The 144,179-nt window shown below is 41.5% G+C and overlaps 2 protein-coding genes across 3 annotated transcripts; one reads left to right on the forward strand and one right to left on the reverse strand.

The window, feature by feature from the left end:
* The first annotated feature begins 2,614 nt into the window (after positions 1 to 2,614).
* On the forward strand, positions 2,615 to 73,587 carry TET2 (tet methylcytosine dioxygenase 2). Of its 2 annotated transcripts, none has more exons than XM_058024292.1 (10): positions 2,615 to 2,705; positions 49,546 to 52,918; positions 55,104 to 55,194; positions 58,640 to 58,733; positions 59,833 to 60,041; positions 60,855 to 61,005; positions 63,176 to 63,265; positions 65,751 to 65,888; positions 67,228 to 67,588; positions 68,835 to 73,587. In XM_058024292.1, the coding sequence occupies exons 1-10, from the start codon at positions 2,676 to 2,678 to the stop codon at positions 70,250 to 70,252; spliced, it is 5,955 nt and encodes a 1,984-aa protein (XP_057880275.1). In that variant the 5' UTR covers positions 2,615 to 2,675; the 3' UTR covers positions 70,253 to 73,587. The 2 variants fall into 2 exon arrangements, with proteins under 2 accessions (XP_057880275.1, XP_057880276.1); XM_058024293.1 differs by having other exon boundaries at positions 68,853 to 73,587.
* Positions 73,588 to 105,070: 31,483 nt separating this feature from the next.
* On the reverse strand, positions 105,071 to 139,672 carry PPA2 (inorganic pyrophosphatase 2). The gene is made up of 12 exons (XM_058024004.1): positions 139,532 to 139,672; positions 137,770 to 137,834; positions 136,100 to 136,144; positions 127,744 to 127,797; positions 125,185 to 125,304; positions 122,803 to 122,889; positions 121,398 to 121,524; positions 113,726 to 113,853; positions 111,878 to 111,963; positions 110,762 to 110,831; positions 106,306 to 106,345; positions 105,071 to 105,252 (listed from the first exon to the last, which is right to left on the reverse strand). The coding sequence occupies exons 1-12, from the start codon at positions 139,659 to 139,661 to the stop codon at positions 105,224 to 105,226; spliced, it is 981 nt and encodes a 326-aa protein (XP_057879987.1). The 5' UTR covers positions 139,662 to 139,672; the 3' UTR covers positions 105,071 to 105,223.
* Between the last annotated feature and the right edge of the window lie 4,507 nt (positions 139,673 to 144,179).

The raw sequence follows: 144,179 nt of genomic DNA on the forward strand, positions 1-144,179 counted from the left end.
TTGTGCTCCGGGAGGCAAGACAGTACTGGCTGGTTCAGCAGGACTGCTCCAGAGTTTATTGAGCCTCGTGATTACAACAGGCTGTCATTAGGGCAGTAAAGCTGAAAGAGAGAGAGAGTGAGAGAGCAAAGAATAGGGAAGGGAACCACACCTATGTCAGGAAGCATTTAAAAAATGCACGCGTTTCTCACATTCATATGTGCAGGTAAAACATGCATGAGTGGTCCCTTATCTTCAGCACAGAAGCACAGTCAGAAAACAAAAGAATCCCAGCTCAGTTTCAAACTCCTGCTTGTGGCTTTTGGGTTTGGTGGTTCTTAGAGGGTTTTTCTTTCTTTCTTTTTTTTTTTTTTTTTTTTTTCATTTTACCCACTCAGTTACCCAGGTTTGCAGCTGCTTGCTCATGCAAAGGGAAAATAGGTCTTTGCTTCGGTGCAGCAGCGTCCTGCCAAAACCAGCCACCTGCCTCTTCCAGCCACAAAGGGCTCACGGGCACGGGAGGGATCTGAGCCATGCAAAGGAGGGTCACCTCTCCTAGCACAATGCAAATTGCTGGAGAAAAGCACAGGGAGAGGCCCGGCAAACCCTGTCAGCGCCGAGCCCTGGTTGGGCAGAACCAGGGCACAGAGGATGGAGGTGTCTGCAGTGCCCTTCGAGCAGCTTAGGGACGAGACAGCGCTCGGAACCCACTGAGAGGCTGAGCATGGTTGCTCCTTGTCGTGTCAGCTGGATGTGCCACACCAGGGGATAAAGCAACCCCAGGCTTTAATAAAACAGGCAAACCTAAAAGGGTTTTAAATGCTGATTAAAGCCTGTGGAAATCGAGCAAGTGCTGTGAAAGCACAAAACCCGGCACAATTGAGGCAGACCTTAACCATTTTTTGCATCATTTACTTTTCCAAGAAGAGGGAGACCTGCGTCTATTTGCATAGATTTAGTCTGCACGAAATGCTGCTGAAGTCAGCTCTGCAGAAGTACACACAAAGGTCTTTGTCAGAAACCCCAGGCACTTTCCTGCAGGATAGGGCTAGCCAGCCCAGCACCTTTCCAAAGGCTGGGGAGAACGAGCTGCCTCGCAAAGGTACCAGTGACACTCTGCCACCAGCTATTTTAGCAAGTTGTAAGGGCAAACTTTAACCTCTAGTGTACTTCTGAAATGTTTCACAGAAATTAAAGTAAAACCAAAACAGTGTACAACTTGTGATATGAAAAACAAATTACTCAGTGATGACCTGAACTTCCTAGAAATCACTCTGATCTGCATCAAATGAACCGGATTTGTCATCTTGCCGAAGCCCTTTTTCACCAGCCTGCCTTTGCCAGGCAGGGGACAGATGCGGATTCAGCATCTCTTGAGCACCACTGATGAACGCAGCGCTTGTAGACCTTCTCCTGGCACCCCCTGGGGTGAAAGACACACCGGAGAGGGGGAGAGGGCCTGTCTGGAAAGCTCATGCTCTCCTAAAATCCTCCCGGGCCCCGCACCTGCCCCGGACCAGCGGAAGGAAAGCAGCCTGTGGGCTGCTCTGCTTGGCGCAGTGGTAAGTGGAGGGACCCGCGGCAGGGGCGGCCCCGGGCTCCGTCCGGCGCTCGGCACTCCGGGCGGTGTTTCGGCGGTGTGAAAGCCCAGCGCCCGTTCCCAAAGAGGCGACTTTGCGTACTTTTACTTCTGCTCCCCGCAGCTGCCCCGCTCGAAGGGCTCCAGCTCCGCCGGTGACAGGCGGCGAGCGGCGCACGGAGGGGATGGCAGCGGGGAGCTGTCCCCGCCGGCGGGGGCGGGCAGGCTCGAGGGGCACCAACCTACGCTCCCGGGGCTGGGACCGGCAGCCGGACCTCCTTCTGCGGCTCCGGCTGTCGCGGGCACGACACCGTTTGTCCTGCGGCGAGCCCCGAGCCCGTAGTTTGGGAACGGTGCCGCTGGTCCCGCTCGTCCCGCACCGAGCCGCGGGCTGCGGGCGCTCCCGGGAACGAGTGTCCAGCGCACCCCGCGCTGAGCAATCCCCGCTGGCAGCCCGGTGTCTGCGGGCACAGGGCTTCATTTTGGGGAAGTCTGAGGAAGTTTTTTTCGATTCCCACACACCCCCCCTCCACTTTTCTTTCTTGGCTTTTCTTTTACTCTGTCAGCCGGCCACCGCGCACTACCGAGCTGCACCCCCAAGCCTCCCGCCGCAGTCGGGGAGAGCAGCCCGCGCACAGCAGACGGGCTCCCGGGGCCGTGGGAAAGTGCCGCGGGCCCCCGGGGACGGGAGGGATGCGGCACGGGGGGTGTCCCACGGGGGGTGGCGGGGGCTGGCGCACGGAGGGCGGTACCCTCCGCCCCGCCGCGTCCCGCGAACCCACCGGCGAAAGCAGAAAAGGCGGAGGGGTGCGAGAGGGCGGTGGTGGGAATCCCCAAAAGGCCGAAAGAGCGTCAGCAGCCGGGAAAAAAAGCCCCGCGCGGTCGGGAGCGGGGACGGCGCCGGTGACGGTGCTGGGGGCGCCCCCGCGCCGCGCGCTGGGGGGGACCGGGGGGAGCCGTGCCGCGCGCGCGGGGCGGTGCGCGGGGCGGGCGCCGACGTCAGGGCGCCGCGCGCATATTGATGCGGGGGCCCGGCCGCGCTCGCCAAGGAGCAGAAGGAAGCAAGATGGCGGCGCTGTAGGAGCAGGGAGCGCGGCGCCCGGGCTGTGCGTGCTGGATGTCGGCGAGGCTGAGGGACGCGGCAGAGGTCAGAGCGGGATCTCCGCGCCGGCCGCCTTCCCCGCCCGGCACCGCCGGGAGGTGTCGCGGGGCAGCGCCGCGCCGCGCCGCCGGGGGTCGGCGAGGAGGGGGCGCCTCCGCGGGTCCCCCAACACGGCTGATTGACAGGGGCGGCCGGGGCGCCGCCGCCCCCTCCCCGCGGGGCCGGACCCGGGCTTCGCCTCGCCGCCCCTCCCCGCGCCTTTGTCTGCGGACGGGGCACGGCGGCCGGAGGCGCCCCGGCTTTGTGCCGCTCCCCGGCCCCGGGCGGACACAAAGGCGGGCGCAGCCCGGGGAGAGGGGAGAGAGGCGGGGGGCTCGCGGGGCCGGGGAGGGCGAGGGGGCGGCGAGCGGAGCGCGGTGCCGGGGGCCCGGGAGGGAGAAGTGCGTGCGGGCGAGGCGGGGGCTCGGAGCGAGGCCTCCCGTTTTCCGTGCGATGGTCCACGCGCGTGTTTCGCCCGCGTTGCTAAACCCCGCCGTCGGGGCACAATGTGGCCACGGGATGAAAAGGAGAATCACTTTCCCGAGCGTGTTCCCCTAAAAGAACGCTCTCGGCGAGGTCAGGCTCGTTCCCCGCCAGATGACAGACAAGAGCAACAACCTCGCCGCGCCTGAGTCGGACGCGCGGCAGTGTGCGCTCGCTCGCTCGCATCGCGGCGTTTACCGGCGTTAAATCACCCCCTTAGACACCAGCACTGATTCTCTTTCCCAGAGTTAAAAGGGCGCTTTTCGGCTCGCGGTCTGAGTGTTGGAAATTCAGCAGACTCTTTTCTACTAAGTAATTTTCCTTTTCGGAGTGAGGTGAAGGGAAAAGTGATGCGGTCTAGCGTGCTTTCATCGAAACGCTGCAGCCTAAGATCTCATCACGAGATTTGCTTTCCATGATGAGCCGCGTGCCAATGTGCAGGCTTTGAGCAGTGATCGGCAGCTCCGAATATATGTTCAGCATCATTTTCTTTTCTTCTTCTTCCTTTCAATGTGAAGTTGAAGAGTTTCAGAGATGAGCAGATAACAGTGTCCCTAGTGAAAGCAGGTCAGTGGGTGTTGTTTATCGGGTAATGAGGCCGTTCCATTCGCGTGTTAATGGCAGGTTGATTTACTGCAGCAGGGGGTGAGTGCAGTCACACATTCACTTGTGTATCTGCGTGTGTATTCCACTGTAGCACTTTGGAGGCTGCAAAGTGCAAAACAGGACGTGGTTGCCGAAGATACTCAACAGGGAGAAGTCAATGATCAATAGTCATGTCTAAACTGGAGTTACAGCGGGATCTGGCTGCTGCTGTTAACTCTCTGAAACAATGTGCCCATCTTGGATTTTATCCCGCAGAAAATCACCATTTGGAACCAATGGAAAAAAATCTCTGTTAGGCAGTATTTTGTCTCTCTTGGAAAGCTTAGAATGACACCTGCCAGTGAAGTCAGAAAACATTTAAATCTAGAAGCCTGGGTGAGGGGAGGAGGGAAAAAAGGAAATGTAAAGCTGTGGAAAACAACAGTGTTTTGGTGGTGGTACTAAACTGCTATTAATGTGAAATTAAGAACTCAAAAGTCATATTTCAGTGGAAAGAGTTGTCACATTTTGGGAAGTGGCATAAAAAAACCCTTTGTAAATGCATCCAGGGAACCTCAGAAAGTGGTTTTGTATTGCCCATTCCGAACAAATCTTCAAAAGAAGACAAGGCTGAACAGGAGACACTAAGGCACCCGAATCTACAGAACTATCACTGTTGGTAGTAAGGTTTTTAATGAGAACTTTGGCATTGTGGTGATTCATTGTGGTGGCTTTTAGCCAGAAAAACTGATATTGTTTTTATATAGTGCACATGGTCTTAGACTTTGGCATGTCAGCATTGTTCAAAGAACAAGAAATGAGCGCTTGTTGCAGAGTTATTGAGTTATTATGATGGACAGATTTCCAAGGTCTCTTGTTGGTACCAGTGCTGCACTGGGTAGCAGAAATACGAGGTTGTAAATGTTTTGGCTTTTGCATGTGGAATTGGGAGAACCTGTAGCTGCTGCTGAAATTGACATTTCAGCTGCCAAAGTTGGATAGGATTGTTCCTTCTTGCCCAAGCACTTCAGATGCTGCTGGCCTGTGTCCTCCACACTGTTCTCTTAAATATTAACAAGAGCCAAATAGCCCTGAAGAAAAGGGGGGGAAAACCCTTAACCATAGTTTGGAGCAAATCTGCTTGAAAAAACATGAAGGTCATGTTGGATTAATGTTACTGACTCTGGTCAGGTTTACAGGGAGTGCTTCACTCCTAAGTTGCATGGACAGTAGTGTTTTTATCAGTGTGCCTTAGCAGTGACTTTAAATCCCTTGTTCCATTTAGTTCCAAGTGGAAGATGTATTTTGTGTTTCGACAGGAGCCAAGTAAGGCCTTTTTTGAAAAGCTGACAATTTTTCAAGGTGGAATTCCAGAAGAGCTATCAAATTTGGCTGGTCACAGGGAGTGACCCCTCTGCCTCTCTCACTGGGCTGCTGCACAGTAGCTCTAGGCATGGTAGCAGCATCTGTAAGCTAGCTTCACAATTGGAGCTTGAAAGTGGTAGAACAAAGTTGCCAAGTTTCAAGTAGAGTCGGTGGTTATCTTGGAAACTGTGCTAGAGAACACAACCACAAATTATTTTGGCAAATAATATACAGTGTTTATTTAGTCCAGCACTCTGATTGCTGTTAAGGCAGACAGCCAGCAGCATTAAGAGTTGTGACATCATTTTGAAAGGCAATGTGCTGGTTCTGAAATGGAGTGGGATGTACTATGATTCATTATTAAAAAAAAAGAAAGCTGTAGTCTGACAGAGATAAAGCATATGACTGCATCATGGCTGAAAGCCAAAAAGAGAATTGTATGAATCAATCACACTTGCAGCATTATTCCCATCCCTTACTTCATAAGGCAGTGAGTACCATCTTACTCATTTAGTGACATTCTGCAGCAGAAATAAGCCTTTGAACACTGAACAAGTAACTACTAACAAGTTGCCATAGTTCCAGTTGCTACTACATTATCTCTGCTTACATGTTCAATTTGCATACCTGGTTCCAATAATCCTAGATAATAAAGCCTTACAAATGGAAAGTACCATGAGTAATCATCCTCTGTCACCCATTGAAAAGAAATCACTTCTGCCTTACCTTAGGGTTGATAAGTTAGCTTAAAAAAATCTGTATATATATAAATATTATATATATATTTATATATATATGGGTGATTTTCCATATATATATATGGAAAATCACCCATTTAGCTAAGAAACTGCTCAGTGGGTAGATGCAAAGATGGTGGGGTTAAGGAATAAAATTCTGACCCTCCAGCATCAGCTGGACTAATCCCAAGGACAGCTGATGACTGACCCAAAAAGGTTGTTTGGATTAAAATACTGGGAATGTGCTTTGCATTACATAGCAGGGAGGAAGAAGGTAGAGAAAAACAAGGTCTGAGAAATAGAAATAACAGCTAACTAATTTTACTCATGTATCTCATACTGTTCTTGAAATAAAGAAAAAAATAAGTCGTAACTTTTAGGTGGATCAAAAAGAGTTTTCTACTAGTTTTTCACAATAAAGAATTTTAAATCTGAGATAACTTTAAAGACAATTGCCATGCTTTGAAAAACAGTTTAACAAATAAAAGGCATAAAGATTTAGATTCCTGTCTGTCTTTTCAAGCAGGCTTGTTCATCTCTGTAAAACACCTTCCAGAATGCTGAATCATCTTAGTAACCTGAACAAAATTGAGGCTTCTTTAAAAAGCAAAGTTTTCTGTGGAGGCGGGGATTCCAAGTTGGAGTGTTGTTGCCTTGTAGTATATATATGGCAAGAAATCCCAGAAGGATTATTCTTACAGACAAATAAAGGCTTGCAGTATTTGACCTAATTCCTTGTGTGTGTGTTTTTCCTCTTACTAAAACAAAAATAAAATGTTAATGCAGGAGGCATTTCTGTTGCAGTGTGGAAAGGAATAGGTTTGTTCAATGCTCAAGTTCAGCAAGAAAGGAAAATTCAGCATTTTAAGCCTAATCAAGTACAAAGTTTTGTTAAACCACAACAGACAGTTTCAAAGAAGTGAGCAGGTGAGTGTTTAGATAGCTAGGATAACCAGGAATAGCTCAGTAATCAAATACCCCTTGGAAGTGTCTTCCCCAGGTACAGGGCAGTACCAGTCGCACTCTGATTAAATACTATGATGCAATTTAGACAACATGAAATAATCTTTGCATGTTCTACAGCATTACCTCTAACCTCAAATATATTCCACATGTTTTCCCAGCATAGCAATATTGGTTTTACCAGGTGTCTGCACGGGGGAGGGGAAGTTTCCAGGTTTAAGTTGAATTTTTGCAGCTGTATAAAGAACATCTTCAGCACTCTACATGAGCTACCCTGTCCTTAAACTCACATTTCAATGACTAAAGTTTAAACAACTCTTCTGCCTAATCTCCTTTCCAATAATGCATCAGCAGTCCAAGTTTGTGTTCCAGTGTCCTGGCGTGAGTACTCTAAGTCACAACGTGTTGGGAAAGGCTTTGGCTCCTTTGCAGCAAAAGCCCAGCTTACCAAGTGGGGAGGTTTAGGTCAGGACGATGACTCTCCATGTGGTTGCGTGCACGTGGTTTGAGTGTTTACAAACAGTGTCCCAGCATCCTCAGCAGCTGCCTTGACGCGGCCAGTGAGGACAGAGTTCTAGGAATGTCCCTGCTCCTCGAGACAGCAGAGGAGAGGGACAGAAAAAAAATGCAGAGTTTTAAGAACTCATATCATAGTTTGGGTTTTGGCTGAGCTTTCTGCATCTGTGTTGCATTCTAGACCACTGCATCCTTTGTCAAATGCTGTTGTTTTTTTTACTCTGCACTTGAGCACAGTCTGGGCTGTGCTGATGGGTTTGTCTGGAACAGACTGACCTGAAGTATGAGATGGGGGTTAAGGGAATTATTGCAAAGGTTTCAAATTATTTTTGTGCCCCTCCTCCCCTTTTAAAAATGTATAATTAATTCAAGTCCCAAAAGCTTTTGTGGCAAACCAGCTCTTTACAATATAAGAATCCCACTGTAAATGGTTATATATTTTTTCCTTAATTAAGCATGATTCACTGCCTGTTAGGATACTAGAACAATTCCCTTTTTAAAGAACAAGAAAGAAATCGTGAATCCCACTAACTTTATGAGTAAAATCAAATAGCTGAAAGTCTTTATTACTTAATGAGACATGTTGACACAAAGAGGCGTTGCCATTACGAAAGCTTATACCACTGCAAGGCAAGTTCTGGATCTCCATTAGATGTAAGAAGCTTGGTGGAAATTTCTGCATTTACCCAACCAAATGAATAATGCCACCAAGCTGTTGCTTAAAAAAAAAAAAAAAGGAGGGGAAAAGTGGTGTTAATTGGTGTTAATTGTGTTAATTATTAGGGATTCCTTGCAGAGACAAAAATGTTGTGATTCTGTGAAAATGCACTGTAGCTGCTCAGAAGCACCCAACTGACAACATGGTTCCTGCTCTCACCTGTAGACCTAAACCAAACCTGTCAGGCCAGTTGTGGTCTTCAGAGACACTTGAAGCCTATGCCCTGCATGTGCTGTAGGACCTTATTATCAGAGGTTCTAATGCTCCTTTTCTGGTCCCATGCACATTTTTCAGACTTTCTTAGGCAGTTTTGCAGGAAGCACTCAGAACATTGTGCAAAGCACATTACTTGCTTTACAAAATGAATCCTAAGATCTGTTTTCTCCTCATAGCAAGGAAGCAGTTGGTACAAATGCCTCTTCCACGTTCTGAATTTGTCTGGATGAGTCATTGTATTCACTGTAATGCAACAGAGTAGGAAGGCTGATCACAGATCTTGTTATACACATGGCTTCTGCTAGCAGTTGTATGTTCACATTGGTTACTCCCATTTTCTGTTGATGTCTATTACAACACTGTAATTTTGTAATTACATTGCAGTAGTGTCTTCCCATTTGCAGGATAAAATTATTTGTGTCATATCCAGAATCTGCTTCTGTTTCAGTAAGCTCTTTAACCACTTTTCATTTTCTTTTCTGGCCTTTTTTTTTGACCCACAGTTCCCAGTACTCTTGCACTGTCTGGGCAGCAGAAGGTAGCAAGCAAGAGTAAAGCATGTGAAAGAATACGTGACAAAGGCATTCCTGAGTTTGTGCTGACTGTTTTTTCCTTCTCTTGCCAATTCTAGCACTGTTAGAGAGATCAAAGGGTAAACATTAACCCTGGGCCTGATTCTGGAGGGAGAGTTTTGCCCTCATCTTCTCTGTCCTTCAGCATCTTTCCAGATTTGTCCCTTCAAATGAAAGACAACTGTTCATGCAATACTCACCCCCATTTCATGCCCCCAATGCTTTTTTTCCATCTTTGTTTAATCTGTTTGTTCTTTCAGTGCTACTTCACTTGTGTTTGAAGTCACATTCTTTGAAGTTATAAAATTTTTATACTTGCCAAAGGACACAAAACTCTTTCAGCTCTTATGCAAGCAAAAAGGAGAAAAGAATGATTGCATATTTTCTCTTGTGTGCAAGTAGCATTGGACTCTCCTGTTCACAGTAAAATGAGGAAAAGGAATTGTTGCAGTAAAACAGGAGTTTCTACTGCTTTCCCAAAGTTAAAGACCACAGAAGTGAGGTATTTCCATGAAGCTCCAAGTGCATGTATAGCTTAATAAAACAAATGCAATTTATCCCTAGAGGAGAACTTATGAAAGCTGGCAAATACATGGGACTCACCTCTTCCTGGGATATGGAGCAGTAGTATGTGTGCACACATATTACAAATTTTAACATACTTTCTGGTTATCAAATTTCTGTTCCCTCTGCACTCCTTTGCTTGCTTTTCTATTTAATTTCAAGTTTGTCTCCCCAAAACAACTATGAAGTATTACTTAAATGGCAACACTAAAAATCAAAAACATGAAAGCTGAACAACTGGAAAGGGTCAGATTTAACAATTCTTTCATTCTGTGTATCTAGTAGACATTTTGTGGGAAGGAAAATGTATGGTAGCATGTCTTGCATTGCATGCACAGGTAATTGCAAATGTACACATCACATACCTAGGAACAAGTGAAAATACAGACCAAATAGGGAAAAACACTCTTGATATTCATAAAGATGAAAACCACACAAAGCAGAAAAATACAGCAGCCTTTCAGTTCTCTGTTGTTTCTGTGGTGCTTTCCGTACTTTACATGGAACATTTGTTTTTCCAAATAACTTCAGACCTGTACTTTTCTGCTTCCCTGTAATCCCTAATGCTTCTGTAGGTGTGGGAAAGCAGTAACAAAACCAAGAACTGTGCTGATCTGTTTTCTTTCTATTACTCTGTGTACTGCCTGAGAAGTGAGAAACCAGGCAGGAAAATACAGATTTCTATCTATTTTTCCACTGTGTCTATGTTGTACAGTTGACAATACATTAAATATAGGTGGCTTTTTTTTTCCCAATGTCAGCTGGCTTGTGATCCTGCAAACTGCCATTTTCACAAAGCTCTATTCATTCTTCTTGGGCTTGCAAAGCTATACCAGAGACACCTGAGGCCGTGAAGCACCTAGTCAGCCATATATTCTGTAGTACTGAAAAAAGAAAAAGAAAGGTAGGTCTTTTGGGGGGTTTTTTTCTTTTGTTTTTTGTGGGGACAGGGAGAAAAAATGGATGGAAAGACTACAGGTATAGAAGCTAAAAACCAAATTTTTACTTAGAAACCCCAACTTTTCAAAGCAGTTGCAAGTTAACATGTATTTTGCTATAAAATGTCTCTAGCTGACGAATAAGAAGTTTGCTTCTGGAAGAGTGGGTCTAGCTACTAACAGAATAGCTGCTTTTTCTTGAAACAGTGAGCTGGTTAGAGATACTTTGTTGGACAAGCTGGAGCATGAGTCTAATTCAGGATGGCAACTCTGATGCTTCTAAATATAAGGAGAGTGGATAGAGTGAAATTAATTATTGCACATTAGGAGGCACCTCATATCCCAGCCACGAAACAGAATCCCACTGTGCTTGGGGCTGTACAAACATAAGCCATTTTTGTTCTGTCTTACTATTTAATTCAGTAAAAGAGGCAGAGAAAAGGGGTCTGGCAGCACACAAGGGGCCAGAGTGTTAGTAACTCTTGTTTATAGCAGAGGCAGGCAGCTCCCTTTCAAAAAACTAAATATTTGCAGTAAATAAAGCAAAGCTGCTATTAGTGCCTGCTCTGCATGTGTGTGTGTGTGAGTGTGTGTGTGTGTCAGAGGAGTTCCTAAACAGAACTGCTGCAGCCTTTTCCCCAGGGTGCTGATGTTAATGAGCAGGCAAAACACGCAAAGAAGGAGAGAAAGGGTATAAAATTAATAAGCAACAACTGAGAGCCAAAGCACACAGAGATCATGCAATGTGGTACAAACCCTGCTGGAGTCATTCATTTCTGTGCCTTTTTTTTCTTAACCCTAGAAGACCTACAGGAAAGCTGTGGTATAGCTGGGAACTGAACCCATATCTCCTAAACCCCAGTGCTTTACCCTCCTTCCTGCTCATTCAGAAGTTTACTGATCGTTTTCTCTGCTTACTAAGATAACAGAAGTATCAATTTTAAGAAACAGAAACTAGACACTTTTCACTTTTTTTTTAGAATTTGGTTTTCAGTAGCATTTTCTGTTGATTGACAACATGTTCTGGTTTTGCTGCACAAACTTTCGGATCTCTAAATCAGCAGTGCTTGTCCAAAACAACTCAGGAAATTAAATAAATCTCCTCAGGGAAAAGGATGACTTTTTGCTTTGTGGCACTGTTTAAACCCTCCACTCCAACTGAGAAAGGATGCAGGGAAGATTTCTCCATTTTACTGGCACTGTAAAATGGTACATGTCTCCATGTACCTCCAAACAAATAATTAAAATAACAATAATTAAAAATAGTAGGTTGTGTCAGTTAATCACAGTGTGTGAAACAGTTATGACATTTCTCTAAGTAGGTACTCCAGTTAACTCCCTTTAATACCCTTGATCCTCCTATTCATTCAGGCAAGATTTCCCACAGTCTGCAAGCCATTCATGTACATCAGCTCCAATCTACCACACAATTCCCATTTGATCTGTTTTATTAATTAAAGGTATTAATGAAGGGTCCACGAACCTTCATGTTGCCATCACACTTGGTTGCAGAGCTCAAAGGAGTTAAAAATACCAAAATAAAACCAATTTTCATTTGTTGTCAGAAATCTCTCTGCTGGAGATGGGATGCACAAGCCTGCATTGACCTGACATTACCCATAGCAGCATTCATAGCTTTCTGTTCAAGAGTCCACCTTCTTCTCCTCGACCTGAATTGGAGATGGCAATCTTTAATGTCTCTGGCCTTTGAGAATTCCTTTGCTGTTGATCATAGTCCTAGCTCAGCCTGCCTGGTTACATAGTGCATTTAACCAAGCACCCTATTTAACTTCAGCACATTATGGACTTGTGATACAATCCATGATGAACTGCATTTGGAAATAAAATCCAATAGGTAATTTAGCTCATGCAGCATCTCTGGATGCTGGCAGATGCAGCTGACCGTGAAGGACAGATGGATTTTTCCCTACATGTTTAGAGATACAACACCACTGCAAATACATTGGAAAAAGATGGAGTGGAGCATTGGGAGCTCCGCAGCTGCTCCTCTCCCCAGAGCAGTTTGGAGGTTCAGCCAGCCCAGCCCCACGTGGCTCACGTGCACGTGGCCACGCTGTTTACAACACCCTCCTGGGTGTCCCCGCACCCACCGCTGGGTGCCACGCTGCAGCTTGGGAGAGCTCCTGTGCTTCACCCACGGTCCTGGCTGAAGGCAGGGCTCTGACGGGCTGTGGAGCTGCTAGCTTGTTCAGGTTTACTCATTTTACATTTAAGCAATATTCAGGCCAGGGGTTTAGAGCAAGGTTGTCCACAGTGAGTCAAAAATAGAAACTTCATTGCTCGATAGCGTAGTAGCACTGGAGAGCGCTAGCTGGATGTACACACAACAGGGAGGAAGGTACTTTTCTGCTTTCCAGAAACACTACTAAGGAATTGGGTAACAGTTACAGTAGGGCAGGATTTCAAAAAGCCTGTGGAAATGAATGGACACTTTTACTGTTTTCATTTCCCACTAACAAACCAGGGACCAAGTCTTGTCCAGGTTTAAGAGATGGGGCTCAACAAAACACAAAAAATTCAGAGCAGCTAGTATTTAAAACCAGAGTTGCATTGTCACTCAGAGAAGACTTACTTAGTTCTGCTTTGTTTTAGCAGGCCACTGGCATACAGTAAGAAAGAGGTTTGAACAGCTGTGTGTTGCAGCATTAAATGGCCTCCTATAGCTGAGGCACAAAAAGACAAAGCTCGTTTCTTTCCAGCTGCTCAGCTAAAATTGCATTCACTTACTTTTGCTACTCTCCTCACCGGTTCAGAGTTCAAGGACTCATATATCTACCGTCCCTTGAGTTCAGATAACAAGATATAACTGCATGGAGGGAAACAAACAGAAAAGTTCCCATTCTTCAAAGACGAGCACTTTTTCTGTACTTGTTCCCCTGTTTTGTTTCGGGGTGTGCACAGTTTATTTTTCTCCTTTTGTTTTACTCTCCCTCCCCGCACCCCTCCCGCTCACCCTCTGCTGCGAGCACACCCTCTTCCAGCCGCCTCTCTGGCTTGCCTGGCCAAGAAGTGCAGACTCAGCAGAGACTGGTAACACTTTACCTCTTTGTCCTATTCTCAGCTCCCCCAGGAAAGGTCAAAGCAAATGAGACTTACAGCTGGGCTTGAAACAGAGCCCCTACAATGGAGAGGGACATTGACCACAGACTGCTCCCCCTGTCACATGTTTTGGTTTTTTTCCTTGAAGCACATAAAGTGTGTGGCCAGCGTGAGATGAAACTTTGCATAGGTTTGGGTGGCTGAATCTGCTTATTTCTCGTTAAGAGGAAATTAAAGACTCGTGACTTTTGTTTGTACTGGCCGTATCACGCAACTTCTACTGATAAACAGAAATAATTTAGGAGCTACTTCCTCAAATGCCTGAAACATGGTCTTAATTTCAACAGTGCAAAGCCAGCAAAAAGCTATTACAGACACGAAGTTTCTGTTACGTGTCTTTGAAGTCATTTTGGAAACTTTGGCAATGTGCCCTTGTACAGCTCTTTTCCCTAAGAGTCACAGTTTTGCATTGTGTTCTGGGACCATGTGGGCTCCAATTTTAGTGACTTAGGGCAGAAAGGAGTCCCATTTTTCTTAAGAACAATTCAGCACTGCCATTTGCTTACACTGACAGACGAACCTGCGGGGCCACCATCAACACTAGCACACATCCACGTGTGCCACGTTCAGGCAAAGGTTCCCACTCACCCTTCAAACACCGCGCCGTGGTGGCTCCCAGGGCTGCACGGGGCGTGCGCCAGCCGGGGCGCTGGCACTGGTTGGCGTAGCGACATCACCCTGGCGCCAAGCTTTACCTCTTGGCTTCGGCACTCCAGGTCATGCTGGTGTCTCGCCACGTGCTTACGCGCACATGGCAGCAGTGTTTACAAACATGACCCCAGAACTCTTCCAGGCAGTTATGAAAGAGGCAGCGAGTGCCACATCCCGCGCGCCAGGCTGACCTAGATCGCCAGCGCTGGGAGTGAACAGCGAGGCGCTCGTACCCACACAGGCTCTGAGAGACGTTCAAAGCAGATGATTTTGCTCCCAAACTGTTCTGAAGTATCATTGCCACCATGAGAGCGTTTTCCACCATAAACTAAAAATAGCTACTATTAACTAGCAGGAGCGGCGGGTAAGTGATTCAGCAACTCAGGGATAGAAGTGACTGTATTCTTCGGCACTCTGACTCTGTTTCTGCGCTGAACTAACTCAGCACATAAAATTGTCACAACGGGAAGGAAATGCAAAGCTGGATTACTTTGGCTAAAAGAAAAGAACACTGCACGATCATGTAGTTCCTGATTGACAGTTCCTTTTTTATTCCTTTATTAACACTTGCACTCAAGCACTAATGAATGCTTTGTAGTCAGGCTGTGACCATCCATTTAGGAAAATGATTGCCTTAGTAATTTCAAATTAAACACTTCCATCTACAAAACATGAATACCACTATATGGCTGATTTGGTTTTTTGACATGGGCCTTAAGAAAAAAAAGCATAGCAGAAATGCTACTTCAGCAAAATAAGCACTGAGTGTTCAACTGTCAAATGTCCATGTTCTATCTTCACACATATATTTTTACAGTACACATCTACTGAAAAAAAAAGAAAGCATTCCTTCCTCATCGTTGAAGCTCTTAAAAGAAGTTTGTATTGTATGCCAAAGTACTCCAAACCAGTGTGCTTTCTAGAAATTAGCAGTTTATAGTAGAGTGGAGTACATGATCCAACAATTCGTTTTTGACAGATTTTTAGATTCTTGGAGTTGTCTCAGAAATATACGTATGTGGAGGAAGACAGGTGCTATAACTGTGAGTGATTGCTTAAGATAATCAGAATTTTCTTGAAAAAACTGTGAAATGAGCAAAAATAACCCATCTTTGTTAAAAATCACTTCCAGTTTTCATTTTTGGAATTGAAGAATTTAATCTCAGCTTTGAAAAAGCCTCCTAAATGACGAAAAATTATTTTCCTCCTCCCAAGTAGAAAGTTTGACTTTTCAGAAGCAGATGAGATGGTAAAAAGACTGTAGTTCTATTGTAATACATTGCAGTGTTTGTAAATATCATAATGATAAAGCCTGTAGGAAAGAACACACTATGAGCTTCTCCACGCTTCTTCTGCAATACAGTTCAATCCCACTACTGAATAAAATTTTTCTAGGTATAGATGTCATCTTTTCCAACCATACCCGTGGCAGCTCTACATTAGTTGTCAAAATTCCTGCAAAGATTCTTTGCTATGTAAGCAAATGAAATGAGAGAGGGTGACACATGTTCACTCTGGCTTGGTCACTAGCTCATTTCATGAGGTCTCTGATAGCTCTAACCTGAGCTGGGGAACGGCTCTGCAGGTCAGCCCCTGACCCATTGCCAGTTTTGTCCAGTCTCCTAACTATTTTTAATCTTGTATTTAGAACGTGAGCAAATGTACTTGGTCAGTTATTGTTGTCTTTTCACTGCTGAATGTTCATTACACTGTATATAATAGACCTAGAAATAAGAATGGAAGTACTGAAAACAGGTCACTGCTGTGTTCCTATTCAAGAGCTTTTTGTAGCATTTCTCCTGCCTGAGGAAAGCAACTCCACCTTACTGTGAAACTGTACAAGTATGGGCAGAGTGGGAGAATGGACAATTAGAACCTTAGTGTAAAGTCATCCCTTATGTATATAGCTTTCCTCTTGGGTACATCATTGTACATCCTCTGGAGTCTTTCTTCAGAAACCCTAAAGCACTTCTTAAATTATTCTGAATCAGAGAGTACTGAAGTTTACAAGGACTAGATTATTGGTATTTGTGATGTCTGTGGGTTTTACCAGTACATTTAATTTAACCTGTGTAATGACTATACAGATACACAAATTCTGTCTGGTGAATCTCTTACTCAGAGAACGTTCTTATTGTTTATAATATTTTCTTACACTATATGAAGAGCTTCTTTTAGTCATCCAATGAAGAGAATATAAGGGAAAAAGTGCTGCTTATGACGAAATTTATTTTATTCAATGCTTTTAGCTGGGGGCAGGAGGTAAGGGAACAGTGTAAGATTACCATTGTATGCTACAGGGTGAATACCGCCATTGTGTCAGTTTAGATGAGTATCTCAAAATAAATACAGACTCTCTAGGTAAAAAAGCAGTGGAAATCTTGTTTAACAAGTTCAGCAAAAGGCACACCTAAAGTTTAATTATGTCTTCAGATGCACAGGTACAAGTCTTACTAAAGAGTTTTACTCAACTCCCAAAGAACAGACTTAGGACTTTTGATTTTTCTAATATTTAGATGGATTGATCTACAGTCATGACAGTGCACAGTTTGGGGAAGAAAATCCCTTGGCATAATAAACAACTATTCCCAGCCACAGCTCTCTCTGCCACCTAGGTGTGTGGGAGAGAGCAAGAGATTATTTGCCAGTTCATATTTTTTCAGTCAATACTCTCTCTTTCTTCACCACTCTGAAAAGCCAATCTACCAAAAAAAGCAGGGGAAGATGGAGAAGAGATGAAAAAACACTTCTGGAGTTGGGAATCTTGGATAGGATCCGAATTGCATATCAATTGTGCTCCAAAAGTTGAAGCACTGAATGAGGCAGTAAGAGGACTTCCTGACCTAGGAGACAGACAGACGGGTCAAATTGTTCCTGTTTCTCTTATTTATTGTTTTCTTAACAGAAGATGGCTCCTTTACAGACCAACTGATTATTGGTTTTGTGCACAGAGAATAAAATGTACAGAATACCTGCTGGACAGTACATTAAGTTACACTAACAACTGCCTGCAGCACTCAAAGGCAAGGTGGGAACACGCAATGGGCCTCCTAAATATATGTTCAGCATAAACCACTGGCACAAAATATTTCCTATCACCCTACTTAAAAATATAAGTCCTGTAAATTCAAGAGTCATAAGAACTATAATATGTAAATAAGAGAACGAAAACAATGAAAGGAACAAAGAGCATTTCAGATTTTTTACAGTACTGGGGAAAATTGCCCAGAGATGTTCTTAGGAAAGCAAGAAAATCCCCCTTATAGAGTGAGTTTAAAAAAACAAAGGATGGCTGAACCCTACCAGCAATAGCTCTTCTTCATATACACAGGATTAAACCAGTGAGGTCCTGAGGTTTCTTCCCATGTCTTTCAGTCCTACAAGAAACACTACTGTGCTTTACCCACCAGCCTGGCTTTGGCCATGGCCAACCTCCAAAGCTTCAAAATATGACAAAAGCCCTATTTCTAGTAGTCAAGTTATATATCAATGCAAGAAAGCAGCTGCAAATATTTAACAGCCAAGCTGCAGAAACCCTGGTTCATTAATTCAACAGAGATACACCAGAAGCAGCAAAATCAGACCTTCTCTTCTACTCATGTTTCACTATCCTGGCAGCCTTTTTCTTTTTTTTTTTCCCTGATTTTTTTATCCTTGCTGCAGGTCCACAAACATAGGCTACAGTTGTCTCAAGAATGGCAATTTCCATGAAGCTACATGAAAAGAATGTCATGTTTCAGTGTAAAGTTTTGATGTGGACAATTTGGGTTAGTTTAATTTTGAGGGGAAGAGTGGCCAGTATCTTTCCTATGTGAACTCCTTTTTAGCCTATTCAAACTTGCTTGCACCCTTACCCAGGAAAATTCTCATCAGGATGTACTGAACAGCCTTTCCCTGTACCAGTGCACAGCAGTAAGAAAGATGGACAAGCTGTTCCTAACAGTTGTATGAAATAGTCATGGAAGGACCATTTTTTCCATCTTCTTCTCCCAAGCCAGCCAAATCATAAAACTGGTACTTTTGATAAATAGGTGTATAATCTGCTCTAGAAGACCTCTGCTAATAGAGATTCTGTACTCTTCCAGGTCTTCTCATTTTGATGAACATTTTTGCCTTTTGGACAGATAAAGCAATCCAGCTGAAGCCCTGCCAAGGCTAAAGAAGAAAAATAACTTAATGTCTGACAAAGCCACAAAAAAAAAAAAAAAAAAACAACTGTGCAAAAAATGTCTTTTTTCTCAAAAATGTTGACATAACTGCTCAGCTTGATGTTCACTCTAACTCCAGGAACTCCTGTTCCTCATTCAGTGTTTTTGTTCATGATTGTTCTAGCTTTGAGACATTGCCCTCAGGCTACCAATACAAGGAACACCCTAAGAACTTCAGAAGAAAAGCTAGTGTGTGAAACAGGGAAGGTAGTGTCATCAAGGAGGAGGAATTGCATAGTGGGGGGATCTTAAGTAATTACACATTTTTGTGAGGATCTGGTGATCCATCAGAATGTGCAATTCTTGGCCAAGTGTTATCTAGGCACACTGCTGCTTTTCTCTGCATGATGCAGAGTTCTCTGCCATAGAAGAAGATCTGGTCAATACAATGAACAGCTTAAGTGTAGGCAGTTGCTCAATGTGGCAGTAAAGAGAAGTGGGAAAAACAGATGAACACAGTACTTAATCTTAGCAGTACGTATGGCTTTGTTAAGCTGTAGTGAATGAAGACAGAGAATTCAAAACACTAGAAAATCTTTCTCTTGAGCTATAGTGCCAGAGGTGTATGGTTTGACCATGGGAAGATCTGACCTCTTCTCTTTCTTGTTCCAGTCGGATTTTCAGATAAAATTTGCAAATTATGAGTGTTCCCATCTATTCTGACTCCAAATACAATAACTTGTGCTGGGTCAGGGCCTCAGAACAGGCAGCACAGAATGAGGGAGCAGGAAGTAAAGCACAGTGAAAGTAACTAACTGGAGTGTGAGCTAAATAACATACACTCAAGACAGAGAAGGGCTCTGAGGAGCTACCTTTGGCTTTCTAGCACAGTCTGAAGAAAGACAGTATTTAAAGAAGGTAGCAGCCAATTTATTTCAAATTGCTGAAAGGAAACAAAGACAGTGGATGTGCTTAATCTAAAGACCTTGCCATCACAGCCTGTCACTTAAGCAGGTTCCTTTGTCAGCAGCAGACATTTCTGTGAATTAGGACCATGTCTAGGCTTCTGCTCCTTAAGGATACAGTCTATAGGGGGTTTAAGTCTCATGGTTTTGGCTATCAGCTGGAGGTCGGCTGAATGTATTACTGAGTGATTATACATTTCTCTGAGGCATTTGCCCTTCAGCAGACCATGATAAAAGCAGACAGTTGTTTGCTTCAGTGTGGCACTTCTCAGCTGCTGCTGGCTGTTTTCCTGTGTGCTCCTTCCTCTAAAGACTTCACCACAGTATGCCTGAGAGTACCACTGCAGCAAAAACAGGGTCCAGAAAATCTCTTGTCGGAAACATGTACAGACTGACCGCCTACCCCAAGAAGCTATTTCCTTCATTTTTTCATTTTTGCAACATCCCAGAAAGTTGTAGTTTATGTCACCAGCAGCAAGCGTGGCCACTTCCACAGTTCTTTGTAAAGCAGTGGCACGAACTGTTAAATTATCTAAAAAGAGCAAACAATTGTTGGGGTTTCTTCAAAGATTAGATTGAAGGAACAGGAAAAAGACCTCTCTCTTAGCTCTTTCCCTTTGTTTCTAGTTTTAATATTTAACGAACATGTGATATCGTTTTAAGCTAGTCCTGATGGTCTTGTGAAGTAAGTATTTAAAGCAGATGGCTGCAGTGCTTTAATAAGGTGGTTACTATAGAAACACAGCACTGTGAAAGCAAGAGTTACTGTAATGCATGGTTCTCTCACTAAACATTTTTAAGACTCCTGATCTACATGTAGCAGGCCCAAAGAATACCAACCAAGAAATGCAAAAGAGAGATAATATGCCTGGAGTATTTACTTCAGCTGGGGTCCACTTTAACTTAGCTGGATAGCTAACATTTTTGTGGCTTGCTAAAGAGCTGCTTGAAACAACATGAAACATGCGAGGAGAGATAAGCACAAATATTGATGGAGGAGATGACTGTGGGCAGGAGACAGATCGTTTCAGTTATCTTTTTTTAGAAGGCATGTTGGACTCAAACATTAACACAAACAAATTTAAAAATGCAAAGCACCCCCAAACAGTTAGCTAATACACCCAAATATTTACTTCACAATCCTTGGGCTTTTTGTTTACTTCATCCTTGCATATCTAATGTTGCCTATCAACACACTTGTTGCAGCCTAATGCATGGGGAAGGACACTTCATGTGCTTTCAAGGATTTGGCTTTTTATTACTGCCTCTGGTTTTCTTTCTTTTGCCAAAATTGTTTTAACCTGAAAATACCTAAATTCCTCTGCATGTGCCAAAGCATTTTACAGGCTATGACACAGAGTTTAGAAATCCTTTTAAAATGTTAATTATATATATGAATATGATTTGAACTATTCAAGGGGGTAAATGGCAGGCCTTTTGGAAGGGTTACGGGTTCTGTGTTCAGAACTGAGCAGGAAAGTGCTACCTCATCTGATTGTCTCCTTTCCTCCGGGGAATTTACAAGTAGTTTTCAGCAGTCTCAGAGGGTGAGTACATGGAGATATTGGTTGGAGAACTGTAGAGACTATGAAGCAAAGAAGGTCTCAAAGCAACACTGGATGTAAAGATAGCACTTGTGAGAAATAAACATCCTTTCATACAATCTGGGCATCCTGCAGAAACTCCTGTCTTGCACTATAGTCAGCAACAGTGCTGACCTGGACAAGGTTCAGAGGAACTGGAAACAACCAAGGCCTTTTCTTTGTTTTATCCTTTCTTTTGTTTCTTTCTGTTCTCCTAAACTCAGCAGGTATTTGTGCTTCCATGTTTTCTGCTTCACTCTGTACCTTAAAACACCTAAACTGGGCAGGTTCTGTTGCAGGATTTGCCTCTGTTAGGGAGCTGAACATCATTTTTAAAGCAAGAAGGGTAAAAAAACCCTGTGAGAAACACTCAACTAATAGGGTTTTCCTCTACCCTGAGACTTAAATTCTCTCATCAGTTCCTGTTTCTGTATGGTCATATCTGATTCCTTTATGGGCTTTTTCTATGACTTAAAACTTTCAGAGAAAGAAAACCACATGCAATCTAAAACGCCTCTCACTTTTCTGCCTTGTCACTGGGACCTTGCCACTGTCATCCTCTACACACCAGTCAAGGTCCATCTTACCTACTTTGCTCTGTCCTTCAGTTTCTTTCCTTCCAAACATCCCTGTTGTATACTCCATCCCACTTATGAGGCTTAACCTGCCTCATTGCTCTTTATTTCTCTGTATTTTGCTCTTTATTGCTCTGTATTTCTCTCATGCCTGGGAAGTATTACTATGAGCAGCAATGCCCACAGCTTTGCAAGTTTAGCAAGTCTAGAAGTCGGAGGTATTCCCTGCTCTACTTTACATACTGTCTGCTTTGGTTTTGATGTATTTACAGTGCAGCAGTAAAGCTATAGACAGATACTCAGAAACAGGTATCAAGCCCTTACCATGATGCTCACTGTTTAAATAATCCTTCAGTACAGCATTCAAGGATTTGGGCATCCTCATCTCTGAGGATGACGAAGCTCACCCTCAGACTATCTCCACGTGCACTTACAGGTACATTAAACACACAGGCACAGCACACAAAACCAGAGATCTCTGTCTCTGTTTTCATAACAGGAATATTTTTAGGCATGACAGATACTACGAAGGCACTCTGCCTGGCTGCACTCAGGATAGATGGGCACGCTATTTTAGGTTATTACATAGCAATTCTTAAAAAAGAAAGCTTTGTAACTTGCAGGCAAAAGCTGAGGGAAATCTGTCCCTCAGACATCAACAAAAGGAGCCCTAGGGGAATGGGTAGTCCTGTGGTCTGTATGTAGATTTAGCCCTGGACCCATTTGGTGACCTCAGAAGGACTTGTGTGATCCATGAGCACCTGTTTCCAGTTCTGGCCTTTGTCTGCTGCTCCATGTAGGATTGTGGTCCCTGTACTGAAAAGCTTTTCCCCCCCTTTCATTAAAAAGAATATGAGTGCTTTTCACAGTGGTGATTATTTAATCTCACAAATAATGTCACTGACTGCAGTGAGATCACATGTGAGAACTTACATGCATCCATGCTAGAACTCACTCTATAGCCCTTTGGGAAGAACACTATAACAGTGAGGGAAGCCAAAAGGACATTTTATATCCTTCCAGTATCTAAGAGGAGGTCCCCTAGCTCAGCAGATGCATCAATACATGCTTGTGGTATATAAATAGCACATAAATATTTTTTCTGTATAATTTGTTAATTGTTTTTAAGTGCAAATACTGGGTAGAGGTGCACAGCTTGGAAGTATATTGAGTGAGATGGTGTAAAGTTGGGAAAATCCTTCACCCTAGACCTTAAATTTCTGCTTTTATGGTAGAATATGAGTCAGAAGAGGCAGAAAGCTCTTTGTAGAAAGATAACAATAGGAAAAAAAAACCAACAAAAAACAAACCCATGCTTAGTATGGCTTGCAATAGAAACATTCTGTCACTTGTCTGTGGTGGCAGTGGCTTATCTTTCACACAAGCAGAAGCAGAAAAAAGTATGGTGATCACACCCTCTGGAAGATTATCTCATAGCACTATCGGGGTTAGTCCTAAAGGGCTGGAAACCTTTTACATTGATGCAGTCATAATTAAATGTGATCCAATTGCATTTGTGGAATTAACTAATCACCAGTATGAGTAAGGGGCTCACAAGTCAGCCAGAAGTTACTGTGGGAAAACCTCTGTGGCTTAAACTGAAAGCTCTTGAGAAATGTTGATATTTAAATGGCAAAAACAGTAGCTCAAGAACACGGGGAATAAGCAACTCTGCTTCTAACACTTCCTGGCATATGACAGTTTTGAAAAGGGGATTACTCTAAACAAAATTCTCAGTCTCACGTATGTTCATAGCTTTAATTAGACCAAGTGTAGATGGAAATTCACAGTCTGCTTAACCTATTTAAATCTCTCTGATATGTTTCCTTTGCACACCTGTTTGAAATAAAGTGTGAGTGGAAAGAATAACCTCACGGTGCTCTTTCAGGCTTTTATTGCACAAGATGGGTGGCTTTGTCTGCCTGAGCTGCCTTATTTCCTTAGTATTTAGAGTATTTTTTAGTAGACAACCAGGATCTGTGTGTGGAGAATGCCTGTTGGTGGGTGCAGCAGGAAACTGCAAGGAGCAGGCTACAAGAGGATACTGTAAGCTAAGTAGTGTGAAGACTCCACTAGTTAAGTCTCATAAATGGCCACGATCATGTGCAACTAATATATAATCCTGTCCCAGTTCTGCCTGTAAATGATATTTTCTTCAGTAAAACTACATTGTTCATTCTTTCAAAACCACAAATTTGAATGTTACAAGCTAAGGGAAGGGGTTACTGCTGGTCAGCAGGGGCTACTTTCATAGGTTAAAGTGTGAATATCAAGTCTCTATATGTGATTTTACATTAGCTTTTCAAATGTGTTTGCTAAAGGGGATGTTAGGCCTATTTAATTTTGAAAAAAACATATGCAAAGGTGCTGAAAATCCTTACTACAAAATATAAAATCACTATTGTGTGGTAAAATTAAAGTGGCAGCCAGCATCACAAGGATTACACAGCTGTACCCACCACACCTATCAGGTTGACCCAGGAGACCACAACCCGCAAACTATGTTCTGAATTACAGGGGTTGCATATGTGCTGACACTCGTTTTAAACCAAAATTCTAAAAAGACCTTCTCACAAGAAGATGTAACCACATGAGAAGACTCTTGATTTATTAAAAAAAAAGGAAAAAGTATGCTCTGTGAAAGTCCCTGCCACACCCCCATTAAAACGGTACTTTTTTGAACTCCATTCTAAACTCACTGAAGAGAGTGAAACAAATCTAATTTCAGTGATCTTGGGACCATATCTTTAAGTTTAATTGAACAAATGCTGACCAAGTGCCCAGGTATAAGGCTATGAAGAACTACATCAACTTTTCATTAGAAAGCTTGCATTAAATTCCCATCAAATTGAATTGTATTTCTAATGAACTCACCAACCTTTGGGATCAAAGTTCCTGATGATTTATATTTTAGCAGCAAGCTTGCCTGAACACTTGAGTATTCTGGGGTTTTGCCTGCTGACTTCTCCCCTTCCCCCTCCCCCTTATTTACTCTGTTCTTTTCCTATCAGTACGTGCCACTGTACTGTACACAGTGCAGTTACATTAGCATTTATCTGATGGAGCTGAAAGCCTAGATCTTTCTCTGTAACTTTTGTGAGCCAAACTTTAAAAGCTTCTCCTTCTCCTCCCCCTCCCAGATCCCTGCAGGGAAGAAGCAATATGAACAAGAACACGCACAGATCTCTCAAGAATACAAATTATGTTCTGAACAGAAAGTTGGCTCATGCATGTCAATTACTTGTTATAAAGAATAAAACATTCACCTATAGTTAACCTTTAGAGGGAATGGAAAACACAAAGTTATTGCTTGCTATATGCTTTTTACTGAAGTGGCAACTGGCAGAATGAACTGTGAAGGGGGAAAAAAAGTTGCTCTAGAGGATTCTGGGAGAGTAATTTTGAAGCAGCAGAGAGAAAGTCTTGCAGCAAAGGACAAAATTGATTTGTTGCCAGGGTGTGCAGCATGGGAAGAAGAGACATGCTCAGCAGCGGTGCTTAATTGTCCTTTTTATACTCACTGCACTGTGTGTAGTCAGGAGGAAGAAAAAAGAAAGTCCAATCCTGAGTAAAATAATGGAAATGCAGAGGAGTTTGGCTTGCCTGATCCAATGGACCTGCTTAAGCTTCTTGCTTATGTGTGTTACTAAAATACCTGTGGTCACTAGAAGATGTGCTATGAATTATTTACCATGCTTGTTTCTGGTGTATCTGTTAGTAGGTGCCTTTTCAAAATGCTTTTGCTTTTTCATTTTTGCCCTCTATTGCACATTCTCAAAGCAGTAGTGTATTCAGGAGACGACTGCATTGGCCTGTAGTGGCACAGTTGTAAGCCTGTCACTCTCATTAGACAGGATCAGCATACTCCATGACTTACTAATGTAAATATATGGAAAAGTATAATTAGTAGGGCAGAAAGAATAGAAATTGCTTGGCCAGAGTGAAAGCATCAGAGCTGATGGACAAGGTAGTGAGTAACAAACCTACTGAGAAACAACCTACTGAAATCAAATAAACTTTTTTTATGAAGATGCAAAACCATAATTAGAGTACCTAAGCTTGATTTTTTTTTTTATCCTCCAGTATTAATAAACTGGACCTCATTCACTTCTACCCTTGCCTCAAGTCCATGCTGCTCCACACTGCTAGGGAGAACAGACTCATACCCTTCACACTGAAGTGTTGTGCTATAGATTTCTTCATACATTGCAAGGACCAAAATATCCACTACAGTTTAGTGGATAAAACAAGCTTCTAAGGGCACTCTAGAAGCTACAGATGAATACTATGGGTTTTTTTTAAATAATAGAAATATGTCCTTGGGATCTTTCTGGTGCCTGTGTATGGGTATAAAGTCTGGTTTCATAACAGAAGCCAAAGGCTTCTCTGTTCACAGTTCAGACCCGAGTAGGAAGTTGACGTGTGAGGTAATTTAGTAGTCTAGATCCTGTCCTGATGATGTGTACCTCAAAAGCCATGAGGAGTAGTTCACCTCCACACTTGCTCCAGACACTCACATTCCTGACAGAGAGAGGCTGGTGCATAACTGTAATACTATCCTTGGTGACAGTCAGGTGATGGGGTGGTGTCTGGGATTGCTCAGGTCTTTATATGACTCTTATGGTCACCTTCTGGAGGTGAAAGCAGAGCACTTAAGCCAGGCATCCAACTAGACCATCAGGATGTAAAGGGGTACAGCAACTACATTAAGTCGTTCCTGGATTGTTTGGGGTGGAAGGTGTTAATCAAGAGCATTTCCTTCTTTGGGAAATGGGTACTTGTAATAGAAAGCTATTTTTAGTCACTCTGTGCTCCAGGAGTTGATACACAGAGCCTTGACCTGTCTGCTGATAACACATTACCTCATTTGCAGCTTCACTGCTGACGTGTGCTCCACCATGTCCTTGCCTGAACCTGGCAGGCACCGTGTGGTACAGTTGTCATGGCATTGTCTGAAGCATTCAGCTGCAGCGAGGAGGCTGCTACCTTTCAAACCGATGCAGAAACCCCAAATAAATTCTCAGTAGCAACATATCTTAACAGGAACACTTGAGGGGCAGGCTGACATGTGTGTTATACCAGGAAGGTCTGGAATGGTACCATTTTACAGGAGTGCAGTAACGGCCTCACTGTGTAATGCCATTGCTCAGACCTTGAGCCAAAACACAACCAGTACAACTCTGCTGAAATCAGGGCAGCTACCCTGACCCACAGCAGTGCAACACCTGCCCTCGTCTCTGCTATTTCTTACAAAATACCAGATATTTTTGGGCAAAGCTAACAGGGCATCCTCGGCAAGCATTCAGTCTCCGTAAAAAGCTTGTCACAAACAGTGAGTGGCTACCCAACAGACTGCCTTCCTCCTCTCTGCCAGGTTTCCACTGCTGCCAGCACAAGGCCACATCCATCTGGCCAGGCAGACAAGTCACCCTCCCTTGGAGGCAGCCCGGCTGCCTTCCCGCGAGCTGGCGCGGGGTTGGCATGGCGGCGTGCCGAGGGACCGGGAGCCTTCCGCCCGCCGGGAGCGCGCGCGTCACCTCTGGGGCACGCTCGACATCCCTTGGCCTGAGGCCCGTGGCCTGCAATCATGAGTCAATGCTCACACTGGGTTTGTCACCCAGCTGACAGTGTAGTGACCTTACTCCAGGACACAGATTTAGTTCCACGTGCCGCAGAAAAGATATCGTATAAACCATTTGATCATTCTGAATGGCGCATTCACAGCACATCTTGTGAACTAACTAGATGGGTAAATTCATCCTCCTGTATTTTTGCCATGCCAGAGAACTTTTTCTCATCATGTCCATTACTGTTACCACTTGGTCACACCACACTAGCTCTTAGAAGGAAAGAACAAAAACTGTCATTCACAGAAAGCTAAAGTTCACAATTTTGTTAGATTAGTTTTTAAAAAACCAGAAAATTTGACTTCCTATCTCATTTCTTACCTCTATAAACTCTTTTTCACCTCTTGCTTCTCTGTTCACTTTCTGCAAGTTGAAAAATGTAACTGCTTTATTTCAAAACATGCTTTTGTAAGCTTTTTCTTCCATTGTCCAGAACCTCATTTTTTATATCTAGCCTTCTCCATTTCACATTCTCACTCATCCCTTCTTGCCCTCCTTTAGGATACTTCCTTTGATCTCACTGCTGTTTTTCCCAAAGAAGGCCAGACATCTGAATAATCTAAGCAAGGTCTGCATCTGTATCTGGATATATACAGCACTCTCCTTGCTCAATTGTTGGCAGCTGCATGCTCCCGAGGCACCTACACATTTTCTGCCTGTGTGACTACCCTGCTTCCCTTCATATCCATCAAACTTCTCTCTTCAGTTCCTGCGACCAAACTTTGCAACTATCTTCAACGCTTTCCAAAACAGTTCCCTTCCCAAAGTAAAAATTAGGAAGGGACTTGTTCTAGCACATTCCCAACTTTCTGTCCCTTTTAGTTCTGAAGCCCTCCAGCCTTTCACGTGTGTCACTTTGCTGTGTGTGAAATGCTCTCTGGGAAACCTTGCTGACTGGCACAAATTTCCTACCCTGCAGTTGCATGACTTAGCATGCATTAAAACAGCACAGAATTTTTCTAAACTGTACCACCTGTCTGCCCTACCCCCTTCTCAAGCATTGCTGTGGGCTTTATTTCTGACTTACCTTCCCCAAAACATTACATATCAAGCTTCTCTCCATATAAGACAAGAAAGCTGGAAATCCAAAGTACTGTCCTCTAGCCAGTCAAATTACAGTAAGCCTGTTGCTTCAAAAAGACCTGGTCAGTTTTACTCTTATCTTCTCACCACTCTCTGTGATCCCAAACAGGGAATGTCTTCCCGTGAAAAGCTTCCTGTGAAGCAGGAGAGTTTCACTGCTGAAACTCTCAGTCACCCAAGAAAAGCAAACCCAGGGTAATCTTAATCTTCCTGAGGCTTGGTGCTCCTGAAACTACCTGCTTGGAAAGCACCATGGGTCCCAAATCAGGAATAGTTCCCACTCCAGCCAGAATAATTTAGCATTTGCATTTCAGCTCAGAAATACTAAATATTAGTACAGCATGTGTTCTTCATGCTCAGAACACAAGTACCAGTAACGGTACCACAATCCCTGGAAAAGACCTTACCTCCTACGTTTGCATTCGGTTCTAAAAAGCTCTGTAAGTAACTCAGGATAATGACAGGTGTGTACTGACTCTGGAGATGGATTCAGCTTGTTTGGGTTATTGATCTACTAATTCTCATGTTATAACACTTCTACTTCTTCAGCAATGAGATTTCTGTATAACCTGCTCACTGCAGAATGATCTACTTCGATGGGATAGAGGTACAGCTTTACAGGATCCTAATAGAAGTGTTTATTCAGGGGAAATTTCAAGACAAACCAGGAGGTTTTGAGGAAGTCTCAGACTACATAGTATTAATACTGAAATAACTACCATAAAAGGCAAGAAAAAATTCTTTTCCATAGTGCCAATGGGATTTAGAATAACCTATGCAAGGCTATAGAGAAGAAAGAAAACATATGGCTGAAAACACTCAGGAGTATTCTGGCTTGCACGCAGCGTCATGCTCACTTATACAGTTATTCATACTTCTATATATAGCTCTGTGTATCCCCCAGATTGTCAGGGTGTTCTGGATAGCTTACATAAATAAAAACCTGACCTGTAAAGATCACTCTTTTCAGTTCCTGCCCTTTCCTTACTCTGAACAAAAATGTAAAGTACTTTAGAGGAAGACCGATTTTTGTGCCTGCAAATCAGGCTACTTCATCTTTCTGTGTTGAGGGTTTGGAGCTCACATAAAGGGAAGGTGGATTTACATATGGAAATATGAATCCTACTTCCTATAGCATTTGGCTTTTCCTTGTAACTAAGTGTATATACCTGCTTAGCAAGGGAGGTCCAGTATCAAGGTGAAATTGCTACTGCACTTCTTTTTTTTTTTTCTTTTCTTTTCCAAAACACTAACCTCAGCTTCATAAGGCTGATTCTGGCAACTGTTCACATATTGTCAGGATGTTGTGGAGGTCAGCAGCAGACTAAGCAGGTTCCACAAACTACGTACGGGACTGCTAACTGAATGGCACAGGCTGATGTTATGGAGAGTGGGCTACCAAAACACCAGCTCAGGTATCCTGTAAGACAGCTGTATTCACAAGGATCTGACCTGTGTATTCTGTGGTCATCAAACCTGCATACCTGACTTCTGGTCAAACAGGCCCTAAGGACCATCTCTCCAACAGCATTCAGATGTTTGGAGAGTCAGACTGGTATTTCTGTAATTCCACAGAGTTTCTATTTATGTTTGTAAACCCCCAGGATGTGTCCATCTGCATGTCTATGTGCTCAAACACCACTGCACCTTTTGGCCCATCTTTTGCTCAGGTTGTGCTGAGTGCCACGCCGCCGTAGGCTCAGCAGGAATAACCAGGCTTCCCTCCTGTCCCCGAGCCCTGCGGGCACGCCCCCGGCAGCCTGGCTGTGCTGGAGAGATGCTTCCTCAGCAGCTGGCTCACAGCCAGCCGGGAGGCTGCCTCCAAAGCACGTGGATGCACATGCAGCTTTTTCCAGCACGGCAAAGCCGTTCCTCTCCAAGTCTTGAGATCAAGGTCCTCAGAAGGTGCCAGCTTGTTTCTCCCGTAGGAGTTTGTCCATTCTGCCTACAGGAAAACTCTTATGTGCTTGAAAGTTTCACAGCAATTATTCCCAAGTTTAGACAACAATGAACGCACATGCAGTAGAGCAGCAGTGAAAGCAGTTCTCAGTGCTTCGTGCACACACTGAGCTGATGTTAGTCACACACAGCAGCCAGATCAAAATCCAGCCTGTTGCTTCATGATCTCTGATCACTGTGGGAATCATTCTGTTGCCTGCTTTGCAGTAGTCACCTCACCACTGCATTCTCCTCCTGCATTTGCTGGTTTTCCCCATTACACAACCCACTTAGCTATTTTTCCTGAATTAAAGTTACTCCCATTCCTTGCATGTTTCTGTGATTACTCTATGATTATCTATGATGTAATTAAGAGCTCTGCCATTTGGCATGGTGTATGCTTTCTGGAGTAATGCAGCACTCTGCACGCCTACTTGGTGCCTTCTGGTTTCCAAGCAAGGCCATGGGAGGACAGATGTTCAGCTGAGCAGCAGAAGGGTTTCTCACTGAGACCTAACCTTCCTGGCTTCATGGAAAATCTGTTTATTCTCCCCGCAAACATCCAAAATGTTTTGGAATAACTGAATTCTTCAGCTTAAGCGTATTTCCTCCTTTTTCACTATAATTAGGAATTGCCTGGAGTGACTCACCTTTCCCCATACACCCCCTCTTGACGACTTCCTCCTGGACTGTACTCTCCCAGCAATGCTGGCAGCCATCGGGGTGTGAGAGAAGAAAGGGACAACCACCGTGGGTATTTTCTTCAGACAGAATTGTTCCTGAAGTGTTCTTTCTTTGGTGTGTTCATTATTGTTGTCCATAAAATAATGAAAGGAAAAACATGTCTATGTTAGCCTGTCAAGGGAAGGAAGCAGGGCAAGAGGCTTGTTTTTAATTAGTCGTTTTGTGAACATTTGTGCAAGGACAGAGTCTGCTGCCAAACAGCATCTCAATTAGCATGTCCCTGTGGGCAGACCTTGCTTGGATTGATCTGTGACTTACAAAGGTGACAGAGAGAAAATGCAGAAAGGATTAATTTGCTTTTTTATTACCCCCCTCTTTTTTGTTGCTAGGAGAGGAGACTGGTACAGTGGGTGGTGTCTAACTGGGAGCAGTGACCCAGTTCAATAAACCTGGCTTGGCTCCTGTGGGATTGGAGTGAGACAGTGCAGAAGAGCAGGCTGGGACCATACCAGGCACAGAGCAAGAAGCTGTTTCTAGTGCTTTATTAGGGAAGAGAGGTGAAACATGAAGCAGTAAGGCAAGGATGAGGAAGGATTTGAGAAAGTAAAAGTACACTGAGCAAAGACACACATACCCAGAGAGCAGGTTTTGTCACTGGTTGGTAATTATTTGCAAAGTATCAAGTTCTCCAAACTTGGAGAGGATTTTGGGGAGGGCTGGAATTGAAGGAAAAGAATACTTTTTTCCTAAGAAAAAGTCAATGAAGAGTATTTTTCCCTACTGAAAACAAGGTGTGCATCCAGGCTTTAAAAAGTCATGATATTTCACCAGAGAGATATTCTAGAGGTTTTGGTGTTTTTGTCACACAGCAGAACGGTGCTTTGCATCACTGAAACTCCCTGAGGAGTGCAGTAGCATTTCTCAGCATGTTAATTGTCACATAGTGCAGCGGGTAGCTTTTGCTCAGGAGAGGAGGGTGGCAGTGAAGAGATTAAAATGATGATTCAATCAGGAGACTCTCAGAAATCTGCCTAGTGACAATTTTTTTTCTTAAAAGACTCAGGCTCTGTGGCATAGTTACAAAGGAGGAGTCTTAATTAAAATTAGCAGGCAGTTGAAGCATTTGAATGGGCATCTTTCAATTCTTTTTCCCTTTCAGTTCACAGTAAACCCTCTTCTTTTTTGTCTTTTCTCACAACAGCTTAAGTTTGCTTGAACAGTTTTGCTTGCCCATTTTCTTTTCATCACAAAAAAAACCCCAAAAATCCTTTAAATTGTAGTGTCTCTAGAGTGCCACACAAATAACTTGCATTTCTATGATTCCTTTCAACCAGGAACAATTTAGAGGCAGTTCTGCTTATCAGCCTGTGAGTTAGTCTGTATATCACTCACTATCCTGTTGTAGTTTGTGTAACAGGCACAGAAATTAACTTAGGGTCTGCATCATAATTAGCTTTTGCTGGGTGTCCATAACAGGAGTTACACATGGCTTATTTGCAAGTGTATCAGATCAGAACAGAAATGTTGTTCAACTCTGGCACCAGCTGCTTCTGTTTCTGACACCTGTTGACAGTTAGGGATAAAATTTTATGCACTAGGACAGACAGGCAGAAACTCTAACTGTGGAGATCCTAAAGCTAACATGAGTCCTTGAGCTTTCATACACAGACACACACACACACTCACACACATATATATATACACACTGTGCAAGATTTCAGTACTACTAGCAAAAGTCACGTCACACTACATGAATTCAGATATAGGTGTTATAAATGATGGCAATCAACAATTTAATTTGCACCTCCCATTTCACTACCCTTTCATCATGCAGGAAAGACAGGAAAAGGTCCATTGCATGCTTTCACCAGAGCAATGAAAACCCAAACCCATTTCAAATCCTTAAACCAAATTTTTCTGACTAAGCAGATAGGAAAGAAAGCAGGTACTCTTGAGTAAGTATCAACATTGAAAGGACAGACGAATGAAATCTATTTTTGATTATCATCATCATATGGTTAAACAGAACACAAGGCCAGATAACTTGGCTTTTAAGTTTCTTATATTCCTAGATTCTGGAATAGCTTTCAGCTCAGCATCTTGCTGTGTATTTACTTTGCCAGGCAGAACAAGCCAGCTTGCTGTATTTCTTGCTAGGGTTTGGAATTAAAATGTAGATTCAAAGCAGATGGGGATGTTTCTGCAGCAGCTGAATAGAAATACACAGAAAATGAGAAAACTTGTCCCTCCCCTCCCCCTCCCAAACAAAGTCAGCTATCATCTCCTTCTGACAAAGGCCTATTCTTCTGCAGACCACATAAAATTATCTATCTGGTGAAGATCTGAATTTATGTACTATCAGGGCCCTTTGTGAAGTGCTGGCGAGCCCTTGGGCCAGCAGAGCCTCATTGCTGGCAAGGCAATGAGGAGCAGAGGAGACCTCTGCTCGAGAGGAGCAGAGGAGACCTCTGTTCAGGAACTCCTTCAACGCTTGTTTTACATACAAAGGGAAGGGAAAACAAAACAACCAGAACCAAAATCAGCGAAACAGAAAATGATTTCCTAGATGGCTGGTACCTCATCGACACTCAGTCTAACCTGTTCTGCATTGGAGCAGCACAACAGAGCCATCCTCCTGGATTAGAGGTTAGTAAGCACAGACAGCTGGTCTCCCCCTGCATCTCTCCCCTGCACTGACCTTGCACAGGGAATCCCTCCCTCCTTTACCCTTAGATAAACTCCTGTCGCCCCTGAAACCTGAATAACTGTGCCATCTCACAGACACATTGCATCTGTCAGGCATCATTGTGAACCACCTTTGTTTTCAGCAGGGAGTTTCAAGTCATTACCTGCCTAAAATAGGATTCAATCATTGTGTTAGTGACTCTGAGAGTTTTCTTTACCAAGGCACAGGGAGATTTCTTGTCTTGGGATTTTTCTTTTCTTGGCTATTAACTAAGCATTTTATCAGATGATGACTTTAAATAATCAAACAAGAACAAATCCAACAAACCCATCCCCCCCTCTTGCTTTCTATAGAAAGTCAGTAAATCAATTCAGTTTCAGATCTGAATGCTAATCTCTGCCATTCTACCCTTGGTGGGGGCATTTTACTTCTACAACCTTTGGATTCCCTTCTTCACTGTTGCAGTTTCTTTTTCTTAGTCTTTTCAATATAATTAGTCTCAGCTGTGATACTACATATTTTCTTCTTCCCCTGGGCAAAATATCCCCCCCAAACAGTATATGTCTGTTCTTTCCCTCCCTCTTTAAATAATAATTTACCTTTTAAGAAAACACAACTGCCTCTCTCTGTGATACTATCCTTATCTCCTTTATGCACAGCAAGAACAAGAATTTCTACTTCTTGAGAAAACACCCATAAGCTCAAGGAGAGAAAAGGTCAACTGTGACAAGGATTATGCATTTCTGAAACTCCTTCTCCTATCTACAAAGATTCCTATTTTATGTCCAAACTATTGAACTCAGGTTTACCCTTGCAAAACCAAAAATCTTGCTATACCACTTGTATCACCTGCTACAAGGTGATGATACTATTCTTCATTATTCAAACAAAAGCTTGTTTTTCTGAATTGCTAAAATGCCGTTTAAAGCTAGGAAATAATCCCTTTCCTTCACCCCTAAAGATAGCCAAGAAAAATTTTAGCTCTGTTTTACAATTGGAAGAAATAAAAGAAAAAGGATTATGGAACTTTTTCTGTGAGACAAGAAGTATAAGCATGAGATTTTCCTAGATTTTCTTTCTTCCTCAGCAGCCCTCAAATACAACTAAAGTTGAAATGAAGACAATAAAAGCAACCAGCTGTGAGGACTGGAGAACTGAGGAAAGAAAGATTTCTGCCCATCCAACACTGATTCAGTTTTCTTCTACAAAGCATTTTTAGTTCTGCTTTTAAGACAGACACTGGACATGGACCAAAGTCAGATGGGGCATTAATTTACATTCCTTCCTGGGTGTGGGGAATCCTTTCAGGAATATCCCCCTTATCTAAGACCTTGTGCTGTCATTTTAACTTTTCAGGGCTCTGCCTCAAATGCTCAGATGCTAAATATACATTCAGGATCAACATCATGTAGGGCAGGAAACTAATGCATCTACTTTGTGCATTTAAAATCACCAAAAATTTTAAGTGAAGAAGCACAGTTTCTCATTTTTCATCTGGGTGATTTGACTTTAACCTTTCTGTCATGAGTAGAGATAACAAGTGAGAGAACTGTGTAAATCTTCCCAGCAGATGATGTATTTGACAGCCTAACTTTGTCAAACACTGTCTAACTATAACATTGAAAGAGAAAGCTGATGATCTTTGCTCTTTTGAGGTGTCAGGTACTTAATATCATCTGTCTTCTTCATTCAGATACTATAAATCTATTTTTTCCCTTTTAAGAAAAGACAAGACTAGAGTGAGATGAGAAAATGAGAAATACAGAAACTAGAGTTAAAAAATAAAGGGGTTTTTTGTTTTGGGGTTTTTTTTTAAAGGCTTACAAAAGAACTTCCCTTCAAGCAAAAAATACAAAGAATGCAAATAAACATTGTCAAGCCATGAAACACTGTGTTACAACAGAAGAGCACTGTGGGAGTTATTGGGGCATGACCAATATACAAAATACCACCATTACTTTTCCTGTAATCGACAGTAGCGCCTTTAAGTTACTAGAACCTGTAATGTTTCTGCATAAAAATCTGATATCTGGCCTAGTCAACAGCAGTTTTTCCATCCATTGCAGTGGATGCAAAAGTTTATGGTCCTCTTTTCCATGTACAGTCCACAGAAATGGAAGTATTAATAAAGTAACAAACAATTTTGCAGGTATGTAAGTTGTTATACCTAAAACTAAATCAAAATTATGATAAGGCCACAAATGAGAAAAAAAGTCAATAACAGATTGTTACAGCTGCTCCTCTTTTTAGTCAGCTTATTGAAAACCCAGTAAGTCTCAACTCAAGAAAGTTCATTTAAAACTTAAAAGCTTAGCTGTTTGTGTTACAATGCCTATGAATAGCTCATCCCTGAGCTTCTGGTCGGAAAAAAACACCCTATATCCTGTCCTATGTGCTCAATGTTTTGCCATGCCACGCTGTACACAGTTCATGGCCTGTGGCCACTGTTTTTCAGTGTCTGGCCACCCTGAATCCTTCAGGGAGTGTCACTCAGTTATGGCTCAGCATAACATGCACTAGTTACTGTTCATGTCTTTGTATGTGAAGTGCAAATCTTCTCCTGAAAGATAGTGCTGGCAGTACTGGCCTTAATTAACCTGGTTCTGTGTATTAAAAACACGTCTTTAGCTTTAACAGAAAGAAGCAACAATGATGCTCAAAGTGCTTACAAAATGTTTTTCCTGTGTTTTGTGCATTGTTATGTATTGGTTACTGCAGTTCCCTGTGAGTCTGTATCTGTGGTTGTGACCTGCATGAGCAAAACAAGTGGCAAAGGCCGCTGCCCTGCTCCAGCTGGAGCGGGAAGGAAGTGGTGTCACGTGCAAGCCCCAGCATCATTCAGCAACTCTCTGTGGGGAGTGGGAGAGCTCTGCAGAGACAGCCTCAAAGAAGTGGCTTCACAAATCCCACAGGTGGGATCTCAGTGTGTGCTGGTGCCAGGCTAGACGGGAGGAGAGTACTCCAGGGCAAGTTGGCAGAATGGGGAAGGCCTATGGAGCTGCTCTGCACTGGCAGGGGTCAGAAGGTTGCATGGGCCAGCTCCTATAAAGACTGATTTGAAAAGTTATTGCAGTTACTTGGAAATGAGTGTCACAGTTGCAAACCACAAGCTGAAACCTTCAAATAAGTCAGTGCAATTCTGCAGCAGGCTCCTAGCAAGCCAGATTTGGGGGAAGCCTCTGTAATTAACACCCAAGGAAGGTCACTGCCTGCTGATTCCAGGGTTCACAGGCCAACCCCCACAGGTGCTGCAGGGGCATCCCAACAATCGCAACTTGAAGACTTTTGGTTGGCAGTCCTTGGTAATTTCATCTCTAAAGACTACTGCCAGTGTTTTTAGTCATCAAAACTTTTAGCCACAGTCTCCAGCTGCTGCAATGGCTTCCTCCAGCTTCAGCTTCCTGCAGTTCTGTGGAGCACATTCCCTCATCCCCATCCACTTCCTCTTGTTAACCTTGTAATGGAAAATCTCTCTCAAAATCTCTCTCTCTCTCTTCCTTGTTGCTATCTGAAGTACACCAATCTTTCCTCCAACACAAATACAATCTGACACAACAAACAGAAGGAGAGTTATTACTGCTGACCGCATATTTAATCTTTCATAGCAATTTCCTTTGGAATCCTGATTGAGTTTTTTGGTATTCGGTAGACACAGACTGTTCCCAAAGTGTCTCTTGAAAAGGGGACTGCAAATCCTTGAGCTTTATATTTCCCCCCTTTAATTTAAAGTAACAGCAGTGTCTACCAGCATCTAGTTATTTCCATGATAGCCTGTTTGACCAAGTCAGGATTTAAAACCGAACTTCAAAGAAGCATCTTGTATATCATGAAGAAGCATCTTCTATATCATGGAGGTTTGATTCATTTACAAGGCTGTGCACATTTTTACAAAGCAGTTCCTCAGCCATTAGCCCACAATACCAGACTGGTTTTAGATAATCTCAGGATCTTTTCTCTAATTCATTGGCAGCGGCACCACTAGAGTTAAAATGTTTTGGTGTTCTGTTTTAGCTCTAACATCTTTTTGCTGATTTCCGAGTATCTTGTTTTACAATAGCCTCCTTCAGGCAATAGAGTCCAGAGCAAAATTTAATCTTCAGAGAGCATAACAAAAGGAATCAGCCTTACTTACCAAGAGATCATTAAGTAGTACCAGCTGTTTTCAAGACAGTGAATTTTTTCAATGAAGACAGAAAAACTGAAGCACAGACTAAGACTTTTGTGCTGCCTGGTTATACTGCAGTGTATGAGAAAACATCTAACAACTCTGAAGGTATCTCTGCCTCCACAGCTCCAAGGGCTGGGGCAGGGAGCTCAGGCAGGGGCAGTTTGGGAGTTGCTGGGATCCCCAGCAATTTCCAGGATGGGACTGGGGCTCTGCTGGGTGATGCTGACACATGCCCTGTATACACTGCATGCTCAGCTGGCTTGAAGAGAGGAACATGGTTTTCTTGGGATCTATAAGTCATAGGACTTTAAAAATGCTAGAGGGAAAAGGTAGGAAATAGGATGGGCTTGGAGTTGTCAGCAGCCTGAACGTAGAGTCCAAACAGCTTCATAACATAATTTCTCTCTGTCATGCTGCACATTTGATGCACAGCAGGTATGGGGACACATTCTGTCCCTAGCATTCACTTGATTTGCTAGTCCTCCACAGGCTTTTTTAAAGGTTAACTGCAGGTACTCTAGGATATTTTTTCCCCCATTTTGTTTTCTAATTTTAGGTGCAACTAACTTTTCAGAACATTTGTTTAATCACCAATACCTATGAAAGACTTTTAAGACAATTTTGGATTGGGAAACTGAGGTACACATCTCGTTTATTAAGCACTGTTTCCGCAGAAAGCTGTTGTGAGCTAGATGAGGCTGTTAGGAAGGTTTGTTTGCTGGGGAGTGTAATAAGCAGATAAATTTTGCCATTCATTTTGTCTCCCACCCTTCCCACAGTAAAATTATTAGCTCATTTTCTCATAATCAACTTGGCTGACCCTCAAAGGTTAACAACCAAAGATAAAGTACCCTTATATGCATTTGACAGTGGCATTCATATTAGCTTAACTGACTGCATTAGACATTGAGTATCCTGATAGATGTCTCCTCTCTTCTCCCAACTCTCCATGCCTTTTTTTCCTAAGAAAAAGCAGCTGTTCATTGCCCCCAGAGGCTGTATAGAAGTAACACTATCAGTCACAGTCTGCGCTGTATTTTTTCTGAGTAAAACCAGTTGCATAAATTAGATCTTAATCCTTGCCTATCATCCTTGCTTTGCCCTCAAAACTGTTCTCTTCCTGCTGTGTTTTGGAGGCTCATGGGTGACAAGGGGACCATAGGTTTGTGTTGGCAAGAAAAGCAGGGACTGTGCTGTGCAATCCACTTGGCACATGAGAACACACATACTCTTACGGGAACTCAAGCACACAATGCAGGGCGTTCTCTCCTACACCTGCATTCCTGAGCTCAAGACCACCACAGCTCTGAGGCTGCTGGCTGAAGGACTAGCCTGGTAAACACTCTGCATAACCTTGCCAGGTAGGAGCAGTTCTGCAGGGCTTGTGGGATCAAGTCTTCATTGCTGGAGGTGTGGATTTAAAGAATGAAAAGTCACCTGACCCATTTGAGGAGAGTTCCCCTGCTTAGGTCCTCTTAGGGAGACTAAAGAGAGGCATTTTAAAAGCTTCCATTAACTTTCATTGTCTGTGGGAAATACGTTTACTTAAGCTGAAAAAAGTCTCAGCTATGATTTATGAGTTTCATTCAAAGTAGTCTCATATCTTAGATTTGTCTGTAGTTCCCAGCTTTCTAAATCCAGTTGAGTGTGTACTTTACAATGGTGAGCCTTTCATCCACACTGCTTCTTTGTGCACTAAGAGCATGGCTGTGTTGGGGACAGACAATAATCAATTAGTGAAATGGTATCTTGTGACTGAGAATATGAAGTGGGCTTTGCAGAGGCTGACAACAGCTCTTTTAACTCACCCGTTTCTCTATGTCTCTTAAATACCCCAAAATATCAAAGGTCTTTCATTAGAGCTTCAGACTCTCTCAAATCCATGCAGGCCGCTGATACCTCAGAAGACCATGAACTGATGTGAGCCGGCAGCAAGTGGCGAGTTGCCAGAACGAAGAACAGCCGACTGTTTTCAAAGCTTTGAAAATATTTGAAAAGGAAGGACAGAGAGAGAAGTGTTGCACTTCCCTTCAGGACTGCTCAAATGCTGCTCTTCCAAGCGTCAGCTGTGGGAGTCTAAAAGTCTTAGTGAGAGTTAAATCACAATCTGCCAGTTCCCCTGGCTCCTTTTAGCTTGGCAGCAGTGAATTTTCTGCCTCTTCATGTTGCATCCCGCCACAAAGGGGAAAATTTAAACAGGAGAAACAATGTTCCTTTGAATTACTGGAAATTAAAGAAAAGCAGGAATGCCAGCTCGTTCTCGGGTCCCAACTGTTTCTCAGCACAGCAATTCCAAGTCTTTTAATTTAGTTAAAGGGGAAAACTTTCATGCTAGAGCTGTGTTTTTAAGCAATCATCCCATTCACAAAATCTAGACTGGTTTCCAGTTTCCCTGGAATACCTAAGTGATATTCTACACAAAGGAAAAAGCTTGTGTCCTTGTAATAATCTTTTTTCTCTAGTAGTTTTCATAAATGTTTCTTTTCACAAAATACATATACTGACCATTTATGCTTAAATACTAAGCAGTTTTAAATGGCTATACATAAAACCCACATCCTTTGTAAGTGGGGATAGAACAAGATAAGAAGTAACTGCGAAATGGCCTCAGTTGCGTGGAAGCACAAACTGGAGCCTATCACTTTATCCTCAGAACAAGATTAACAGCGGCCTTCTAAAGAAAAACCTAAAACTCTCTTGGAAAGGGATATAAAACTAAAATTAGAAAGGGAAGAAAAATACTGTTGCTGAGATGGTAACTACAGAAAATATGTTTTTCAAGCCAGGCTTAAGAAGCTAGACTGCAACTCCTCAACACATGCTGCCATGATGTGTAGTTGGGGTCTTTTGACTGACAATTTGTTTGGGTCCTGAGCCTTTTCATCCAAGAAGATCAATAACCAAGTTCTTCCTAAGCTTATATATTGAGTATTCAAATTGAAAACAGAATACCACATCTTCATTTCAAACCTATCAGCAACAGTAACCATGCCAAGCTTTCTTGTGTGCTTAGAACTGTGGTACAGCAGCACCAGCTCATGTTTTGTTTCTCTCCCAGAGTTTTGCTTTTATCAAGATTAGACCTCAATGGTTCTTAGGTTGTCAGCTGGCTCTGGTCATCAAAACCATCTTGTCTTCCATCTCTGGTACATCTGGAGAGGTAACTAGAACTGTTTTCTCGGATCTGGATTTCAGCCCAAAAATCCGTGCCATTGTTCTGTGTAGATTGCAATAACCCACATGAAAACTGCTCCTGAAGACCACACACAAATGCAGAAAAGCTGAATGGCAACCATAGCTCCAGGGAGCATCTTCTCTAAAAATGCGTTAGATTCTTATCTTCTGTGATGCCTCAGCAACAGTGGAAGTCAGAAAAGATGTTTGTAAGAGTAGCTCAAAGACTTGAGCACACTGGAAGGTTTCAAGGAAACCTTTTCCATAAAGCCCTGCTAGGAGTAACAAGCCTATTCTGCTGATTTCAGTGTGATTTATACAGTGAGGGAATAAAACTGCTTAGTTACTGAGGTGAAAGTTAAGGTAATTCATACAGGTTTTTGGAAGATTATATAGATACCTGTTATAGCTGCTCATATATCAAGCATATAAATTTGGAGAAAATCTAGCAGAGTGTAACATGTGCATAATGTCTCCAGAGAACAGACTGTGGATTTGCTATGTGACCTCCATGCATTTGGTCAGGGAACAAATGGTATGGATATAGATCCACCCAGGGAGGAGATTGGATGTCATAATCTGGGTTGTTTATTCTGTCTAAGGGGGAGCATTAATGATAGTCTTCAGTTACATGGGGAGAAAGAAGCCATAGCACAGAAGGAAAAAAAACCTGCTCTGCATGTCTGTGGCAGATGGGATGAGCTGATCTAAGGTTATGTTTTAAGTGGTAGAAGCTTTCTAATAAGTTAGATTAATTACTGCATGTAACTGTGTGTTATTATGAAACCCTCATGATCAGAGACTTTTGAAAACAGGTTGGAGTGGACTGGTACAGGTCTGGCTGGTGTTGTCCTGAAGCCAAGGAACAGGGCACTGACAAACCTATTTTTCCCATGTGTTTATGAGCAATTGGTCTGGTTTGTAAGTCGCAAAAGGCACAAATTGGAAGGAATAAAACTAAATCACAGGTGGGAATGAAAACACATTTTGAAATTAAATCATGCCATAATTAAAACAGTGTAAGATGTTTCCAAAACAAGTACCCTTGTTTTGGCTCGCCTCCTCCAGCTCCAGTGTGTGGAAGTGAAGCCCCCGCAGGACATGCAGGGGCAGGCAGCATCTCTCACAGGGACACGGGCATCTCATGGCTCACTGGCCCTGGCAGGGATCCCCAGAACCTGCCCCTTGGCTATATCGGCACACACAGCACACTGTGTAGTGTGGGAGCTGCCTCTTTGGCTGCCTCTCATTTCTCAAAACACAGCAGCCAAAAGTTGAATTCACTACAATATCCCAGCCTAGGTGTGGCAGAGCCATGAGAAAAACAGAGGAAGAATGTGTAGAGGGGTGTAAAGGCTACAGTAGTGAGGCCAGTGAAAGGGCTGAAAGCTCTGCTTTACCATCTGGACATGCAGTCAGAGTACACCTAAGAGCGATCAACGTTCTCTTTGCATTCTTCCCACTCTCCTCTCAGTATGACCTTCAACTTTTAAAAAGAAATTTAAGAAAACTGTAATTTTGTAAAAAATTCTGTTTTCAACAGAACTGTGAGACCAACAGGGTTTCCTACTTGAAGTTCAAAGGATAATGGAAGCCAGAGCTGTGTAAATAGGTCTTCTGAGGACATTGCAGCCCACAAGGTTTTATTATCTTCTATCAGTTCTTCCGCTCATACGTCTATTTTCTGATGTTACTGACACAACACAATGAAACCTTGAAATTTTTAGCTTGCCAGTGTTTCTTTTTTCCATCCAGTGGTTTTTCACTCTGCCAAAAGCTGTGATGAAATCACTATGGATAACTGACCTTTGACTGGTGCTAGGAAGTCATCAACCCAAGAAATCCTAATTTGGCTATATCCAGGTCTGAAGCCAAATGGTCAAAGATCACAGAAAGTGGAAGATAATGATGACAGTGACCTCTTGGTAACCCTCCCTAAACAGCAGGTTGATAACATCAAGTGTGCCTTGAGGAACGGTTCAGCCACCAAAGCTTGCTTATCCTGGCATGCTCACAAGAGGCTGCACTGCAGAGCTTGGCCAGAACAGCAAGAGAAGTCAGCTGTTGCTCTCAGGGAGCTGATTTTAATCAGCAGCCTATATCACCACTGCCATTTGACACACGGAGTAGCTGAAGTACTGAGAGGAAAATCATCCCTCAGATAACCACCTTTCTCCAGACATCAAAAACGGGTCAAAGCACGGGTTGTGCACCTGATTAACACTGCTCAACACACCTAGCCTAGTATAATGGACTGAGATGAAGAAAAAGAGACTGTTCTGTTTTCCAACCCAAACATCTTTGCCAGCATTTAATTCACAGGCACTGTGGAATTACTGAATTATGTCCTGTGTGGGTCACAATTTGAAATAATTTTGCTGGCCCAGACTTCACAGAGCATTTCCTCATTATGCAAAAGCATCTCACTCTACACACACTTATTTCAGCACCCCTGAGATTTAAGGCTATAACTCTTCCAGATACAAAGATTCTCAAAAAAACAGCATAGATGAAAGGGTGCTTTAATTCAGCTTTCCTGAATTTGTTAAAGACATCTAATAGTCAGGGTCGTGCTCAAGAAATTGAGCAATAGTGGTCTTAGAGTATGTTGGCATCCCAGCATCCACCGTCGTACCAAACAAACTAACCTGGGGAGCACTGCAGCTCTGTGGAATGGCCTGTCCATACAAACCACCTGGATCCACCATATTCCAAACCTAAACTATGGAAAAGAGCTCATAACTGGCAAGAACTGACAGAGATGCCAACCTCACCTTGAATGACTTGGTTATTGCAATGGGAGGATCCTTTTGTTTCTTAAATTCAACCTGGTTCTGAAGTTTGACCTTTAGGGAAACATTTCTTATCTCATCATGCCATGGTGGCATTTAAAACAACTACTTTAGGAGCTGTGGTGTTTTGCTAGAAGTGCTACATAGTACAATTAGGTACAAAGTTTGTATGGAACACAAATCACAAAAAATGGGAACTGGAGAGCTGTGTGATGACACATTATAATTTCTGTTTACTCGTATTTTATAATCCTGAATTCATTTCCTTTGCATAATTGGTTTTTTCCACCCATATTGTAGAGGCATTTAATTTTTACTTCCCTTAATTTTATGTAATTGTTAGAATAGTACAATTTTTCACATCTGGGTAGAAATTACACAGTATCCAGTCTTGTTGATGGTTATATAATGTAGCAAGTGGAAATCACCATTTAGCTTTACTGTCATGCCCTCTGTATTAAGGTGAAAAATCAAACTGATACAAGTGCTTTTGAAATTAGATCATTGTATCACTGAAATGCAGGAATTGGTGTCAGTAAATTGAGGGGGGTTTAGCACTAGTTGATTTTAAAAATGCATGAATTTTGAAGTGTCTGGCTTGGAGAAGATTTAATGAATTATTAATCCTCATATGTCACAAATCCCATGCTCTTCATTCCTGTATGTCTGCTTATATGTATATTCACTAGTCATCATTTTCCCTGTAAATTAAGGATAAATTAGCTATAAATTAGGTAACCAGTTTTATCCATCCCACATTTTCTTTTGTTTGACACAGATTATCGTAGATCTAAATGCCAGAGAAGACAATTATATTCATGTAATATGACCTTCTGCAGAATACACTGACAGTGTCATTGAGGAGTTTCTAGATTAACCCCTTAATTGCTCTTTAAAGCTACAATAAGAAAGCAATATGCATATTTCAGGAAAAAATATAGCTTTAACTATAACTTTAAAAAGCTTCAAGGGAAGGCAAGGCATGGCATCCTTACTCAAGTTTTTTCCAAAGCATTGCTAATGCCTTAAATAAATAAACTATCCAGATGAAGAGATAGTTGAATGTAGTGCAAAAGCCATAGAGCTCAGCTAACAAGAGTGTCCTTATCCTTCTGGGGCCTCCTTTACATCTGCCTTTAAGCTCCAATGTGTTTTCCTCAGCCATCACATATGCAGTGGGGCAGCACAGCAGTGCTGCTGGTAAGGAGCAGAGCAAATCCTTAGGGGATGTTGAGGTGTTTTGAGCCTCAGTTCACCTTGGGTATGAATGCAATCTCTCTCAAATCTGTCTCTCATCTAAGTTTCCATGTGGAAGCTCATGTTGTTTCTCTGTGTATAAACTACAGTACCTTAAGTGCAAAACATACAAGAAATCCTTAAACTATACCACAAGTGTTCAACTTTTTATCCCAGCAATAATGGAAACGTCTCACTAATAAGGAGCTTTGATGTGTTACATCACCCCTTTGCCATCTGAGTTCACCGCACATCTTTTCTCCTCTAGGGACACTGGCAGTTGCTTACAGGTGTTAACCAAGGGCACAGATGCAGCAACTGGTCTTTAGCTAGGCCAGGGAACCACATCCCATAATCCCAAATCCTGGTGTTAACCATCATTGTAACTGCTTACACGTCTTGTTCCAATGTTAAAGAAGAGAAAGCTTGGTTATAGGGTTAATCAGAAACAATTTTGCACATATGCAAGTCCAGAAGATTTCAGGTTTTAGAACAGAAATTGAACTTTCTGACAATGTCACGCATGAGTGCCCTTACCTAAGTAATAACCACTTGTGCCTCTTCTCAAATTTTCATTTGTTAGTGAAATAGGAAAAAACCCAAACCTCTAACTTCAAGAGTTTTTTCACATGTTGGAAGTTCAATATTTAGAACTCTTTGCCAGATGCATGAATTTCAGAGGAGAGATGCAACTGCACAACAGCACATAAGGATATGTAGTCACAAGTGAAGCCAGCTACCGTACATACAACAGGAGCAGGAGAGTGTAAGCAGAAAGTACAACTTACCAAACTGGAGTTTGGCAAGGCATATGGGCTAATTCACCTCCCGTCGAGAAAGTGCTACAGGGGTTTCTTGTCTGGGAGCAATTTAGACCTCTGTGTCATCTGGCAGTGGCAGAAGGGTGCCAGCAGGATGGAGGCTGTGGCAACACCCCAGGAACAACCCTGTGAGCCATCAACAAGCTTCTGGGTGTCTCACTTCTGCTTTCCTGAGTCTCATACTGATAATCAGTTGGGCACAAGTCAGCTGAGGCTTTGATCTGAGGATGTATATTTCTGCTGGGGAAAAAAAAAACCTCTGGGGAGATAAATGTCTATCTCAGCTAACCCTAGAAGGGGAAAAAACCCCATCTGCTATCCTACCTTTTGGTCCTTTTGGGTCTGTGAGTGCTCTATCACAGCTATTCCCCCACCTACTTTTTCTCCTGGGAATCTTGCCCAATTTTGCAGAAGACTGTACTCCCCTGCAGTGGGTATATTTATTCATTCATTCATCTGAGCTGCTTTGCATTCACAAACTCCCCAGATACAGGTGCTATGGAAATAAGCTATGAACCTCAAGAACTGGCAAAAACTAAAGAAAGATTTTCTGTGAAAGAAAATGACACAACTTCTGTTGCTGCAGAAATGTCTGTTCTGCTCGTACCACAGTACACTGATAAGAGGTGGCAGGAATATACCAAATTTGTCCATAAAACAAACAACAAAAAAATCTCAGGCTCTCATTCAGTGCCTAGTTTCCAGTTCGTGCCCTGTGTGTGGCAAGAAATAAATGTACTTACATCGATTGCATCTGAAAAAGTCAAACAGTGCTGGTCTGAATTCTAACTTGAATGCATATTGGTGGGATGAGATGCTGATCCATTTGCACAGTAATGTGCTATATTTAAGTCATGCATCGTGGCATCTTCAAAGAGGCCAGTCATAATTATGATGGATTAGACTGCAGAGTCAGTCCTAGATGCAGTAATTGTTTCACAGATGCTGATGATGTGACTTGAATTTTTAATGAATTATAGCTGAAGAAAAATATGTGGTGCTTCTAAATGATCTGAATAAAATACAGCTATGGGAAAGACTAAAAAGACTGACTGCTGCACTTGGGGGAAGGTAGATTTACTTTGAGAAGTAGAGAGTTCATCCCACAATGACTGTAAGGACAACCACAAAGACTTTTTAAGATGTAAGCAAGTAGAAATACTATTCATAGTGCCCAGTTATAACCAGTAAAAACAAATTATGTTACTTCACATTTGCTGTGATTTGTAGTTGCTTGAGGAAGGTTTTTACTCAGGTGTGACTTGAGGATAGTGAATAACTTGAGTGTAGACAGCGAGGGAAAGAAGTATAATGCAAAGTTACCCCCATCCTAGATGCATTTCAAAGAATACAAATCTGGCATTTTTAATGCATGAATTAACTTTGTATTTTGAAGAGCCAAATGATTTCCATGTTTTTTGCAAACACCAGTCCCTTTTACACTGCAAGTGGTCAGAATTTGGGGGAATATACCATGAGATCTTTGAGAATGATGAACAATAATTCATCTCACAAGATAACCTTGTGGGTTTTGAGAACAGCATGAACCTAAGACTCTTTTCTGACCACAGATGTGGTCAGAGGGCTCCTTAGAGGGGTTTGCAAGCTAAGTTTAAAGAAATCAGAGAGCTCCCACTTCTAAAGAAAATGGTGGGTTTATCTGATAGATAGTAAAGAGTTGAGAAGAAAGATTGCCTGGGAATTCCCAGAAGGAATTTGGTTGCAACCCACAAGGCACATCAGAAAAAAAGCCCCAAGGCAGATTTTGAGGGCCAGCCAAAGTTCCTCGCAGCTTAGTCACACAGACTATAACGTTTTTTTAAAGAAATAAATCTTTTAGAAGCAGCTTGACAGCACAGTGTTAATCACTATGGTGCCCTTTATTTCATTTTGTACTTGCAAAATGCAGCAGCCTATTCACTCATGTCTGTGGTACACCTGCAGTTTTTAGGAATGAAAGGTGTGAAGGCAAAGTATGGCTTCCAAATTAGTCTGGCATTTTATTTTTGAGACACTCTGGGAGCACTGTTCTGCTGCCTGGCCTAGAATGACACATCAGAGGAATGCTTTTCACACAGCTTTCTGCTAAGCATGGAACATCATCTCCCTGGGAAAGCTGCAAAGGCTCGTGTCTTGTGGTACTATAAAGCTAGAGTGGGACATACCTCTAGAAGGGAATAAGCCTACACTACCATGTTAAAAAAACCCAGGGAAGACAGACAAACATATTTCTCCATCTTCCTGTTCTTAGCTTTCCATGAAAAAATTATTTTTCAAAGTATCATCACTCGCAGCAAGAACTTCTCTACTTCTGTTATAAAACACCCCATAAATTGAGTAAAGGAAGAAAAAAAAAAAAACTTCAGGAGGTCAAAAGTAAATCTAAAAAGTTTGGCAATCAGAGGAAATGAATACAAGTTATCATATAGGTGCTTGCTCGTGAAAGTGTGCATTTGAATTGTCCTGCTACTGAAATCAGAGCTGCAAGCAGAGAGAATTCTGCTGGATGCAATGTATTTAATGAATTAATATTACTTCTAAAAGCATTTTAGAATTACATTACTAAACTAAGGCAATACTGCACTGAAAACTATACAAATTACATTTAAATAACATTTAAAATTACATTTTAATTACATAAAAATATTAATGTAGGACAAATACATAACCAGAGCAACCATGATGGGAGAATTTTTTCAGTATAATAGTTCTTAATACATACTGGCAATACCAGACACATGTCATGCTTCTCCTGACTCTGCAGGCCAAGCAGAGCTGACCTGGTAATGGAGAATCCTTCAGATTCCCCTTTATGCAAACCAAAACTAAAAGCTTCAGAACAGACAGGCATATATACAAATTTTCTCTGTGCAACTTCAAATCTGTAAGACCCACTGTCAGTCTGCCTTCTGTCATTTGTGACTGGTTGAGAACCATAAACCAACAAAGAATAAATTACAAGCAGAGTCAAACAAGGGCTTTATCTATGGGTCTTTAACTGGGTCTGTGAATTCTGGGAAGATGCATGTGAACAGGATTAGCTTGTTGTTGTATGGAATTTGCTCACTGCACATTGTCAGTACTTTTATACATCTAAAAACTTCACTTTGTAAGTAAAGAGTATATGAGAAAATGGGATTTCCCATTACAACAAAGAAGAAAAAATCCTAACTCCATAGCTGCAGAGCTCAATTCAAAACCCAAAGCATGGTTTAAGCCATGCTTGATGTCTATATGTAAATTTGAAAGGACATTGATACCTGAAAAAAAGTATTTCCATCAAACCTTTCAAAAATCACTCTATTTCTGCCAACTTTACTGATCTGCTGATGAACTGTACGAGTTCTCATGGACAGCAGTCAAGCTTTGTCTTGTGTATTGTGCCACTTGCATGGTCTTCAGGAATGCCAGTTTTAAAAGACCCTGTCAGACAGCTGAGGACAGGAAAAAAAGTTTTCCCCTCTAATTGGAAACTTGGTGGCAATACTCCTTCAAGTCAGACAAAAGAGGTTTGGCACACTTGATCAAATTACAGGATTAGCACCAAGTCTGGGAACCACAGTTTCAACGTGACTTTCTGCCTTACCAAGGGCAAAATGTGATGACAGAGGAGTCTGTGCTAATCATTCAAAAGCAGAGAATAGTTTTTGCACCATTATAAGAGATTTCTTCTGGTAAAAGATCTTCTTGTGTGTTAAATGGGGGTAAGGAAGTCACTCCGTATTTTTATTCTCTTTTTATCTTCAAGAACAAACCTTTAAGAAAAAGGGAGACCTGCAAGAAGCACTAGGATAGGGAAACACCCCTCGGGTGTGCTTGCAGGCTCACGCTGTCAGGGCAAGGGGTGCTTGAGTGCTGCAGGAATTGCCAGTTACTGGCTGTCCTTCAATGGAAACTAAAACTGACTTGGATTCTCTCCTGTTTCTTTTCTCTTTCAGATACGTTCAGAGGGTAGCCTTGTGGATGGCCTCAGAGCAGGCCAGATGGAACAGGACAGAACCAACCATGTTGACAGCAATAGATTGAGTCCATTTCTAATACCACAGTCTTCTCACGTCTGCCAGGCAGAGCCTTCTGCAGTGAAGCTACAGAACGGGAGTCCAGCAACAGAGAGGTCTGAAGTAGAAGTAAATGGAGACCACAAGCCACTATTCAATAAAAGCAACTTTGGAGTGCCCCACCCGAAGGGAAGTCCAAACAATCGTGTTAGCCCAGACCTTTTACAAGAAAAGAAAGTATATTCCAAATATATGCAAAATGGTGGGATCAAACGCACTTTTAGTGAGCCCTCTCTGTATGGACTTCATGAGAGCAAGAAAGTGAAACAAGATAAAGAGATAAATGGAGAAAAAGCTGAGCCAGAGGACAATAGTGAAAAACCAAGTGTCTCCAATTGTTACAGTGAGAAGAAATCTGAGAGTTTTAAAAGACAAGAAAACGAAGCTTCAGATTTGATACCATCTACAAGATACAACAGCGTTGGTTCAGAAAACCCTCATGACCTTCTGATTCAGGATGAGCAGGAGCAGGAAAATATTCATTGCCATAACAAGGACATTGTCTTACTACTTAAGAACAAGGCAGTGCCAATGCCTAATGGTGCTACAGTTTCTGCCTCTTCCATGGAAAGCATGCATGGTGAACTCCTGGAGAAAACACTGTCTCAATATTATCCAGAACATGTTTCCATAGCAATGCAGAAGAACACATCTCATATCAATGCCATTACCAGTCAGGATACTAATGAGTTGTCCTATGAGACAACATATTCATCCCATACCTCAGGGCAGATCACTTCCCTACAGACCTCAAACTCTGAGCTGCCTCAAGTGCCAGCTGTGGTGGTTACTGAGGTCTACAACACAAAAGACTCCAGTAAACCACCAGGTAGCTGTTCACTTCAGAAACCAGATCTACAGCTACAGCAACAGATTCCAGGCTATGATACTCACCAGTTACCTGTAGGAAACAGTAATATTCATGGAAGCATAGGGCAGATTCTCAACCAAGACCTCTCTCTAAGTTCCAGCAGTAACCTGCAAGCTCAGAGCACTGCTCTGGAAAGGTACTCTGAGCAAGCAGAAAATAATGGTGCTTTCTTTACACAGAACTCAATGTTTCACAAAGATTCCTCCACTGCTCCTGCTCCAGAAATGAACAGTGCACTGTCTGCCGCGGTGCGAGAAGGACACCACTCCTATGACAATAGGTGTGATGAAACTCTTCCTGGGGAGATAAAAAATGAAGGGCAACAGGAGGGACCAATGTCAGAAAGTCCCAGCCTCAGCCAACAACAACTTCAACCTCAGCAGAGCCTTCTGCAACAGGCACAAATGTCACAAGATGTCAGTGAAAGCAACCCGCAAGCTGCTGTGGCCGCCTCGATTCCGCAGCGCCCCGAAGGAGAGACGCTGGCGTCAGAATCTCCCCTCCAAAACCTGCACGCACACAGAAGTGAGGGTGAGTTGCAACAACACTATCAGCATTTCCCAGGACAGAGAGAACCTGAGACTCCTCCTGACAAAGAAAAGGACCAAGTGAAAGAGCCTGTACAACAGGCTCAACATAACTCAAAACCAGCCTGGATAGAACTGGTTTCCACCCAGTTCCGCCAGGGAGAGCCTCCCCAGAAGCCCAGCGAAGCATTATTGCGGTCTATTCTTCAGTACCAGGCAAGCACAGCCCAAACAGTTTATACAAAACAGTATGCTGGAAGTCCTGATTCATTAAAGGGGCCTTCAGGACAGGCCCAGAGCCAGAAGATAATGCAACAGGAACAATTTCCTCCACTGTACAAAAGCGAGAGCTCCCAGCTGCAGCCGCATCCCCCAGCTGACCAGCAGCTGCCGTTCCAGAAACACTCACCGCAGCCACAGCTCACAAAGGTGGATTCCCTTCTCAAGTCCCAAGTGCAGCAACACCCTCCACAGCAGCTCCATTTCCAGCCAAGATCAGAACAAGCTGAACAGCCTTTAGGGGCCCCCTTGAAACAGCAGCACTTGAATCCCCAGCCAGGGGAAAACGGGCAATTCCTGCATTCACACATCTTGCAACAGATGCTGCAAAAACAGGCACATCCAGTGCAACTACCATGCAGTCCACAGCTAACCCCAAACCAGCAGCAGGCTCCACAAATGAAAACTAAAGACCTGCCCCAAGCTGTACCCCACCCCCAAAGCAATGCTGAGCAGCCTTTAGACAGGACGTCCTTCAATCAACTTAAAGCAGATGAATGTTTCCAAACTGGGAGTAAGTATGCTAAATCAGCTGCATTCCCACTGCCTAACCCTCAGCTAGGCCTGGAGCAGGTACAGACCATGAACAACAAAGCTCCCCTTTACACTCAGAAGGCAAATGCCAGTCTCCAGCACCCTTGCCCAAACAACAGACACCTGATTTCTGAGAAGAAAGGGAACGCCGCAAATATGGAACGCTTTGGAGCCAATAAAATGCAGGACTTGCAGCATGTGCAGTATTTTTCAAATAACTTGACCGCAAAGCAAGATGTGAATCACTGTTTTCAAGAACAAGAACAACAGACACAACAAGCCTCAGTTCTGCAGTTGCCACCCCTCCAGCCCTCACAGGGCTATGGTGCTAGTCTGAACCAAGACCTCCTGAGCAAACAAGCTCCACAGATCCCTCAGCAGTACTTACCACATGGCCAAACTGCCCCCCACGCCCAAGAGCAGAGAGGCTGTCATTTGCAGTCCCAGACCCCTAAGGATTTTCAAAAGCATGCTGCTCTGCGGTGGCATCTTTTGCAAAAACAGGAGCAACAAGCATACCAGCAACCCAAAACTGAGATTGGACCCAGTGCAGCACGCAAGACTATAAAAATTGAGGCTGGCACAAAGTCTAATGTCTGCATGCGCCCGTCAGCTGGGCAGCTGGAAAACAAAACGTGGAAAAAAACAATTAAACAAGAGAATCAGCACTTTGGCTGTGAGAACGCGCAACAAAAGAGCATAATTGAGACAATGGAGCAGCAGTTAAAACAGATACAGGTCAAATCACTGTTTGATCATAAGACTTTTACTCTCAAATCACCCAAACATGTGAAGGTTGAAACAGCAGGCCCTATTACCATCCTCTCACGAAATACCAGTGCTGCAGATTTTGACACTCAAACCCCAATATTAGATCAGCAAGCAAACTTGTCTGCTGAGAAAACCCCGACCAAAAGAACAGCTGGAACTGTTCTCAATAATTTTTTAGACTCACCTTCCAAGTTATTGGATACGCCTGTAAAAAATTTATTGGACACACCTGCCAAAACCCAGTATGATTTCCCATCTTGCAGCTGTGTTGGTAAGTGCTGAGATGTACTAAAAACGTAATAGTTCACAGGAAGGAAATGAGCCTTCAAGCTGGGATCACAGAGTTAGCTGGATGTTTTTGTTGGAAGATTTTTTTGGGGGTTTTTAAAGAACAGTAATTAGTGAAGACTTATAAAACTGGGATTTTACACACTTATGCCTACTCCACTTACCAACCCTACACAAGGCCCCTTTATCATTATTTCATAAAATCATATTTGATTTTTCAGTCAGAATGCTTGTGGCTTCAGATCCATTCTCCTTGAGCAGCAGACATGTAACAACAACATACTGATAAAAAATAGGTCATAACTTTATGACCTAATTTATTTGTCAAAGTTAGATACAACTTTTAAAAAAACTACCCTGGTCCAAAACTTCTTGAGCCTTGTGGACATTTTTTGCTCTAACAGTGAAATTGTTGAAGTTTCCCTTAGTAAAGCATAAGAAAAAACAGATGTCAGATTATTCCTCACTTGTTGCAAGAGTTTATCCTCCTTTTCAGGCATTTGTCTCCTGTAAGGCTAAAAAAATCCACAGTTTCATAGAGAAGCTACACAAGCAGCACCAAAAAAAGCAGTGGGGAGACCCTTGTTGTTGCTTGATGGCAAACCCTGTCTCTAAGAGCTGGAAAAATAGAGCAGAGGGAAGCAGAGTGACAGGCATGGTCCCTAGCCCAGGCTTTCATACAGTACTGACACTGCACACAGCCAAGTGTAACAGGCACTTTCAGGCTCTACTGCATAAACTATTCAGGCTGAGACAAAAGCTTCTGCACCAAAATGAGAAGAAGAAAATAAAAATCCTTGTTACTGTTTCAGTTACTGGGATTTCGTATTGACTATAAAAGAGGAAAGTTGAATCAATTCTCCAAAATGCAAAATGGACCTTTTTGCTTTTTTGAATGTTGGGGCTGTGTCTCAGAGATGATATGTGGGAACAAAACTAGGAAGTAGTGTATATCTAGAGCTCTCAGGAAGAACTCTGGAAGCCAGTTCCTTGCTCTTCCTTGTTTGATAAGAAACAACCTTCAAATAATAGGGTTTTTTGAAAACACAGTTGTCATTTTTTTGGGGTTTTAAAATATTGTTTCTTCCATATAGTTACCACAAGTTTTTCTGGCACTTATTTCCTTACCCTCACTTTTTTTTTTTCCTACTGAAACCACTAGGCAAACTTAAGAACTTATCCTTCATTGCCATTTTAATTCTTCAGCCCTAGCAGACAGTAGGAAATATAAGAGTATGGAACTCTCTCTGAAGAACCCAGTGCCACAGCATAATCTATAGGTTTATTGCTCTTTCTAATCAATATTGTCCTTAAGAAGATCAAATTAAGCCACTCCCCACTGACACATTCATATTTATACCATGCCTTCATCGTGCTTCCAGAGGCTGGCTGTCAAGAGCAGCACCACCCATCCAGCCTGTGGAGTTAGCATGGCAGAAAGCATCAAGTCAGCATTCAGACATCAGCCAGCACAGCTCCACCATCTCCTGACCCCAAGGAGGGCCTGCCCATTTCTTTCACACAGCTGGAGCCTGCTTCCTGGTATCAAACCAAACATACAGCATGTGTTGTGACTGCTGATATGGTCCTACCTACACACAGAAAACTGAGGCCACATTCTTGGCATACAAGGGTTTTTACCAGGCCTTGGGCATGATTTTTTTCAGCAAACTCGGGGAGGGGTCATTTTGCAGTCTTTTCGTGAGTGGCAGGAATTCTCTGTGTAACCTCAGTGGCCAGTTTTTCAAGCTCTAAGTTCCTGCCCTGAAAAAACAAGTACAATACAGCTCCCTAACATCAATATTTACCACTGTTATCCCATTTATCCTCCTTTCTATATACTGGGAGAGGAGGAAGTGGGAGAAGGAGAAATAATTGTTTGCTGATAACAGGAAAATGCCAATTTGAACGTCAGTGTAGAGCCTGAGGTGTGGAATAAGTGTTTGTGCTAGGGAAAAGCACATAATCCCATTCACAGCTGTTTGCAGGATTGGCCGTGGCTTTGCATGTTTAGTACAAACTGTGTGGGCAAATACCTGAGACATAAGTGTTTGAAAACTGACCCCAGCCCATGCAGCAGTCTTCTAACAAGCTAGAGGTAAGTTTTGTGACATTGTACATGAAAGAACTAAGCTTCAAAGTAATAACCTTTATTTTGTTTTAAACAGAGCAAATTATTGAAAAAGATGAAGGTCCCTTCTATACCCATCTAGGAGCCGGTCCTAATGTGGCAGCTATTAGAGAAATCATGGAAGAAAGGTAATTAGTGCAAAGGCACAGAGCAGATTAACTTTTATCCTTTTGTGGATGTCAGAATTTTTACAGCTTTTGCACATAAAGAAATAAACAACTGCAAATCAAGTAATTACTTGTAGGCTCAGCTACTCCAGCGTTGCCAACATTACGCACCCTGCTATTCAGCAGAGAGTCACAATATTTGACAGGGCTAACAGCCTGCTGGCTGGCACGGGCTGGGCCCTGGCACACAAATGCCAGCAAACCCAAGCCGGAACAAGTTCTCCCCAGCCTGCCAAGCAAGGCGGCTGGCAGGGGCTGCAAAGGCAGGCACGGAGCTGGTGCTCCCTCCGGCTAGGAGAATGCCAGCAGAGAAGGAGGATGAAGAGCAGAATACCAAATTTCAGCATGTTTCCCCTCACAAAATTACTAAATGTTTAGATCTCATTCATTCATGTCCAGAGGAGTGCCACCAAATTGCTGGATGGGATTTCAGCCCAAGAATCGATAAGTAGTGTTGTGAGAAAACATTCCCCTGCCTTGGAGTATTGCACAAACCCAGTCTTATCTTGATTATGGACAATCCCCTCTTATCATGTTGCATCATGTGGTGTATTTATTACATCAATGCTAACCAAACCAGGAATTTTTAAAGGCACAGAAAAGATATATGATATGTGCTGTTTAAAAAGATGAGTAAGCACAAACCCCACCAGCCTACCTAAGATACACAAATTAAAAGCTGTCACAAAAGTGACTTCTGCACTGTGAATTCTGCATTACTTGTAGCCAATAATGACCAGATTTTTAGAGGTATCTGGGAATTCAGTTCCCCCCTGAACAAAGAGGCAAAAGAAAAACTATTCAGTTAAGTCAGAGACAGATGGGAATTTGATTTGTTGGTACCTTAAAAATCTGGACTCCAGAATAGCAGTGAAGCTCCAGCTAGTTTCAGCTGGAGCTTCAAAAAAGCAAGTGGGCATTATTGCAGTGCTGGGTCTGAGCTAAGGAGCACCATTTCTTAGCAAGGTCTGTTAGTTTGTGTTCATCACTGCACAACCATGGGGCACTTGTAGCCTATTAAATCCTTCAGATTAAAACCTAAAGTGTTTTCTCTTTCTTAGCACCTCTTTCCCTGTGACTCTTATGGCTACTGGTTTGCCCCAGTAATTTTCAGCTTGGGAGCAGCTTGAGTGTATATAAACTACATAAATCAGCTTCCTTCTGGGAAGGAAGTGAATACTGATTCTCTGAAGAAATTCTTTACCATCTGTTATCTCCAGAGCTCTCACAACTGGTTCTTTAGTATTTACAAATAATAAATAAAAGAGGAAAGTCATTCATGTTGTAATGTCAATTAGAGAGATGACATTTTTTCTGTTTTTTTACATTGGAAAGTAATTTTTCAGTCTTAATATTGACCTTACCTTTTTTCTTTTTTAATTTAATTTCATTTCATGTTGGTAGAAGGAAATTAGGAGATACCATAGCCAAAGTGCAACTAATCAGCCAGGTTCAGCAGAGTGTAGCAGCAGCCAATTGAGCAATGGCCAGTGTTCAACTGTACGGTATGAACTACGAAATTCTCTGACTGAAGAACTCCAGAACTCATTAGTTAATTTTGTATCCCTAAGTAAAAAAACCCCAAACCCTTCACTATAAAGATACTCTCAAGCATATACGTTCAGTTGGTGACATTAATCACAACTCAAGCACTTTTAACCTGGCTTCCCATGCATATGGATTGACTGGTAAGGTATCAGCACTGCTAAAGAAGCCAGGATTTGGATTTAGACTTACAATTAATATTTTAGCTATGCCAAAACTGATTTCTTGCAGAATCCATAGCAGATACACACATTTTACCTCTTCCTTCTTCCAATTCCTACTTTTGCTCAGTGAGATTTGCTCTAGTTTTAAAGCCAATCAGCTTGGCAAGCATGACAAACATCAGGCACTAATTCCTTTCTGACAGTTGAAAAAACTTGGGAGGAAGTCCATTTAATTTCCAGTATGTAATGGCCAACATATTTCTACAGAGGTATCCACACAATTGTCCTGCAACCAGATTAGAAAACTGATAGAAAATATTAAGATTTAAAAATGTTTTTTTGAATGTTGTTAATTAAAGAAAAAAATAAATACTATTATCCAAGCCTAAGCAGGAAAAAGTGACCTAACAGTTGCCTGCAGAACATGTGTAGTACAACTTCATTTTGTTTGTATAATTTCCTGTGCCACTGAAACTTCACTATGAGATCACATCTAAAAATAAGCATTTTTCATTTCCTTTACAGGACAAAAGTTTAAATACAGATACTGGCCCTTAAATATATCACCAAGATTTTAGTGCCAAAACAAGAGGAAAAAGGGTCAAAAGTCCTTAAGGAATCACTAAATGGCTGCATTAACAGGAATATACCTTGATTACCCTGCTGGTAAAGGCAAGGAATAAGGAGACTGATTTAGACAGTCCCCACACTTGGCTATTACAAGTTAACAGCAGTGAGAGTAGCAGAATTCCAGAAATGGTGATGGAAGTGCAGTTTGCCCAGTGCCCAAGGAGCAGCCAAGTGGCCAAGGTGGCTCAGTCTGTAACACTGAGGCCACTGTGTGCTCCTGGGCTCAGCAGGTAGGCAATCCCAGAGAAATGCCTGGAACTGGCTCAACACATCCAGCACTTTTTTTATTGAGTCAAAATATCCTTCACGTGGCATTTGCCACATATCTCCACCTGGAAAGTGGATCCTCTTTGCTCTGGCAACAGCACTGCTTGAATATGGAGCTAGATCCTGCCTTGAGAGAGTAATCCCCTTGTTTGAACACTTCAGCAAGAGCTGAGCTTGCCCACCTTGGCTGCAAAGAGGCACACAAATAGTGTTATTTGAGGCACCTTGTGATCCTGTCTGGAGTACAGAAGTCGAGTAGAAGTAAATAAGTAACAATTTATGAGAGGATTATAAGGTTAAAAAAATAGATATGGTGCAAATTAATCCTGACTTAACTGAGTCACACTAAGCCAGAAACAAGCACAGAAAATTAATAAAGTGACTGTTACATGCCAGCTGTTCCCTGACAATTTAATTATGCACATTTCACAGAAATAACTTCAACCCAGAAATTAAAATAAAAATATAAAATTCTTCACCAAAATAAGGAGACTTCTTTTTTTAAAAAAATTCACTTTTTAAAATGTCATCTATAACAAATGCTCTAAAGAAATGTCTAAAATAATAATGTGATACTGATAATTTTTACCCATCTGGGATGTATTAAAGACATTTGCCTTTCTTAATGTATCATTCCACCACTGTAATAAAATCATTAAGACAAACCCATTGCACATCTTTCCCTGTAATTCATAGTGCTTATTTTTCTAAGATAAGACCGGCAAATGTGCTCCATCTTTTCAGTGTTCACACAGGACCACATGAATCTGCTTACTGTACATGTTTTTGTTTTGTTTAAGATTTGGACAGAAGGGTAAAGCTATAAGGATTGAAAGGGTTGTCTACACTGGGAAAGAAGGCAAAAGTTCACAAGGATGTCCAATTGCTAAATGGGTAAGTGATGTAAACAAATTCATGTAGTTCGGTATGATGGTTCATGTGGCTGACAGCAGTGACATGTCCTGTTAACTGACACTAGGGAACTTCAAATAGCTCAGCAGCAGCAGTAATATGGGGTGCCTGTAGCCTGCTGCCACCCTTCTCTCACTCCATTGACTTGTTGAATGGAGAATAGCAAGAATAACATTTAATTCAAAGGTATGAAAACCTAAGAAAAAGAGCATGTTTGCTTAAAGTTTTGCACCACCTGACATTTTCACTGCTGTTTAATTTTAGCCTACAAATAAGTCCAGTAAGTGCACCACTGTTATGTCTTTAAAACCACCTCCCAGCTTGAGAGAGGTGTTAGGACATCCTCTCAGCAAACACTGTTGTACTTTGGAACAAATTACTGAGTGTTTGGGATTGCTGGGGAAAGATAGCATGAGGAAAAACGAATGCATTATAGTTTTTATGCATGCCAGACTGCACCCTTTTTAGGAAAAGCTTTTCAGTGCTTATGCTACTGGAAGGACACTTTTATTTGAAAAACATCTACTGCTTTCCTCTCAACACTGTAATATTTGTATGTAATAAGAGGAGGTCACAAAACTGTGAGGCTGGTTATGAGTATAGCTGGTTAAGTTTGGAAGGGAAGGGGAGAGAGCTCCCTCGTCCAGTTATTTAGTCCCTTCCTTACCGCCTGCCTTTGCCTGCATGCTTCGTGCCCTAAGACAGGTGTCCACTACCCAGCTCTGTGCAGGGAGACACCTCACTGCTCACTTCCTCGTGCTCACCAATCAATCTGGGCCACACTCCTAACACAGATTCAGGAGAGGAATCCTGCTTTTACAAAGCTGGTTTCCACCACCACAGCTTTCCATGCCATCAGTCACCCTCTTAGAGACAGCTTCATTAAACACAAAGAGTGTTCAACAAAGAGTAGCCCTGCCATATCACAGTGAGAAAAACAGACTGGCAAAGAGGAGGATACAAGCAGAAGTAAGCTCCCCAGACACACAGGAATGCTGAGGCTTCCCTCTCTCTTGCTCTTCACATTAAGAATGGCATCGTTTGTGTTGGGGCCCTGGGGTGTGTGTTGCTGTACATGCAGGTAGTCCGCAGAAGCAGTCAGGAGGAGAAGCTGCTGTGCCTGGTGCGCGAGCGAGCGGGACACACGTGTGAGACGGCCGTCATCGTCATTCTCATCCTGGTCTGGGAGGGGATCCCGACCAGCCTGGCCGACAGGCTCTACTCGGAGCTCACCGACACCCTGCGCAAGTACGGCACGCTCACCAACCGGCGCTGCGCCCTCAACGAGGAGTAAGTGCAGCAGGGCTGTGCTCACCAAACCTGCAGCTCCATCTTCAGACCCAGCTCCTCTACTCATGCTGTTACCCTGAAAACATCTACCTTCCCAGCTGTTTCATGTGGTTTGCAAACCCACAAACTTTGTAGGAAACCCAAAGTAAACACTCTTATAAATAGGGAAAAACATTTTCTCAGAGTTGTGAAGCATCTCAATATATTTAAAAGAAGATATCTCAGCAGGAGCCAGGATAGCTGATACCTCAACATTGAAATAAAAGCTGGGTGCGCTAAAGCATACTTGTGTAAGCTGACACAGACCAGCCAGACAGAATTTAAAGAAATTGCACTGTATGTCTTCCCCATGCCTTTCTGAGAGACAAGAACATTTAGACCAAAATTACCACTGCTATCACTGTATGTTACTTTGGCTTCACGGGTAGAGTCATATTTCAGGCAATATTGCTTAGCCCCTGACAGAGGGCTCCCACATTCCTGCAGGGCTGTCAGCACAAGGCCATGAGGCACTATGAATATTGGTACCTAACAAGGCACCACACAAACATACCCTCACCCAAGCAAAGCCATGTTTCTTACACAAGTGTAGAACCCCCAAAGACCCTGCTTTGTACCCAGGAAATTATTCACTCTGATAAATTCTTCTGTTATGATGTGTATGTCTCCCTCTTGCAATTCTACATTATTTACTGGTGGGAGATTACCCACACTGCTGATTCCCTGGAGCACTGGCAGAACGCTGATGGCCACTGCCAGAGCACCACAGGGGGACCTGCCTGCTGCTAACAGCTGTGTTCTCTTATCTTTTAGACGGACTTGTGCATGCCAAGGGCTGGACCCTGAAACTTGTGGTGCTTCATTTTCCTTTGGTTGCTCCTGGAGCATGTACTACAATGGTTGTAAGTTTGCCAGAAGCAAGATTCCAAGAAAGTTTAAGCTGATGGGGGATGACCCAAAAGAGGTTGGTATCCATTTCTGAAATTAGCTTCATTTGCAAAGAAATGTTTTCTGTTGCTCTGTAAATAGAGATACGGTACAAGAGAGCAGGGCCCGAGGCCTCCCTGAGTGCTGTACATGTAGGGTAATTAAATAACTGCCAGTCAAAACCAATTGATTCCAGTCACTGAGCCAGCTGAATTGACTGTCCAAATTCTGACAGCTGGTAAAAGCCCTGAGACTTGAAACCATGTTTGCAGGCTTTCACAATTAGAGGAGAAGGCATGGCCTGAATAATTCTGGCTGTATTAGGCCTGCAACTGAGCATTCCCCAGTGGGACAATGGAAGGGTTACCAGCTAATGGCACATAACACTGCAACTGGGAACCAGAGCAGACTGGTTCAATGGAGACAAACATGATGAAACTCTGAGATGACAATAGGAAGAAGAGGATAGGAAGACTCATTCTACATACAGTCCTGCCCCACTGAATGCTTCCAGACCGGGCTCTGTGTTACAACAAACTGGTGAATGTTTAAAACGAGCCAGAGTAATAAACATTGACCTTAGTCTGGACACAAGATACCCTGAAGCTATGACTGCAGTGACTCCTGGACACCTCCAGCAAGTCATGTGAAGCTCCAGTGGCCCAGTCTGCTTTCTGGCAAGGATGTGCCAATTTAGTCCCTTGCTTGTGCACTGGCATGCTAGTTTCACTGTATTCTGATGTCTTACACAAACCCAAGCATTACTCTCTCCATAATCAGAGAGACAGATAATTCCACATCCTACAGCCTGTGCTGAAAAGAGTGCATTGTTCAGAATACCATCATAACTAACATACAGGTTTTCCTGCCCACTGCTCTTCTACAGCACCAAGAACTACAGAATAGCTCTCCTCCATACGTGCTGTGGCACAAAGGCTTCTTTATCACAGTCTGCAATCCTAAACTACCTACATTTCTAAGATGATACCTGGCCAGAGCACACCAGGGCACTCTTCCAACTTGCATTCTTGGATTTACTTCCTAGGAAAGCCAGATTTATGCAGGAAAGAGGCCTTTACCCTCCAGTCCTGGTCCCAAAGATAGGGACAGCCAAAGCATGCTTCCAGACCAGGGACTGGGTTCCATAGCACTGACACAGTTTACAGGCAGCACAAACAGAATCCTCACCAATAAAAACTAGAAAATTCACTAACAAATGCTAACCTACAGGCCATACAAAAGCTCCACATTCTGGCAGCAGGCACGAGGTCATAGCAAGATATTTTTTGACAATTTAATGTCAAACCAAACTAGGATATGCAGGGAATAGTACTAGGATAGTAGGGAATGCAAACTTTCAACACACCAAATTCATTCCTCTCTGAAACCTGTTTTTTCCCAGCTCTTCACATCTTCCTTCAACACAAAAACTCCTAAAAACAAATATGCCATTCCAGTATGCCACCATTCTGTATGCATTTAAAATTAAAGATATGATAAACCTCATACAAGTGAGGTTTTGAATTTGGGATTCTCATCCTTATACGATGGTAAACAACTCTGGAGTATGTTTTAGATTTTTTTTTTATTGCTTTATTTTGACAGTGTGCAATTCAGAGAAAAAAGGAAGTGTGGTCATTCCCACCTCCATATCACCAATTACTAGACACATCCATTCATTGCCTAAGGATTGGAAGATTTTTGAAGGCTGCAGTATTTAAATACTTTGAAATTTCTGCATATAAAAATATTTCAGTATGTCAAAGTGTTGTCATCGCAATGTGCAAACCCCTTAAATTAGCCATATTTACTTGGATCATTCTGATGTTATTTCTCTCAAGCTTTCTGAAGAGTATTATTTTTCCACAATGCCAAAAAGGAAAATAATGAGGATTATTACACTTAGATCTAAAACATATCCATGTTGAAGAATGTGATTTTTCTTAATATAAAACAAATTAGGAGTATAGTATATGGTGTTCTACTGCAAGTTTTCCACTACACTGCTATAACTGCTCTATTCCTTTAAAGGCCTTAGAACAAAGAAATTAAAAGGAGATTCACAACAGTCACTGTCTAAACACCAGTGATACTGGTTCATGCCTTTACACAACAGTCCTTACATACAATTGTGTAAAGACCCCAACTTGTTGGATCACAGATGTGCAGTAAGGAAGTGTCATTGAACCCTGTTTCATCTCTAACAGGAAGAAAAACTAGAATCCCATTTGCAGAATCTGTCAACCCTGATGGCACCTACCTACAAGAAGCTTGCACCTGATGCATATAACAACCAGGTATGATGGGGGAAAAAAGGAATATGAGCAGTCATGGAAATAACCTGGTTTTTAACATACTTCCCAATGCTTCAGCCTTGCACCAAACCATCACATACATTTTGTGCTAACATTTCTTTGATATCAGCATGAAGACAAATAGAAATGAACGATGTCACTTTAAATGCTCTCACAAGTAAAACTAGCAGGATTTGGTCCACTACATAGAATTAACCTTTTCAGCTACATCAACACGATAAAATTATTTCACTCTTCAGCTCCAAAATATAAATTTCTTGATTTAGCACGAATTACCATCCAAACCAACAAAGCTGCTGCATATATGGCATGAAATTGGCAACAGTTTGTACTCAAGTCCTGAAGCCACAGTTTCAGTTCTGCTCTCTCAAGCAGCAGATGAATTTAGTTTTCACCAAAACACCCTTTATAAACATGCTTTTAAAGTGAAGTTCTATATTTTAATACACTCAGTCCTGTGTATGGACTCAAGTGCCTGCACCAGCCTTCTTGCACGAAGGGATCTGTTCTCAGACATGTTCGGAAGAGTTTCTCACTGTGGCTGTGTCTCATCTACATTTCATTACAAAATATCTTTCAGATAGTTACACCAAAATTTGACAGCACACCACTTGCAAACATGTAACTGTTGACCTTATTTTCCTTGCTCAGGTTTACCACTGTTAGGAACATTCACAGAACTTGAGTCCCCAAACTTTCAGCATCTACCGCAAACTGTGACATCACCCTGCTTTCCTATTGACAGCATGGTACAACCAGCACAAGACAGATTCTCAGCTTTAACAGAAACAGTCAATTAACAAAAAACTGTCCATTATTATCTGCTGTAAAATTCACTCCTTTACTGTGTACTTAGTAGCAGCTAGACAGGGTAAACAGACTCAGTGCAGACTTACCCAGTTTCACTTACCTGATCTGATAATGTTTGGAGACTCATTATGGAGAAAACTGTGGCTATGTGCCCACTAGCTGTGATTATCTGTCCAAATATCTGGGAGACATTCTGCAAGAGAAAATAAGAAGAGAAAGAAAAGAAAAATGAGGTGGTGAACAATAAATTGTTTCTTTGCTTGGGCTGCTTTTCTTTTCCCACAAAAATTCACTTAAGAACTTTTCTCCAAGAAAGCTGTGGTGCTGCCCAACATTTGTTGAAAATACATGCTTTTACAAGTTTCAATTTTTACCTTATGTAATAAGGCATGTGTATAGCTTGGCTTATTTCAGGAGTTTCATGTAGACTTTGTATTTGTGGGGAAACTGTACTTGAGCTACTGCCAGTGGCTTTAAAGGGAGATGATTGAGTTCTAATTTGTATGATATTGTAAAAGGTTCTAAAACCAAAAAAAGCACTAAAACCACATTTCAAATGCCCAGATTTATTCTAATACAAATCTGGACCACTTCTGGATTACAACCAAGAACTGGAAAAGGATTGTTTCCCAACTGGACCAAACAGGACATTTCGGAGAGCAGCTAAACGCATATATTTTGATCAGACAATTATAGTCTGGCTAACATTTCAGACTGCTCACATTTAATTCCAAAAAAGTTTACACAGTTTTCAAGGTTTTTTTCTGGTCTTGTTTTCAGATTCCAGGGAAGTAAATAATCCAGATTTGAAAAATAAATGTCTGTGAGCAAACTAGACATATTTTTAGTGATTTTGAATGAAGACTTGGCAAAGCATCTAATTTGACCTTAACTTAAAAAGGGATCCATTAAGTTCCATTAAGTGTAGATGTTCCATGCATTCACTTGAAAGGCTCAGGAATTTCAGAAAAGCATTTTATAAATGTGGTTTCATTTTTAATTTTTGAAATAAAAAATGAAACCATCATTTTTCTAAGGCTTTATCTTCCATTACAAAATCCTTTCTTTTTGTGTAAGGTGTGTTAATGCATTTTTGAGTTCTTTGTAAAGCTCCTTAATAATGACTGCATGGGTACAAAGAACTGTCTTGACTGAATTCTCTCTCTTTTCAGTCAGGGTGGTTTAGATTTGTACTTAAGCTAATGAAATACATGTTTAGCATGCCAAAATATTACAAATCAAAAAGCAAATTATTATTTTTCATTAAATCATTCTGGAGTCAGTTTTGTAAAGCCATTTTCCCTTAATAGCTTGGTATACTTCCAGTCTGCATAAACATATCACTCTCAGAGTGCCAGTCACGGAAACCATGCAATGCATTTGTCATGTAAAAACACCAACCCCTGGCAGAGTAATACACAAGGAAAAGTATTAGTGACTAATTTCACCATCGTGCCAGAGACTGAAGGTACTAGGGAACAAAGCAGCAAGGAATGAAGCATGGATACAAACCAGCCATCTAATTGCTGTAGTTTATTTGCTTTCAAGATGTGTTTGTTGTCACCTCCAAGGCATGAGGGAGACTTGCCCTTTGTCACAGCAGAGCATTCCCTGTGCCCTCGAGGAGCACGCAGTGAACCCTGTCCTGTCTCTGCAGATCGAGTACGAACACAGAGCCCCCGAGTGCCGCCTGGGGCTGAAGGAAGGTCGCCCATTCTCTGGGGTCACTGCCTGCCTCGACTTCTGTGCTCATGCTCACAGAGACTTGCACAATATGCAAAACGGGAGTACTCTGGTAAGTCTGGGATGTGTAGCAGCCTCCTCTCTCCAGCACTCAGCTCCTGGCTTTCATTCATTATCTCCTCTCTGTTTAAATTTATACTGCATAATGCAGATCAGTAAAAAAAAACAAAACATTAGGCAGTAACTGAGCTAAGTTACTACCCCCTACACATTTTTCTTTCAAATGAATGAGACTTATAGTGTATTAAAGAAAAGTTTAACACAGACCTGGTAGAAGAGAAACTGTGGAGACAATGGAAAGAAGGTCCCAGCAGCACTGAAATGCTTTTTTCAGTGTTCCTGGCACAAAACAGTTCCTATTTATCCTCCTGAAATCCTTCTTTTTCTAACAACTTTGGATTATATCTTCTAATAAAATAAAAGTAGAAACAAATAACTTCTTTCTGAGAGAGAGTTTTGGAAAATTTGGATTTTATTCCTGCTTTGGATGAGCAGAAAGTCTGCTAGTCCATGTACCCTTGACTCTCCTCAGTTCTGATTTCTGGTAGGTACAGCAGAAGTTCTGCAGAAGATACTAGAAAAGCAAGCTGGTTTTGAATGTGCATTGGATTATTTCTGTAATAAAACAGTGGGGCCAAACATAGGAAAGAATAATCTTAAGGCTGTAATTAGAAGCAGCTCCCTAGATTCACAGTGCAGCTCTTATTATGACCAATGAGAGTATCTGCCTTTTAACTCAAACTGAATTTTTCCTGTTTCCAGGGTCTGACTTAACTCACAAGTTAATCACCCCTAATGTACATTTCCAGCTGAGCTTTCTCTGCAAAGCTGGGACAATTATTTTGCTGCAGAATACATCCCTATCAGCACCTTTTTCCACAAAGATCCTCCCAATACCTGTTCTAGCTACAACTAATACAACAGGCTCGTTGCAGTAACTCCCCTAAATCTTGTTATTAACATTACAGTTGCACTGTGAAGGGGCTGTGAAGTACAACACCAGTGTGCTATATTGCACATTCTCTCTAATAGGTAGCTACCTCGTGTATTGTAGTGAAAGAATCTTCAGGTGAGTACCAAGTCCCAGATTCCACTGCTTTAGCTCTCTAGCCATGGTACAATGGATCACAGAGTTTATTTCACATGAGGTTTCTCCTTAACTCTACTGTTAATTTGAGCACAAGTAAAAAAAATAGATATCTATACACCTTCTGTTTCTTTTAACACTGTCCAACAAAGTAATGGAAGAAATTACATTTGCAGGCTTGTTGTGATATGCAAAAATTGCACAGAAATTTACAGTTTACAGAGATTGCCAGATGCCAGCGCTGACAGTGTCAGGGCACAATGCAGAGGTAGAGTTTCAGATCTCTAATACACTTTCCTAACAGGTTTGCACACTGACTAGAGAAGACAATCGTGAAATTGGCCAAACACCAGAAGATGAACAGCTCCACGTGCTCCCATTATACAAAGTCTCTGATGTGGATGAGTTTGGAAGCACTGAGGGCCAGGAGGAGAAGAAGAGGAACGGCAGCATCCAGGTCCTTACGTCCTTTCGACGAAAAGTACGGATGTTAGCAGAGCCCGTGAAGACCTGTCGGCAAAGGAAGCTGGAAGCAAAGAAAGCAGCTGCAGAAAAGCTTGCCTCCTTGGAGAATGGGTCTAGCAAAGCTGAGAGAGAGAAGTCTGCTGCAGCACGCAACAAGCAAGGCACCTCTGAAGCAGCGGGTCATGCAAAGCAGCTGGCAGGTAAACACAGGAATCTGAGTGGGGTCAGCAGTGGTAAGCATCCTACAAATCAGGGCCAGTTATAATCAGCCTCAAGAAAACCATTATTTTCAGTCCAAGAATGTAATGAAGTAAAAAGGCAAGAGATTTCTTGAAAGTGAATATCAACATTATATAAATACTAGAGTGCCAAATGTGGTACAACTCCAGAGAAGAAAAAATATTAAAAAAAGTTGCAATGAGAAATCCTTTACTGTTGGATAATTAACACTTGTAGAAATCTAGAAACAAACTCTGCTTGCCATCCAGCATATTGTAAAGTTATGTTTAAAGGATTAGTAGAGCTAGAAGCCATGAAGAGAAGTTGTGGTGTTGCTGCCAAAGAATGACTTACACATCACTCAATGTCTGCCACTGTTACAGAGCTCCTCCTGATTTCAGGAGATACAAGCATAACCTCTTTACCACTATTTATACTCTCTGCCTCAAGACCAAAAGCAAAGCAGGCTTTCCACAGTGGAGTAAGAGTTTATGGCAGTTCTCAGCAGCAGATTTGAGAGTCCTGAGCAAAGGAGTTACCAGACCTATTTTATTGTTGCAGCAGTTTTCGCAGAGAGGAAAAAAGTGATATATCTAGGGCCACCCAGAAGGTCACTGAAATACCTATGAATAGAAGTCAGCTGTCCCATGACCCAGGCAAGGGTTGTGACCATTAAATGATGCCATTGCACTTTAATGAATGTTATTTTTGCTCTCATGTCTTCAGTTAATCTCACTTATTACTGCGCTGCTCTGTCTACCAGTGAATGTTGGTTTTAACATACTGCTAGGGACATTTCCTGGAGTCAGTTCTATTCATGTAGATGAGAAGAATTATTTATTCTTGGGGAAAAGAAAGTCACTTTGTGCACGGCTGTTTGGGAGCACTTTGATGATCCATTTCATGGGCTACTTAAAAGACAATTCAACTCTTTGGATTTTGTGCATGTGACTCTGAACAGACTGCACTGTCCTCTTTTCCCCACTGCCACTAGCATCTGATCTTGTTGGACACATGCCAAAAAGGAAGAGTAGCCTTAGTATTTATTCAGCTTCTTAAAGGATGGTGTTTGAGATATGAGAAAGGGAGCATCTGTTAATGAATCTACTTTTCTTAGAAATTTCATATGAAGTATGTAATTTGTTGGGTGGTTGGTTGGTTTGGGGCCTTTTTTTAAAAAGCCTGTTTGTTGTGTGGTTGTTTTTTTTTTCCTTTTTACATCTACAGATCTTTTACGTCTTTCAGGACCAGCCACACAACAACAGCAGCAGCAGCAGCAGCAACATCCACAGCGCTCTCTCCCTAACAACCCTCAATCAAATCCCATTAACTCTTACTCGGGTTCAGGTTCTGCAAATCTCTATGGAAGGTTGCCTAATCCAGCCAATGCTTATCCAAACTCTTCGTACACTTCAGATTCATATGGAGGGTCCAATCCCGTGAACCTCTATCCAACCTCATCACAGTCTGCGGGGTCTTATTTGAATTCTTCCAGTCCCATGAACCCTTATTCAGGATCTTTAAGTCAAAATAACCAATATCCCCCCTACCAATGCAATGGAAACATAGCTATGGACAACTGCCCCTCTTACTTGGGCTCCTACTCCTCCCAGCATCAGCACATGGACTTGTATAGTTGCCAGAGCCAAGACCATATGTCTAAACTAAGTCTACCACCCATTCAAACATTATACCAGCATAGGTTTGGGAATAACCAGAGTTTTGGTCCCAAGTACTTGAATTATGGAAACCAAAATATGCAGATAGACTCCTTCAGTAATTGCACCATAAGACCAAATTTACACCACGTAGGGTCATTTTCCCCTTACTCAACCCATGAGGCCAATGGCCATTTTATGGAGGTTGCCTCAAGGTTAAAATCTAATCTGAGTAATCCAAGCATGGATTATGCCTCCATGAGTAAAACAGGTGAACATCATCACATGCAACCCCCTCCACATTTATCACATGACTACCATTCTGCTCCAACTATGTTTAGTAGTCCCCCTAATTCACTGCATCTCCAAAATAAGGATAATGAAATTATTTCACACGCAGTTAATGGTTTGTCTAACATGCTTCCAGGTCAAAACCATGACAGGACTACTCCCCAGGGTGGTTTAGATAAAACTGACGTGCTGAATCCAGAAAAAGCAGAGGATCCCGATGAAGTCTGGTCAGATAGTGAGCAGAACTTTCTGGATCCAGAAATTGGAGGAGTGGCAGTTGCTCCATCTCATGGGTCAATTCTCATAGAGTGTGCAAAACGCGAGCTCCACGCAACGACTCCCTTAAAAAATCCCAACCGGAACCATCCCACCAGAATATCCCTTGTATTTTACCAGCACAAGAGCATGAATGAGCCAAAACATGGTCTGGCTCTGTGGGAGGCGAAGATGGCTGAGAAAGCAAGAGAGAAAGAAGAGGAATGCGAGAAGTACGGCCCAGACTACGTGCCTCAGAAATCCTACGGCAAAAAAGCCAAGCGGGAGCCCGTGGAGCCCCACGAGCCCTCTGAGCCAACGTACCTGCGCTTCATCAAGTCCCTGGCACAAAGGACACTGTCGGTCACCACGGACTCCACCGTCACCACATCTCCATATGCCTTTACACGGGTTACAGGGCCTTACAACCGATACATCTGACACCTTGGCTGGTTACCTCATTTGAAAATACACCTTGTCGCTAGTAGTGGTGCTTTAGGTTTTGTGGAAGGCAAGGGTGGAGAAGAAAACAGTGTTTTTACAGAGCTCATCGGTGGAAAAAGCCTCAGCACACCAGCAAAAAGAGGTAAATCTCACTAGAGCACTTGTTTTCCACCGATTTTTAAGTGGTCACAGATGGCACGTAGGAAACAGACCAAAGCATCCTATGCAAAAAAAAAATAAATTACAAACAGAAGAAGAAAATAAAAGGAAAGAAAAACAGAGAGAACACAACAAAAAAGTGTTTCACAATTTACATTGGAAAACACTGGCTCTATTACTGAAAGAGATAATCTGCAAATGGATTTTTTTTTCTTACAGTTTTTCACATCTGTGGCCACTTTTAATGTCATCAAGTTTGCATAGTCATGGAACAGGAGCAAAAACAACCCTAAAAAATAATACTGTAGTATTACAACTGCAGGATCTTAAAATAACATCTGGTGCTGAATCTATGATGTACTGAAATACTGGAATTATGGCTTTTTAACATGCAGTTTTTACTGTAATCTTATTAGTATTTTGATTTTATTTAACAAAGTAGATAAGACAAATAGACAGCAAAACACTGAATTTGTTTGAATATTCTAAAACCATGGTGCTATCCAAGAGAATGGTGTCTTTATTTTATCAGTGAAACAGTTAATGCCTTTATAACAAAATGTCAATGATGTAGTCAAATGTTCTTCAGCAACAGGGAGGACCTTTTCATTCATGTATGTATTGAAGTTACCTGGTGTTAAAATAAGCTTACTTTTTAACATATGGGAATTACAAAGACCTCTGGATTTTGCTCATCCAGTCAAGTCCTAGAAAAGGACAATAAAATAGAGAGATATTTTTTTTTAAATAGTGTTTCAAAAGCACTTTGTCTACCTAAGCTTGGCAACTTGAACAATGCTAAGGTACTAAGACATTAAAAAAAAAAAAAAAGAAGAGTTTACTTTGATTTTAAAAATGCAAAGATAATTTTTTTAAACTAAAAAAGCTTTTAAATACTTTTGGTTTAGCCATGCATCAGCTAGTGGGCTACATATCCATTTTTAATACAGTCAGTTATGGTAAAAATGGGGCTTACTGGATATAAGGGAATACTTTAGTACACAAAACACATTTTTTTTCTGGTGCTCATCTCACACAGCTATACTGTAAACTGTTTTCTACAATTATTATGACAAGTTCATTGCTCAAATATGTACAGTTTTAAGGAAAGAATTTTATATTAACCACAGGTAATAATTAGCAGCATGCAACAGACTACACCTAGATAGCTTGGGCTTCTGCTGTTTCTAGAGATCTGTGCGCTCCCACTATGGAATGGCAGAACTGCTTTTGTGTTGATAATTATGTACATTGTGGTGCAAGTCATTTCTTGGTGCAAGTGGCCTCTTTTCCAGAAAGACTGAGCAGACCGATGCCTACACAAGATGAATGAAACAGGGTTAGTTCTGTGCGATTCCGTTGATTCATAGAAAAAAAAATAGGCAGCTGGCTTGCTGTGGTGGTTTTAAATCATTAATTTCTATTAAAAAATTTAAAAAGCAGGAGAGTTGTATAGTAAATTAAATTGTAAACAAAACTTTTTTTAACGCAATGCTTTAGTATTTTAGTACTGTAAAAATATTAAATCTATATATATTTGGGTTTTGAGCTGAATTCACATCATGGTGCTACTCAGCCTGCTACAAATATATCATAATGTGAGCTAAAAATACATTAAAAGGTTTGAGTGATGTTCCTACTTGTCATATACCTCAACACTAGTTTGGCAATAGGATATTGAACTGAGTGTGAAAGTTTATATATTGTATACCATCTTTTTCCCCCAACAGCCTTTGAAAAAAACAAACAAAAAAAATTAAACAAAAAACTCTCAATACTTGATATTTTAGCAAGTATAACTTGAACTTCAACGTTTTTTTTTTTTTTTTTTTTCTAAAAATTCAGGGATATTTCAGCTCATGTTCTCCTATGCCAACGTGTCACCTGTGTGTATGTAAAGCTGTTGTAGGTTAAATATATTATTCTTGGGTTTTTTGTTTTGTTTCTTTTTTCAGGGATTTAATGTTTTTCTTTTGAATCCCTTTTCTTATTTTTCTTGCATATGTATTGTGTAACTAAAACTAATTTTGTAAATTTGTTAGCTCTTTTTATTGTAACAGAAGTGTTTAAGAGATTTAGAATGTTTTGACTGTTTCAAATTATTAAACAAAAAGAAAGTAGAATGCACTGAGCTGATTAAAGGGAAAAATGTAAGGCAGGGGTTTGGCAAGTGACTGTTTGCTAGAGTTGTTCAAGTCACTCTCTAAACAAGGCTTCTTGGATACTGTAATTAATAAAATAAAATATAAAAAGGTACAGTCAGTACAAGGGCTTCCCTAAACATGCAAACCTCCATGTCCCAGCTATATCTTGTGCAATATACTGTAAGATTATGTTTGGTCAAAAAAAATTCTATACAACAGAATCACAACCTAACTCAAGTAAATCAAAGGAGGCCTTTGGGTTTAATGGTCAAATATTTATTACAGCAATTTTGGGTTTTCTCAGTCTGTGACTTTATCCACTCATTGAAACAAAAGTTTTGCCTTTTTGGGAAAAAAAAAATGATGGTTCTATGTCTGATTAAGTAAATCATTATATATCTTCATCTTTTGGTGATTTTTTTTTTTAATCCTATCTAATTCATGTAATCCATAGTAGATGTTTGGTTAATATGCCATGCACCGTCATTTGCCAAACTGCTGGCAGCAGGAGCAGGAAGCTTAGTTGGAGAATCAGTTTTGTATTGTAAATACCTGAGCTGTAATTTTTGGTGTACAGGACCCTGCCTCAGTTGGAACGAATGACAAAGCAGACAGAGTTGCTTGTATAGGATTATCAGGTCGATTATAGCCATACTTGAAGATGCTTCTGAGAGTTGTCAACTTTACTTGAATGAATTTTTCATCTTGATTGACGCACAGCAGTATGAAGTTCACTTCTAAAGCTAGTGGTTAACTTGTGTAGGAAACTTGAGCAGTTTGACACTAAGGTAATGAACTTCTGTGTGCATTTTCTATGTTTATGTTCTACTTTTTTTTTTTACTTTAGTTTCATTCATTTTCATGCAATGTTTGGTATGTCTATAAAAAGAATCCAAGGATGGTTATAAATACTGTAAGTATTGTAATGTAATGCAGGTTATTTGAAAGCTGTTTATTATTATATCATTCCTGATAACGCTGAGATGTGGGTGTTTTTAATAAAATTTATATTTATTTAATGCACTCTAAGTCTGTCTTGCAGAAACTTGTCTTTCCTTGTCATTTTTGCCAGCTAACAACAAAGCAGGCATAACGCTCAAACAAAGTGTATCACTAGGGACCTCAAAACAGGAAACCTAGACATCACATTTATTCCTAGTTCTGCTTTGACTCTTACTTCCAACAGGCTGGGACACAGGCTGCTGAGGCCAGGCTACTGCTCCATAAAAATCTGTGTTTACAGGGAAGGAGGGAGGCATTTTTATGGGCAGGAAGAGACAGTAGAGCGTCACTGCAGTTTTTCCATTGGTGTTTGTGTACACAAATGAATATGGCATATTCACTGTGCCAGTGCCTTCACTGCTCAAGTAACAGCCACAAATGCACACCTAGCAGAGGCAGGACAAGGGGGAGACTCCAAGCATTCGTTTGTTTGGGGTATTCAGCTGTACCTGGTTAAGCATTTTTCTACTTTATTTCAAAACACTCCCAAATGGTGGGAGGCTCCAACAAATAGTATTGTGCCAGGGGAGGACTAGATTGGATGTCAGGAAAAATTTTGTCACCAAGAGAGTTGTAAGATTGGAAAAGGCTGTCCAGGAAGTGGTTGAGTCACCATCCCTGGAGCTACTCAAAAGACTGCACATGTGGCACCTGGGGACAGGGTTTCATGGTGGACTTGGCAGCACAGGTTTACAGTTGGACTTAAAGACCTTAAGCAACTTTTCCAACCTAAATTATTCTGTGACCATGAAAACCTCAAAATCATTAAAGCCAAACCCCTCAGGTATAATCTAAATCACTCACAATCTAGAGAAAAGCAAAAGCAGTAAGAAAGTGTGTCTGAATCAATACCAGGACATACATTCTTGGAGGCATCAGACAAAACCTTGTTCTCCTGGACCCTTTGTTTAACTTCAGGGGATATCAAGACTGAATTCTGAAACAGCCTATTCTGTGGGAGAAGACAGAAATTGCTCTCACCACAGTTGCAAAATGTTTCTGTGACAATAAGAATTCTCAAGCTTCCTTTTTTGAGAGCCTGAGTTTGTTATCAGCACTGGTCCCCCCATCTGTTGGGTTTTTGTGGTTGAGACGACCCTCGAGGTATTAGAAAGTCTTTTTTTCCCAGCCTCACAACTGAAGAAGTTGAGATTTGTCAGTTCTGCTTTTCAAGGTTGTTTATTTTTTTCTTATCTATTACATTCTCTCTCTGACCTGCTGAAATCTGTCCAGTGGATCGGATTGTGGCACAGTGACTGCCTTTGTGGTGGTGTTAACTGTTTTACTACAAACTATGTGTACTTTATTTACAATAATTTTCTAATACCTATCACTTATGTTAGACAGTCTGTCTCTACTTTAAACCAATCAAAAAGTGTCACCATCCCAGCAGAAGATGGAGGACAAGAAGAAGGAGAAGGACAGGACACACCAGGATTTCTCCATCTTGCTTCTAGAACCCTCATTTTAAAACCCCAAAAGTCTATTTTTTCACCCTGTGACAAATTAACTATCATTTTACTCAAACTCTTGTGGTTTGTAAATCTTCACACAAAGTTGGTAATTGTTTCCATGGACTAAAATCGAAGGCACAGGTGTTTTTGATTCCATGCCAAGGTCCCTGAGCCCCTTGCCAGGGTCTCAAATCACCCAGAGCAGCCAGAGGAATGTCCTGGGTCCCAACACCCATCCATCAACTCTACAGACCCTGGAAAGCCCCCCTGCTATGCACATTCAGATCAGTCAGTGTCTTGGGAACAGTGATTTAACACTCCACAGTCTGTAATGTTCCCCCCAGCTCTCAGAGTACTCCCAGATGGGAATGTCTTGAGGCAGGCTAGCACACTGCAGCAGCCAAGTGCTGCCCTTTCCTGTGCACAGGTGCATGTTCCTGCATCAGCCAGCTGGACAAATGGATGCACTGGCTTTAACAGAGCTCTCTTAGCCCTTTAGCCTTCCTTGGCAAAGAATCCTGCCATTAATGAACATCCCCACTTGTGTCTTTCAGCATAATTTCTTCAGTGTACTTTTAGAGATCTCATTCCAGAGGTGCTAACATCGCACAATGTGCTCACAGCCAAGACCCAGAGAAGTCAAACCAGACCTAACCAGGACACTTCTGCCAGGAACACAGGCTCTTCCTGAGACTTGGGCAGTTTGCTGCTGTGCCTCAGGGGGCCATGACCACTCGCTGTCACCACCCAAACCACTGGCTGTAGCCACCATACAGTGGTTACAACTGGGAATGCCCAACTGAGCATCCAAATAACTTCTGCCTCACCTTTTCTCTTCACTTCCCTATCTGTTCTGTCATTTCTCACCTTTTGACTCTCACAGAGAGGACAATACAGCTTTTTTACGGGAATGACAGGAAAGCCTGTGGTGAGAAGCCAAACCAGGGTGAACAAACCCCAAGCAAAAACTAAGAGCAGCAGGTAATGATGCTCTTATGGAAAAGAGCATCCAAAATATAGGGAGAAGTATCCAACACAAAAAGGATGTGAGGAAAAGCACAACAGATTTCGCTTGGAGAAGCAAAACAACTTAAAGAAGACAGGGATTAAGCTGTGGGCAATGGTAGTTTTACTATATGCACATTTTCAACACACTTTCAAATAGGAAATGTTTTAGAAAAGCTCAAATCTTTTCACTCAAGTAAAGCTCCAAGCAGAGGAACAAGACCTTGGATTTAAACATGAACCCTGTGGTTTACACTGTGTGCAAAACAGAGCCTATAAAAATGCACATTCTCTTGCCTTTAGGCTGTTCCCAAGAGCAAGGCCCTGGCAGCAGAGCTCTCTGTTACTTCTACATTTGTGCGACAAATGCCACCCCAAACCTGCAAAGGTTTGTTGGTAATCCAGCAGCACTGATACTAAAACTGGCACATATCTCAGCAGCAAATTAATACTCTGCTATTTGACACAGTAAAATTTCTTTTTCCTGAAAAAGATGCATCTGTCAAGTTCTGTTACAGTTGACTCTGTTTACCTAATGCAGACAAAACTAATCGTTTTGAGGCACATTTTGTCTCAGAGGACTGACATTTCCACCCCCACCAACCCATGAGCCACAATGACTGCTCTCCATGCATCACTCTGTGAGACACTCTGCTTTCCAACTATGTTTATACATTAAGCAAGTCTATTTACTTTGACCTGTAAATTATTCCCTAAGTTAGTTTAATTAGGGAAAATATTGTGCTAGGAGAGATTCTTGCAGAACTGGGGAGATAAGTCAGCTCTGTTTTTATTTGCCTCACCTCTAACCAGCAAAGGGAATATCAGTCATTAGCACAGAAAGTACTGCTGATTTAAAGAAACAAAAAATGCTCATTTTCAGAGGGAAGAAAAATCTTACACTGGGGGCAGGAACATGAGAAAGAAGGAAGAGATGTGTTGAAGATCTACTGCTGTCCTTTCTGATGGGAGAACACTGAAGCTGCTTATTTGACTTGGATGTTGCAACATGCACTTAAGTCCCAGACAAACACCACTGCCACTGCAGCAGAGTGGGGGCCAGGGGCCCCTGAAGGAGGGATCCCCAGATGCTAGGCCATGGAGAAGGGAATTACATACTTCCCACAAAATGCTGTAAAAACATCTCCAAGGCTTTTCTGGTTAGAAATCTCTTTACTGTTGACTTCAAAAGGTCTCCTTCCTTGCAAGTTTGTGAGAAGAACCGCAATTCTTTCTCCCTCAAAACCATTTTGCCATTAGTTCAGGTGCTTGGAATACTCACAGTCTTAGCACTCAGGTCCTCCATGTCTGGACAGATTCAGATTATCATCATTCTAAAAGGCTTGAAGTACTCTGGGGTACACACAAGTCCATCCCACATCACAAAGAAATACTTCCCACTGTTCTATGAAGGACTGAGGGAAGCCTGCTGTCCTACTTCATTTTAAAATGGGGTTTAATCCTCAGTGTAAAAACCAGTGCCACCCTCTTGTTTCATGCTCCCAGCAGAAGCAGAACATCACTGCTGGAGGCAGCTACAGGAAGGTTTGAAGGGATTTTTTCTTTTACAACCCAGCCAAGCCAATCTATGTTAACCCACTCAAGATTTGCTTCAACTGCCACACTAAATACTTTGTCTTCAGAGTATTTTACACAAGGAAAGCCATCCCAGGGTAGGGACATTTCCTCCTAACGTCATGGCAACACAGCTGTACACTCCTAAATCACAGCAGAAAAGCCAGCCTGGCAGGAACATCTTGCAATTGTGGCTCAGCTTCCTTTTAGTTTCCACTGCATTAGCAATTGGAGCCTCATTGCATTTTCAGGTGTAATCATCTTCCTCTTATTTTTCTGCTCCCATTGTGATTATTTGTAAAAATGACAGCACCATTATCTTCTTGTATGTAAGGCTTCATACAGACCACTTTGGTAAAGAGATTTAACTGGAGGGAATGGCCGAAAGTGCAGTCTGCTCTGAAAAGGGCCAGGTAAAGTGGCATCCTGGGGCTCCCAGTCTGCATTTCAATTATTGTTGTAGGCCAATGAGCCTGATTTGGAAAGGGGGGGTGCCATTTCCCCCTTTCCCCTCCATCTATCCCTCCCCAGACAGATGTACCAGATCTCCTCTGACTGGCCCTTCCCACCTGTGTAGTCCTGGCTCTGTTGACATTTGTACAGGCACAAAGCTGGTCAGATGGCAGCAATCCAGTTATAATTAATGGGAGCAAATGGTTTGCTATAAACAGAGGAAGGGTTGGCATGGGGGAAGGTGACAGATGTCAAGCAAAGGGAAAACATCTATTAGCTATTCCATCCTCCACTGCCACCCCAGTGCATTTGTTTTGCATGACAGCCCTTCAGTTCAGGCCCTGGTTTAAAACATCCAGACTCCAAATATTGGGTCTGTATTTGAACATTTGCAGTATTTACACAGCCCTCCTAAGCTAGGACACTGGAAGGGACTGTATAAGGCAGAATTTTAAAACTTCAGGCTTGCCTGCTCTTCAGGAATTTATACAGTCTTATAATCAGTAACCCTTGCAAATCTCCCCTCTCTTTGTCTCTTCTGTGAACACTCTCCATACCAGAAGCAAGCAAAGGCTTTTTGTCAGAAGGCTGCAGTTTGCAGGCATTTATTCCCCCAGCTCTTAAGATGAAAATGATTGCTCATTTGCACAAAAGAATTCCAGTACCTCTGGTGCAGGATGCAACCAAGAGCAGCCTGTTTCCACCTTGATCCAGCTCCTGCAGGAGCCTTGGGTGAGCTGCAGAAACTCTTCAGCTGAGCTGCTCCAGGGAACACAGGGAGCAAGTCCATGGCACAGTGCACATGTGTCACAGAGGACACTCTGGGCTCCTTTTGTCCACAGTGCCAGGCAAGAAACACTAGCACAGAGGAAAGTCACCTGTACTAAGACAATGCTGCTGTGAGGGGATGCCAGGTGATACCAGCCAAACCAAAGCAGTACAGGGAGAAGGGGGGAGGAGTCTGACAGTTCCTGAAGCACTCAAATTGCCAGGCAGAAATCCCAGCCACATCAGACAAGACAAAGGTGAACCTCTCTCATAGGACTACCAAGACAACATTTAGATCTGTTCTCTTGGTAATTTTCCCAGCAGTAACACACTGGCATTTTACAGAAGGATTTGCATCTCAGGACTCCTAGCCCCAGCACAGACAGAACATAGATTCCAAGTTAAATCAAATTGAAAACCAGATGTGCTTTTGACAAGGAAACCAGGTCAAGTGTAGCCGTGAGGTTTCAGATCTCCTGCAGCTGTGCCTGTTACACGAAGAAAGCAGTGCTGCCTCCTCCTCCACCACAGTCTCTGCTGCTGCACAGCAGCAGCTGCTTCCTTGGGAAAAGCAGGCAAACAGCTTAGTTACACATTCTCAGACTCACCCCAGAAAAACACATTTTAAGTGCCAGGGAAAATAAGAAAACTTCACAAAGTCTGAAGAGAACAAGTTCCCGTGAATCCAGCAAGTGGTCTCTTCATGCATTTGCAGTTAGGCACTAAGGAACTACCCAGATACACAGCTCAGTATACATGCCACAAAGTCACAGAGGATGGGTCAGGCTGGGAGGGACCACAGTGACTCATCTGGTCCAACCTCCCTGCTCAAGCAGGGTCAGCCTAGAGCACATGGCACAGGATTGCATTCAGATGGTTCTTGAGTATCTCCAGTGAGGGGGACTCCACAAATTCTCTGAGCAATCTGTTCCAGTGCTCAGTCACCTGCACAGTACAAAAATTCTTCCTCATGCTCAGGTGGAACTTCCTGTGCATCAGTTTCTGCCTGTTGTCTCTTGTCCTATTGCTGGGCATCACTGAGCAGAGCCTGGCTGCACCCCCTTCACACCCTCCCTTCAGATACTCACAGACATTGATGGGTTGCCTTCTCTGTCTCTTCTCGAGGCTGAACAGACCCAGCTCCCTCAGCCTTTCCTTCTGAGAGATGCTCCAGCCCCCTCATTGCCCTTGTGGCCTCTGCTGGACCCACTTCAGGAGCTCCATGTCCCTCCTGTGCTGAGGAGCCCAGAACTGGGCACAGCACTCCAGATGTGCCTCACCAGGGCTGGGCAGAGGGGCAGGATCACATCCCTCAACCAGCTGGCAATGCTCTTCCCAATGCACCCCAGGATGCCATTGGCCTTCTTGGCCACAAGGACACCACCAGGCTCATGGAAGGCTTGTTGTCCACCAGGACACTCAGGTCCTTTTCCACAGAGCTGCTCCAGCAGGTCAGCCCCCAGCCTGTGCTGGTGCCTGAGGTTATTTTTCCCTATGCATACGGTCATTTACAGCTGACATAGATGGGAATATAAGAAGTCACTTTCTTCCTCTTCCTAAGAAAGCAGCTTGCTGACAGTTGATAGTCACAAGTTACATGTGGCTGTTAAGTTACACTGTGAAGATCCTTCTACACAGAAAGCCATGGATCGTCACTCTAGGAAAGCCAGTGCCCTCTTTTAGGAGTGTTATACTTGTGCTGATAAACAAACCAAAGGTTTGCTGCATTTGTGGGGCCTGCCTGCTTGCCTCTAAAGCACAGACCAAGCAGGGAGCAGACACTGTTTGATCTGTGGAAGGTCCTGCTGGCTAGCAAGTATTCCCAAACAACTCCTGCAAAAGAGCAAGGTGCTTGCTCAGTTAACACCAATCAATCAACTACAGTTAAGAAGAGAGATTATACATTATACAACCCTTGCCTACCACACACACAAACATCTTCCAAAACGCAGCCGAGTTCCCGTTAGGAGGCATGGTTACTGTTTTTAAATGACTTTCAGAAGAGATTCAAGCCCTCAGTGCAGGTGAAAGAGCATTAGTCCAAGACATGCACCTCCTCGAGGAAGGGGACTCCTCCTGCCACTCAACCCAAATTATAATAATGCATGTGCTGGGCCAGAGGGAGGGAATTATGCCTAAGGGGAAGCATGACTCTGTAGTATGGGAATGAAGAGCTTTGCTGCCAGCTCTCATTTCTGCTTATGGATGTGATGTTAATGTTAAACAGCACATTAAAAGACAGTGCTCAGAAATAGCACTTGACCCCTGCCTTCCTCTTCACAGGCAAGCACCTTCCCCTGTAGGCTCTCTCCTTTCCCAGCTACAATTTAAAAGCAGCCAAAACAGAGGTGTGATGCTTGTCAGGAGCTTGGTTCCCCCGAGCACTGAGTCTACTTTGATCACAACTTAGGCAAAGAAACTCTTCATGTTGGGGTCAGGTCACATTTCCCTGTGAGCTGTGCTGTGGGACTCCCATTCTAAGCAGTCCTGAGTGGGTATGAATGGAGAATCCAGCTGATCAGAGATGTCAGGGAGGTTCTTCACCTCCAAGGGTAAGTAGGGACTAAAGAGGGAATAGACAGACAGCAGTCTGGATTTCAGCATCTAAACTCTGCTTAGAACCTACTTTAGATATCCAAGCCCCTCAACTCAGTTTCTAGGTCACAGCTGACTTCCAAAAGGTTCTGCTCCAAACCACAAGGGAATGTTACAGTAATAAACATATTATCAATTTAAGTGTTCAGATACTGTGGTAACAGCACCTGATTTTTATATGCTTGAAGTGGGCGAGCTCAACTGCTTTTTTTCTGTTAATGTTAACTTTCTTTTTTCCTGCTTTAAACTTCCACTCTTATGAGGTAAGCCCTATTAAAACACGGGTTTTCCTCATCTTTGCTTTAAAAGTACCTCCTTTAAAGAACTGTTCTATTGTCAAGCAGTTTATTAAAAAAAAAAAAAAAATGAAAACGAGAGGGTGAGGGAGAATGAATGAAAGAGACAGCTTTCTGTAAAATCTTCCAGCTCATCTAGTCCACCTCAAAGCAGGTACAGACAAGAATAGCTGCTCAGTGTGCGTGTAAAATGGTTTTACTAAATGTGGAAGGCAAAGCATTGATTCAGTCTCCCAGACACGAGAAGTCAGGATTGCACAGAGCTGCCATTAGTGCTCTCACTGCTGTGAAATCTGAAAGGAGTGGAATGGCCACTCGCTCAGAGGCCAACATAAAGGCAATGAAGGAAGCCAAAATTACTCTTCTGAATTTCCTCTCACTGCTGCTATAATTGGGCACCCCAAGGTATTTTCTTCTTGTTCACAATGCTGAGCAGTCAAACCCATCACTGCATACATAGTAGGCAGCACAAAACTGTCAGTTTTTCCATTGATTTTTTATAATATGATCAATAAATATTTCACTATGACCCATAAAATCCTATGTGCATCATCAGAAGATGAGAAAGATGCTGAACAGAAAAAAAAAAAACAAACGCAAAATACTAAAAAAAAACCAAACCAGAAACAGAAGCGCAGATCTACTTACTACTTTTTCTCCAGTAAAAGCCCATACAAGATGGTTTCCTTTCCAATTCTAATCACATCACTGGTGAGGTGAAAAAATCAAACCCCATTGGCCAGAGTCATCTTCAACTGGAAAAGTGCCACACAATTCAACAACCATGCTTGTAGTTGCCTCAACAGCCAGAGCAGTGTAATAGGACTGGCTCTCAGCACTACAGGCACACTGTATTCCCTTGTTTGGAGATAACAGCATGAGACACTAAACAAAGCAGCCCTCCATGCAAACTTTACCAGATTGCAGTGAACTGCCCCAAATGGCAAGCTGCAAAGTGCAGCTTGCCACTGGCTGACAGCTCTACAGGCAGAAAGGCCCCATCCCAACTCATCAGCAGTGACCTTGAAGAGCTGATGGGGACTGCAAATGGCCCTGGGGCAAAAAGTGTCTTTTTCAAATGCACTCTTTGGCCCATTGAGGTAAGATAATTAGAGGTGAAGACACTGAAATTCTCTTCCTTGAATGTAAATCCATGCCTGCAGAAAGCACATTCCCCACCACTCTGGCTGAAGGGCCATTAACTTGAGAGCTGGACCTGATGATCACAGCGGGTCCCCTCCAACTCAGAACATTCTGCAAAAGAATGAAACAAATCTTGAAGTCTATAGAAAATAGGTGGCCAAATATACCACAAACTCTTGGAACATTAAAAGGTTTCAAGCTGTGCATGCTGAAAATCTTGGAAAGCCACCTGATTACTGGAATATAAACAGGTACTTCAACTTCTTTTTAACATCTCACATTAAGTAGCCAACACTCAGCTGGTCACTTTGAGAAGTATTTGAGTGCGGACTAACTGTGAATCGGACTGCAGTAACATCCACTTCCATACTTATTGAAACATCTTTTTTTTTTTTTCTTCTTCCCCCAGCTGTAACTGGGGGAAGAAATCTGTAATGTAAAAAAAGCTTTACATTGTAAATTTACAAACAATTTTTGATTGCTCACAAAACAGTCCAGATACACCGCAAAACTTAAATTTTGGAATATAAGTAGTAGAGATTCTGGGAATTGGTTATGAAATGAAAAGCTTCCTCAGAGCCTTGCTTTACAAGACTGAGTTCAGAGAGTGAGAGCTGTTTCAGACAGCGCTGCTCTGAACCTCTTGCCTTTTTAAGATCCAAGAAACTCTCACAACAGCCTAGTTCTCCAAAGGTCCTTCCCAAAAGGCAATTCATAAAGTCTGAAAGCACTAAGATGACAGTGGATATGGGACTTGTGGGAAAGCTCAAGGCATGACAATGCAGCCATTCTGCAGAGTGCTACAGAATAACCACAAAAGTGAAAGAACTGACACAGAAGCAAGTGAACAGCACTCACCCTTGCCCATAGGTCAGCAGTACATCAACTGGGAAGAGTTTGCACAACTCCAGTCAGGCTCACCACAGCTTTTACTCCAAGATGCACACAAGATACACAGAACCAGAAGCACCATCTGGTAACTGCTACCGATCACAGTAAGATGTGGACTGGGGATTTCTGAGTGAATCATATGTGACAGAGGAAAGGCTGGACTGAAAGAAAGAAAAAGGAACATGTTTCATCTCATTCCATATTTTCCTTATGGAAAAGGAAAAAAAAATTAACAGAAGTAGTGAAAAACAGCACAATTCCGGCACAACGCAGAAAGAAGGAGAGAGAGGACAGTCCAAGAAGAGAAACTGTGACTGTTTTTTGCTGTGGTTCTAATTGCACCATTGCCTGTTACAAGCTGCAGGAGTCAGGCTGAGACAAAGAGGATCGTTCACACTGCAAAGACAACCTCCTGAGTGTCCAGTTTCTCCATGGGCCTCATAAGCTGGGACCTGAACACAAACCATGACCAGACAGCACTACCTACAGAGCAGCCCCTGGGAACCGAGCTTGGTGCGTCCATGGGAATGGCAGAGAAAACCGATCCTGGCAGCCAGAATTGTTTTCAGAGCTGCAGCAGGGGACTACCAGGACGTCAATAAAAACCACAAAACCCTCTCAATTCTATGCAGGGCTCTGGGAGTTTCTACAGCTTGCAAATTCCTTCAGGGATTTTGAAGATTTCCTTCTTTGCATCCATTTTCAGGTGCTGAAGAGATCTATTCACACAACAGGTTGGAAACAGATTTCTCCTAACAGAGAAGGAGGGTCTTTAGTAAACACCATTCCTCAGGCTATTACTTCTGCTTGGGACACCCAGACTTTTATGCATCAGTTACAAGACCTCTTATATCCTCTAAGAAATCCTGCTTTCCTCATCCCTCAATAGCCTCAGACCTTTAAACCTCACTGCATTGTGTCAGCAGCTTTGCAGGAGCCTTTTGGAGTGCTCCCATCTTCTACCAGGATCACCACACTGACTCAACAGCATCAGCTGGCAAAGAAATTTTAAGAGCAAAAATAAAAAGCCATTCTGAGAACTATTAGGTGAATTCTACTTGCCATTGTGCTATTTCTGTTCACAGTGGAATATTTTATTAAATTGTGTGCTTGTGCACTACCTCCCATCAGTCAAAAAAAAAAAAAAAAGCCCAAACCTGCTTATGCCTTCATGACATTTTCCTGCTGTGGATCTTTAATGCTGTGGCCATCGATACTAATCCCAGGAAATTAACAAAAGCCTTCAACCATCAAGAGGCACTCACACAGGACTCTACAAGTGAACATCATACCAGCTTTTGCAGCCACCAAAATGCTTGTCAGTCAGTTTCCAAAAGAATCATACCTATGAGCTCTCTCTTTTTGTTTAATCCACTCTGCCCCCCTTCACAGCAACTCAATAACCTGTTTACCATGCCTACAGAAAACAGTATCATAAAAAGATTATTTGTGACCTATAAGAAAATTAATAAAAAAGCTTATCTTGCAAAGTGGCAAGGAATGGGATCTAAACCAAGATCTAAATCTCAAAATTAATTAACATGCATTGTGACCCTTTCACATCTTCCACTTTAAGAGAAACAAAAAATATGAGCAATAAAGCCCCTCACTTCAGATACTTTGAAAGGAAAAGTCAGTGCACAACACACTCTTCAAGGACTCTCACATGGAGGCCACACCCAAAATTAAAATTTTTGATTTTAAGACATCTTGAAAATGAGAAATTTAAAATGGACCTGGGGGTGACTAATTCCCTTGGGCTGGAAGATGGCATGATGACTGTATTGCTAATAAAAATAAATTCTATTCAGAAAGTCTAGGAAACAAGTGATACACTCTATTGTAACTAGCAAACAGGAGGTAAGGAAACCCAAGGAGCAAATGCCAGAACTTCCTCTCACATTAGAAGCAAGTCAGTCCCACTCTTTTTCAATGTCTTTCACAGGAAGAAAACACCGTCACTTCTGTAGCCACAACAGACCTCTTGTAAAACAGCCTGACTCACTCTGGATACAGTCAGCAGGCAAGTTTATTTATTTGGTCAACTGGCAGTAGGTTGTGTAAACAGTAAGATCACCAGGTTCCTTCACCTGCTCCGTGCCAGCCTTGCTCACACTGGGCTTGTCCCCATTGGAACGGGGACATTCCACTGCTAATGAGCTCTCCAAGCCTCCACCCTGCCCAACTGGGAGCTGTCTCAGCTCCCATAGTTACACTTCTAACACAGGGTGCTCCTTAGCAGCTGAAGGGAGAGGTTTCAGCCTGCAAAGTAAATGCTTGTAAGGTCCACAGGAAGAGAGCCTAAGCTGTGGTTCCTTCTGTAAGGCACAAAAAGCATTAACAGTGTGAGTAAACAGAGAGAAAGGTCAGAAGCAGTCAGTTAATCAACTAATTCACGCTTCTTAACTGGAACTCATTCCCAAAGCTAGTAAAGATCTAGCTGAAACCTGAAATGTTTCCACATGCAGGCAGCATCTCAGATTTCTCTTTGGTAACCCAGGTTTCAATGGCATCGTTCCCCTTGACAGGAGGTTTTACCTGTTTTCTTGGGCCCCAAGACACTAACCAAACTTAAACACACAAGCTCTTGAGCTGAATCACATATTTACTTCCAAAACATGCTATCACACTAACAAAACAGTCTTACCAATGATGTATCAAAATCAAACAAACCAACCAGACAATCATTAGCTTCAAGAGCATTTAATCACAGCCTGGAAAAGGTTAAATGTAGGCGCAGACTTGTCCATAAATCACAAAAGTCCTTTTCAATTTCCAGTGACAACACAGACAAGCTTTTCACTTTCTCACGGCCCATCAGAAGAGCCTTAATCACAGCCTCACACTCATTCCCTCGCCCATCAAACCAGAGCGGCTGCCACACCCGCATCACGGCCCATCCTTGGGTTTGCTCACCCCTCCAGGCAAGGAGCCTGGGACGGTGTTACAGACCCTCTCCCCGGCTATTTTATCACACGTGCAGCACAGAAGGAACACGGATAGCTACACCACAGCACAACCCAGAGTGGTTTCATCATTTTCCAGCTGGGTTTTTATTTAATGGGTCTTCTTAAATTTCTTTTTTTAGAAGTCATATAGTAAAAACAATTAGCCAAAAAAATTAAATCTAACTATCCCTTGTCAGTTACCAGGTGCTTTATTACACAAAGTATTTTCACAGTGATTTCTTTTCTGACAGTGCTGAGGGCTAACAGCAAGGAATTCAGCCACAGTGGGACTCGAGCAGCTCCACAGGTGGCATTGCAGGGTGTAACCAAAGACAAGGCCTTGGGTGGAACTTGGGACTGTGTCAACAGAATCACTGAGCTCACCCAAAGACAATCAGGTTCCTCAGGAGATGCAGGCAAGGGGTAGAGCCCAGCCTCCCTGGGACCTTCAGGTCTTTATGAAGAAGCAACATCACTGGTCTACGATGCACATCCTCTGGTTAAAAGAAAACACCTCTAGTCCTACTTTCAAGCCAGGAGACATTGCTTTTAGACCATGACTAATTTGACATTTAGCTGAAATGTGGTAGATTAGGCCTTAAACCCTCTCCATCTGGGAGGAGATCCAATTTTATAATTCTTAGCTCCAAGCTAACAGTATGCCAGAGCCTGAGCTTTCTCCACTCTTCCAATGGCTATTCATGCATTTGTCATTGTATGGAGAAGAGCATGCAACACTAGAGCCTCCCTCTTTAATTCAGATACAGGCACTCACTACAAATCTCTCAGGCTGCAAGATAAATTCAAAAAGTTGGATGAAGGCTGCTCCCACTGAACAACCAATTGTTTCCACTTCACTGGAGAACTCCACAGCAATGCAGAAGGTGAGACCTCCATGCCCTCAGCCCAAGGAAGGAGTTATATTGCTGCCTCCTCACAATTACCTATAATCATAATTTTCTTTCCCCTTTTATTGAGCTTTGCATTTCAGCCACAGCTACCATTTCATGATAGGAATTACACTTCCACTGCACCAGAGCAATGATACCCAAGATGGCCATAAAGAACAAGTCTTGCTAAATCCGGCCAGAGCAGTCACACTGCAAGGAAGAGTAACACATACTATGAGGTGCAAGCATGGTGGGAAGGGTAAGAGGCAACAGAAAAGACAGTTGGTACTGCTCTCCAACACACTCCTAAAAATCCTTCATATTTTAAGCTTCAAGATTTCTTGCCAGTTACATAGCTCAGTGCCTTACACACACACCAGTAGTAAGTACGTATTAAACTGAACTCACCTTCTTAACTTGTTTTCCCCTAAAAGCTGCCATGATCTGCCTTGGAAAGAGACCACCCTTCCTTTGCTCTTATTTTATTTGTTAATCTTATTTTGTAACCTCACTTAAGAGGCAGCAGGTGTACCCTGGGAAGGGAAAACCCTCACTGCTGGAGAGCAGCCCCCAGCCCAGTGCCGGACTAGTCCCAGTCACGCCCACTCTGCCCAGCTGCAAACCCTCTCAATCAGCTAACACAGAACAGGTGAACACATTACTAAAAAGCTGTAGTATTGTGTCAAAACCAGAGTGGTTTCAGCTGGGTGCTCTCCTCCTTAACAGTGCCTGTCATTTTCACCTATAAACCGAAATATGGTGCCCTTGACTGATTCTGTCTCATAGGTGTGCCAGTTTACCTTTAAAAAAGTGAAAATAACAAAACCTGCCCTTTGCGTTCCTCACAGTTAATTGGATTTATCTGGGTGGGGAGGAAGGGAAATCTCTCTGCCCTGCTTTGGTTACTTTCCACGTAATGGTGTAATTCATACAGAACCCAGCTATGCCTTGCTTAACAGCAAACTCCCATTCTGGGAGTCCAGACAGTTTCTGTGGCTCCACAGCAGACTGTCTGAGACTGCTGTCTGGGGCACAGAAGCATAATTATACTAATTAAGAGAGAGAAAAGATAATAGATACAGAAGTTCTTTTCCCTAATCAGCTCTAGGTCAAAGCTTTACCTACAGCTAACAAGGAAATAACCTATTAATGAGCCCACATAAGGAACCAGCATAGTCACAGCAGTGCAAACACAGAAAGTCATAATTTGCAACAAATGGGTTAGAGCTACATTTTTTAAAAATTGCAGTCTTGGGCTTATTTAGCTAAAGACATTATTATCTTTAAACTGCAAGTGCCTTGGTGCTTGGTCTTAGCTTAGAAAGAAGGGATCCACCTAAAGCAATGAACACAATATACTGACATTTCAGAGCTAGGGCTACCAGAACAAATGCTGAAAATCCAAATCAGCCTCTGAAAATGCCAATGGTATTTAGAAGACTGTTTTTCTTATTCCTCCTGCTAAGCATGTTGCTTATTCAAGAGAAAGATGCCATCTATTCCTGAATTATGCTAATGCATATATCACAGGACTCTGAGTGTTAGACCATTCCAGGCAGCTTAGAGCTTTCTAGAGAAAGGGAATGTTTATTTCTTGTACAACTATTTTATTGTGTACTCTATATACAGTACATTGTGTACTGTATATATATGTATCTATTGTGTACTCCATGTACAGTCTTTCTTAATAGAAGACTAAGAAATTGATTGACAAAAATATCAGGGCAGACTTTGGATATGCTACAGCTGGGTTGTTTTTTTTTTTTTTTTAACAGCTAGTAGACATCCCACCAGCAGCTGAAGTGCAATGGGATGCAAGGAACTGATTGTCTGTGCTGTGCTTTTAAGAGCATGGTGATGCACACATTAGAAGCTATCCTGGCTAGGTCTCATAGCTGCTGCTGTGACTGATAATCTTTTCAGGGTAGCTGGCTGGAAGCAAGCGTGCTTTTTTTTGGTTTTTTTCTTTCAGGGAAGAAACAATTGCACAGATGCAAATCACAACTGACAGGTGCTCTGCCGGCAGCCTGCAGTGAAGGTGGGACACGGGGTCTGGGCTTTATGGGTAGATCCTCTAATTCTATTTCAACTGTCATAATTGTGTAGTTATTGGGGGAGTTAATGTATATTTTATATGCAGCCTGCTGGGAGGAAGGTTTGGGAAGAAAGCAGTGCCAAATGCTACCTTTCCTCTGTACAAGCACATACTTCCAGAGTATTGTGGTCTTAATGTCCCCTAAGGAACAAGTTGTTAATCTTTTTGTGGACCTAGGTTTTTGGCACAGCAGGGCTGCACAAAAGGACATAAAACTATTGCAGTCTCCAGATTTTTCAGCAGAGGCAACAGTTGTGATTTCAGCAAGCAAGTTCCGCATGCAATGTGCAGGAAAGAGCACAGTCCATGTAAACTGTTCCCTGCAACACAACCTGGTTCAACCAGCACGGGGGGAGCACCGAGGAGGGAGAAGCTCCTTCAATCCCCCTCTTCAGGGGCTCAGGCTGTTCATGCAGGGCAACAGGAGGCCCTGCTTTTCATCTGCAGTTCAGCATGCTGAGCTCTGCCCTGCCTACCCCTTTGCTCTCATGATGAAGAGCAACATCTCTGCTACACAGCATGAGCAGAGGAAACAGCAGTTTCCTTGCCCTTCCTCAGCGGTTACAGCACTCATTCAGGATGTGGGAATAAAACATAGTTCTGCGTCTTCATGCTGGAACTCGGATCCATCTGGTGAGTTTTGCAAGGGCTGAATTTCCTCAGAAATTGGAGAACTGAACACTCTGAACCGTGGTGTAAAATGACCTGTCTGGAAGCTGTTTGGATGGAGCACTGCAGGGAGAGCAGCCTGTGTATGGCTCAGGTGACACAGATGTGCCACAGCACTCAGCCATGAAGAATAACCCAGAAGTGTTTCTGACAATGGCAACAGCAGGACTGTCCAAGTCCAAGGATTTATGTATGAAAACCAAAGATCATATGGTTTCCAAATTTAGATGGCCATAAGCAGGCTGCAATAGGAGCTGTATTAGTTCTTCCTGCAGGCCAGGGCTTGTGACTTCCATGCTCCAGATCAGAGGCAGGACAGACAGCATCTCATGTCCATGATAATCAGGTCCACCAAAACAAAGCCCAAGCACCCAGACATAAATAAATCAAAGGACTATCTGTTCATTCAGAAAACTAAACAAACCATATCCAAGGCTATGCTTACTTCCCTGTTAGTTAATAAAATTTCCCAAAAAGAAACAATGGTAAAACTGTGTACCTCTAATAATTTGCCAGGAATTTCCCATGTTTTATGGCTGACCAGCAATCAAGGAAGCACTTGCAGCCTGAGAAACACTTGAACAATGAAGGTTCTTCAAATACTACCATCTTTTTCTAAAAAGATTTAATTTCTAAAGATAATGGGGAACAACTATCCAAAGCCAGGCAAGGCGGTCTCTCATTTTAAGAAAAGTTTGACAACCTCCTGTCAAAGACAGAGGTCAGAGCTGCTTTTTTTGTGATCACAGTTCCCAGTTCAGAGACAAATAAGGAAAGCACTCACTGTAATGGAATTGTTAGGTTCAGCTGGGAGAATGGGAGAACTAGCTTACACTCCAAACAGGATAAACCAGCTCCTACCGGTTTACATAAAACACCCTAAATAACAATGCCAACACCATGTGTCAGATCACTGAACCAACAGAGCATAAGATCAAATTGCTGTTGGATAATCAACAGGGCCTCTGAGCCAGAGTGTGCTTATCTTCAAAGAACTGCTGTTCACCAACTGATTCTTTAAGGCGTCTCATGCTCGTACACCCTGATTTTCTTTATAAAACCTTAGAATGCCAAAAAGATGGTAAAGGGGAAGTACAAGCATATTATGGGGAACATCTGATCTTCTCTGTTGAAATCCACCTTTTGTGGCTACCACAGGACCCTCAACATACACAGGATGGTCCTAAGCACTGCACTCCCCCCGAGTCCCCTCTTCACAACCCTGCACTTCTAATATTGTCTTCTAGGCTCTCACCCAGCTGAAGTGACCTTGGCTGGTGTGCAGAAAGTACTTTACATTGCTACATACTGAGTTTAAACATCTCTGCACTGTGTTTCTAGTCTGTCTGGCTCAAGCAGCTCTGCCTCAGTACATTCCTGTGCTTTCTGTACTGCAGCAGCCATTCAATCACTGTACCATATTTAAATATGATTCTAGAAATGACACAGCAGAAGTCCATTTTTATTTGTACCAGCAATTACTGATCACTGCCTTCTTCTCAGCTTTTGGGGTGGTTTGCTTGTTCTTGAGTTTTTGGTGCTTTTTAGGGATAGGATTCTGTTTTGATTTAAAAACAGGACAAAGAGAAGGGAAAGTAATTGTTAACCTTAAAAATCTGTATACATGAAAGCTTTGTGTTCTTTTTCAAGTAATGCAAGTTATTTCCTGCCTTTTTATTTGTGATTCTAATTATTCTTATGTTGATAATGTAGGAGTCAAAAGCCAATCTGCTTGCTTTTAACTATGTTGACCATGCAAAGCAGATTTTAATCTAAACAATAAGCAGATTGAAGCCAGAAATAAATGCTGGTCTCCAAGTAAAGGAAGCCTACAGGATATTCCCAAAGTAATATTTTTCAGGATTGTTTCCACTGATACTTGTTAAGTGAAATAAATTGGCAACAGTTCCCTTACTGACAATGACAACAGAAACCACAGTAATTCTAATAATGATTTCCATTTCTTAACATTTATAGAGACCACTAGTTTTTTGGGCTTTCTGGCTTTTGGGGGTTTTTTTCCTACGTGATTACACAGCATAGATGTAGTTAAACAGAGGATCCAAAATGCATCTGCCCACCTTTGTCAGTGCTGCATTTCCCCTGACTTATTTAGTAAAAAAACAAATCAAACTCCAGATGTATGGGGTCTGAAAAAAAGCCATTAGTGAGAATTTGATTTGCATAATTGAAGTATCACCATGGAAAATAAATGTTATTTATTATCACAAAAAAGCAACAAAATTGAAGTGGTGTTATTAGGTGTTCACTTGCATTGCAATGGGGAGAAAGGTCAAAAGCATTTAGCATTTTTAAAAAAGCAAAAATATCTTCAAAGTCGCTCACTTCCAAACACCTAATTCATTCCTAACAATTCACTATAGCTCCCATAATTTATGAATCCCAAGGATGCACTTAAACATCTGCAATTTCATTATTTCATATTTTATACCATTAGCTTAAAATTTTGACGAGTCATTGTGCAGGTAACAAGTCGAGAAGTTGAATATTACTGCTGCAGGAGAAGCAATGAACACAGCTGTTCAGCATGATCAAGAAAGGATTATTTCCTGTGACAGGTCATAGCAGAGGATTTTCTTGCTGTTGTTTAATACCTGCAACAGCTGAAAAAACAGCTGCTTGGTTTGAACATTTCAAAATTCCCCAATGAGAAAATAACCTTTGTTTTTAACGTCTTTTGTGTTTTGAGGAGGCTTGTTTGGTGTGTGTTTTTCAAGAAAAAATGCAGAGCTAACAACAAACTCATTTGAGATCTTTCAAATTCATAAAATCCCACTCCTCTTTTACCAAACCATAGCAGTTTTCACAAAAAGCAGCAGAGTAGACGTATCATAACAGCCTCACGAAATAAACCAGGCTGTTTTATATATACATTCAGCAAAAGGTACTGAAAATTTGGAGCATTTGCAGAATGGCAGTGAAATACTATGCAGCCAGTAGTGAAGAGCCTCTCACTCCTGTCCTTCCACAGAAGTGGCCACAGCCACTGGTAGAGCAGCATGCCTTGAGGATATCCTTTGCCTCACAGGACTTGCCTTTAGCCAGAGTCTAACCCCTTATTCCAGTTTTCTCTCCCCTGGTAATTACAGGAAGTGAAGCTGATGTCTCAACTACTCCGAGGCTTTCAAATTCACACACTTTCTCCAGGAGTTGCTCCATCACAACGCATAGATGCCTCTCACATCCTTTTCTGATATGTTCCGTGAAACCAAAGAATTACAGGAACAGAACTAAATTAGCCACTACCCTGTCTGCTTCTGCCTCCTCTACCCAATTTCTGCATTTAGTGTTGGACTCAGTTTAGAGAAACTCTGTCTGATTCAGCAGTTCTGCTAATGATCACACAAGGAACACCACTACTGGCTTGCTGCACCGAAATGGTAACAACTCCTTTTAGAAGCAGCATTCCCTTGTGGCACTGGAGTTTCAAACAGGCTGAGAGCAGTAATTCACCAGCTTCCCTTCATCTAGGTCAGGTTTCCCAACCCGTGGTTTCCACACCACGCATGATGTGCAAAGCCAGCTCGAGAGATATGCACTAAAACCAGACCCGCCCACAGTTGTTTCTGTGGAGGAAACAGAGCAGTAAATACTGCCCGTGCAGCTCAACACTTCCTCTTGTGCCTGCCAGCAGTCCCAGACCTGCCACCATGTCTCTTCGTGTGAAAAAAAAGTTAATGCTGAAGGTGGAAGTCAACAATCTTTGAGTGTTTACTTATTTGGACAAGACTTCTTTTGCTGTGCTCTAGGCCTGGGTTTTCACAGAAGCAGGCTTTGTGCACAAGGGTATTTATTTCACTGTTTTCACTGCTCAGCATGAAGTATACCACCAGAGATTCTCCCGTGCCACATGACAGTGGGTCCCAGCAGTCCCTCTGCTTTCCCCTTCCCTGACTTGTCCTTCTGAAGTAACCAACAAATTACTTAGTGAGGATGTGAATAATGTGACCATGCAGCCATGCAGCTGTGCTCAGTCATCTGACTGCCATGTGGCATTAACTTGGAAGCTAATCTGGATGAAGCGGTCATTTACTTTCCCTCAGTTCACCTTCCTTCTTTCCATACCTCATGAAAGCCTCCTATAGGTTCAAATGGCATTTTTCCGCTCAGGGTATTGCAGCATTTGCCACAAACTCATTTCAACATCAAGAAAGCAAACTTCCTAACCAAGTCCTGCAGGGGGCTGGGAGAACTAAAAAGCAACGGCAGTAACTCCCATCTCCATGCACACCTCCACAGGCAGCAGCATGCTCCCATTCAAGCACTCCTCTCAGCCGACACCCTGCACCACTTCCCCTTTCCTGTGGCCGTCCCAGCGCAGGCAGCGCAGGGAGAGGCTCTGCGGTTGCTGCCCTGGTCCCTTCTGCCCGGGAGGCAGGAGCAGGCAGGGAGCGGAGCGGCGGCCCGGGAGCAGCGGCCGAGCTACCCCTGCTGCTGGCGGCCAGAAGTGCGGGGCGGGGCGGCTCTGCCCTCGGCCGGGAGCACCGGGAGGCGGCTGCCGCTCCCCACGGCTCAAGGCCACGCTCCCTGTGTGTAGGTGTTTAACCGAGAGTCACCCGAAGGTCGCTAAATGACTCCATCTGCAATAAAACTTGAAAGTTCTGATGCTGTAAATCTGCCACTTGCTGAAACCACTAAATCACGTGTAGGAATCAACATCTATAGTAAGTCTTCAGTTTCACAAAGCGTGACCAACACTTCAAGTTTGGGATCTGGGATGCAAGAGACAATTTTCTAAGTACTTCAGGAGGAAAAATTAGACCAGACTTGAGCCCACTATTTGTTTTTGATAGTTTTAAATTTGACTTAATATTTACATAGCTCCCTCCCCCGAGCATATTTCTTTTAATTTGCCTGCACCACTGAACTGTGCTCTCCAACCAACTTCCATAAGTGATCACCTTAGTGGAATAAACCATTGTCTGTTCTAACTCAATACAAGGAATTGGACCAGGTCACTGGATATAGAGCAGTAAAAAAAAGCCATTAAGAAAAATTTGAAAAAACATGGTGAATGCATGGATCAAAGCTTTCTGCAAACATGGAAGTACTTCTTCTGTTCCACCTGACATTTCCAAGTGCCATTTTTCTTCCTGGGTCAGTGCCTGCATCCTACAGGATCTTTTCTTAAGACACTGTAACAAGGAAAATAACACAAGATAGATTGAGAGCTTGACGGCTTTTAAGAAGTGAATGAATCAACTGCTCCCCCTAAGATCATGCTCCTTTCAGAAGTGGTTGGGGCCTAAAATAACTGGGGAAGTTGAGGCTACCACCTTTCTAACTCCTCACCACAGTCTGACCATGTTCTCAGAATGAGAAACAAGCTGCTGTGGTCAGTGTGTGTCACGGGGTTTTGCAAATGATACAGAAAAGATGATGGGCTCTGAGACAAAACCTGGGCAAAAGGGACCTCTTTCATTCAGTCCTGCTCACAAGTATAAAATCAGAACTGTAATGCACAAGGTGGGGAAAAAAGATCTCTCACAAAAATCTGCTTCTTTCAACTTCACAGACTCTTGTTTTCATATATATCACTTTCTTTCACCTTCAGCACCCAGACAACTCCAGTTCCAACACTTCCTACAAATCTACATTCTCCAAAAAGGAGCGCACAACCCTCAGCTTCCTGCATGCTCACTATCCCCAGTCTCAGAAGCAACAGCTCAGCAAGGAGGAAACTCTCTAGAGCTCTACTGCTGCCTAATCTACATGCAGATCAATTTTTCCTCTGTGTAAATTCCTCAGCTTTTCATTCTCCACTGTACAGCTCTTCTGCTGCCTTCTTGTCTCAAAAACAGTCAGAATATCTCTGAAGGCAGACATATTTCACACGGGATGCCAAAAGTCCATCTTCTGCAGAAATCTCTAGTGGCTGGATCATACTATGATGCTAAGTCCTTGTCAGCCCTCCCCATGAACATCTGAAATGGGCCTAGCGAGAATTAACAATTTTGGAAGGGGAAAAGGGAGGGAGAAAAAAAGAAAGAAAAAAATGGCCTAGTGTTTGCCAACAAACAAACCATTAAAATTCCGTTGAACTTCTCCTTTCTGCCTTCCTCAGATGGTTCTCTTTTTCAGATGGAAAGGGGAACTGTATAAAGAAAGACTTTTCTGATCCTCTTTCCAAACTGGCTTAATGATCATCCAGGGATTCAGGCTGCTGTTAGGAGTTGGGTTTTAGTGATTTTTTAAAGGCTGAATGCTTATTCAAATTCTGCACTTCACAGTCACGTCATCCTACCACTAGCTGTGACCCCACCAAGTAATGCCCTATTCCTTACTGTTTAAAACAAAGTACAGAGATTTTATTCCTGCATGGCTGTTCCACTTCTGACAATCTATGAACAGACCATTTCCTCTGGCTGCAACAGAGATGTCCATCACTAACTGTTCATGCCATGCTTAGCTCAGTTACCACTTCCTCAAATCTGCTGACTTGTTTAGTCTGGTTATTCCTCTGATAGACATTTCTACCAAAATGCTCTTGCTCCAGTTAAATAACCAAAGCTATAAAACTTTGAAAGCCTGATCTGAGAAGTGGAAAGCTCATGAGGCATTTGCTACAGTTAGATATTGTGCATCAACAGCCGTTTGGGGACAGTCTACTCAACTGCATCAGTCTTATCATAAAATCTCTCTTCCAGAGCTACTGCTTAATTTAACATAGCTAAATTGTGCATTGTTAAAAGAAAGACATGTAACATTTTCTAGTCCCCTAACAAGAGGGAAGGAAGATGGAATAAAATTCTGGATATACTCACCCACCTATCCCTCACTCTTATGAGCCTCAGGCTCAAGCAGAATACCTCTTGGCATTCCTCCTCTACACTGCTGCACAAGGGATTAAAGTAGTGATTAGAGCACAACTTCTAACAAGGACAGATCTGCCTCAGCCCATTTGAAGAATTAGAGAGGAAAAAACCCCAAGATATACTCAATTGATTATCACAGGTTTTTTTTGCTAGTAATACTGTAATTCAGTTAATGAAGTTGCAACTGAGTTTAACTTGGCTCCATGTCCTTTAATGTAAATAATCTGCTGCTGGCATTAAACATGTTAACATTTGAGCATATGGTTGAAACACCACACTTCTACTGAAACAAACATCATCAGTTTGAATAAAAAGCCAAATACACAGATTCCTACACCAGAACATCTTATTAATGGAAATCTGCTAACAAATATAGTTACTTATTGGGACTACATGAATAGTTCAGCTTGGATGACTACAGTCCCATCATACAAATGTTTTCTGCCACCCTGCCAAAGGAATTGCCTCTAGTTTATACTTTCATTAACATACAAGACTGGAAGTAAGAAGAAAGGAAGGACTACATTAGGTCTGCATTATGTGCAGAAATTTCTTCATGTATTAAAAGATTTTAGCTTCCCACCCCTGCTACCATGTGTGAGGTGAGAGTTCTCTGTCTCTCAGAGAGTGCTGTAGAAGTATTTTACAGTAACACAGGCTAGGTAGGTGAGCAGTCTCTAAGCCAGCTCAAAGGCTTTGCAAAAACAATTTAAATTATGCTAGCTTAACCCCTGAAAGGCAGTGACTCTTCACTCACAAACTCTTCAGTCTGGCCACATGTTAGAGAAAGACATGAAGGTTGGTGTCATTCCTGAAAACTCCAGGATTTAGCTGACAAAAGGACACAACAGATAGTGTTTAGATCCAGGGAAAAGAACTTCCTCAAGGTAAATCACACTTTTACCTCCTCTGTGAACACAAGGATTCCTTTTCTGGACCTCTGCAACATGTGGTACGTAGGTCAGCAAGACATAAGGATACAACACCATACATTTAAGGTCCCAATATCCTACATTTTTACTATGTAGGGTATGCTAAATTTATCCTGCTTGCATGGCTGTTTTGCATTACAAGCAGCCAGTCTCCTCCACATAACACAGAACTGTCAAACAATAGCACCATGACATTGCAGTATGGAAGGTGAGAGGTCAGGGTCTATACAGAGCTCATCTCTTTCACAGCCACTGCCCCTGAGTAACCAGCTGGTGTTCACGTGCTCCTCAAGTTCTCTCCATGGCACAACAGGAAAGGCATTTAATTCTTCTACCATATCTCACCTTTTTCTTACGCTTATGAGTGTTAGCTCTTTGAGGTGCTATGTATATTTTGATGTACCTACTACAATCTCTCTGATCATGATTACTAGTTCTAATAGATGCAGAAAATGGTTATGGCTGCAAAATTTGGTTTCTCCATTATTCATATTCTGGAAAGTAGCATCTTTAAAATCAGAAAAAAGTTTTCTAGATGTTACACAGAATAAGCATTTTATTTTTAAGGATACTTTGTATCATTTGATGGGTCAGAACACTTCAGTGCAACATGGTTTTGAAATGAGTAATTTAAAAACAGGCGTTTTTAAATAGGAAAATGTATAATTTAAAAATTCAGAAAGCAAAACCCAAAGAGAACTGGGAATGAGTCAGCTACATCTATTCACTATGCAACTAATCATCATAAAGAAACCATTTCTGCAAAACTTATTTTAATAAACTTATATTTAGAAACGGATTAGGCTTTTAAGTTAAAAGGAAAAAATCCTAAAGTTTTAGGAGCTACTGTGCACATGTTCACTAACTGATACAGCTTGCTTGGTCCCTTCTTGGGACAGGACATATCTCCCATTCCACCCCTCATCCCTATTTCTCCCCCATCTTTGAAGAGATTTCTTTTACAAGATCACCAGATCACAAACTCAGTGAAAAATATCATGTGCTGTGCAACTTGCATACGTTACACTTTCGGGCAGACCAGAAGGATATTGGTATGATTCAGATTAGCTCTACTGTGTATGCAACAAAGAGCCCCTACGTCACAGAAATATCATTATGAAATTTTCAAGAACTGTCACTTCTTCCAAGAAGTGTGAATTGAAGAGAGACATCTAAGACTAATTTGCATTTCAGTTGGAGGTATCTTGAACCATTCCAACTCAAGATAAAGTGCTAAGTGAATCCAAGAGCAGACTTTACAAAGCAGGTTAGTAATCAGGGAAGAACACCTTTACAGGGCTTGCAAATAAGGGACAAAGATGTTGCAGTGACACTTAGGTCCACAAAAACACATCTCCAATCTCTTCTTGTAGTGGGACAGGAGATGGCATTTCCTTTCCCACATCTGAGTCTCCTTGGTCTCCCCTCTTGTTCTCCCAGTTGCATGACTACCTACAACTTTCTTTTCATAACACTTTACAATAGTGCTTATCCTGACTATTTTCTCTTGCAGGATTTCCCTTCTACGTACACATAGCAAAAGAAACTTTCTTTGACAGGATCTCAAAAGTCCTGAATACTGAGCAGCTTTGTGCTGCCAACCTAGAGGGTCAGAGAGACATCTGTTAGTGATCAGACTTCTTTGATCTTTAAGGTTTTTAAGCCACTAATGTCCACAACATTACTGTAACATAAACAGACAGTATCCCTATTTATAGACACAAAAAGTGAGGGAGAGGTTTGTGTGGTTTGTCAGTCAGAAAGCTCTTGATTCCCAAATCATAACATACGAGGAAGCTAGTTATAGCAAGGCAGTATGAGGCAAAAAGTGAATTTCAGTGAACAGCTGTCAGGGGAATTTTGTCCTCAGCTGACTGTACCTTCCCTCTCATCCCAGGTCTCCAAGGAAAGCAGGTTTCCACTCAGATGTGATTTTTTTTACTACAGTGTAAATTTTTAAGTAGCAGGATATTTTTACTTTAACTCTTAAGCCAGCTTTGTTTGCAGGTCTCCTATGATTTAAAGTTAAAATGCTCAAATCTCCAGGCGGTCAGGAGCTATACTTTGAATTCGGCATTTCTGCACTCCAAAAAAATCCCATGAATAGGCCCATTAGGGGACTTAAAGGCTTGCTTAAAATTGAGTCTAGTCTCCTTAAGAAGTCACAAGGACAAGACGCTAATTTACACCTTGAACTTTCATCACCACTGATACTCTTTTCACACTTAAAATCCTTATGCCATCAGACAACCCTTGGGCAGATCAGTCTGACTAGCAAAGCCTGTATCTTCAGCCAAATCATGCAAAAAGCCTGTCAGTATAGCCCATTCCTCACTGTAAACAAAGCTGAATGAATCCTACATTTTCTGAGACACTGGAAGGAGTTCCGCCCTTGCAGGGGCAAGTCTCTATTAAAAATCAGACCACTCATAAAAGAAACTTTTCTACCCATTTTACAGGTAGAATTAAGATGACTTGGCCTGCCCAAGCCCACAAGGTATGCCCAAGCACACTATGGAGAAGCAGAATTTAAAGTTAATTCTTTGTAGTTCAATGTAAAGCTTTTGACTACAGGTAGATGTTTAGTCTTCAGCAAATTAAAAATGTGAAATACAAAATGCTTGAGAGAATCCCCAAACTTGTAGTTGGTACAACAGCAGCAGGCAGATTACATAGTAGGCCAATCAGCTGCATAACATTCCAATATCCCTATCCTCACACATGCACCAATAAATGAGCACAGGATTAATAACAGCTATGAAGTGCAGCCATTTCAGTGACTACACTTACTCTCTTCATCCCAAAACAGAAGCCTACATGACCATCCAGTGATTTTTTAGAACTGGACACTGCACAGAAAACCAGATTTTCAAGTCTGAAAAAAACCCCTTAGTTTCCAGGCAAGTATTAGTACATACACAGAAGCAGTCAACTATGTGTACAACTGAGCACACAAATTTGCATATGTGCTCTAACACTTCAGTAATGCAAGTATTTTTCTTCCAAAGATAATGAACAAAAAAGTTAGTCATAAACGTGCTGACATCTATAAAGAATCTACAAACTTTATGAGGATGTTGTTAAGGAAAAAGCTAAAGGGAAGCAGTGCTCTGGCACATAAGAAATACTCTTCATGCATAGAAGAGTGAAATTATTTCTGGCTTCTGCATTTTCCCTTATGAAGAGAAACTCTTTTTTGACCCTTGCAAGTAGAGCTAATCATCCAGAAAAATCCTACATACTGACTTAACATTCTGAATCACTGACAAGACTGACTCAGTTGTAACTGAGCAGATCTAGAATGAAAATTAAAAAAAAAACATGCAGCACTACTTGAATTCTGCCCAGAGCAATTTAAGACTTCTGCTACAAGTAGTGAAGAATTAATTAGCCAAAGCTGACAAATAATTGCAAAGTGATAATCTGCTGTAGTAAGCTTGGTTTTTTTGGTCTACTCTCTAGACCCCATCTGTAGTTTCAGGAAGAGAAGGCAGCAGTTACAGTGAGCTGTGAGAAAACAAAGACTCTGTGTGGGTGTATCAGTCAGTCAACACTGCTGAGCACCCAGGTCATATCTGCATAACCCAAGAGACTCCCAGGAAATCAACAGTATATACAGTTGCTGCTTTCCATTATCTTCCCCCACTTAGGTGGCTGAAGATTAAAGCACTGTTCCTGTGCACTTAGGGGATGCAATTACAACTTTTGCATGGTGGGTAAACCTTCTTCCTTGGCAAGTGCATCCTATTGACCTCTCCAGTTGCATGAAATCAGCATTGTTATGTATTGCCCTAATTTTTTAGGCATGTTTTAAAGCATTTCAGTCACACCTATTTAGAATTCTATTCATTATTTTTATTTGCCTGAACCTCATAGATTCTTTCTGTTCTCTTCAAAAAAGTGAGCTTTTTTCCTATTTATTCTCTAAATCCCAGAAGTCCGGTCCATAGGAAGTAGAACCCAGGTTGTCAAACCTGATAGGAAATCACCTTACACTTTACAGCAAGGGCAGAAAAACCAAACTCTTTGCACCCTACTGATGTAACAATAGGTCTGCCTTTTCACCAGAAAAACTGAACTCCGAGCCATTAAAAAGATTCAATCCCATTAAAAGCAAAGGGACGCATGAAACACTTCAATCAGTTTAATACTGCTTTTATGCTGTAGCTCACAAGTGTTAAACACAGAAAAGTTATAGCAAGAAGTAACATCTTCTTGCATAACATCTATGAACAGTTCTCCCAAACATACCTCAGAATGACTTCCTCTTCTTCCAGAGGTTTTCAGAGTATATCCATTATTACTAACAGCATGAAAATAACATCCTGACAGGGACAATACCATCCTATTTTCACAGTCCTTTTATTTTCACACTTGAAAGAATGAACATTATTGCCACATAAGTAAAACTCAAACCCCGCTTTTGACTGGGGGGATACATGTGTGAATTCCATGCCAGTGAAAGGTACTATTTTGAGCAGCTGCTAATGATTTAGGTAAGTAAAAAGAACCCTCACTCTTACAACAGCAAGGGGAGAAAAAAAGTAACCTCTCCTTCCTCTACAAAGAGGAAATCAGGACGAAAATGTATCTTGAAAGTATATATATGTGAGTATTATATATTCAACACAGAAAAAAATACAGTTAGGATGGATTTATTTCTGGGAGAAAAAAGTGATGTTTCTCATAATGTCCTCATTTGCAGGAGTATCAGATATAAAAAAGTTCCTTTCATAAAACTATTGAAAAGTGGACACTGCTACACTTACCTTCCTGCTAAAATGAAACCAATTTTAAATAGTACAATATACGCAAATAAACACAAAGAGAAGGCCTAGCCTGTGAAAAAAGTGAAAATAAAACAAAAGAAATGCTTATTTCAGACTTTTTTCCTAGGATCTGAAAAATATATTCTAGTTTCTCTGTCCCATCTCTCTATAGCTCCTTTATTACGCTTAATTTCTGAAAATTTTCAGTAGTATCCAGTGCATTCTCTCAGCAAAGCTACGTGTAACTGCACATCTTTATATCCCACCTGGGAAAAATCTTCAAAGAATGAACATGAACACTTGCCTTTCCTTCAAACTACTTTCACCATGACAGTCAACTGCTTATACTCATATTCAATAAGAAAGACATAAACATTTTTAAATTTACGGTAGTATTAGGCGTCTCTGATCACTTCAGTTTTCAGTTTTCCCAAGTACTATTTGTTATTTCCCTGCACAAGGCCTTATCTGATTTAAAAATTTATTTTTGCTTCTGAGACTCATAACCACATTCCATAAATATACTTAGAAATTAAAGAATTCTGCTAAAAATTATGTGAAGTAAAAATGAAGTAACTTACAGCCTATCTTGATAATTCAGCATGGGTGCATTTGTAATCAATATTTGGTTTTTACATGGGTATGACTTTTCATGCTGTCTAAAAAAAAGGTAAGAAAAGGACAGGAGTGACCATGTAGAGGGAAAATAATTTGATTTACACAGTGCCCTTCACTGTTCAGCTGTCCTTAAGCACTTCATAAAACAGCAAGCTTCCTAGGTGTACTACCATATGGGAAAATACAGCAGCTGTTCTGCAAGCTACAAGAGCTCACCTCTAACCAGAGGAATCTCATCCTGAGAGGCTGCATGCCAACACAAGCCACTCAAGAAACATCTACTCTGTTTAAGAAAACCTGGGGGTATAATTTTGCATGTACTTAGAATTCTTAAGTATAAAATAAAGCATGGAAAATCATCACTGAAAGTGTATGCTGGATGCAACATGTCACTTGACTACAAAAAATAAAAGTAGCCCCTAATAGCTGAGGTTTACGTTGCATTTGTCCTATCACACTTAAACCCTGCATATAAAACAATGCAAACCTCTATGCAGATGGGAGAACTTCATCTCCTCTAAACTGCTGAGGCCCAGACTGAAATCTCCAAAGTGACTGGTACTTGTACACTAAACAATACACTATAGGAGTCTAAAGAAGGGAAATTTTATCCTAAAATCAGAGACATTCCCAAAGGTGAAACCTTTCTTACTTAAAACTTACTCTTTATAAGGAAAAGTTAATCCTCTCTGGCAAGCCACAGCCTAACTTTTGCTGTTCTTTGTCTTCCATTTCCACCCTGTGTCAGCAGCGCTAACCTTCTGTTTCCGTCATGGGACAAAGCAGACAATGCTCACCTTTGGTCTCACTAACAAGCTGGATAAAGCTGTCTGTCTATATTATCATTTCCTCTCTTTCTGCTTAATAGCTGCCTTTTTTGTCTTTAATGAACACTGTGGCCAGACATAATCCTGCAGTAGGAAAAAAATGGCAGATATTTGTACCATGAAAGCACAAAGCTCAGTTCTGTACATTTTATTAATCTCGTCTCATTGAACAAATAATTATCACAAGTATACACAGTTCTAAAAATGGAAGTTTTCCATAAGGAAAATCCTTCCTGTGTGATGAAACACACAAGTTATCAAAACAGGATGTAGAACAGAGAGCACACGTGCATCCTTACTTCAATTGTTATGGCATTAGTCCTTCCTAGTCAAATTAATCTTTGGAGGAATGTTGTATTTTTTTTAAAGCAAGCATGCTCTGTTCCTAACTCTGTGAAGCCTGCAGAGACAACTGGGCACAAAAGTAAATGCAACTCAGGAAACAGTCACCTATCAAAGAACATGGTAAACTCCTAAGCCTCTTACATAAAGATTACTGTCAACTTCAAATGGATTATAGTCAGGGTGGCCAGAAAAGCCCTGAGACAGAAATCAACACCCAATGGTTCAATTATTCCAAAATCTGGAGAACAGGGTTGAAGACAACTTATATCTCATCTCATTTGGCACACCTCATGTGTGGATAAGAGCAGCTCTGCAGTTCTGAGATTCAGAAACAAACAAGCAAGCAAGCCCCTCCTCTTCCCTCTGCTCCACCCTACACAGACATAGAAAGGAAACATTCATTTAATAATGGCAGAGTTTATTTACATTAGAGAAGGTTTACACAAGTTGAAAAGTTGTTTCAGCAGGAATCCAACAATCAGTGCTTTTGTCCACCTTCAAACAAAGGGATGATTTTTAAGATTTGATGATGCACGTTCAGAAGACCTTGATGATCACTTGGGGAAAAAGTACCAAGAATCAACTAAAACAAACAAACAAAAAATACAAGAGTGACATTAGTTCTATAAAACTAGTCATATACAAACACTTGAAAAAACAACATTCTGCCCTTTCAGCTACCTTCCCTCCCATAACAATACTGCTATGTTAGCAGTATTAGCTGTGTTAACTCTATTCCCCACCCTGTGAAAAGCATGGCCTGAAAATAGTATCTGTTCATTTTAACAGTTTGGCTGTACCAGTACTGCAACAAGTTATAACACTGTTGTGACCATCCCTGGAAAACATCACAGATCAGGCAGATGATGTTCAGTTGTCTGTCAGAGGTCTAAGATCTGATCCTTTAGTAAATAAATGCTATTTATTGGCATGCCATATAAAGGCAAATGGAATGCAACTTGCTTTCCCATGACATGGGCTACACAGATGTTGCTCCTCAAACACTTTGGCACTTGGCTCATGACTAAGTTTAACTTAGTATTTCTGTAACTCTCTCCATCTCAAAAAGCACATATGTCTTCTCTGTAGTTCCTGCCAGCAGAAAAATCTTTTTTTAAAGTAGTTAAAATTGAAAATGTAGGATGCATTCTTATTTCTTAAAGAAAAACACGTGTTCTGTTAACACGAAAAACAATTGTAACAGTGAAAGGATAAAATTTTGTCTTTAGAACTTACACTTGAAAATTAGGTAAGGTTATGTCAATTTGAGGAAAAGGAGCTATTTGATTAGTTACCTACTGTGAGGAATGACAAAAAACTAAGGCAAAGCAACCAATCTCCTTTAAAAAGGATAAATGTCATGCATTTGCCTTGCATGATCAGTAAGAGAAAATTTTTGTCTGATCATCCTTTTATGTGGACTACACTTTCACTGAAAAGTAATCTTCTCCCAGAAAGCATTCATAATTTCTGTTCATGTTCTATTTAGCAGAAGACAGGCAAAACCACATGACAGGATATAGCTATTATCATTTTCATATAGACAAAATTGCCTTTTTGCACCAAAACAGTTTTCACGTCAATTTTTAAAGCCAGCAATTAAGAGAAGTCATATGACATCTGAGAAAAAGGGTACCTTCTGATGAAACAGGATCTCCATTCATAAATACTGGTGCCTAAAAAAGAGAAAAAAAAGGGAAAAAAATTAAACCAACATCTCAGTACTTAAGGTTTCATAGAGAGCGCCCATATTCACTAAACCAGAATTTTCTGTTGCCCCCACAGGACAACAGTCTACCTTATAGATTTCTCATCCCCACTGTACAAATTTCTTTGTTGCTCATAAATGACAAAACAAGCACATGAACAATGAGTGATAGATTAACACCTTACCTAATGCAAAGGGGATTTTTGATGACTGTATTACCTTTGAGAATAACAGGATTTGTTGCTAACATCTAAAGAGTATAACAACTAGAAAGGTATTTTTACATGTTTCACTGTCAGGTATGCACGTGAATACATACACACACATACAATTTACATTAAATACAAGCAAACCATTTAAAATAAATGTGTGATGACACTCTTTTACAATTCCATGTTGACAGAATAATTCAGTTCTGTAGAAAGTGACTATTTGTTTTAAAATTCAGGTCTGGCATTCCAAAGCTAGATATGCCACTGTTCAATCACAGGAGTGCACAGCCTGTCTTGTCCTGTAACTCAAAGGACAAAATTAAAGACACTTTTAACACATCTGGAATCACCCTGCCTCATGATCAGGATGTAACAATTTTCCACTGCCTTTCCTTAGCACAGGAGCACTTGGGCTGAGCTGCACTGGTGTGACACAGCCCTCCTGCATCTGAGCAGGCACAGGGCTCTAAACACTGAAGAGCAGAACAAAGCCCCTGAGGAGGGAAGGAAGAAGCAGGATTCTACTTCCCACCTATCCATGACAATTACCTGCATGGGGGGGTTATGTGACTGGTCTGAAAGGAGGTACCAGTATGACAAACACAACCCAGATCCTATCAGCAGAATATCCCCTCTGTTCCCAGCAAAACCCAAGCTTTATCTCATAAGACAGGGAGATCCAGAGGTCACCATTTATAAGCAGGTGCCTGCCACTTCTGCTGAAAAAGCTTAAGACAAGGAGTACTTTCCCACCATGACTAGATCAAATTCTCATCTCACTGAACCAAGAATCTCTTCACTACACAACACTTTCATCTAAAACACCATTAAAAAACAAAAAAAAATAATTAATTCATAAAAACAAACTTCACCAATCTCTTGCTTCACAACTGGCCACTACAAAAAATTCTACCTTTACTAAATCCCAAATGGAAATGTTCTCACAGAAAGTGTGTGGGGAGAAATGCAGCAAACAAAATTTCTTGCTTAGATCTGAATTATTTAAAACACATCAATAAATATACAGATTCAAATTTGGTTGGAGATTTCTTTAAATTATCAGGAAAAGTCAAATATTTTCCCCTGTAAAACACTGTTCTGCATTTTATCAAGAGACAAGCGAATCTTTCCTAGCTCACCTTCCAGTCTTATAAGAAAGAATTATGTGATAAGTCTGAGAAGCATTGCTCTACTAACTATATATAGATTGTCTTGGAGATTTTCCAACTTGCAAAGTCCTCAGCAGCTTCTTCACAGAGCAAGTAATTCTTAGGATTAATATTAAACAAAGGCTTGGTGGTTCTGGTCAGTTTTACAGACAGCAACACTTAAAAGCCTGAAATAAACAGTGTATCTTGGCACTAACACATTCATTACAAAGCCCTATGACTCCTGGGTTTAGCGTGCAACATGTACTGACACTGGGGCTGAGACACAGATGAAACAACTTTCAGAGGCTAGAGAACACCAGAAACGTTCACTACGTAGTGATAAATTCATCTAGATTTGTTGTTGCAGGGGTCTGGTGTAATTTTGGCTGGTTCAAATGTTCAGTATTTGCTCTTAAATGCACAGGTTATCTTTTATCTCTTTGGAATTGATGGTCATGGCAATTTACCTGCTGGGGAATCATTCTTAGTTTGCCCCCAACATGCCAACCATCTAGAAACTGCCTCAGTGGAGTGGAAATTCCCCAACCCAGACAAGCCATTTTAGTTCCTCATCTGTAAAGTAACAAAAGGTCAAATAATTCTGAGAACAAATGGACTACCTTGGGAACCACACAGTCAAAATCTATAGGAAATTCTGATTAGTGCACCCTTGGTAAGGATTTGAATGTTTTCTATTTGGTTCTGTTATAGTTCTCTTGCTCACCATGAAAACTTTTCCACAGCAATATGAGTGTTGGCTCTTGGCTTTTGGGGTCTTTGGGTTTTTTTGTTTTGTTCCAGGGTTTTTTTGAGAACTCAATATATCTGATTTAAAGCAATAATCACTCGCTCAAAAATGCTGCAACTGAAATCTGATGCTGAAAAAAGAATTGTAGGGAACCAGCTTTCACTGCAGAAATAGCTCAGAAATTTTGCAGTAGATGAAATACATTTCTCACTATATTTCTCACAAGATCTGCTTCAGCTTTCATTATTTTGTTTTTATCCAGGACCTAATAGATGGATATAAATTAGAAGAAAATGTGTCTGCTTTTAGTTTCAATTAAAAATAAAAACAAAACATCAAAAACCCAAACAAAACTCTCTGCAAACACAGGCAGCTTTCATTTGAAATCACCACAGCCATTAAAATTCTGCAGCCAACACTCACGTACTTTCACTTCAGTGTGAAAGAGATGAATGTCTGACAACCAAAGCATGCACTGTAGTGTATTAGACAAAAAGATACCTGCTTAAAATGTGCAAGTCAACCTCCCTGCTTATATTTAGAGTTCAACTGTCCATGATTCCTATCTCAAGGCCATTTCACTTTTTTAGTTATTGCAGATCAGCAGCTGCATGCAGTATGAACAGCATTTATAATAGATTATTGCATATTTTCCCTGTCTGGAAAGCACCAAGAGGCAGCACCCTACAAAGATGTAATTAAAATACTTAGGCTGAACTGAAACAGAATGATGGAATGGAATATGTGGAAACTTCACAAAACACCATCACTTAAATGAATATAAGGCACAAAAAAAGGCAGGAAGTCATACTATTTGATAAGAAGGGAAGCTTTCAAATAAGAAAGGCATTACAGTTTGATACAAGGTATCTATTTTATTAACTGATTTTACTAACTTCCTCCCCTCCCCAAAAACCACGGGAAAAAAAAAAGATTTGTTATTGAGAAACAAAGTAAGAGATACTGCTGATTTAATGATTATTTACCCTGCATGCCTCAAAGCACAAAGAGCAGAGAATGCAAAATATTTCCTCTGCACATTTGTAACAATTCTAATATATTTGGACTTGCAGCTTTAGTTACATATAAAGACTCATATTTATTGTAAATTTGGAACTACAGAGAAGGTAAATACTTGCTTATAGCTGTGACTGACATGTCTAAAATTATATTTGAATTCCAAAAACAGTTCTTCTTTCATTTAAAATTTACAGTCCCATTAATCAACATTCACAAATGCAACACAGAAATACTTTAAAAGAAGTGCTGAAAGCAATGTATCTGAATAGGAAAAAGTTTGGTTTTACACATATTTATGACTTAAACCAACATTTCTTTCCAATTGAGTCTCATTTGCTTGTGACACAACAGCATCCAGGACAACATATTGTTACTAGAAATGCAGTTGGAATGTTAACTGCACAGACACTGGACAGCGTGTCCTTTGACACCTGAACTTGCATAATTGCTGTGACTGGTGAGGCGAAACACTGGATGCCCTGGCAGCCAGGCACACATGCAGAGTATCTCATGTGGTCATGAGCACAGGCTCAGTCACAGCCTATGTTAGAAAAGAAAAAGTAATACTTGGGGGCACATTTCTCCATGTAATTTCTGGTAACCTTGCCTAATTTCTGGCATCAAAACTAGTGTATTTTGAAATGGAAAAAATTCTCCTCCACTAACATTTGCACATGAAAGCATAAAACCTGCAGGATATTTTTCTTGCCTGAACAGGAAACCTTCATGTTTTAATTTTATGTTAATTTTCAGAATATGACAGGTATTCTTTAAGAAGCATTCAAATAAGCATCCCTTCTCTTACAGCATTGCATTTAATTATGCAAGTAGACAAACAAAGGGTCTGTTTAGTGATTAGGGACTACAGTCAGCTTGTCAATGAGTTCTAACACTGGGTGGTAACTCATGGCAACAGGGGAGACAGAGAAGACAGCAGGCTAGATACAAATAGCAGTCCATCTTGCTATTCAGGATCAGAAAAAACAGCACCACAGAAGGAGAAAAAATGAAAGAACTCCACCAGAACAGTAATGAACCTTCCAGAAAGCACAACTGGACCACTGCAATGAAAGGTTTATATCACAATGCTTACATTTTCCCCACAACCCTTCTGCTCCTCCTATTACGTAAATTTTTGCTTAAGGAAGGACCATTTCAATTTAGCTGCTTTATTTCAGTTTTGGAGTCTGATCAGTCTTTTCCAATTAATCATTAAAAGAAAAAAAAGGGGTGAAAAAAGTAAACATCCTTACTGACTGCACAATCGATCGGGCATCCTCCTCACTGCAACAAAACGGGCTGCCACTCACCAGAATATTTGTGCTGAAAAATAAAATTAAAAACCTGCTTTATCCATCAGTGGAAAAGAGCCACACACAATTCAGTACTTATGGAAAAAACCCACCATCATATATAGATCTCAGAAATGTGTATCTGCAAGAGATGAGGAAGCGAAAGCCACAAAGTAAGGCTGGAAGGAACAGGTGTGTGGAAGGGTGTTCTTTGTTTCTCTGTGTTTGAGGAGGTATCTAGGCTGTGTATTCTCTATTAATGCAAGCACTGCTCACACTCAGTGCTTCTGGCTGCTAGCTTGCATTCAGTGCAGAGGACCACAGTGGAGAAGCTAAATTCAAGAAGTCAGCAGAATAAACTGGCACTTCCTGAAGGAGCTGAGGAACACCTTGATGGCTAGCAGAGATGATGTGAGTACACCCCATCTCTTGTGCCTTGCAAAATGGCCAGCAAGGCATGGCCACCATGGAACTAACAGCAGGTTACCTGGAATGTACCATGAAATCATGGAAGTAACGGCAGGTTACTTCAGCAACCCACCTGTAGTATCTAACAAGAAGGAAAAACAGGCCAAAATTCTGCACCTACATAAAGCAGCACATACCTATAGTATTTCCAGACAAACTCTGGGACCACATCCTTGGCAGAAATGTTTCCCTATGAATCTGCATCCTTGCACACCAAAAATTAGTTTGATCGTGAGTTTTTAAGGTCCTACAGAATAAACTGCACAAAATTCAATTCCCCAAAGCAACAGAATGAACAGTGACAAGAGGCCCAAGATTCTCCCAAAACAATTCTGAACAAGCACTCTGGGACCATTTCTCAACAGGTGAAGTAATGAATGTCACATCTATGTAATCAATACATTTCTGGAGCCACTTACCAGTAAATCATCATCATACACGGAGCAATTAGTCATCATGCTTTATTATCAACTAATTATCAAACCCATTAATATTCCTGTCATCTCAAATTTAAAAAAAAAATCTAAGCAGCTCATGGACAGCTGCAACTTGTTGAATAGCACCAGTATAGTACAATATGAAGAGAAAGAGATGTGACTGGATACATACCACTTTATAGCACCTCCATCAACTTTTTTATGAAGCAAAGCTTTCCAGTGTTCATGGGTAGATTTAATAATTTCAACAGCAAAATCCTAGTTTACAACAAGGAAAGTTTTGTAAATTAAAATGTTATTAAACAGAAAAAAGCCACAGAGCTGGTTTATTAAAACATACTATTTCCTATGTTATTTTAAGGCACCTCCTTTGAGGCCTCGTTAAATTTCTGGACAATATAACACCCTTTTTATGTAAAGAAACAAACTTCACTGTTTATCAAATATATTGGCAACACATTCAGGACTTTCCCTCAGTCTGCAGCCACAAAACATGAATGCTACGTGAAAGAAATGAAATCAGCACTAGATGCTACAGAGATCCTTACTGCTGTAGAAAACTGAACCAGGCTCTAAATGGGATCAAGTGTGTGATCTATGACTCCACCCTTACAGATGCAGGTCACTGTTTGGGTTTCCCCTCTAGAGGCATAATTTGCATTTACTTTATTAGTGCCCAATCATACACTTAGCATTTGCAGGAACATAACATGTCAGCTGCTTAACAGTTTCTGCTTGTTTGAAAGAAAAATAATATTGGGAGTGGGGCTGGGATGAAAAAGCTTCCAAAAATTAATGTAAAATAAGCCATCGGTGTCCAGATGATGACAGCTAGACTTGCAAAAAGCTGCCAACTGAACATTCACATTTGTTAACAAGGAGTGACTTGGAAAAGTGCCACTGGAACATTGTGAACTTCACCAGAGCTGCTGGAGCATAGCCACAGCAGCCTCATCACATCCTGGGTCTCTAGAAATGCTTGAGAATTATTCAAGTGCTCCAAACCAGCTATCTCAGGGCATTTTGTGCCTTCAGGCTCAACTCCAATGGCCTGACAGGGATACACTGGTCTACTGTCACTCTAGAGTGCAGGAGCACCTCTAAGAGCAGTTCCTGGGAGAACAGGGGAGAGATCAGGTTATCAAGCCTTACAACTCCACAACTGATTGATTTAAAAGGCAGTTTCAGTGCAGAGGGGAGTCAGGGCATTTCTTTAACCAAACAAAGCATGTAAAGCTGCCTGTGCTGGGTAGAAGGCATTATGTAACTCTGACAGCACCCTGCAAGGCTGAACTGGCCGACACATGGACATCATTCATAGGAAACTTGTGATTCTTTGCCAAGAATAATCTACACAGAGCATGCAATACACAAGTTGCAAAGCAATTTTACTCAAATCACATCCAATTTCTCTGGAAAAATCCAGGTATTTCCTTCAACAAAGTCTATTCCCTAGTCTGATCTCCTTTCAAACACTGGTCATTCCTACTGTAAGTAGTCTAAAAAGCTGGTTTTCTAAAAAAAATAAGGCAAGTAATTTTTCAGCCTTCAAGCCAAATGTTCCAAATGTTTTTACAGAGATTTAACAGAAAAAAGTATGCCTTGAGCAAATACAAAATATGAAAAAATCTGTAACCCACTGTCTTAAACTGCATACCCTAAAAACAAAAGTTAGAAAATTTTACCAACAGGACTACAGAAACAACTGAAAAGACAATCTGTTCATTACTCTGACACAGAGAATGAAAATGTTTTAAAAAACATCTACAAACACACAGATGCATGTGTAAATCTCATCAGGATTAGGACTAATTTTTTTTTCAGACTTTCTTTACTGACCTATGCATTTTTCCAGAACAAAATGGTAGGCAGAAAACATTATTTAATCCTAGCCTAATAAATTGTACACAGAAGTCCCTCCCACCAAAATTCTTTTCATTAAGCTTCCTCCTTTACAATTCTAAAAATTCTAGAGTCCATGTAACAGAATGATGTATTTCTAATTTTGCATTATCTTTACCTTGTTTTTAAATTCTCCATTAAAAGCAAAGTGATTTTCTGGTTTACCATCAGGCACTTTATATAATTGGAACCAGTCAATTGTAGCCTCAAGATAACCTGGTTTGTGCTTCTTGACATCATCGATATCTGTAGGTTAAAAAGATTAAAAAGAAAAAGAACTGATAATTTTCACTCACAGGTTTCAGAACATCAATTTTTTAAATTTTCCTAAAGAATCTGCAGCAATTTGATTTCACTGAATACTTTCAAAGTCATTGGTAAACTTTACTTTATTACATTAGCTGCCCATAGTTGCTAGCTTATGATTTCACAACCACACTAAGCAGGTAAAGCAGTCATCTCCTGCCCTTCATTCATTAAGAGCCAAAGGTACAATGAATAAAAGGACCATATTTGTGAAAGGAGAAGAAAATCCCATCTTTATCTCAGTAGGTAGCTCTTGCAATATTTAGATTATTCACTGACACAATTTTTTTTTCCAGCAACTGCAGGGCCTACGAGCCTTTTTTGATAATGGAAGAATAACTATAAAAACAATTTCAACACATGGATCTTTAAACCAGGACCTCTTAACAAAATACAGGCTTGACTTGTCAACATTATATTAAAAGTCACTTTTTTTGCTCACATTAGTCCCAAATTCATCCCCTTCAAGACATGACAGAGACGTGCCAGGAGCTCTAAACACTAACTTTACTGATAACCTTTACTGATACCTGCATACTCACAGTGACAAACAATTCTACCTCTACAATCCTGATGGACAAAGATGTGACAGGACACAAAGAGGAATGTATTCTATTTGTGGGACACCCTTGTGAAGCAGAGATGAACACTACCCTGGTGTATGCAGAGAGATGAAACATCACAGTAATTCAGCTTGAAGACTACGCTGCCATATCAACGATGCAGTTCCTGATTCTCCACCCCTTACCTGCTCTGCATATCAAATTTTAATGGGCTGTCCTTGGAGACAGCCACCACTTCTGTCACTTGCAATGGCATGGCCCTATCAACCCCTTAACACATTAACTCCCTAGGAACATGTTTACATAGCAAAAGCTTTCAACATGTTCCAATAATTTTGATGTCATAAAGGATTTTGTCCATCCCAGAAGCCAAATACTTTGTACTGGCGTGATCTTCTATTTCCTTTCCACAGTCTCTTCTGATGGAAATGGGAGCTGACCTTTTACTCCTGTAGTCTACCAACTATTCCATAACCTCACTCTGCTCAGGCCATTTTCCAAGGTGTTACTCTCCTCTAGTGTTTTGCAAGTGACTCGCTCATGTCTCCCTTCCTCATTCCTTCTTGCTCTCTCTCAACTCTCCCTGGTTCCCTCATTTCCTTCTCCCATAGGTACGCCTCACTTGATGACATCTGGTCAGCAGTGATTTCTGCTAAGATGCTCTTCTGTCTATCCAGTCCTATAAAATCAGAGTTGCTTAGTCCATGGAATTGATACCTAAGCTTTCCATCTTCAAGTGCCTAAATGTCTTTTAAAATTTCACTGTGAACCTGAACAAAGACATCAAAGTATTTCTGAAGAGAACAATAAGTGAAGAGAAAAGGTCTTGTGCTACAGACCATTCAATTCTCAGTACACCACCAAGAGAGACGACATGTAGACTGAAGTGGGAGGCCAGACCTATGCCTCAAAAGACATTCTGAGTGTTAATAGCATGTCATAGATGCCACTGCCAAATTCCACTGCATTTCCACTATCCAAAGAATAAAGCATGGAACTCTGAAGAACCCCATGTAAATTTTTGTTTTGCACACACTTTACAGGGCTACGTGTTTACGGGCTCAGAGTAAAACACATTTTGAACTTGGCTGCTGGCCATCTGTCTGTAGGAGATCAGGGAATTTCACTGGCAGAGTCCCAGAAAAAAGCAAGGGCACATAAAGCTGTGCTATGTCTTCTAGCTGAAATACATGTTTAAGAGCACAAAAAGCTTCTCACTAGGATGGGGTGGGTGAGACCAACCAAGAAGGAATGATTTAGAAAAGGGTGAGATCTTGGTTGGAGCATGAATGCTTCACTTGGGCACTAATAAAACTGCAGCTCCAATTCACATCAGTTTCAGGACCCCAATGTATCATCTTGTTCTTTCCAAGCAAGAGAACATCCCTCTTCCAACTTAAGACATTGTCATCTCCTCCTCTTATGAAGTTTGAATTCACATCTAATACTTGTTGAAGAGACAGTATCTCCTCAAGTTTGTAAAGCAAACCAGGCTGCTGCAGCAATTTCCTTGGCTCTCAGCAGTAGACAAACTCCAGACCTCTATCTCTAGACACTACTTAAATTCAAGCATACTTTCTCACACTGCTGCTCCTTTTTTCTGGTTCCTATTCCAGCAAATGTCTCTCCTAACTCTGTTTCTCCACTCCCACTACTTGGTTATTTGCCTTCTACTCCCATAAAAACTGTTCATCAAAAGTGCTTTACAGTCTACTAACTGGCACTTGGTACTTTTCTCCATCTGTTGCCCCTTATTTATACGTTTTATTTACACTTATTTGAAGGACTCAAATATTAGGATAGGCTTTGAGACAGACTTTCATTATGTCCTTTTGTTAGAGATTCTATCTTCATGAATAGAATTGTCTCCCTGAATTTCACACTCTCTCTACTGGAAAATACCTTGCCTAAGTAAAGTGACTGAACACAATCATATTACAGCATTATATGGATGGATTATACTCTGGTTTTGAGGACTTTAGAAGGAGGGCATTGGTTGCTTTTATTTCCTGGGTTCCTTGCAAGGTATTCTCCTTTTCTCCTTCATCCCTATGCTTCACTTCATTATTCTTTACTATAAAAGACAGCTACTGAACATCAAATGAAATTTGAATGCTTGATTAAAAAAAAAAAAGACTCCAGAACATCTGTATTATAACGAATTGGTGGCAAGCAGAAGAAAAACATGCAACAATGCAATAAAACACACCCCAGGAAAGTATCAATGCTGTTGCTGTGCAGTCAGCATATAATACAAAATACAAGGAAAACAGCAGCTCTTGCATCACTCACTCAACAGCCACCTCTTCAGTTCATTAAAAGTCACCACAGAAAAACCTGAAAGACAGTTTGTCTTCCACTGAAATCTAAACAGCCTCTTTGGGATATCAGGGGGGAAAGAAGAAAAACCACATTCAGAAAACAAAAAAAATAAGCAAAGAAAGGTAAAAGAGAAGATCCCACTAAGCAGTACAATAATTTACTACACTAATATCTACACAAGATAGCTTCAAATTATTATGATTTTTTTAAAAAGCAAACAATTTAAATGTCTTTTCTGCAGCAAACACTGTTAAGAGAGTCTTTTTTGATGTTGACTGCTTATGTTCCCTCACTGTGCTCACACTGATGTTAAAAGGGGCAGGTTGGGGAGCAGCAAGTGTTTAGGAGGCCCAAAGCATATCTCTGCCAGCAAGCCCTGCTCAAAGCAGCAGAGCAGGTCAGGCTCCTACAGTTATGTTATCAGCAGGTCCCCACGGGGTTCTAAGTGGGAATTACTCTACACTGCCTGCATACAAGCATAGGTCTCATTTTTCTGGGCACCAAAGTTAAGTGCCAAGGGTTAAAAAGAGACAGCCGATCACATTAAGGGCTGCAGTTCAGTGTCCATACGGAAAAACCCTAGAGGCTGGCACCATGAACTGCTGCTACTTCTCTGTCAGGGGAGTGAGCTAACATGAATGCAGATCCTAATTCTAACTGGCTTTACAGAAGAGAGCAACAAAAGCATTTGTACAAAACTACCATTTTTAGTACAACAGATGCTGCTTCTAGCAAGCAAAGCTAAAACAACATGTTTGCAGCAAGCTTTCTAAACAAGGTCTGTGGGAAGAGAGGACATATGTTTTTAATAACATCTTATAAACATTTACGGGAAGCTGCAGCTACATTCCATATAAAGGCATTTGGTGTATTTTGTGCAAGGGGTAGGAGGGGAGACTTGGTACAGCAAATTAATTTCTTTATACTGGGTGCTTACACAAATCCACAACAAAGGTCTTCTGGGCCTCTGCTGCGTCTCTGTGAATAAATATACTCACATGTAAAGGTCTGTAACAATATTTAGTACAAAATATACAACATGCCTTAGTTTTGCCATTTAGGGTTTGATCATTAAACCCTATCTTGAGATGTGTATTGTAAAAGCAGCATGGCAACACAGCACAGTTAACTACACCAGTGTCAGCAAAAGGTAGCACAATAAAGCCAGCAGATACCACCAACTGCTGTTGAATAGATCCTGGCATCTTTCCAGTGAGCAATGGCAGCAAAAATGGCTGCTAAGATTCCAGGCCAGTAAATCACCTCCATAATGCCATGGACTAATACATGATTAGTCCAATTTGCTGAAGGAGGGCAAGATGACCTTTTGAAAGCCAGACTTCATACACTGCTTCAAACACAGTTCCTGCTTCAACTGCCAGTGATTTTTAAAACTTCTTGTCCAATATGAAGATGCCACATACATTTAGACCAAATCACAGCATAAAATTGTCACTCATCCCTTCTGAGCCCAAACTAGAAAAGCATTAGATATACAAGTGAACTCAAATATATCCAATATATTAAATTCAATCCAGACTATGAGATAAGCAGACAAGCAACCTTTCTACCACAAAAATTTACTTCCAACAAAATAAAGAAAACAACCCAGCCTATTACACCACCAAGATTTAGTGTTTCAGTCTGCAAGGAGGAGCTTTTAGGTCTTTTCTCAGAGTTGTTTGGTCCAATGTTGCTCCACTGGTCTACTAACAGCCATCTGCCTAGCAACTGCCTGAGCAGAAACACAACAGCACAAAGCCAGATCTTAATGAAATAGTTGCTTTTAGACTCCAACTAGACATGATCAGATTTATCTTTCTCACACAGATGCCTGCATCTGACATACCACTTGTATTTGGTGATTGTCCCTATGCCCACCAGAATTAAGTGCTATTATTTCAAACAGATTACCTTACAAAGTCAGTCCAAAAAGACACTAAGACCCTGCTATTCCTCCTGATGACAGAGTTCCCACTTAAAACAGATGCTAAGCACTGCCTATCATTCCTGGGTATTGTCACTGTAAACAAGAGTTTCTCACTGCTCTGTGTGAAACACAGAGCTCTAGGCAGGGTTTCCAATTTAAACCAGTATTTATCAATAAATGCCTGCACACCACAGTCCAGTGGAGTGCTATGAATAAACAATGAGAAGCACTCAGAAGTTGTGACTTCTCAGTTCTGAGTTCTGTGAAGTCTCAGAAAAATCAATTGCACTTATGAGAAGGATTGCAATCCTGGAAGGAGAATATCCCAGGTACCTGGTGTGTGCTTAAAGAGGCAAGGGGAGTTAACACACAGTGCAGGCTCAGGATGGGGTTTGCAAGCAATCACCACTCTGGTGTCTTGAAATTATCTTTTCCAAATGTTCACTGGGGGCTCCGCACATACTGAGCTGAAAGCAAATGTGATGATTCTCAGTGCAGTTGGAAATCTTTAACAAATGATACAGAAGTGACTGGACAGGATTAGAAGGCAACACTTAGCCTCATCTTCCCCAGGAGGCCACCTCCATAACACAGCAGCACATCAATTACAGAGGGAGAGACTGGTTTTATCCGTAGCTGCCATCCCTTTATGCTGAAATAATTAACAACTATGGGAAGGGGGAAAAACAAGTATAAAAGGACATATTGTACTGCCTGCTCTGGCAGATTTGTTTGTTTTCAGACTGAAGAATGATTGCTGTTAAACACTGCAAGCCAGTCATGTCTTCTGAAAGCAGACAGGGAATTTTTTTCTTCCCCTTTTCTTTTTTCTGTAAATTTTGGGCTGCAACTCCAATCCCAAAGGCAAATCATATTAAACTGGATAAGTAGTTCTACACTTCTTTGAATCTCAGGATAATTCTCTTCTTGAAGTTTTGCACATATCCCTGATAAGAAAGGATGCACACAGGAATCAATTACAGGCAATGGTTTGCCCATTCCTCCTACTACTTTTTCTTCTTTTTTAAGACTAAAGCTCTTACTTCTCCCCACCCAAATAAACTAAATAGAGCTGATATAAATCAGTCATTACCTGGGGAAAAACAAAAACAAAACCAACCAAAAAACCAGAGAGAGCTTTCAAATACAGACAGTTAACCCCAAATAATAAATAATAGTGGAATAAACTACCACAGTTTTGCCCCTGCTTAGTGTACTCCCTTTCTGAATTCTCTCATGCACTTTTCTGACCACATTCTCTCAGAAATTGCCAGGGAGAAAAGGTAAGTCTTTAAGCAGAACAGTGCCTAGAAATGAAATGCTATTCACTTTTAACTACTGACACTTATACTGCATTTTACTGCACATTACAGAGTGGTTTAAATTGATACTGACATTAACAGCAAACTATTACTTACTCTTTCCTTAAGCTGAACTTCTTAATCTCTAACTGTCAAAGTAGTTAAAGAGTCATAAACACTATGCAGTAATTCATCTGCCCAATGATTTTAATCAGCATCAACCCAAGAGTTTCCTTTTCCTCATCTCTTCTTCTCCCCTTCTTTCCCCACAAGTCAAGTATTCTCCATGTGAAAGTAACCTGCAAGAAAACTGAGAATGAAGGACTAGTCCAGTGATATACTTCACATTCAGAAACCATGAAAAAACCTCAATGGCTGAGAAACACACTTCTTTAAAAAGCAACTGGATTGGTCTATTCCTACAGAAAGGCCACTCTGCACCTTGGTGCTCCCATACCAACAAAGAGCAGATTGTCATTGTAAATACCTGATGGTATGTATGGTTTCTGGTTTCCTAACAATCAGTTTTAGACAAACCTCAGTAATATTCCAGTAATATTCCATTTGAGGAAGCAAATCTCCATCTATCCAGAGAAAAACTGCACTTTACCTGTGCTATGAAAACTTAACTTCCTGCAGTTTTAACACATCAGAATGACACCTCATGTACTACTCACATGGACACACTTCAGTATTCGAGTTTCATCTGGATACCACAAGTCTGATCACAGGGAGGACAAGTTTGAGCAGGATATTTCCCCCTGCACAGCTCATCATCAAGGCTGATGAGGCTAAGCTGCATTAGCAGTTTATTTTGCCAATTTTCAAGCTAAAAGGTGAAACCCAATTGTTCACACTAAGCAACAAACTCTGGAAGCAATCCTCTTAAAAGTGGCAAGACATTGGAATGTCTTGTCAGAACGCAACACAATGCCTGTAGATATAAAAGGAACAAACACTTTCAAAAAGGAAAATAGTAGTGTGCTACATAACATAGAGCAGGTAAATATACTACTACACAATACATAAACCTGTAATTATTGGAGGTCACTTTCTAAGGCAGTTGTGTTTCAGGAGCCAAAAAACCTTCTGCATGCCGTGTCCCTTTGAAAATCCAAGCAAACCATTTTAGAAGTTTAGTGTGAAAGCATATATGTCCTACTTGAAGGTAGCACCTGACCTAAAACACAACCAAAAATAAAAAAAACCAAAAACTCAAAACCAAACAAACAAAAAACCCAAAACAAACAAACAAACAAGTCCTGCCTTTCCACTATCTGCTTCTTATCCTGGGAGGCCTAAACTCAGGCACTATTCTGCTGGGCAAGTTTCTGACATAACTGCATTAGGAAAAACAAAAATACTTGCCATGGATTTTCTGAGCTTCTGGGTCATCTGCACTGATGGCAATTATCTTCCAATCTGTCTCTCCTTCATCAATAAGACCTAAAACACCCAAGACCTTCACCTGAACAATCTCACCAAAAGAATGAACCTGAAACAGAAAGTAATGCCACAAAGATTTAGAAAACAACATGTAAAACTTCTCTTTTACCTTAAAAAAATAGTTCTACATTTTTGACCCGTAGTTTGTAACAAAATTGCAAGATAGCTAGAAATACTAAATAGATGTGTAGTGTGTTTGCAGATCTTTCTTCCACCGTTACTATTCTCCAATCCTCAATTCTCCAGTCAGCATTTATTTAAGTAGAAAAGTAGATAAATTTTTTTTCATTCCCTTTTACCCTAGTGCCCTCACATTTTGTTGGTTTTCCTTCCAAACTGTAAGTCAGAAGCATCTCATACTCATTTTTTAACTTCTTCCTGTCCCTTGACTCTCTACTTTCTGAACTCAGGGTCCTATTTTCTGTCTTGCTATTCCTTCCTCTGGACTCCAATATACACATATAAATGCATAGCACATCCCCAGAAATACCAACACAACCATTTTTGCATTTTCTTTGGAACCTTCTCCCTACCAGCTACTATCTCCTCTTTAACTCTTTCTGGATCCCTTGAGATTAATCTTTAGGTTTCTTACCTCAAATAAAGCCACTTTCACTGAAGTCATTAATTAAATTTCCCCATACCGAAATATCCTAAGAGATCCCTCTTTCAAACTCGTCCATTTCATAACCTCATTTTCGATACAGCATTGTTCCATTCTTTGCTGCCTCTAGACATGTAGAATTTTCTTTCAGTGAGCTAAACCTTTCCTTTATACCTACTAATGCTCCTTGCTGCACCTCTTTTTCAGCTATCCATTCCACAACTCATAACTCTGCAACACTGCAGCAGGTTCCTGTCTTCTCTAGAAAAGAGGATCTACTTCTTTTAGCACCCATGAGTAAAATCAAAACTACCTCCTTTGTGGGTCTGACTTTATAATTCTAATATGCATGATACTGTCGTATTTCCTCATTTTTCATTATTCCTAGCTCCAATACTGCTAACAGGTAATAAAGAAATAAATCTTAACTGTCACTTCCTTCACCCAAAACTTACTGTCCCACTACACAACTTCAGGATGTTCTTTTATTTTCCCTTTTAACCAGTATAAACACTTTACCAAATCCTACCTTCCCCCATCCTTTTAAAAAATCCACCATTTTCTCACCTTTTCTCTCCTTAGATCCTCTATTGATACTTTTGTCAGTCCCTAACATTATTAACACATCTTTTCTTGTTTTCCATCTGACCTTTTCTTTCAGAAGTTGCTACCAAATTATTACGTTAACCTTGATAAATTAAATGAATCCTGATAAATACAAACCTTTGAACCTATTTCACAAACATCAATAGGATCATTATCCCCACAACATCCTGTAAGGCTATCCGTATGGTTTGGATCTTCCCAGGTCTGCCAGGGAAAAGAAACCTATCAGTTAGCTGCTGAACTGCAATTACAACTCATTTTACCACTAAATTACAAAGATTAGCAAAAGTAACAATAAAAACATCAGCTTTCTGAGAACAGGCTTGCTCAATGGGAGGAGAAAAAGTAAACAGCCAGTGGTCTGATACTCATACTCAGGACAACCGACATGAGGATTACTGAGGACATATTTTTCCAGTGTCAATGACTCAACAGATACATTTTACCCAATTGCAGTGATTAAGGCATCAGAGGACCCTGAATATGGATTTTCTAGTTACTAGTGATAGTGGGATCAAGCTAGGACATCTTACAATTACATTTTTGTTATACTTATTACATACCATGATATTAACATAAATTCTTTTCTAACACATCTAAGCTTTGAGCGAACCACACTCCTATGCATATATTTATCAGCACCCAAAAAGCTTTTTAAAGATTTTAGATTTAGGTATGAAGTATTTCTGAGTATTTTGAGACATGTACATTCCAAAGGACAGCTAAGAGTCGAAGACCAAAGAGGAAAGTTTAATCCCCTGCTCTGAAATACTGCACAAGCAAGGAAAGTTTAAACCCTGAATACTGCACAAGCAAGGAATCCTAGCTGAGCTATACTAACTTAATTACTACAAGTACTTGTTTCTACTTTTACAAGTAATGAGTAATTCATCCTACAGTTGAGAAGTTTTTCTGTTAAGAATTGTGAGTCCAATTAGGTGTTGTTGAAAAGATTATAGAAAACTTTTTTTTCCAAGGAGCTATGCTGCTAGCTTCTACGGTCTGTGACTATAACTCCACCCCAAACTTGCTCTTGAGAACTTGACTGATACTGGAAGGCAAAATGATGAAAAGAATATGTTTAGGTAGCAGAATCATTACCAAAAAACTGCTGAAGTGAAATCAAGAGAGATTTTAAAATTTATATTTACTTTTCCAGTACTTTTCACAGAATGAACTAGGTTGGCTGGAAAAGATCTTGGAGATCATCAAGTCCAACCTATGATCTAACATCACCTCATCAACTAAACCATGGCACTGAGTGCCACATCCAGCCTTTTTTTAAACACCTCCAGGACAGTGACTCCATCATCTCCCTGGGCAGCCCATTCCAATGCCCAGTTAGTCTTTCTGCAAATTTTTTTTTCTAATGTCTAGCCTAAACTTCTCCTGACACAGCTTAAGACTGTGTCCTCTTGTCCTTCCAAAGTGCTTTTTATTTAGGGCTGCATTACAGCAGTATTTCTCTTCTGCCCAGTCACACCTCTTCACCTCTCAGTTAGAAGGAAGGAATAGTATTGTTCTCTGGACAGCACAGCAACTTCTGCTATGATAGCAAATAGTCTAATATAGAAGAAATTAAAAATGACAATTAGGTTCAGCCATCCCCAGCTCACCAAGTAACAAGGGATGCCAAACATTTCTCCTGAGGAAAGTATTCTAAGTCCAAAATAATGCACTTTTTGCAGGAAAATATTTACATTTTCAAATAATTCTGGCTTTGAACTAAGGAACACACAAATTTCAGAACATTAAATGGAGATGCTCGTTTCCAACTACACCTACTTGGAAACTTTGTCTACTGACACTGTTGACTGGACAAGATTTCACTGCTGTATTCAAGAACCTGTCTAGCTCCATCATGTTCTTCAGTACTAATGGAAGTCTAATGTGTTATTCACAGAAATGAAAAAAAAAATTAAAGCTTTTCATTATACTCAAAATTTCAGCCATTAGATGGACTTTTTCAAGGCTCAAAGTTTTCAATGTGTCATGATCAGTAAAGTCTCACAGTTCAGAGAAATGTTAAGGAAGGCAGTTGAGGTTTAATCTAAAAAAGAACAGCCCTTGTGTTCCTCTTCGTTAAAGATACTAAGAAATCCCAATTAAAATTTAAGCTGCAATACATGAAAATCTTAAATGAATTTTTAAATAAATGCTTTGTTTAAGCAGAAAAGGTCTACTTGACAAAATATTCTTGAATGGCGGACCATGACAATTTAATTCTATCAGTACAGTACAGAGGCATAGACTAAAGATTTGAGATTTCTTCATCATTTAACTCCTTCCTGAAAACATAGCTCCTATTTATTCCCACACCCAAATTCCGATCAAAATTTATGGACACAATAAAGTTCAACATAAAAAAATCCTAATTTACAAATGTATCAAAGAGAATCACCCCTCTTGCAGTTGATTTGCATTCAGGCACTATCCAAGATTTACAAGGCAATTTACACAGAAGACAGAAAACTTTCACCATTATAACAAAAATGTTACCTGTGGGAGGGCACCATAATTCCATATATAACCCTTGTGAGGAAAGATATTTGCCACATATCGAAGCTTGCCTTTCTTTGTATCATGTTTAATGGGATTCAATGGCTCCTCTGTGGCAATCTAAGCAGATCATGAAAGAGGGTGGGGAGCAGGGAGAGGAAAAGAGAGAAGGAGAATGTTAAAATGGAAAGCAATTAATTCCATACCCAACCAGTGAGAAAGATCCATCTGGCAGCACAAGCTTGTGGTTTGAGGACTATTAAAACTACTATAGCCTCACTGAATCTCAAGGGTCATATTCAAAAAGCTGCTTATTAAGGTATTAAATAATGCTGTAAAGTATGCAAGAAAAAATGAATCTAGAAGAGAAAGTAATAAATTTCTAAGGAGGCTGTCATGGTCAAACATAAAAACTGAAAGGAACTTAAGTCAGAAGCTCTTGGACTTTATGGTACAAGTTCAACACACATGCAAATGGTGGCACAACATCTTTCAACAAGAGGAGCTTTGACAGCCACAGAGGAAATGTTTCATGTTCTTGCCCTCTGCTCCTTGCTCTCCAATTGCAAACACCACCCCCTTTTTTTCCATCACCTCTCAGCATCCAAATGCTTTTCCCAAGCACAAGTTCCTCATAGTCAGCAAATGCCAACTTAATACAGATTTGGAAAAAGTTAAGCTACCAGTTAAAGAGGGCATTCTTATTCCGAAAGAAGCACTGACAGAAAAGCTGAGCTACAGCTGAATAGTAACATTCTCCCCCAAAGCCATACACAAACCACACACATAGAGCCACTGCCTGAGTTACCCACCACAGCTAATTTGCACTGTAACCACCCTTTGACACTCCACACCACAGTCCCAACCCACCAACCCACGTTAGCTTGGCTCTTGCTTACAAACACTCATCTGAGCGGCAAAACATTTGTTACAGGCTCAAGTGATTACACTCAAGTGGTGCATAGTTTCCCTGCATGAGCACACAGCCCTCAGCCCATATCCATTTTATATCCCTGGCCTTCACCTGAAGCACCATCACCAAAGTCATCTCAAAGGAATTCCGCCTTTTAGAACCACCAACCTCAACAGCATGTACTCATTCCAAAAGTAAACCCTCCCCAGGAGCCAAGATGACGGTTCACACATTTCTGGCTTCACACTGGATTCTACCTGCTCCTGGTCATAACCAAACAGTGAAAGGCTCAAACAGCCACCTGGGACACTGATGGAAGTGGAGCTCAGCAATGCCTTTTGTTCACAGAAACTGGGACAAAGAAGAGTAACTGAGGGCACCAAGGGAAGAAAAACAGAAATAGAACAAGCCGAGGAGCAGAAGATCTGTAGCAGGAAATGTAACAGTGGGTAGATATTCATACTAATGCAAGGCTTAATGTCCTGAAGTCTCCATTGCATGTGAGGAGAGATGAACAGACAAGATCTGGTAATAGCAGGAATTAGCAGCTTACCATGGTCGGGTCTGAAGGATTGCCAGGACACGATGGCAATGCAAGACAACTACCTTAATTGATGCAGCAAATTTTAAGGATATTGAAAGTTAAATATTAGGAAACTACATCTAGTCTCCTCCATCAAACCCAAAAAGCCTAAAATCAATGATTTCTAAACCTAGCAGGACAAACTTTTCTACTCCTGACATAATGAGAAGCATAGGGAGAGCACCCTGAGCTTTAGGCAGAGTTCAAGTAGCACTGTCAAATGGATCCTCTGCAAAAGAGAAGTCAGCTGCCACAATAAATCATGAGCTTAAAATAAACGGTAAATATCTGAAGTAACCCTGCTTGAAGAGTAATAGCTGCGATGGCAAACACAGTTCTATCATCAGGGAAAGGAGAAAAAAGTCTCAAATAGCAGGCTAAGAAGGTTCTTTGGTATTATTTTCAATAATTAAAAGAGTTAACAGCTCAACCACGAACTTCCTTAAAAGCATCTGGGAAGCATGCCTAAAATTAATACAAATGTTCAGGAAGACAGGACATATCCTGGTGAGATCTGTTGTTTCACAAACACTACAAATGCTTTTACTACTTGTAAAATATCTCCCTGCAGGAGTTCATACTTTCAATCAGTGAAGTCCCCAAATATTTTTTTTTTGGTCACAAGGAAATGCTCTTTTAGTTGCATCTCCATTTGTTGGGATTTGGCCTAACACACATACAGTGGAAATGATGAATTAAATCATCTGAGTGGAATGCTCCATAAGCAAACAGAGTCTAAGTGTTAGTCTAAATGCTGGAAAACACCCTAAAAGTCAGTACTCCAGGATTCTGCTGCAGATATGCTGCACTCTGCAGTAAGAGGGCTGTCAAGATGCAGTGCCCACCTGCTTTTCCCGCTTCCACCAAGAAAACAATCAGTAGCTCAACGCTTTCTGTAATTGCAAGGAAAGTGTATGCACCACTTCAAACCAATTTTTTAACAGATTAAATATTAGTGTGCAAAGAGCAATCCAAACTGTGATTACATTCCGTCTACTGGAAGCCACTGCATTGTTGTAACTTCCACAAACACCTATATAATCAAGGTATTTTTCTTAATTACCTCCATTTTTGCGTTGGTCCAACGAGGCATTTCTACAACCATATTAAACAGGACCTAAAACAAAAAAATAGTAACAGAACTGAAAATAAATTCCACTTGGCAATTAGTATTTTACAGTAACACAAATTCTCTCCTGTGCATTCAGCAGCTACACATATCACATTTCTGTGTTACAGCCACTTTTATTTGTATAGTTCCTTTGTATCAACCTCCATGGTTCATCCCTTCTCTACCTCACCCTTTTAAAAATAAGGACAACAAGAAGCAACGGAAATACTCCTGATGTTTTTTGTTCCCATGTCAATATCACCCTTCACAAAATGTTCAGAATGTCCATGGAATGGTTTGCCATGAGGCAGAGGTTCAGTCTACTTGTCAGAGAGGATTGAATGTTTCTATAGGACAGAGTTAGCTTCCCCTAAGAAGTGGAAAGGACCATGTTTTGAGTTTTTTCCCCCATGGATTTATTCCTTCAGGCCCTCCTCTTTTGCCTTACTATTTTTCAAAACTCATGCAAATGACACTTCTGTTTCTCTGTCACATCTGGTTCTGTTTCTCTGCCACATCTGGTTCAAGTGAGCTGATACTAATTCAAACATGATGGCAGAGGAAGGGCATGGACACAGACAGCTCACATTTGTGTTAGCCTTTCTAACAGAAACAAAGTGAGAGTTTTTCAAGAAGGTGGTGTGAGAGGAAAAAAACCAATAAACATGTAAACTTTCATGCTTTTAGAAGAAAAATAAGCAGACCACACCTTTTTACTGAGGAGGTTAAAGCAACATTTTCCAAAGAGAAAAATTCTGTGTAACTGCCCTAAGATTTCTTCTTATGAAGCTGAGTTAAGCCCTGCCAAGGAGCAGAGGACTTACTGAATTGGGTAACTAGAACAAACATCAAGCAAGGTCTACAACCTGTTTTAGACTACTACAATGACCTCAAAAATATCACATTGCCTGGGACATCTCTTCACAGCCAAGGAAAAAACATATTGGTATTAGCAATTGCAACAGGTCAGGAAAGACAAAATATGTTTGTGCAGAAATTCGCAAGAAAAAAAATGCAAAGTTGAACCAAATGAAGACTTGCACTGATACTCTAACTACACCACAATTAAGGCTCCAGTGAACCCTTAAATATTTGTATTTTTGCTCCTTGCACCCTGCAGCAGCAACAAACAAACAGCATTACCAGGGTCAATGTCACAGTCTGATTAAAGTAATTCCAATGGTTGTATGATCATCTCCTCCCAAACAAATCTGGAATGTGGAAAGCAAGAAAGCAAAGGAAAATCCCAACTGTCACTCAGCATTTCTACTATGAGATCACAAGCTATGCACAATACTGACAGCCAATTCCCAATAAATTTAAACTATATTTGCCATCCATAAGTAATGTGCCCGTAATGCAATCAGTGGCATGTCAGATGGAATCACTTCTCCCAACCAGGTCATGACCAAAAAAAAAAAAGAAAAAATGTTTCAGATAAGTCTCAGTTTCATAAAATACACCTCATGTATGTAAGAACAGTTGAAACTAAAATGAAGAGGGCTCAAAAATGTCAACACCAAGCAAACAGATAGAACAAAGCAACATACATGCACGAGCAGGTAAGAGAAGGGTTGGAAGAGAGCCAAATAAAGTATGCACATCCATCTGGGAAACACTTGGAAAAGATAAATGCACAGTATGAAAGCCAGTGCAGACAAGAAACTCTTAGGGAACTGCCAAGCAGGCCAAAAAATTGTTCTGACTGGCAGCTACAGGCAGAAAACTTACAAACCACTAGAATTATACGGGATGTCTTCCCCTCCGCCACAATCCTGTATTTTTGTTGTTTAGATGCTGCCATATGCTTTCCTGTCCATGAAGAATGCAAAGGCTTCAGCAGACTCTATGCTTGGTTTTGAGCTTTTAATTAGTCAACAGTTAGTCCAGGTCTTCACCAAACCAACAGTCAGGGCTGCACTACACTGGACTGAAATTAATGCAATGCTGCTCTCAAAAACATAATAAAACCACTGGGATTCAACTCAGCTTGAAGACCAGGACCTCATAATTTGTGGTATCAGTCAAACGTGAATTGTCAAGAGTCTTAAATGTGACAGCCTGACAGATTAATTTGTATGCAAAAAAAATCCCCAAAAGTACTTTCTCTAATGCTAAGCTGCCACAAGCATTTACAAAAGATTAATGACTTCATTCAGTGTTTACATTTAAAAATAAAAAGTTTTATTTATAGGGCAATCAAATTTTCACAGTAGTAAGACTAGATTCACTCGTGTGGAAAGGAGAGCACATACTAGATATTTTGACAGATGAAAAGAGAGCCAGACTACCTAGTATTATAGGGGTTTTTTCCTCCTCTTTCCTATTTTGTTTTCCTCCTCGACTAAGTATCACACAGGAATGTTTCCATCACTCTTTTATCCCCAGACCAAGCACCTATTCTTTCTAACCACTTGAAAGTTGTCCTCCGTGCCCTGCTGTAAACTGTCCCTGCCTCAGCTGAAAAGAAGAAATGCAAGTGTCAGACACCACCTGTCTCCACAGATTACCATCTGCATGTGTCATTCAGCGGTTAGTTTTGGCTGGTGAATGCATCTGGTAATTGATATTTTTATCTTAGATCAGTAAAATAAAAAATTCCACCTCACCAACCCCCTAAGTAAGCACTTCTAACCCCTCAAGCAATGGCAAGACTGTTTCAACAGCCCATTTGACACACCTTCAAATCACAGCAAAAAGATCTCTTATTAAACAAAAACTATAGCTTGCAAAGTTTACCATTTAACTGCCTTAGTACAACAGCAGTCAACTGGCTGCCTGTGAGATCACTGCAGTCCAGGTTTAACCCAGCTCTGCCAGTGCCTCATGGAAAAGGGACTCCATGAGTGCCGACCGTGCAACAGGCTGGCTGACGGTTTCCTCAGGACAGTATTTCCTGGAGCATGCAAGAAAAGAGGAGGAAAGTGTCCTAGATTCAGAAAAAGGGACAGAATGCATCTGCTAGGGGAAGGGAGATGAAGAGCCCAGAGGGACACTTAACCCAGGCCATAGCGTCAATGCGAACACAAGACAGATATTTGGACTTAAACTCTGTTATACCTTGAAGAGGTGATGGGGCAGGGGAGGTCTGAAATCTACTTGCTCAACACAGAGAAGTCAAAGGTACATTTCTTAATTCCTACAACTGCATAAGAAAATCAGCAGAAAATTACATCAGTAGGAACAACTAGCATGTGTAAATGATACCCCTTATTTCCTAAGAACTACACCCTAAGTAGATTACATGGGAACTCACATAGGTTTTAACTGTTTTCTTCTTTCGGGTGGTGTCTTTAACACTTCTTGGCACCTTACTGCATTCCATTTCAGCTGAACATCATTTTTAATGTATCATGATATAGTTTTTGTTGAGACAAGCAAAAATGTCTCTTTCACACAGAAAACTGAAACAGCTTTTGGTTTTCGAAATTAAAAAAACATAGAAAGATAAAAATATATACAAAAATACTTCAGCATATTTGTACAGCAAGTATTGAGAAAAGCAAGAAAATACAGACTGTTGTACCCAGGTAAACTGTTAGTCATCATTCTGTCCTCTAAGACTGATGGTCTTAAAAAAAAAACTGGTTTTAACTAGTTAAATTACTTTAAAAAAAACAACTAGTTCTGGCTGTACAGATTCTTACAGAAAATAACTAATTTTGATCCTGGGTTGTTTTTAGAAACCTAAGTATCAGAAGGAAAAAATAAAAAACCATGACCTTTCTGATGCCTGCCTTTCTAGACTGCCCTATATCTCTCTCAAAACCCATTCTTCCTGACCTAACTTTCCCTTTATTGTTCAACCAGTTTCTTTCCCAGTCATTCCAAAGTTCCTTACTTCAGACACTTGAGGGAAGGGTTTTGAATAGGTATGATTTTGCTCAAGGGTTACAACCCTTAATGCTCAGCTCGGAAGGTTCAGATAATTTGAGGCAGAAGTGGAGTAACCTCTACAGACTGCAATTTGCCATCACCATGCATGACAAGAGATATGCTAAAGCTTACAGTTACTTTGCTAGTTTTTTATAGTAGAATGCTTTAAAAATCTAAAAGCACTAGAGGTAGCATTTGAGGGCTGTTGACTCTTTGTCATAGAGAAGTTCTGAGTCCAGAAGAAAGAGAGAAGAAAAAGCAGCTATCATTTCCTTTTTTTCTGTCTCCTCATTTACAATCTGGCAGGGATTCTCATAAGCCATCAACTGAACATGGCAGCATGTACCTGAGGACTAACAAGAATGAAAATCATAAGCTGCAGTCTGGCAGTAGTGTGAAAAAAGGGCGATGTTTAAAAGGAACAAAGCAAATACAAGAAAAAGAAGAGGAAAAAAAGGAGAAGCTAAATATGTACTGTCATTAAATATATCCAGAAATAACTGGAGTGGGACTTCCTCATCAAATAAATAGCCATGTTATAAGCATTCCCAATGTAACACTTGCTATAAGATATTTGCCAATTAAAACAACAAACCAGATGCCAGAAGCATCTGGACACTGAAGAGAAAGTGGAACTTCTCCAATATAAATTAACATGCCACATAGCAAAAGAGGAATGCAATGTCCAGCATAAACACAGAGTGCCTGCAGTCTCTTGACAGTGTCCTTCCCTCCTGTTCTACTGGAAAGGGAATCACAAACACCATGGAGGTACAGTAGGTTTTACACACAGGAATCTCACTGGTGTAAGGCACCTTCTCTGATAAACCAGTTATGGGTCACATTCACCTGCAAAACTATGCCATGATAAATATGAACCACAGGCTTTGTCAAGTTTAGTGAATCATTCATTTGAAGCTAAGTTGGATCAAATAATTGATGTAACTTTCTTAGTAAATCAGCAATACTCTGGGTGGATTTCAACTGGACTGATGAGTGAAGATTACTTCCACTCTCAGCATTTGTTCATCTGTAGGAACATAAATCGAGGGAGGCTGCATCTAATGGACACATCCATAGCAAAAGTCTGTGCAAGTTCAAGCATCAGGGTGAAAGATTCACTGATCACCTAAAATTTGGAACACAAATCCCTGACCACATAATGGACACACTGTAGCCCAGGTCACAATACTGAAAAACTGTTTAACAACACCAAGGACAGTCACAGAGACTGTAGCTAAGGCAGAATACAAAGTCAGCACAAAGTGTGCACCTGTTCTGCAAAGAAAATGACAACAGCTTCTCCTTTCCTATGAAGCATACCAACTTTACCAAATGACATCGCTGACACCAGTTTTGAACACTGCTGGATCACCTATGCAGACTGCCTACCACCCTGATGAGCCCTGAAATCCCACCTGACTAGTTAATTTATCACAAGTTTTTGGCTCATAGAAGCATCTCAGCTCAAGTCCACAAGGGCATCCCAGCAATGTGTAATCCACAGGATACAACAAAACAAAAGCTGTCTTGGTTTCCTTTCTATTTTTTTTTTTTCAAATGCTCTTGTGAATGTCTCCAAGTTAGAGGACTATAATCTCTACATGTTTGGACAGACTCCTCACCAGAGCCAGCATAGGAAACATTGTGTTTCAAGAACACCTGGGTCCTCTGAAAGACACCACATGTGAATACTTCTCCAAAGACATACAATGACAAGTAGATTACAAATGCTTTCAACTACAGCAGGGAACAACATGTCATGCTGGCCTTGAAAAGAAAATGATGACCTCTTCAAGCTTTCTTCCTGCCACACAAGGAAGACCATATTCAACAGCCAGGCTCTGACAGTTTTGACTGCAAACCTAGTGGAAACATCCACTTTTCCAGACAGAAATGTGAAACTTCTGAAACCTGTCACAGAGATTTACTTGGGCAGGAGTGGATTCCAAGTGCTTAAGGCAATGCAGGGGTTCAGACCCCTGAAATTAACAGCAAGCTGCTAGTAATTTTAAGACTGGAGCTGAATATTACTTCTTTCAGCATAGTTTCTACCTCAAAATAACTTCTTTCTTGTCATCAAACAGCCAAAACCACCTGCAAAAGCAAAAAGGTCAGTTGTCAGCAGCATCTGCAAAGCTAAATTTAACTGAGATTTGGGAAGGTCTAAAATGTTACAAGAAGTGGTTGAACTAGTGAAAACAGTTAATACAGAAACTCGAAAGTGTTTCCCTTAGAAACTACAAACTGAAGCTGCAAAACAGCTGACACAGACTTGTAAGATGTGTGCTCTCTATCCTACAAACGTTGAAAGCTGAAACTCCTCTACCTTTGAGACCTTTTCTGACATCAGGAATATCAAGGACAATTAAAAGTAGATTAGACTGACTAAAGAGACTCTTCCAAAACTATCTTTGTTTTCCATAGCTAGACTGTCATCTGATAAACACCAGTTCAGCATGATTTAACAAACTTCATTTAATTTAACTCTTTAAGAGGGCTTTTGTCTGGAGTAACAAGTAACTGCCACCCTAAAAGCGTAAGTTTCAAAGATGCATTTCCAGGACAAGAACTATCACTTTCGAATTCTGGTCAAATTCAGTGAAGGATCAACTGAGTAAGAGGTATCAGCAGCAGCCTTTGCATTCCTAGACAAGAACAAGGAGCCCAGGGCTTCAAAGGTCTTCTGAAATCAGTACATTACATTAAATTCCTCATTTTCCCTTTATTCCCTAATTAAGCTACGCTTTCCCTGCATACAAGCACACAAGGATGCATCTCTCATCAGGCAAGGTGAGGAGAGCTGCTGAAGAGCCCACTGTAAGAAGAAACTGCTTTCCAGAGCACAAAGATCCTCCTGTTTTCTCTCTCCTCCCCAAATCCCTAAGATCACGATGAAAAAGGTGCTCTCACATTTCACCATTTAAGTATGTTTGGGAAGCTTACAGCCTGCACATCTGTTTGCCTAATTGTATCAAAAGCCTGCTAGGACTGAACTCTACATTTGCCTTTGCTCATTTTCATTTTCTGTAGTTCTATTAAACCACAGTCCAGAGACGACTCCAGCAGGAATTATGTGAAGCAGCTCTGGAGGCTACACTGCCCAAGGAAACAAGAGCTGCTCAGCCTCACTGGCATGCTACCCCTCTTTCCACAGGATACTAGAAACACGGTTCTCAACAAGCTACCATGCTCCTCACAGCACAGACAAATGCAGTTTGGAACAATTTCAGATTCTGCATGTAATGTCTTTGCACCAGTCAGTATTTATAAGCAGCTAAGACACAGAATACTTGACTTGCCAGCAGGAGCTGTAAATAAGAGCTGATGTTGCAAGACAATGATTTTTGATAAAAGTCTACTGGCACATACTCTTTCTCCTGAATAGCTCCTCTTTGAGGCATGATTCTACATCTACTAAACAGTACCTAAATGGGCATCAAGCTACAGGAAATCTAAAAAGCCTTACTTAGGCACTGTAGCTTGAATGAATCACAGAGCAAAGGGAGAGGAAACACATAGTGCAGGACCGTGTGGGGACTGCTGTACAGCACAAGAACCAGTGCACCACACACTGGCTGCAAAGCTATGAGAACCCACACAGTTAGGGCTGTTCTTTCACATCAGATGGGTAGCTACAGTTTTGCAATATGACTGGCCAAACAGATAGGAGAAGATAAGGATTGGAACACACACCCGCCCACCCACATATATTGGCCTTAAAACATAGTTTGGCTCTTTTTTTTTCTATCACATTCTTTTACTAACTTTTAGATGGGTCTATGCCAGACAAAGCACAGCAAAAATTGTTATATTTTGGAAAAGACATTTGAATAAACAAATCTTGTTTCAAAATAAAAGCCTGAGCAGATCTTCCATGTTTTCTAGGCTTCTATCAGTCTTAACTTCAGTGCTGGATAATGCTGAACCATTAGCAGATGTGGTTTTTCTCCCTTTGGGGTTCCCAGGTAAGTACAGAAAACAACATAACCTCAGTTCTAAAAAGCAGATCCTCAGTATAATTTCTGCCCTAACATACAAGATTTTTGAAGTTCTGTATATAAAGCAAAGATTATCCACAGTCAGAGAATAATGAATATTTCATTAAGGGAGGTTTTACTGCAAATATTTCCGAACATAATAGCAAAAAAGATAACACATCTACACTGCAAAAGTCATAACAAACCTTTGAAAGACTGGCGTAAGTGTTTGCCTTTGAGAACATCTTGATCAATAAAGGAATTCTGACATTTCTGGCCCATTCAAAGAGGAGAATATTAAATCTCTTTAAGTCTTCTCCTAAAAGACTTGCATTTGAAGATACGTCAACTATATTCAGTGACAGCAAGTTCACTTTGCAGAAAAGTGATGTTGGAAAGGAAATAGAGGAAATAGTTGAAAAAAAAAAACAAGAAAAAAAACTTAGCAGTACCTCAGATCCAGTAGTCTTTGACCTCTTTGCTGGAATTTCTTTATCCTATAGGGAAAGAGTGAAGTAAAGAAGTATATAAAGAATACTAGAAAGCAACAGTACTTTGCAATGCAATTGAAACAACCCTTTGTGAGCACAAAGGCCTAAATTATAACTTTTAAAAGTAAGTACTCAGTTCTGTTTCATTGTGAAATTCTAACCTTTGAGACATTAACAAAGGAAGATAAAAAATGTACAAGGACACATGTACTTTCTCCCAGCTACCAAGAAATTTAAGCAGCAATTTAGGCCTGATTAAAAACAGTCATCCTTCTGTACAGCTGAAGAAGACAAAAACCAATCCAAAATAAACAAAATGAGTACAAAAAAAAAAGGGCTGGATTTATCCATCATAAAGTCCATAAATCTTAGACAAGGGGATGGAAAGACTCCAGCATACATCCTTAAGTCATTCTCCTGCAAACAAGGCAAAATTAAGAGAGACCTTAACCATGACTTCCCTTCCTGATCACCCTTCAGGCCCTATTTTGGGTAGAGTGCTATTTCCCCACCAACACACCAAAATGAATGTCTCTCCACACTGATCAGACACTGCTGTACTCTAATTTAATCTACTGGCAAAATCAAGGCTATAAGCTACTCCCACAAACTTTTAACTCTAGGTGCAGGGACAGCAAGGCCTCTGGGAACAGGTGATGAAAATGCCCATTGCTTTTCTAGCAACAGCACGGACTGAACATGGCATCTTAATAATGATACTCTGAATGGCCTGCCTCTCCCACTGACAAGCACTGGGGTCTGCTGATCAAAAAAGGTTTCATTCAGATTTCCAGTCTCTCAGATTTAATAATTTAAGAGATTGGTTCATCAGTTCAGGAGTCTCCATCTGAACATATTCAAACTACTGACCTTTTGCACCACTCATATCACCCATAGAGATTCAGCAACAAAACAAGAAAACGACTAAAACTCCCCCAGCCTGTTTGTGTCACAAGCACACCTCAGCCTAAACCAAAGACTGGCAGCTCTCCCATCAGTGACAGACTAAAGAGCCGTTTCATTACTGCTGTAATGAAACCCCAGGGAGGGCGGCTAACAAGACGTGACAGTGCTCAGCTGCACCTCGCGCCCGGCGAGCCTCCAAAGGTGGGATTGCCACTTCTCCCGTGGGCATTGCTGCTGCCTTCCAATCCTAATGCTCCTTTTGGGAATTACAGACATACACCATAAGTTATGCAAGTGTGTGCTGTACATCCACGACAAAGAAATGTACACTTCTAATGGCAGGTGTAGAAAACTGCTAATTCAATAAGAGTAACAGCAGAAAATTAATTCAAGCACAAACCTAAACACAGAGAATTATCACAAGATACAGTGAGGGTTCTCCTGCCCTCAATCACTTAGAGACTTAAAGAGACACCTAGGCTTGTATAAACAGCAATCATTATGTTTCACTGCAAGTTACTAAACTTATCTGAGAAAATTTGGTGTAGTCATTGTGCCTGCATTACATAAGGCATCAGTCTTAGAGTGGCCCTTTCTGGCATTATACATTTCTCTGTTGATTACTAAAAAAAAAAAGCTTTTAAAACCTACACTTTTATCTAAAGAACACCAACAAAAATATTAGCATTGTGAAATTAACCATGTTTCAAGTCTTAAAAACATACCTCTTTAGGTCCAGCAAACAAGGGAATGTCATGGAATGGGGAAATATATTTACCATCTGCATTCTCTGAAAGACAAAAACCAAGTAGCATTGCAAACCTAAAGATATGGCATAAGATGTTTGTGTTGCTAAACACCACACAATACAGAAATGTATATATGCTATGATTGTGCATTGGTTAAACTTTTTCTGAAGTTCAAGTTCAAGCATGTACTTGAACATGGAGGGCAAAGAATTGGAGTGTTTTGACAAGGAATTATTAGAATCAAAGTTATTGCTTTAGAATTCAACACTATGCTTCTCTTCTACCTGGCAATACAAGCTATACAAGGATGAGAAGATTCTTTCATTCTTTTCTACTCCCTGGCCATACACAACCATTAACAAATTAAAAAAAACAAAAACAAAGGAACCTCATTTCCATCAGTGGTAAGTGAATTCATCTGGGTTTCCAGCAATGTTGCCTCTGTGATTGCACTGTATTTCTAATAAACAGAGTTTCATGATCACAGCCCCCCAACATAATAGGCCAAATTCTGATCAAAACTAAGTGAGAGATGGGATAATTGCTCTAAGCCCTCGATATGAAACACACCTTGAAACCAGCAGAAATTGATCTTAACTTACTGGGGGCCCAATCTGCACCTCAGCCTTGCCCCCACTCTAGAAAGAAACTAATTTCACTGGAGTGCATGTTTAAGTTTTTCAAGTCCACGTATCACATCAAAAGAGTGCAAACACTAACTCAAATCCCAAGGAATTTCTCCTCTGCTAGCACCCCTGTTCATAGCAAAGGAAAAAGCAGACAAGGCACTTCACTCGGCTCTGGACTTTTGACCACTTCAGCAAAGAAGAGTAAATGGAGCTGATATGGGATTCCTGGAAACCTCCCAGATGTTCCTCCCAAAATCAAAATTTAGTGGTAAGCTGTTTATTAAATTTTGTTTATAAAACAAAATTCAGTGGTAAACTGTTTATTCCCACCAAATAAAGTGACTTTCTCTAGACGATCTCGTGCACTGGCAGCCCCACGAATGAGCACAAGGGAGCTCTGGCAGCGCTGCCAAGCGGGCACACGCTGCCTCCGCTTCTCCCACACCAGCAGACGTCAGAGTTGACTGCAGGTCAATGGACCAGAAACGTACAAACCCACTGCGATAGGACTGGCACACAAACAAGACAACACTGTTACGAAAATGCGTAATACTGAGCAAGGCACATCCTCAGCTCTCGCTGGGTCTTGAGACGCCTCCTGGAGCCCTGCCCGTGCCCTCGCACTGCCGCTTGCCGGCCCCGCTCGGGGCTGGAGCCCCACGATTTGGATGCCAGCCTCCCGCCTCGGTGACGTGTCTGGTGGGAGGGAGGGCTGCCCTGCTCACCAGGGACAGGCTGGGCTGCCACACCCCAGAGCCTCTCACGGCTGTCCTGGGGTGCCGCAGGCCCCGCGGCCCGGCTGCCGCTACACGGCATCACGGCACCGCTTCACCCCCGGCGCCCTCCGGGGCTCGGCAATGGCACGGCCGGCCCGGGGCTGAGCAGGCCCAGCATCCCCTCCAAAAGCCGGGGTGGCTACAGGATCTGCCCTCACTCTCTGCAAAACCACTGCTCTCCCCCTGCAGCGCTGGCAAGGCTCGGGGGCGATATCTCAGCCAGCCCGCGGCGGGAGGAGCCGCCGCGGGAGCGGGGAGCCGCCGCCGCCACCTCCGTGCGCCCCGCGGGCCAGGGAAGGAAAGCGTTTATGGAGTCCGGGGACTGCTACTTACTAAAGTAGAGGCGGTAGTCGGGCGAGTTGGGCCGGCCCCGCTGTTCCGTGCTGTAGCGGGACATGGCGCCCAGGCGCCCCCACCCCCGCGCCGCCAGCAGCAGCCGCGACAGCCCCGGCGGCGCTCGCATGATGGCGGCGGCCGCGCGCCGCCTTCCCTCCCCTTCCTGCGGCCGCCGCCGCGCCGGCCCTGCCCCGCCTGCTGCGGCGCCGGCCGGGCCCAGGGCAGCGCCGCGGGGAAAGAGGGAGGCTGGAGCTGCACAGCCTCAGGGAGGGCTCCGTCGGGTCGAAATTAATAGTGAGGAAAGGCAGCCCCTCCTTGAGGCAGTAGGTGACCGCAGCGGGAGGCAGGCAAGCTGGCGCAGGTGGTAGCCCGGGTGTGCCCAGGCTGGGTGCTCGCAGGCCGCCAGCGCTGCCACAAAGGGGGATGCCGAGAGCATGGAGCCAGGCTCTTCTCCGTGATGCCAAGCACTGGGACACGAGGGAGCGAGCAGAAACTGACACACAGGAAGTCCCACTGAACTTACACTAGAGCCGATTTTCATGATGGCCTCACTACTGTTTCCCCATGCACACCTCTGAAATGTGTCTGTGCTCTGGGTCCTTGATGGAGCTGTATTGTAGTGTGTAGATTTCCCATTACAAGAAGGCTCTGGCGGGAGAAAAAAGCTATAGTCTCCTCTGATATGTTGCACTGCTTGCTGCATTTGTGACGATAGGCATCTCCAGAAGAGCAGAGAGGCAATTTTGCAGGGCCATTCCCCACTTTTGCAGAAGCTACAAAATAGTACTTCATATTTCATCAGAGGAGTTGGCATCTGAGTTCACCAAATGCAAAGTTTTCAGGGGTAATCCCCTGAACTGAACATGTACGGGTGAAATTCTTCACAGAATCGTAGATCTGTGGGGAAGGGTCCTTAAATCTCCTGTAGCTCCTCTCTGCCATGGACAGAGACACCTTTCACCAAACCAGGTTGCTCAGAGCTTCATCCAACCTGGCAATGAACATTTCCAGGGATGGGGCATCCACAACCTCTCTGGGCAACCTGTTCCAGTGTCTCCCTCACAGTAAAGAATTTGTTATATCTAATCCTAGACATACTCTCTTTCAGTCTGAAGCCATTCCCCCTTGTCCCATCATACTCCTGTAAGAAGTCCCTCTCCGTCTTTCTTCTAGGCTCTCCTCAGATACCAGCAGCTCTCTGTAGTTCTAAGTCTTTTAAGTTTGTCTAGAGGGCAAACAATCTGTTTTTCATGTGGCGTAATTAAAAAAAGGAAAAACCTATATAACTTTTTTCTCTATTATAATAAAATCCATTATGTGCTTTCTTTGAGTTGGCCTGCTGCTGAAATGGGCATGGTTAAAAGGAAACACATGCCACAGGCCTAGAATCCCTCCTCTGCTTGGTTCTGAGGAATCTGAACTTCATTTATATAAAGTCAGAGCCTTTACAAATCACTTACAGGGAACATGCACAGGATTTTTTTACACTTGCAAGGCTGACAGATGGGTGTAAGGTTATTCTAGTAGGAGTCCAATTCATATTTATTCTCCTCTACAAGCTGAAAAGTGAAACACGCTGCAGTGTCCAGGAGTCCTGGTAAGATGCACAAAGTCTGAGCACAGAGTTCTCCTTTGCCTTGTGTTGTGAACATGGTCTTACCTAAAACTCTCTCATCTGTAATGGGAAATCAGCTGTGAAGCACTTAGAATTTATTAAATATAAACGAGTTTCTGTGCAGGCACTGTTTAGATGCATAAATAAATGCCATCATGTTACCTAGCAAGGGTAGATGATACAGCAGAAAACCACACTGACACCCTGCTAATGCTACCAGAGGAGAGTGATGCTTTAGTACTCTAAGGTATCCATAATTATCCTAGTACTGCAGAAATATTAATCCTTTAAATAGGTTTGATTGTATTTTTCAGTATTGTGCATTATATTTCACAGAATACAGCTGAAATACACCAATACTCCTCAAGTCATATTTGGGTAAAACCAGCTCCCTGGTTAGAATAAGTTTACCTACCATCCTTCAAATCAATGTTTTGGTTCCAGTGTTTACCTTAAGCAAATTCTCCAGAATTACCAAGTCTTTTACTGCCTAGGGATTTTTTCACGTTCATTCCCAAGTGTTTTACATCTAGCTCCTTGCATATCATTCCAATTGGGCCAGCAAAAAGCATTTATAGGACTGATCCCGTTCATCGACCTTGTAACAGCTCCTGCTGAAAAACAATCAAAATATTTCTATTTATTTCAATGGAATTAGAGCCAGGTCCTTAAGACTTAAGTAGAACTTACATGGTGCTTAGGTTTTATGCTTGCCCTCTGCACAGGGGTGAATCTCATTCCAGCAAAATGCCACTGGAGGATAGCAAAAACTCAGCAGCAATATAACCATCTAAGCCTGAAGGACGTCCTTATTTTAAAAGTTTGTAGTCTGCAGTGTACATTTACATGGATTTTAGATAAATTTGTATATACACACATAAATATTTTAAAATTAATGTTTTGCCCATTAAAATGCTGTGCAAATTAAATGCAGAAAATATTATCTATATTTTAATTTAAGGAAACCCATCCTCCTGAAGGAAAATAATTTTCATCTTTTCACCTAATAAAGCTTTGAAGAATTTCATTAGTACGACTATGTGCTATTTCAGTGCATTTGCTCTTGGCTGGTGATCACATCATTATCATTAAATTTTGCTGTAATATAAGTTCTATCTCCATGGCTTATAAGACTGTTAATCTGAAGGAATCAATTCCTGCCAGCCTTCTGTTTTGCTGCTACCTGTATGCAGAAGTTACAGCCAGGATTCCTCCCTGCCTGCCCAGCCACCTCGGTGGAGCAGGTCACTCCCTGGGCCTGCTGGCCAGTGCTCTCCCATTCAGCCAGCACCACCTCCCCCACCTGCCAGTGGGTCAGCTGGAACCAGTGCTCACTGCCCCGCCTGCCAATGGATCAGCTGGAACCAGTGCTCACTGCCCCACCTGCCAGTGGGTCAGCTGGAACCAGTGCTCACTGCCCCACCTGCCAGTGGGCCAGCTGGAACCAGTGCTCACTGCCCCACCTGCCAGTGGGTCAGCTGGAACCAGTGCTCCCTAGGGCAGATCAAGCCAGGCAAGGCTAGCTGAGGCAGTTTAGGGACTTTGGGCTAAGTTATTCAGGCTGCTTTTCAGCCAAAGCAAGTTCAGGGCCATGAGCAACTCCTGCAGATCTTTGCACTGAGTCCTCAGCAGGAGAAGGATGACAAATCATTGGAGTGGGTGACCCCTTTCTTTGGCACAGCTGGATTTGGCAGAGGATGTCTAGAGAGGATGTCTACAAGCAGCCAAGTCACATATGGATTTGTATATTGCTCACTGATGGATGCCTGATGGCAGTGAAAGACTTCGTCATCTAACTGAAAGGAATCATTGTGTATTTCAGTAAGTAGAATTAGGTTTATCAGGTTACACTACTTTCCATCTCAATGTGAATAAGAACGGAGGCTCCTATCCCAAAGACACTAAATACTTTGGGTCAGACTGTGAACCCTTGTTTTGCAGCAATGAAGTCACTTTTGTAACCCAACTGGTTTAAAGAGACTGATCTTCTGTATTTATGCAAAATTTGGATTTAGTCATAATACTCATTAGTGTTAGGAAGATTTTAAGTTTACACTCTTTTTTTCCCTGAATAAATTGTTTGTCTGAGCTGTTTTGTCTAAGCTGTTTGTTTCTTTTCAACCATGCTTTTTGTTAGGCTCCCCTGAGAAGTGTGTTAGGTTTGCTTGCCACACTTCTCTGGACCTCTGCCTAGAAAGTGATTTGCCTATCAAGAGGCCAGGACACCACGACTGACTCTGGTTTTGTCAGATATGTCCATTTCTTCCCTCCTAGGCATCTGTACTGAGTTAATTTTAAGCTCTGTGAACCAAGGATTTTCAGCCTACCCTAACTCCCATTAAACTTGTTTGTGAGTATGAACTGAAGCTTAATTTTTTTTTAAGACTCTTATCTTTGTTACTCCAAGGCAACTCCTCCATCACAAAACAAAAATCACTAAATAGTATTCTCTCTGGTTCATTCTTTCATTCATTCTTTCACAAATGAGCACAAACAGGAACATAGAGAAAAAGAAAAAAGAGGCTCCAGTTCAGCTATAAAAATACTGTCTGGAAATATAAAATTTTAGTGTGAAGCTGTAAATCTATAATGATTCAAAATAGAGACCTAGAAGGAAAATCTTTCCATTTGCTCATGATAGTCCATTTTTAGGTTCCATTCCTCTCTTGATTTGTGAATTGCCAGACATAAGGTTCTCAAAGAATGCCACAGAAAATATTTCATCTTGGTAATTTCTATGCCCTCTTATTTTACATTGAAACACACCAGTAATGAAGAATCATCTTCCTGTTCTTTTACCTAAGCCTCGCTCTCTTGCTTGTCTTTCCTCATTAGCTTTGATATCACAGTGCCATCTACTTGATCAACAGAGTCAGGTTATTTTCCTTAGAAAATTACACGGCTCTAACACTGAAGAATTCAAAGGGCTGCTCGGTTTCCTGGCAAGCTCTCTCTCCTTCTCACCTCCCAGCCCTTTCAAAGCAGCACTGCCCTTAGATGTCCCCCTTTGGGAGCTGGCCCAGCTCCAAG

The sequence above is a fragment of the Melospiza georgiana genome, chromosome 5, assembly GCF_028018845.1.
Source record: "Melospiza georgiana isolate bMelGeo1 chromosome 5, bMelGeo1.pri, whole genome shotgun sequence".
Classification (NCBI taxonomy): domain Eukaryota; kingdom Metazoa; phylum Chordata; class Aves; order Passeriformes; family Passerellidae; genus Melospiza; species Melospiza georgiana.

Coding starts and splice junctions, on each gene's coding strand:
- TET2 (XM_058024292.1), top strand. CDS start 2,676: ATGTCGGCGAGGCTGAGGGACGCGGCAGAG. Junction 52,919..55,103: donor CCCATCTTGCAGCTGTGTTG/GTAAGTGCTGAG, acceptor TGTTTTAAACAG/AGCAAATTATTGAAAAAGAT. Junction 63,266..65,750: donor CTGATGCATATAACAACCAG/GTATGATGGGGG, acceptor CTGTCTCTGCAG/ATCGAGTACGAACACAGAGC.
- PPA2 (XM_058024004.1), bottom strand. CDS start 139,661: ATGCGAGCGCCGCCGGGGCTGTCGCGGCTGCTGCTGGCGGCGCGGGGG. Junction 113,854..121,397: donor AGAAGCTCAGAAAATCCATG/GCAAGTATTTTT, acceptor TTTAACCTACAG/ATATCGATGATGTCAAGAAG. Junction 105,253..106,305: donor AGATCCTGTTTCATCAGAAG/GTACCCTTTTTC, acceptor TGTTTGTTTTAG/TTGATTCTTGGTACTTTTTC.